Source organism: Narcine bancroftii, chromosome 10 (assembly GCF_036971445.1).
Source record: "Narcine bancroftii isolate sNarBan1 chromosome 10, sNarBan1.hap1, whole genome shotgun sequence".
Taxonomy (NCBI): domain Eukaryota; kingdom Metazoa; phylum Chordata; class Chondrichthyes; order Torpediniformes; family Narcinidae; genus Narcine; species Narcine bancroftii.
The window spans coordinates 18,793,085-18,937,263 of record NC_091478.1 but is presented as its reverse complement, the minus strand read 5'-3'; the positions used below and the strand labels follow the sequence as shown (position 1 = coordinate 18,937,263).

At 42.2% G+C, this 144,179-nt stretch overlaps 1 long non-coding RNA gene across 1 annotated transcript; it reads right to left on the bottom strand.

Moving 5' to 3' along the window:
* Positions 1-88,480: 88,480 nt before the first annotated feature.
* Positions 88,481-142,990, bottom strand: LOC138744240 (uncharacterized). The gene is made up of 3 exons (XR_011345386.1): positions 142,862-142,990; positions 95,060-95,155; positions 88,481-88,799 (listed from the first exon to the last, which is right to left on the bottom strand). It is a non-coding gene; the product is annotated as an uncharacterized lncRNA (long non-coding RNA).
* Positions 142,991-144,179: the final 1,189 nt, after the last annotated feature.

Sequence of the window (144,179 nt, the reverse complement as noted above, 5' to 3'; positions counted from 1 at the left end):
ATTGTAGGTACATTAGAATTAACCTGCTGAATTGGTCACTGAAGAACCCTTGTGACAATGTGACAATAAATTAACTTGTAGGAGAGCCAAGGAATGAAATGTGATCAGGATATGTCATTACTGGAGTAAAATTCAGTGTTGATTCCTGTTACTGTTGGGTTGATGGCTACGCCTGCCTAAGGCACTATTTTCATTCATTTTTCAGGATGGAGCCATGTCAGGCAAGCCCATTATTTAATGCCCATCCCCAATTGCCCTTGGGAAGATGGGGAACCACCTTCACATGGTGTTACTCCTATAATGCTGCTGGGGTAAGAGTTCCAGGATTTAGATTCTGCCACAATGAAGGTTGATAACATCATTTCATGTCAGGGCATCACAGGCTAAACCTTCCCCACTATCGAGAACATCTACAGGGAACACTGCCATCGGAGAGCAGCAGCGATCATCAAGGGTCCACACAGACCCTTTTGCTGCTGATCTGAGCTACTGAATGTGCCTTGTCGATGAAGGAAAACATTTGAGGTATCGTGATACCTCAGTCACTACCCCAGCTTCTGTCCTGTTCTTGTAGCTATTGTATTTAAGAATGGATTGACCTTCCTGGATAGTACACTAAACAAAGCTTTTCTTTCTTCCTTTTTAAGATATTTTATTCAGCTTAACATATAAGTATAAATACAGGATTGACAATTACATGATAATTCATTTGTATACAAGTAAGCGTGCACAATAAAAAAAAGCAGACAAAACTATATTGATAATTGCTTTATAATACCCAAAAACATTTAATTGTAAAGGTCTATGCGACCCATTTGTTGAAATAACTTGTATAAAACAAAGGAGGGAAAAAACTAAAACTAAATCTAATCCATCCCCTTCCTCTAATCAAGGTTACCTTATAAATTAATTTTTAAAAATCAATAATGAGGTGACCCCCCAGAGAAAAGATAATGAACCACCGGGACATAAAGTAATTGTTAATTCTTCCATTTATATAAAACATTCTAAGAATGGGCCCCACAATTTCATAAATTGGAACTTTCTATCTTTAATATTATATTTAATTTTCTCTATACTTAAATAGGACATTACATCATGTAACCACCGTGTATGAGTAGGGGGTAGACTGTCTTTCCATTTCAATAAAATTGCTCATCTGGTTAACAACATGGTAAAATCTAAAACTTTTTCCTGAGACGGCATAGTATGTTTATCTGATCATGATAAAAAAACAAAGGGAGCAATTAAAAGACAAGGTTCTAACTAAATGAATCTTAAGAATCATTGGTAAAATTTGGAAAAAAGTCTTTCCAGAATCTCTCTAATTGTGGACATTACCAAAGCATATGGAACAGAGAAGCTTCAAACACTTAAATGGATCAATGTCTGCATAAAAATGAGATAATTTAAGTTTGGACATAAGAGTTCTTTGTACAACCTTAAATTGTTATAAGCAGTGCCTTGCACATAATGAGGAATAATTGATCAAAGCTTTTCACTACATCTCAGTTCACATGACAATAAACTATTCAATTCAATATAATTCATCTAATTACATTTCTAATCAATGATAATTTGTAGAATACTGATAAAGAATCACAAAAAACAAAAGATGCTTGAATCTTGAGCAAGCAATGACCTGCTGGAGGGCAGAAATGGTCAGTCAACATTTCGGGTCCAGACCCTTTGATGCTGCCTGGCCCATTGAGTTCCTCCAGTGGTTCAATTTTTGCCTGAGAATATTAATGCTGATGTACCCTAGGATACTTATGAACATTAGACGCTCGTTGGAGAAAGTTATCGTCTAACATTAATGTTGCTTGTCATTAATGAAAGTCAATAACTGTTTTCTTTCAGAATTATGCGCATTACTTGCCAGGCTGAATGCTCCTCAGTTTACGCTGCTTGCAGGCAAGCCAACTTCATCTACTAAGGAGATGCTCATGAAATTCAACATTGCACAATCCACCACAAACACTTTTGACTTCTTAACGAAAGGAAGTTCTTGTTAGAGCAGTTGAAAATGATGGGGGCTTCGGCAGAACCCTGAGGAATTCCTGCAGAGATGAGTGGAAGCTGGGATGGCAGACAATCCATCACAACCATTTCTCTCTGCGTTCCCTTGCTTTCCGTTCAGTCAAGTGTTGTCTTGCCATTAAGGGCAGTCACTCCTACCTCATTATTTGGGTCCACGTTTGGGCCAAGGTGGGGAAGATATCTGGATAATAACTGTGTATTAGTGAGCAGGTTACACTGGACAACAATTTTTTTTCCAAAATATTTCTTCCTGAAAAAAAAATGGGGATTATGATAGACAACTTCAAGCTGAATACAAGAATAATTTCTGATTTGCTGAATCACGTTGGATGTTGGAGAAACATTAAATTAACTTTTATTGAATTTAGCATGTTTAATGCTGACTCATTGCATTCGTTCAACTGATCTAAAAATGTTTTGCGAATGTAGAAAATAAATTTTCAATGACGTTGCAGTTCGTGTTTTTGTATGCTTGAAGTAGAATTAAAATATAATAGGAAATCACAAAAATAGATTATAACTAAAAAACCATTCATGATTATCAGCCCAAAATCCATAAAATACACCCAAAAGTGTTGAGGAAGCAGGATCTTCATTGTCCAGTGTAATTGGTGCTGCCCTGATAGAACCATTGTCAGTGCCTCCCATCACTTTGTTGATGATCGATAGCATTCTGACTGGATGTCAATTACACAAATTGGACTTGTCCTGCCTTTTGTGACACTCTCTGCACTGTTAATCTTCAAATAAACTAAGGAGAGTGGATGGTTAAATTCATCAAAACTAAAGCACCACTGGCGCATATTAACGTACCATATGTTCAGCTGAACATCAGCACAGTTGCGTACAACAGTGGCATTAGATTGACGACAACAGGAGGAGTGAGATAATTTGAGGACACTAAAACAGATTCACTGCTCAACTAAATGTTTTTTTTCTGTGAGCAAATGGATATTCTGTGCTGAAGGTGTTACCATGGTACTGAAGCTTGGCATAATCTTTCAAAAGTGCACTTCTAATGCACTGGGCTTTTAATCTCCCTGAGATGTTAACAGTTCTCTTTTAAATTTAATAAATAATGAAAATGGCTTTGAGGATGTTGTGTTTGGAAGAGTATCAGGCTTGGAAGGTTCACAGATGGACGAGTCTGGACACAAGTGCTACAATTAAAGATAATTTTATTGAACACGGGAGACAAACAAGAGAAGACATCAAACGATATTTAATTACCCTGCTACGAAACAACTATATGGACATTCACATCGGGCCTGGGCCCTTTATTAGTTGTAAGCAACAATTATTCATCAATTTCGTGAAACACGAAAGTCTGCAGACGCTGTGATTGTAGTAAAAACATACAGAAAGAAGTCCTGAAACATCAGTCAAGTCAAGTTTATTGTCACCTGATTGTTACAAGTATAAGCTGTTACAAGTAACAGCTTTCCAAGGTCCTCGGTGCAAAACCTGCAGACACAGACACCTACATCTTTACTTCCCATGAACGCTGAGAGATCAGCTGAGTTCCTCCAATATATAAATGAAGAAGGGGCCAGGTCCGAAACATTGGTTACCCTTCACTTCCTATGGGAGCTGCGTTACCTGATGAGTTTCTCCAACACGTTTGTGTTTTGTACCCATCACTTAATTCTGTGCTGCAATTGTAATTATTTTTAATTTTAAAGAATGTTGGATTCGGATTGCAAGCAAGAAGCAAATAGAAATTGAATGACCAACACCTTGTTTTGTTTTTAATATGGACATTTATCTGGAGTGATATTCGTGTCAATGAAAAATGTCCATTTTGGAATTATTTTGAGCTTTTATATCTATTCTGAAATGACACCAACAAAAATTCAAACTGTTGTGATCATGCCTAATGGTAAATCTGATTTTTAAAAAAGTGTAGACAAGTGCAGGGGAAAAACATGACACATCACTTCTGTTGCTCATTTCAATTTCTATCTAATCACGTTGGAATGGAAAGAATTCAGTTTAAGATGGCACCCAGTGTATAAGCCTAAATTTCTTCATTGGCCATTAAGGATTCCAGGGAATTACAGATGTATGGTTTTACAGCACAGAGCTGATTGCTCACTCCTTATGTCTCCATTAGGTGGTTATGCCTGACCTTAGCCTTCGCCTATCCATCCTTTATCCAACCCAATCCGTTAAGTGAGCTATCTCTTCCCCCCCAGCATATTTTCCCCTTCTGTCCTCCCATCCTTAACCACCTGTGACCTCTTAGCTATGGGCTTGAGCTCCTCTCCGCCCCCCACAACCCCACTCTATTTTGTTCAGGTAGCTGTCTGTTTTTTACTCATACATAAGCGAAGGGTTTAGGCCCGAAACATTGGTTACGCATCTTTGCTACATAAAGATTGCAGCGTGATCTGCTGAGTATCTCAAGTACTAGTCATAGTGTCTGCACGCCTTCTTATTTAACTCTATGAAGCCAGAGGATGTCAGTGAAGCCTTAAGTAATACTTTTCATGTGATTTCTCAAAGGAGTTGGAAAATTCAGAGAGGTGTAATCTTCAAACAAATTAATTAAAAATGAGAAGCTGTTAGATGTCTTGGCAGGAATAAATAGGGATAAATCCACAGGGCTTCATGAAATGTAGCCCAGGCTGTAAGGGGATTGCTGAATCTTCTTCCCCCAGGCAGGGACGTAGCCAGGTTTTAACATTAGGGGGAGTGAGAGCACATAAAAAGGACACCACGAACACAGCTATGTGCGCGCGTGCACACACACACACACACACACACACACACACACACACACAAACATTCAGTGCGAAACCAAATGACATGAGATAATACATATTGTTTGTTCTGTTTATAAGCTGACTCCATGATTAGGCATTAAACAAGGAGAAAAGCTATATCCAAATTATCAAAAGGTGCAATAAATAGTATTGCAGTTTCACTGCCTGCCAACTCAAAAACAGATCTACACAAGTGTTCTAGCTTCAGAATTAATTGGTCCATTTTAGAAACACTACCACTTAAAATAAAACTATTTATTATCACTTTCGATGAAAGGTTGTAGATACTGAAGGGAAAAGATCAAGAAGTCCTGTTCCAAGTGTAGAGATTAGCAGACATAATCCGACATTTAAAGAGAAGGTTTTCAGGCGTGAAGTTGGGGAACACTTCCTCAGACAGAGAACAGTGGGCATTTGAGACTCCCCTCCATCCTTTCAGTGATTATTGCCTGTGGTTTGAAATGGCGCTCTGGTGTAGGTCAAAGGGAGGATTCAGAGTCAGCCATTGGGACCTCCTGGGGAATGAGACCAGACGCTCGTGAGAGGTCTCGTTGGTAGCCATGCACAGCAGTGACCGAATGGCATGGAGCGCCTCGGGCAGGGCGTCCTGCCAGAATTCAACGGCCCACCCTTTTGACCTGAGAGCAAGGAGGACTGCCTTCCAGACCACCCCATTCTCGCGTACCACTTGCCCGTTGCCTCTTGGGTTATAGCTTGTCGTGAGACTGATCGTGATACCCCTCGTCATCAGGTACTGGCGCAGCTCGTCGCTCATGAAACTAGACCCCTGGTCACTGTGGATGAAGACAGGGTAGCCAAACATTGTGAAGATCTGCCCCATGGCCCTGAAGACAGTGGCCATGGAGGTGTCCGGACAAGGGATAGCAAAAGGGAAGCGTGAGTACTCGTCCACTACCGTGAGTAAGTAGACATTTTGGTTCATGGAAGGCAGGGGCCCTTTCAAGTCCATGCCAAGAAGCTTGATCTGTGCCCAGGTTCCTAGCTGGGCAGTTTTGGCGTGATCATCGATCTGACCTGCACCAGGACCCACAGTACTTACAGGGGCGCCGGGCGCCTGCTGCAGCGACATTCTCCTCCCCAGCTCACCCTGGGGCTGCAGCTGCAGTGTGAGAGGGCCATGAGGGTGCCTAGGGAAAACCGGAATTGAAGACTTCGACATGCATGACTACTGCTTCCAGTGTTTGGACCACTTCCACAGTCCTGGCTAGGTCATAGATGTTGTCCTTCAGCAGCTTCTGCCAGATGGCCCTTGAGCATAGCCCTCAGACGAAGGCGTGCCAGATCAACCTCTCGACCTCCTCTACACCTACCCCGGGTTCAGCCAGACATGGTCAGGCAACTCTTGCAAGTGTCCCAGGTAAGACTCAGCTGTCTCCCCGGGTTGCTGGGCTCAGGTGTTGAGGAGGTACCTTGCACAGACCACATTCAAGTTCTCAAGAGTTTCCTTTGCGCTCTTGTACATGGTGCAGCCTTTGGTTACCTGGAAGGTGTGGGGACCCAGCTTTGACCAAACTCTTCCGATCGGAGTCCAGGATGTTGCCCTCATGTGCCTCAACGATTGCCTCGACCGCGTGCTGCCAGATCTCGAAGCGTGTCTGGGCTTCGGGTGGCGTGGGTGGACCTCGAGTCTCCCTGCGCACAGGAGTTTTTCCATGGCAGCCGTGGGAAAATTTTGTGGATTAAATTGTGGTGCACTGTTAGACAGAATCAGACACACACAAGGTAAAGACTGAACAACAGGCTTTAATCCACAAAAACCTCCACAGAGTCAGACTGGCTGTGGCTGCAGCAACTCAGTGTGAGGCGTCGGGAGGCCGGCACAGGCTTATATCCCGGAAGGTGATTGACACCTGACTGGTAGGGGCTTGATCCATTCAGGCCAACTGATTGGCAGCCGTCCAGGTGTTGTCCTGTCCCCTTACACTCTTGCAGGTACAGAGGTTTCCCCCTGCATTAGGCCAGTGGTGTATCACCACAGACGGGAGGGATCAAAGTTGGGACTCGGGCACCAGGAACTCTGGTCCCCGACACCCGACTTCAAGTCTGACTCTCCCCTCGGCCTACACTGGAGCTCCTGATGCCGACACTGAACCCTCCACTCAGCCTTCCGACATGCACTCCGGACGGGTGTCAGGAGGTCTGGTGTAGGCCAAGGGATTCAGTGGCACCTATTTTTGATCTGTGTGACTGCAGCATTTGCAGCAGATGGTGTGGTCTCACAGGATAGTTTGAAAATATGCCTTGTGGAAGGGTTGGGAGGCTGCTGGGCTGAAAAGGTACGGGGCCGGTTGCTCCCCCTGCCCCCCATCCCCCGCACAGCTATGCCCCTGCCCACAGGCAGTGAGAATGTTGAACAACAAAAGTAACTGCTCATACTACCCATTCGAGACTGTCATATTTACGAAATAATGTTTACTTAATTATTTATATCTATGAATACTTATCCTACTTATGTATTGTTTGTCTGCATGTGTGTTAGGTCTGGCTGTGTGTCTGTGTGTTTTGCACTGAGGACCCGAGAACATTCAATTCGTTGGGTTGTACTTGTGTAATCAGATGACAATGAACATGACATGAAAATTACCCATTTTTCCTGCTGTTTCTCCATTAAATAACGTTCAATTCACTCCCAATCCCATCTACTCCAATTTTCCCCTTTTTCTTGTTGGGACCCAATCAATTCTCACCTTTCCTCTCTCCTGTCCCCTTATCATCTCCAATTAGCACCTTTTGTCTTCCCCTCCCTTTTTCATTAGCCTTTGTAAAAACACCACTCTCCCTTTTTTACTCATCCTGCCTTGAAGAAGGAAGGGCCAGGCCGAACCGGTGGTAATATATCTTTACCTTCTATGGACGCTGCAAGACCAGCTGAGTTCCTCCAGCATTTCTGTCTTTTTACTACAGTATCTGCAGACTTATGTGTTTCACGACATTTGGTATCTTCCAAGCCAAGGGAAACTGTCAATTTGGAAGATGACATCTCCTTCAAAACTGTGGAATGTCAATCTTCAGGTCCTGTGGATTTATTAGTTTTCACTCCCATTAATGTTCTCTACAATATTTTCCTACTAATGCCAATCTCTTTTTGCTTCTCACTTACTCTAGAACTGTTACATAGGACAATAGCTGAACAGTTTTGCACATCCTTTTTCAGAAAGACTGCGCTCCAAGATGGGAAGAGACAACTCGGGCTGAAAGATCTCTCAGCTGACTTGTTTTTAAATTACCTTCACTTCCAACAATGTTGCGCTGAGTCAGGACTGTACTGAGATGATATCCTTAATGAAAGACTTCAGGGTTGTGGAGGGATTAGAAAATGTGGGGCTGGTCTTAGAGCATAAAATTTAGGCCTAAAGAGGCTGTACAATGGTGCAGCGAGTAGCTCCCCTGTCTCACAACTCCAGACTCAGTGCTGAATTCCAGTGCTGTCTCTATGACATCTGCATGTTCCCCTGTGACTCCACGTGTTTCCTCTATATACTCCAATTTCTGACTTCAATGTGCCTGCCGTCTTTATTTTGGTTTGGTTTGGCTTATTCTACGGTAGATCATAATGGCTAACATTGAAGTGAAATGGAGAACATTTCTCTCTTATATTTAGTGTGTCTTCACAGCTCGATGAGTCGCATGGCTAGTTGTTGATGAAAGGATTTTGTTTCAGATGTACAACAGCTAAGCCTGACTTCCAAAGTGATTTCCTTGCAGAAAGCAAGGAGTGTATGCACATCAGGTGAAGTTCCAGAGAATCCAGATCTTCTCAGACTCGCACCATGGGTTCACTAACTGCCGGGTGTCATCTATTTAAGATCCGGAGTCTGCATGTTCTCCTTAAGATCTGTGGGCTTCCCTGGGTTGTCCTCTCACATCCCAAAGATGTCTATAAAGGTGGAGATCAAGTTACATGGGTACAACAACTTGACGCTACATGGTGTGGGTGGAAGGAGAATTAGGGGAGGTGTTATGAAGCATGGACAAGGGAAGAAATTACAAGGAAATTAATGAGTGAATACAATTGTTCTGAGAGCCTTCATAAATAATGACCTAAATGGCCTTCTTCCATCCTGTGAGTGAATATTAGATTAACCAAAAATATCTCCTTTGAAGCATAACCTTCCACACCCCGTCTCAGGGACTTTCGAGGGACTGTGAAGATTCCTGAGTCTTGTCTTCCTTTTCCCAAAAGAGCTGGATCTGTGGCTCTTCTCACAGCCAACAACACTATTCTCAGCAGGGCATTTGATGAGGGAGCTTTGACTATCTGGTGTGGAAGCAGTCACTCAGTCAGTTTACGCTTGGACAGCCCCAATTCTGGCCACCCAAACTCCATCTCTAAATCCTCATGTCTCTCAAACTCTCACCCTGCAAAGTGGCCCCTTTCTCGATGTCCAAACCTTTGCTCACCTGAGCTGCTCCCACTCTTCTTCACAGTTCGGTTTTCAACTGCTTGCTGCAGCTTTATAATCCTTGGTTGTCAAGCGCAACCACTAATTTATGAGAACTTTGCTGTGCTCTGCATTTCCTGGGATAAATTTCAGCTCAAACAGCCCAAAGATGAGAGAGTTGTTTACACACCCACAAGCAAGACACATTCCCATGAATGTTAATGGACTAGTTTCCGAGGATACTGTGCTGTAATTGCTGCAGGGTTGTGGGATGCTCCCCTGAGACCAAACAATTGTAATTACATTCCACATTAAACACACATGGATCAGCTGAAGTGAAATCTTCTGACTCTCTCCCAGGGCAATCACCAGCCCTGAATCGCTTCACTCTATGAATCTCTTGATTGTCAATGAATAATTCTCCAAGCAACAATCCCTAAACTGCACAGCACAAAGCCTTACAATAAACAATGCAGCACAGATGCAGATGGCGAAAAAAGCCAACAATAACACAAGTGAGCCTGAGGGAGCAGAAGCCAGGAATGAAGCAAATGAAGCAGGTAAAAGTCTAAATCTTACTGGATTTAAGCTGAATTTTGTGACCTGTCATTTTGATGTCACTCTATGCCCAGAAAGGTTCTACACATATGTTACGAATAAAGAAAATGACTATTTAATCCAAATACTTAAATGAGAGTAAAAATATCATGGGAAAACCATTAAATGGAATCATGGCTAAATGAACTTTGACCCAAATGTATTTGGGAAATTGTCTGTTGAATATATTGGCACCTCTCCATATTGGTATGGTTTTCTAACCTTCTTAGAAAATGCCACTCTCTGGGTATGGATAGCAAGCATGGAGGGGTTTAACATATGACAGTGGAGGGTAAGTTTAGCTTACTGAGCATGTTTTGAAGAATAATTCCAATTTCTATTGAACAACAAATTTTTTCGAAAGGTTCGCTTCCTGAAAAAAATGGGAATTATGACAGACAACTTCAAACTGAACACAAAGATGATTTTGGATTTTCTGTATCAAGTAGGAAGTTGGTGTAACATTAAATGAACTTCTATTGAACTCAGCATGTTTAATCGCATCATGACGCTGACACATTGTGTTAATTCAACCAACCTAAAAATGTTTTGTCGCTGATTTTCGTTTGTACTCAGCATCTGGTGCCACTTGTGTCAGTACCTAACAGTAGTCGGCCAGCACTGATGGATCCCGGTTGCCCTTACATCGCTGTTCCATAGTGTTGCCCTGACATCGCTGTTCCATCGTCGCAGTGCCCTGCTGGAACTGTTCACCATGTTCGTCGCTGACTGCACCAAGGTCAGCAGAGAAGAAGTCCAAGTGTGAATGCAGGAAGTGAATTTTCAATGATATGTTGCACTTCAGGGTTTTGTCTGCTTGAAGCATGTTGTCAATGAGCTTGGATGTAGTCCGGTGCTCTGTAGTTGCCAAGAACATTCTCCATCAGATCTTTAAATGCCTTCCAAGCCTGGAATGTCATTTGCAAAGTGCCTGCACTGAGTGCATGTCCAGGTGTCCTTACGTGGACCAAAACAGCTGCTTTGTGGGAAATATACTGGTAGAGTTAAAATATGACAGGAAATCATAAAAATAGGAAACTTTTAAGGTGATTTTCATGATCAACAGCCCAAAATCCATAAAATCCACTCAAAAGTGTTCAGGAAGCAAAATCTTTCTTTGTCCAGTACTGCTCTTAAATCAAATAAATAATTCCTTTTTCTTTATCTGTGCCCTTTCAAGAACCGACTTTTTGTAAAAAGAATTCTGTTGTTAAGCAACAGAACTTCTAATTTATTTAGTTCTTAGCTGTGATAAATAAATAAACCTATACTTCGGACCCACCAACGTCACAGTCAAGAAAGCACACCAACCCCTTCATTTCTTCAGAAGGCTTAGGAAATTAATTTAGCGTGTCCCCAATGTCTCTAACCGGCATTTTCTCACAGAAAGCCTCTTGTCTGGATATGTCACAGTGGAGGAAACTGCAGAGAGTTGCAAAAGTAGTTCAGGCCGTCACACAAGCCAGCCTTAGCCTCCATTGACTCCCTTTATACTTGCTACCGCTTCAGAAAATCAATCAACATTTTAAAGGATATTTCCCCCTCCTGGCCATACTGTCTTGTATCCCTGCGGGTGTGTGAAGACACGTACCCTCAGATTTAAGTGCAGTTTATTTCCCACTACTATCAGACTCTTGAATGGTCCTCTCACAAATGAGAGATGATCACTTGATGTCACAAACCCTATCCCATTGCAGTCTTTCAACTGTTTTTAACTCCTTACCCATATACTCTGCACATTTGTTTTATTTTCCTGGTATGTATACTTAAGGATAAGTTGACTTGCCTGGATAGCACGCAAGACATTTCTCTGCTGAATCTCGGTACATGTGACAACAAACAATTGGAATTGAAATTCCAATTCAATTCAATTGGAAGATGCTGAATAAAAGTCACCATTTTCCTCCTCTGTCTGGCAGTAAGCTGGGCAGTGGGCAGTATTCATGACTGGGGCAGCGTCAGGAAAAAGCCAAAAAGTCCGAAAATGCTGTGGTTCGATGGCAAGAGCTCACATTCTAGTCTCTATTAACTACAGCAAACCCAGGGCAATAACTTTTAGTTCTTGCATTTGTGAACTGTGTGTAGAGCGCGTCGAAAGAATCAAAGGCTTGTAGATCCAAACCAAGGCTTTTATTAACTAGAAGACTGGAGTGTATCACATGTAGGTTGACCAGTCCAGAATGACCTGGTCTGGCTAGGAGCAACCCTTTAAGATCTGCCAGTAGGCGTGGCTACACTCTCAGCCAATCACAGTCATCCTACACTACAATCTGTACTATAGAATCTGTACTATCACTGTGTTACTTACAAAGGCCTCTTTATCAACACCCGCTCCCCACCTTGACAATCAGAGAAGGGGATGAGGCTGTGCCTTGGTTTTCCAATGAGAAATGGTGGAATTTTTCCCAACTCAGAATGTGCAAGCCAGTTATAATTTTTACTGCAGCCTTAAATAATCTCAGATCATGTGCATGGGGGAGAAAACAGAGGGTGGTAATGGATAGTTGCTTCTCAGATTGGAGGCCTATGATTAGTGTAGTGCCTCAGGAATCCAAGTTGGGAACATTGTTGTTTGCTTGTTTATATCAGTTATTTCTATGATAACGTGGTAAATTTGATCAGCAAGTTTGCTGATTACACAAAGATAGGAGGCATTGTGGACAGCGAGGAAGATTTTCAAAGCTTGCAGAGGGATCTTGACCAACTAGGAGAATAGGCCAAAAAATGGCAGATGGAGTTTAATGCAGACAAGTATGAGGTGATGCATTTTGGAAGGAAAAACTGAGGGAGGAGATATACAGTAAATGAAAGGCCACTGAGGGGTGTGGAGGAGCAGAGAGATCTGGGAATACAGATGCATTATTCCCTGAAGGTGGCGTCGCATGTGGACAGGGTTGCAAAGGAAGCATTTGGTATCTTAGCCTTTATAAATCAAAGTATTGAATATAGGAGTTGGGATGTTGTTTAAGACATTAGTGAGGCCAAATTTGGAATATTGTGTGCAGTTATGGGTGCCTGACTACAGAAAGGATATCAATAAGATTGAAAGAGTGAAGAGAAGATTTACTAGGATGTTGCTGGGTCTTCAGGAGTTGAGTTACAGGGGAAGATTAAACAGGTTACGACTTTCTTCCTTGAAGCGAAGAATGAGGGGAGATTTGATAGAGGTTTACAAGATTATGAGAGCTATAGACAGAATGGATGTGAATAGGCTTTTTAAATTTAGATTGGGGGAGATAAATACGAGAGGTCATAATTTTAAGGTTTGGGGAAAACATTGGGAGAAGTGGTGGGAGAGTGGAATGAGCTGCCATCTGATACGGTGAATTCAGGCTCCATTGTGTTTTAAGAATGAATTGGATAGATACATGGATGGGAGAGGCTTGGAGGGTAATGGAATAGAGCAGGTCAGAGGGACTAAGGAGATGATCGTTGGCACAGACTAGAAGGGCTGAATGGCCTATTTTCTGTGCTGTGTTCTATGGTTCTGTGGTTTAATTTAATTTTAATTTTACAGATACAGCGCGGCAATGGACCTTTTGGTCCATGAACCCATGTGACCAGTTAACCTCCTAACCCCTTACGTGTTTGGAACGTGGGACAAAACCGGAGCACCCAGAGGAAATCCACATAGACAGAGGGAGAGCATACAAACTTGTTATAGACAGTGTGAGATTCAAATCTGGGTCGCTAGCATTGTACAAACCATTACACCAACCGTGCCGCCTGACACCGACCAGGCTTCCAGGCAAGGGTTTTTATTAACATATTCAAATTAGCTTCCACTGTGCACTTGGAAGTCCAATTTAAATGTAAAAATATCCCTGCAAGTTTCCTGATTCTTGGAAAGCCAACAGAGAGAGAGAGAGAGAGAGAGAGAGACAGAGAGAGAGAGAGAGAGAGAGAGAGAGAGAGAGAGAGAGACAGTCCCTACACCACCCCCTCCCCCCTCCCCACACACATACTCTATTCATGGCAGAGGAGGTTCAAGGATAGTCCTCCCAGTTCACAATTTCCCTATGCCCCTCCCACCACAACTTTTGCACGCAAGCCCTTGTGATGATCCAGTACCAACATCCCTAATTTCTCATCACCTCCTCTGGTCCAATCTCCCATTCCTCAGCCCAGTAACCCCTCCTCTCCCAGACCTTTCCCAGAGGTTCCATGATTCTCCAGCTTCTGTCTGACCAGATACTGAACAGGAAAAACAAATGTATTCTCTGCCATTTATATGGGAATTTAGATAAGATTGTCTTCAGTCAAAGATGCCCCTCCTCTGCTGCTATATTCATATCCTGGGTTTGTGCTTTCTCTCCACTCGCCTGTGCCCTTTTCATAAGTATGGAGGCAAAATACATTTTCAATACAATCTGTACATTAAAGAGCAAGTGTGTTTCATTAAAATTACAAATGAAAGTACAAGTTCCAACACATTCAGCCACAAATCATCACTTGGCGAACACTGTTTCTGCCTGATGACAAGCATTTATGTTCACTTTTTCGTTATCTTCTTTCCCATCCCTCCAGGGAGTGGGATGTGACTCAGCTCTCAACTGTCTGCAGAATACCATGCGAGTGGACTTGCTTCGTTGTAGCCCTGGCAGTGAATAATGTCCTCATTGTGGCAAAGGGACAATAAACAAACTTGCAAACAAACATACTTGAGTGCACACACATACACACAAACCATGACACACACATACAATGAGCAGACCATTTCATGCACACTCTATGCATATACAGCACGTGTACCCATTCTCTCTCTCTCTCTCTCTTTCTCTCTATATAGTATATATATATATATTGTTTCTTCATGCCCATAGATGGATGTGCACACACACGTGCATGCACGCACACATGCAAACAGACGCACAAATAAATAACGTACAAATTAACACATACCTCTTTTCCCAATTTTAGCATGCAAGCTATGAAGGTTGACCCTTCTCATCATCAGTCCTCTTCATTCCCATCTCAACACCAAAGACACTTCTCAAGTAATTTTTTTTAAATGGGTTAACTCAGTACAGACTGATTTCCACATTTGTAAGTCCAATGCCACGCAAAACTAAACCATTGGCAATATTGACGTTGGGTGAGCTGCTGAATGTTTTTTTTCTCCTTTGAAACTGTTATTAAAATACTATTTCACCTTTTAAATAAACTAGTAGTTCTGACCTATTTAAAAGAATCTCAGGAGTTGTACATTTTTTAGTGGTCTGAAGACTACAGTGCACTATGGTGAGCTTTTTCTAATTATGAACTGATTTAAAAACAAATTTCTTTTCGGTTTATAAGAGATTGGGATAAGATTTCCTTTGTTCAAAGAGGAGCTTCTCCAGTGACTCAATTTGTAATAGTGACTGCAAATTGGAGGGGAAAACAATGCAGTGGTAGGTGCTCATGTTTTGACTTACATTCACTTGCCTTTTGATCCAATGTCCAGCAGCCATTGGGAGAACTGGGTGGGGCCAATAAGAGATAGGATGTAGCGGGGGGGGGGGGGAGGGTGTGTGTGTGTGTGTGTGTGTGGAGGGGGGGGGGGTTGATAACTCACATTGCATAATGTAGGCCTGGAACAGCTCTTCCAGCTGGAAAGAAGGTCTGGAGTCATGGAGCCAATTATTGAGAGTCCCCATCAACCAAACATTCACACAAATCTACCTTAATGGAGTGAAGCACAAAAGTTGGCGAACACTGGGCTTGTAGAGGAAAAAAAAACACACACAAAAGAAATGCTGGAGGAACTCAGCAGGTCTCGCAGCGTCCATAGGAGGTAAAGATACCTAACTGACATTCTGGGCCTGGAAGGCAGCGGAATAAAGAATGAAGAATGGGAGGGGGAAGAGTTCAGACCAGCAATCAAAAGGTGTTAACTGGATGTGATAAGAGGAAAGGTGAGAATTGATTTTGGCTCTCTGAAAGGAGGCAGAGGGAAAAGGGAAGAGAGAGAGAGATACAGGCTCAGGCCTGAAACATCAGTAATATAGCTTTACCTTCCGTGGATGCTGTGAGACCTGCTGAGTTCCTCCAGTATTTCTGTGTATTGAATCCCACTGTTTTCTCCCCACATTCCAAACAACTCTGCCCAGATTCTACCTCTTACTTACTCACTCGAGGCTATTTATAGTGGCCAATTATCCTGCCAACCTTCGGGGCAGTTGTTCTACTTATTTCACTTGTAAGTTCTACTTACTTCACTGCCATAGGTAATTCCAAAGCTGCTTTGTTCATTTGGGCTGCATGAGATGTCATCCAGTCAGTTCCTGAACATTAATTTCTGAGGGTGGGAGAGTGGCTCAGATAGTTGGTTCCTCCCTAATCCAGTGACTTGAGTTCAGTCCTGACCTTAGGTGCTCTCTGAGGTTTGAATGCTGCACATTGCCGTGGGACCATATGGGTTTCCTCCAGGAGATCCAATACTCTTTCGCATCTAGTGATCATTGGGAGATCAGAGGTAGAGAGGATGAGCAAATTTAAGCTTTTGGGAGTCACTATCTCGGAGGATCTTGCCTGGTCCCAAAACACTAATGGCAGCATGAAAAAGCATGTCAGTGCCTCTACTTCCTCATGTTAGGTCTGCTTTGTTCATGAATGAGTGAGACAAACACCAGGCTGAGTCAAAATCAGGGTTCTTTGTTCTTTATTACCGGATTGTAACACTTGCGACCAACCAGGTTAGTCGGAGAATGCATTCTGCCGTTATCAGCAAAATGGTGATTTTTTATACCCTTGGATATGTGCTTAGAACATCATCATATCATTACTTGTCCAATGACTAAAACTGTTGCTATCCTTTCCCTGCTAGCTTCCTGCCTCTCAATCCATCAATGTCTCTCTTATCTTGTAAGTACAAGGATGCATTCACATCTTGTTACTGCCCCGTACATTCCCATCTCATGATGTTTTACCTAACAGGAGTACAAGGACACCTCCCCTTCTTGTTACAGCCCTGCACAGGGTAACTCCCTACACATTCCCATCTCATGATGTTTTACCTTACACTCAGGAGTTTGCAGAGGTTGACACCTGAAACCCTGCAAATTTCGACCGATGCGTGGTGGAAAGTGCGCTGACTGGCTGCATCTTGGTCTGGTAAGGAGACACCAAACCCCTTGAGCAGAAAGCCCTGCCAAAGTATTGAACACAGCCCAGGATATCACAAGCAAAACCCTCCCCACTATATACAGGAAACACTACCATCAGAGAACGATAGAAATATAGAGCATTCTTTCTTTCTTTGGCTTGGCTTCGCGGACGAAGATTTATGGAGGGGGTAAAAAGCATTACAGCATAGAAAACAGTCCATTTGGCTTTTCTAGTCTATGCTGAAATGTCACTCTGCTAGTCCACTGACCTGCGCCCATTCCATAACCCTCTAGACCTTTCCCATCCACGTATCTATCCAATTTATTTTTAAAACAAGAGTGAGCCTGCATTTACCACGTCAGGTCGTTCTACACTCCAGTCACTCACTGAGTGACTCCTAAATCTTTCCCATTTCACCCTAAACCATGCCCTCTCACATTTATCTCTCCTAATCCAAGTGGATAGAGCCTACTCGCACTAAGAGCAGCGGCAATCATCAAGGATCCACACCACCCGGCACACGCTCTGTGATCTCACTGCTACCATCAGGAAAGAGGTACAGCTGCCACAAGACTCTCACCACCAGGTTCAGGAACAGCTACTACCTCCTCCACCATCAGACTCCTCAATGAGAAATTCGATCTGGGACTCATTTAAGGACTTTTATTTTTTTTCCACTTTATTGATTTTTTTCTCTCACTATTACACAGTTAGTTTGTTTACATTTCTTTATTTGTTTACATGTGTATTTTTGAGTACAAGTTTTTTTTGCACTATTGATGTGGTTATTCTGCCTCACCAGCAGGGAAAAAGGATCTCCGTGTTGTATGTGATGTCACGGATGTACTCTGACAATAAATCTGAAATCCGAATCCCAAGGAAGCGTGGGCTGATAGTTTGAGCAATTGCGTGCATTATTAACTGCCTCTGTGTGCAGTTGTACAGTGAAACCTGAGAGGAGAATAAAATATCATCAGTGGAAATGAATAGTTGGGATAGTTTTGGTGGGCTGAAGGGCCTTATTCTGTGAAATGTGGCCTTCCATCAGCCAGATAACTAAGAATGAGCTGTGAACTCTTTCACCTGCCCTCCGCCACTACACGTCCCAGGATCAATTCTCTTTGTTTCATGCAGGGAAGCTACTCCAATTCTCCCCCAATGGTATTGAGAGCTCTTTGGGCACCATTTAAATCTACGGCAAAGAACATATCAGGTGGAAAATTGTCTGTACATCAACAGGGGGAGGTAAGAAGAATTTGATCTCCCAGGTTTGTATTTAATCAAAGTTTTACAGGAAACCTCCACGATTTTGGTACACAAGAAACTAACATCAAAAATGCAAGAGAACAGGCCCTGGAGTCTAACCAGATTGTTGCATCTCAAACCTTTCTTTCTCAAAGATTCCAAGATAAGGGATACGACAACAAGTCCTGACTGAAGAAGTTTGGAAGTCAAGTTGATCAAGGAACACAAAGTTAGGTCTGGCTTCAATCGGATAAAGGGGGTATTACATTACCAGGGACACAGATTTCAAGTTGAGGACAGAACACATAGGGGTGGAGGAAAAGACCTCTTTATACAGAAGGTGGTTCAGTAAAAACTCTGGTATCCGGTACCTCTGGGAATTGGTTGATGGTGGCTAAGTGTATTTTCCAGATGCTTCAGGCTTACTCTTGCAATGCCCAACTAATGCACCTGCATTAAGTATAAACAATATGAAGACAAAAATACTGTACTGTACTTACACTGAACAAACTTCACTTGCATGAATATATAAATCTTAAAGCATTTTACTATATTTTCAGTCATATTCTTCAAAAGGTGTAATGACAGGTTGAAGCTTCATAACTTGGTGAAGGGCTCAAGCCCAAAATGTTCATTATGTATCTTTATCTTTGCTGTATAAAGTGTACTGTTTGAGCTGCTGAGTTTCTCCAACATTGTGTTCTTATGTAACATATAATAATCACATATAAATATAAAAATATCATTTAAAATATGAATATTTTGGAATCATTTACTTGGTTACAGGATACCGTTCATTCATCTCACAGCCTGCGGGTTGAAGTTATTTTCCATGCTTCTGTTCCTCCTTCCTGATGGAGTGAGTCAAAAGTGCTGTGTGCTGGACGAACGCAGTCCTCAATAATTCCTTGAGCCCTATTTAAGCAATGCTCCTGGTTATTCTTCAAACCTTTCTTTGAGAATCACAACCTTGCAATAATCTCCGTACACGTTTTTGTAGTTTCACACTAGGTTCACGGAGAAACACACTACAGATCTTTATCCTGCGGCTATCTCAACTCATTCTCAAGGTAGGCTGTGTTCGACATGACTGGCCCATTTTAATTTATCCTTTTCCTGTTAATCTGTTCCACTGTCAACTCAATATAACATGGCTATTCATTAAAGGATTCTAGTTGTCAGATGAAACACTTAAATCTGAAAGTCCAATACAGGCTGCTTCTCACTATCTTTTAGAGAAAGAAGATCAGCTTTCTAAAAATTTGCCTCCAAACTTGAGTTGAAACCAGTTGAAAGTAATCTCTGTGGACCAGTGTAGAATCTATTCATCTGTGTCACAAAAAACCCCAGAAAAACATTAAAACTGCTTTGCTTAAAACTCCCATCTTAGCTCAGAAGCATTGATTTAACCTAGATGCTACCGGAACTCATGCTGCCACATTAACCTCTCCCTTATGAATTATGAGGTTTACCTTTATTCAGATTACGTTAGAATTTCTGCTTCCTTTTATTCACTGACTGTGCATTGACTCTCTGAGGTATGATTCTCCAGGCACAGAAACAGGCTCTTTAGCCCATCTAGACAATGTTGCCAGCTCTTCAGGAGTTAGAGTGATAATATTTGTCACAAAAGTTTCTTCCTTTATTTGGAAGAACAAAAACTCTAGAATTGGTAAATTTCATGTACAAAAATTGAAAAGAGATAGAGGTATGGCCCTACCTAATTTTAGATTTTATTACTGGGCTGTTAATATTCGTTATCTAACTTTTTGGATTTTTTTATTCTGACAAATTGGATCGTCCATTATGGACAAATTTAGAATTGAAATTCTTTCAGCAATATTCTCTTTATTGGGTACTTCTCTTCCATTTAGTTTTTCCATGGTCAATAGAAATATACTCAAACATGTGAATCTGGATTTTTTTTTACATCCTTTAATCTAGTGCCATCTCTCAAAATTATTTTCTCAACCATCAATAATTGATCAATCTATCTTTATATGGATTGTTTCTTTTGCAAATTTATTTAAGGAAGGTTGTTTAATGTCTTTTGAGCACCTGGCAAGTAAATATGACTTACCAAATATTCATTTTTTTAGGTATTTACAGATTATTTTCTCTGGACTGAATGAGGCTGAGGGGGCAGATAGGCCAGAGTTTTTCTTTACAGAGTGAAAGGGTCAAATACTGAAGGTATTTGGTGAGAGTGGGAAAGTTTAAAGGAGGAATGGTTTTTACACAGAGTGTGGTTGGTTCCTGGATGTACCGTCCCTGAGGAGGGAGTCAAGACAGATATGATAGCAGCATTAAAGAGGCATTTAGACAGGCTCATGAACTTGCAGAAGATGGAAGGATACAGGCAGATGGGATGAGTTTAATTTGCCATCAAAGTCGGTATGGGTATTGTTGGCTGAATGGCTTGTTCCTGCGCTGTATGTTCAATGTTCTATGTTCTCACATTAATTTAAATATTGATGGCAATTCTACTTGATAGTTTCTCGTTCCAATGGCTCATATACTTCCTGCTTAAATTAGCAAAACCATCTGGAAAAAGAGTTCTTTTTTGCAAAGAGACAATTACACTCTGGATATCCTTCCTGATTGCTTGGATATTCAATAAAATTAAAATTGTGCAGAGAAAATTGGCAAGGATGCTAAATTATAGGGAAAGGTTGAATAGGTTAGGACTTTATTCCCTGGAGCGATGAAGAATGAGGGGAAATTTGATAGATATATTCAAAATGATGAGGGTGAATGGGGATTTTTCCACTGAGGTTGGGTGAGACAAAAATTAAAGGACATGGTTTAAGAATGAACAGTGAACTATTTAAGGGGAACATGACGGGGAATTTCTCCACGAAGAGAGTGTAGAATGAGCTGCTGGCAGAAGTGGGGATGTGGGTTTGATTTTGACATCGAAGAGAAATGGGTACATGGGTCAAAGGGGTATGGCAAGCTATGGATGCAGATTGATGGGACCAGGCAGAACAATAGTTCAAACACACCAAAATGCTGGAGGAACTCAGCCAGTCCTTTCAGTGTCTCGAGACAAAGATATATTGCCAATGTTAATAATAGTTCAGTACAAATTAGTTGGGCTGAAGGGCCTGCTTCTTTCCTGCAGTGTTCTCCCCTCCTATTTCTCTCTCTAGTTCCTCCTTCCCAGTTCTCTTCCTCCTACTACCTCTTTGACTCTTCATTCACATACATTCCCCTCTCCCTCCACCACCCCCACCCCCAGCCATTCCATCTTTCTTTCTCTCTCTTTCTCTCTCTCTCTCTCTTCTTCCTTTCTGATAATCTATTTTGACCAACCCTATGCCTATTGGTCTAATATTTCTGAACAATATTATAAGAAGCAGAAGAAGCAGACCCCCTGGTGCCTTTAATCATCCAAATAGCCCTCTAACTAAGGCCCTAAGGACCTATGGCAGACTTGATGGGCTGAATAGCTTATTTCCTCTCCTGTATCTTTTGGTCGTATGTTAATAAGCAGAATACATAAGTGATCATGTTGAAAAAAAACTTCACGATGGGTAAAATCAATGGCCTGAATTCTCAGAGTAGTTTGCAATTTCTAAGGTGGTGGTTGGAAGTACAAGTAGGAGTTCTTTGTTAGTGTTAAGTAATATTCTTGAGGAGCTTAATGAATAAAAAAGAGCATTTAACGGTTAGCACAACACTATTACAGCCCCAGTAATCTGGAATCAAACCGGCGCTGTCTGTAAGGGGTTTGTACGTTCTCCCCGTGTTTGAATGGGTTCCCTCCGGTTTCCCCAGTTTTCTCCCATCCTCCAAAATGTATGGGGGGGCTGTATGTTAAATGAGTCAGAAGAGCTTGTTACCCTGCTGTACGTCTAAATTTAAATTTTTCCTGAGGTAAGTTTTTTACACAGATTGTGGTAGGTACCTGAAATGCATTACTGGGCTGGTGGGGGGTGGGAGAGGGGCAAGTTATGGGGCCTGGTACAATAGGAACATTTAAAATACTCTTAGATGTAACTCTTACATCGATGTAAGAAAAATAGAAGGGACAGATTAGATGGTTGTTGAATGGGTTTACATAGGTCAGCACAGCATCATTGGGTGAAGGGCCTGTACTGTGCTGTAATGTTCTATATTCTTAAATTTTATTCTGGATGTTTTTAGATCTTTGTTTTAAGAGAAACAGCATTTAGTTCCACCTGTTGTAATCCCATCTTCTCTCAACCTCTACAATCATGTGATCACCCAGATTAGCTCCCTTCAGTTTCCCCCATTGGGTATCTGTACTTCCATGTGTTGAATTTGATTTGTCTGTGTACACTTTTGTAGGACCATAAAGGGGAGGCAATCTTGGGTAACCCATTATATTTTCTACCTTCTGCAATCACTGTCAGTAAAGCAGAAGTTCTTTGTTCCATGTGACAGGTATTGCTGGCAGGAAGTCTGCAAACTATAAAAATGATTGTGTTGAGTTTATGTCATCCGCCCACGTTGATGGAGTTTCTGCGGGTTTTATGTTGTCAATATTGTGCCTATTTTTGCTTCTGCGGGATTCTGCAGTGACTCGGAATTGAAGCAGACCTTCAACATGCTTCAGATCCGCAAACGCACATGAGAAGCGAATGTGCCAATGAACGTAAACACAAAAGCAATACTATTCAGTTTGCAAAATAGGTCGGAATGGAAGGGAAAAGGACTGAAAGGGAAGAAGAGCACTTGAAAACTATGAATCCAAACCACCCATTATTCTCCTCCTAAAAAAAATCATTGATACAAAATTTTGGCCGTTTCTGTTTCTAGAATCAGACCAGCCAAATATTCTCAGCCTTTCCTGTATTTTTCTCAGATATCAAGCACCTGATATATATGCTTTGGGACAATCATATAACCAAGCGAGAAGCTAAGCTATCTGAATATCAGCATTAGTAAAACACGAAAGTCTGCAGACAACGTGATTGAAGTAAAAACACAATTGCTGGAGAAACATCAACAGGTCAAACAAGTGTCTTTTCATAGAGCAAAGATAAAGATACAAAACTAACGTTACAAGCTTGAGCCCCTCATTAAGGTATGAGCAAAATGTCAGCAGGCGTTTGAACAAAATGATGGGGTCGGTCAGGGGGAGGAGCACGGACCCACAGGCAGGAGGTGGATAAGGCAGGGAGGTCACACCAGCAAATAGGAAGAGAGGGAAGGGGGTGGAGAAATAGAGGAAAGAAAACAGAGGGATGGGGAAGAGAGGGAGAACAGGGAGTAGGCTAGCAGAAACAGGAGTAATCGGCGTTAGTGCCATCTGGTTGGAGAGTGTCCAGATGGAATATTAGGTGTTGCTCCTCTAATTTATGGATGGCATTGCTTTGATATTACATGAACCCATGGCAGACATATCAGCTCAGGAGTTGGGCGCAGAATTGAAATGGTTGGCCACTGGGAGATCCCTGTCATTGATGCGAAGGTGCGAAGCAAACTCCCAGTCTCCCTCCAGTTTCTCCAATGTAGAGAAGGACACAAAGGCAGCACCAGATTCAATAGATGACCACTGCAGATTCGCAAGTGTTACTTCACTTGGAAGGACTGTTTCAGGCCCCGAATGGTGGTATGGGCTTAAGTGTGGTACTTCCTGCAGCCGGAGGGGAAGGTGCCAAGGTAGTGATTAAGGAAGGGATGAGTGAATGAGGGTGTCTCTATGGAAGACAGAGAGGGGAAGCTGTCTTTGGTGGTGGGATCAGGTTGTAGGGGACAAAAATTATGGAGGATAATGTGTTAGATACGGAGGCTGGTGGGGTGGTAGGTGATCCTGTTTATGTTGAGTCTAGGGGAAGAAGGGGCCAGCGCAGATGAGTGGGAAATGGTGGTTAGAGGAGAATCCACATTTTTGGAAGAAGGAAGATATCTGGGATGACCTGAACTGAAAGACCTAATCTTGGAAGCAGATATAACAGAGATGGAGGAATTAAGAGAAAGGAATAAAATCCTTGCAGGGGACTGGATGTGAAGAAGTGCAGTTGAATATTCACATTGGCTGGTTTCAAACATTGAGATCTAGATGTGGAACGTCAGCTTACATACCAGGATGTTACTCTGCGCTGTTGTGTAAGGCAACAGAAGGACAGGCCACAGGAAAATGCCAGCAGGTGGCACAGACGACCAGGATGGACAATTTTCAGAACATTGGACACTCCGTGAGATTATGCAATGGGAAGTCGAGCTCAATTGGACTGAAGGGTCACCTCTGCAGGAACTTATTCAGTGTTTTCTCTATGGCCAGCAAAAATTCCCATGAAAAAAATAATTTAGGAACTACAAAGAACTGACCAGAGTATAAAAACATCTTAACTTTGTATATTTCCATAACAAAGCAAGGCAAAGTAAGGAAGAAGAATATTCTCACATGAAGCATGCTAAGAAGACCAAGTGGGCCATCTAAAGGTTAAGAAAGGTAGTTTCACATTAAGAGATAAATCTTCATTTTTAAATGAACTTTAATCTATTTAAAACAATTTTCTTCTCTCACTCACCAGATTTCACTCGACTATCGGGGCAGGAGATTAAAAGGCTTTGGACTAAACCTTTGAACACTGGATTTATAGATTCCTATTGGCAACGCTTCTCTGATTAATATTACCAGAACTAATTCTGCCTGAAAATTTGCAAAACGTTTATTAAAATCTAAAGACTCCTATATGGAAAATTTAGAGAGTTTTTGACATGTAATAGTTGTAAGAGAAATATTAGAAATCCTCTGATTAAATATTGAAATAGAAAATTTAAGAAGTTATTATAGATTTAAATTGTATGAATAATTTGAGCATGCATGATGAAACTTCAAAGAATATGGATTCACCAAATTTTCAATGTAAGTCAATGGAAATATATTCCAAGCACAAAGTTCATCTCATATTTATCACAGCTAGGAGATTACCAAGTTTTTCTGACCCTTTCATTGAGTTTAGCAATTTTCTGCTTTGGACTGTGTGATGATCCGCACAGAGCACATGCCTTGGATTATTAATCTTACTTCTGGATTCAAATGCCACAATGCAAAAACTCTGCAGTACTCTTGGGATATAGGTGCCTAATCAAATTGCTCTCAGAAAATATTCACATTGATCGTAATGCAGGGTGAACCAAACCCATAGCTTTGAGCACCAGAGAAGATTTTTTAAAAATCAATAAATAATCAATCTTAAATGAGTCCCTGATTGAGTTTGACGTTGAGGTGTCTGATGGTGGAGGGGTAAGAGCTGTTCCTGAACCTGGTGGTGTGAGTCTAGTGTACTTTTATTCCTGATGCCGAAGAACAAGTCTTGAACAATGACAAGGCAGAATATAGAAGGGTGAGGAAGAGCGATCTCTCCTTCATTATCACGAAGAGAAAAAAAGCCAGCCACAGGCATCTGGAAGAAGTCCTGAAGAGGAACTATTGGATGACTTTGTTATTTGATGTAAATAACTCCACTGACTTGCCTGGAACATCCGATTCCACATGATGGCCAAAAAAAAGGCACGAAAGCAACTATTTACTCAGAAGCCTGATGACATTTAATGTGACCCGTATCCCCCAATGAATCTTACAGATGCAGCACTTGGTGCAGGAACAGCTCCATGCTGGACAACAAAACAATGCAGATAGAGCTAAATGCAGCTCAGACCACCACAGAAACCTCCCTCCCTTCCATCAACTCCATCTACACAAGGCAGCCTCAGAAAAACAGCTATCACGCTCTGTTCTCACTGCTGCCATCCGGAAAGAGTCATCCGCAAGTCATCCACAAGACTTGCACCACCAGGTTCAGGAACAGCAGCTACCCCTCCACCATCAGACTCCTCAACCACAAACTCAATCAGGGACTCGTTTAAAGACTCTTACTTGTTCATTATTAATTTACTGCATATTTATTTGCTGTACTTTCACTCTCAGTTTCTTTACATTTCTTTATTTTGTTTCCATTTCTTCCTTTGCGTGCATTTCTTTCTTTTGAGGAAAGATGACAGTTACCAGTAATTAGAAATTCTGCCTGGCCCACAGGTAAAAGCATCTCAGGGTTGTATGAGGTGTCATGAATGTTCTCTGCCAATAAATGTGAACTTTTAAACTTGATCCCGAAAGGGTTTATCCTACCCTGGCCATAGTCTCTTCTCCCTCCTTCCATTAGGAAAAAGATTCACGAGTGTTAATGATACAAATATGAGGTACCGCACTTTGGTAAGTCAAACCAGGGTTGGACTCACATGGTGAAGGCTGGGCTCTGGAGACTGTTGTAAAGCAGAGAGACCTCGAGGTACAGGTGCACAGTTCCTTAAAAGTGGTGACCCAGGTGGATAAGGTAAGTGGCACGCTGTCCTTCATCGGTCAGGGCACTTTCTCTTCGCCCCTCATGGCTATATAAACCCCTATAAACTCATGCCTCATATTTTCCAGAGTTAAATTTCATTTGCTGCTCCTTGGCCCACCTTTCCTACTAATATAGATTCTGTTCTAATTCAGATATCCTCCTTCACTGTCCACTGCACCACCAATTTTAGTGTAAGATGTAAATTTACTGATCATGTTAACTACATTGCCATCCAAATTGTTACTGTTGATAACAAACAGTAGTGGACCTAACACTGACTCCTGTAGCATACCACTGATCACAGGCCACCAATCGGAAAATCAACCTTCCACTACTTCTCTCTGTTTCCTTTCACTAAGCCAATTTTTAATCCATTGGCCAGCTCGCTATGGATCTCCACCAATCTAACAATCCAGTCTAACCTGTCAAAGGCCTTGCTAACATCCACATGTGTAATGTCCACCACTCTGCACTCATCAAACCTCTTGGTTAGTGTTTCAAAGAAATCTCTATCAGATTCATGAGATTCGATCTCCCGTGTACAAAGCCATGATGACTACATCTAATCATTCCCTGTCTATCTAGCTGGTAAATCCTGTCCCTCAGAATCCCCTCTACCAACTTTCACCTCCTGATTGTTGGGCAACCAGTAGACAATTGGTGTGGCCCAGTCTCGGGTACAAAGATATAGGGAAATACAGACTTCATGGGGCTACAGGCCTAAGGGAAAGAAGAAGTTGCAGGAGATCCCTTGGCTGTAATAATGTAGTTACAAATGGAAACAAGAGAGATAATTCCACCTGAAGCATGAAGGATGTGGAGGAATCAGAATGGGGCAGAGGTAGCTGGTGCTCAGGGAAAACAGGTGAGTGCAACAACAGGCTTTTCAGAGGATGTCAGAAAAGGTACAGAGGAAACGGAAGGCTTGCCCATCAGTTCATTTTCAAGTTAATTGACACATGTACCAAAGATGCAGTAATAAAGGCTGTCATGTGAGCAGGCCAGAGTATAACCAATAAGAACAGGTCGGGAGTACCGAAGCCATGGTAAGGATTTTTTTGGAGGAGAATTGAATGAACATACGAGAGGGAACAGGAAATGAACAAATAACATTAAAGTCAGAGAAATAGATGGTTACATGGAAGTCCTAAGCATTTACCCAGGTGGTACCTAACTCACATCTGTCACTCACATCTGTCACCCACAATTTCAAAGTATTGTAACATAACAATTGAAATTGCAATGCAAAATAATATAGCCTCCTTCACTCAAGAATCCTAAAGGTAATTCTGGAAGCAAATCACCACAGGTTGATGATATAATCAACTTTTGCAAATCAGACCAGAAAACATAAACTGAGTTCCTTGATTAAGCAAAACAATTTTCTTGTCAGATACATATTGATTTTCCTTCTCTCAATGATAACTGTTCTCCGTAATTGGCCCATTGGTTTATAATCTTTCACTCTCTTGCTTTTTGCTGTTCATTTCCTCTTGGCTCACAGTCCTGAAATCACTTCCAAATTATTCCTTGGGTCATACTATTGATCCGGCAGACAATTCATTTCACACATGATTTCACAAACAAATAATCTTTTTACATAAAAATTACATGCCTGGAATGACTTGCCAGGGGTGGAGTCGGAAACATTAGGGGCATTTAAGAGACAGGCACATGGATGAAAGAAAAATAGAGGGTTAGAGGGTAGGGTGGGTTTGGTACCTTTTATTAAGGAATATATGGGTCGGCACAACATCGAGGGCTGAAGGGCTGTTATGTTCTATGTTCCATAATGTAATTATTTTTCAAAGGTTTGACTTTCAGATGTACCATAAATTATTTATCCTACAAGAACTTGCAAAGCTGATTTCTAGTCCTGATACTTTAAAACCTTATGCATTGCTAATACATGGAGAGTTAATGAGTTATTGGCTTGAATGCTTGTCTCCCAATCTGCAGATACTGCCTGATTAGCACATATTTCCAGACATTTCCATCTTTATTAGAGTTTTGCAGCATTCACAATGTTTTACTTTTGTAACAGTGAATCAATCTCTTTTTGGAAATGTCAAGGTTGATCTGAAAATGGGGTTGCAATTGGATTGACATTAATTACAAATGTATGTGCTTGAAATTGCATTGGGCTGCAGACGTGGCTAATTTAGGAGCACGAATCTTGTGCACCTCGCCCAGGCAGTTGGATTGAAAACTAGCCTGATGGTCAGAGACGTGGAGAATTGTTATTCATATTGGAGGTCTGTGCCCAGTGGTGTCCCACTGTGTTGAATCCACTGTTGTTCTCATATCAAACAATTTGGATGACAATTAGTAAATTTGTAGATGATCACAAAATTGGGGCTGTGGTGGACAGTGAGGTAGGATATCTACATTTACAACTGGATCCAGAGCAGTTGGGATGGTGGGTCAAGGAGTAGCAAGTGGAATTTAAATCTGACAACTAAGTCAGTGACCTGAACGCTCTATGCCACACTTCTGCTTTATTTTGCACTGCCTGTTGTATTCAGGGTAGGTTGACATGTCCGGATAGCCCATAAAATGTTTTTCACTGTACCTTGGTACACAAGAAACAATTCAGTTCAATTCAATTATTATTTTATCTTGGAGGACAGAGATAGTTATAATCCTTTCACATAATGGGATCTCGGCTTGGACAATTTTAATTTGTGATTATGATTAGAAAAGTTGTCACAATTTGGCATAAAGCACATTACTCAGACCCTGCAGGATTGTCATGTGCTTCAAGGCATATCGTGTGAGCGAGGTAGAGCAAGTTGCACTTTATATTTGGTAACATCATACATCAACTCATGAATGTGTGATACTGTCATTTCCTGCTCACTGAAATGCATTCCATCTGAAACAATGCTAATGAGCAAAAGGTGCAAATTATAAATGGGCAGGGGGAATTTTTTTGAGCTAATTAGGTCCACTGGCAGCTGAGATGAATTGACCCATTCAACAAAATGTAGGGGTCATTTGATTTCTCTGGTCTCCGGTACTGAAATTTAGATCATGATCTCAACCTTTGGGCTGGTAAGTTACATTTGAACCCAGTCATTCACAGCAGGATGTAAAGTGCACAAAAGCATTGATTTGTAATATGCCAGACTGGGTATCAAAGATTATAAACTCGTCAAATTTGTTCCGTTAAACTCGTATCTCATTTGGTTTTATTCCGGACAGAATGAATGTCAGTCGTTCTTGTGTGCACTTTGATACATGGCTTTGGTTTTTTTTAATGTCAGAGGAAATGATCTATTACAAAGGAGATGTCTTTATGTCAAGGCAGAGACTGCTGAGCATTTCACCCAGCTGTCCAACATCACTTCCATCATCTAATCTTACAGAAGTGAAATCTGTCCATGGAGTCGTTAATTTAGATATTATTAGCAGTATTGATGAAAGTTAAGCACATACTGCACATTTTCACAACTGCAATGAGGTCTTTATGTTGCCAAAAGCAGGATCTTTTAATGTTGCAAATCAACCATCAGCAAGACCCCAATTATGGTGTATCTACCTCTCAACCAGAGAACCATCTTCACATGCCCCAAATATGCGCTTACCTAAGATTCTAAATGCCCAGTGATGTATCTGAGAACTTCATAAATCAATCCTAATCCACATAGAGTTAAATGATGAAGAGGTCTCCCAAGGAAGAGTTGCGGGCAGATTATTATGTTTGAAAGACAAATAGTGAATTCCCCAATATGTATATCATATTTTTTATTAATTTGTGAGGATATTGCAAGGACTGAGGAGCTTTAGCCATGATAAAGTTTGGCTGAGATTGTCCGGGAGATCTAAATATATATGAGGAGACAGCGTAGAAGGAAAGACTTTCTTGCTTTCGCAAAGATAAGGAGCCAGGAGTCATAAATTGGAACTAGGAGGTAGAAATGCGACATTGCACTGCTCTGGTGCTAGTTTTCCAAAAATATCACCTTGTTGTGTACCTCACCATTGATCCGTGCTGAGTGGCAAGATGTTATAAGTGCACAAGTCAAATTGAGGATTCATGTCTTCCAGAAACTCTGAGCTATTATGATAGCCTGACTCTACACCATTGTATTTAACCTTAGGGATACAGCCCACAAGCCCAATTACACCCATGCGACAATTAACCTACTATCTCCATATGTCTTTGGAGTAACTGGTGCACCCTGAGGAAACCCATGTGGTCATAGGGATTGTGTACAAACTCCTTACAGAAAGTGCCAGATTTGAATCCAGGTCGATAGCGCTGTTATAGCATTGTACTAACCTCCACACTAACTGTGCTGCAATAGGTAGGGATCTAAGCTGGCATTCACCTCCACGGCAATGTCCTGTCAGCAGCTGCATGGAGACAGAGACAGATATGTGTGTGTAAATTTCCACTCAACTGCAGCTCATTTTATTCTCATAAACATTAACCATATAACCATGTACGGAGCGGAAACAGGCCATGTTGGCCTTGCGAGTCCGCACCGGTTCACTGATTTTGTGCGCCCTCTTCAGGCATTGGTCCCGGTAGATCTTCATTCAATAACGATGGGCGAATTCAATGTAGGTGGAATCTTATTGAAATTGAAAGCAAGATTGTTGTCCTGGCACCACACAACCAGATTCTTGATCTCCATCCTACTTTCTGACTCATGGTCATCAACTTGGATCTCTGAAAATCTTATCGACTGAAACTTACCTTTATAAACATTAAGCAGTCTCAACAGATTGCAGCTACTTGAGGACGGAAGTCCCAAAGTAAATTAAGACTCAAGAACATTACCTTCAAAGTTAGTGCAAAGAAGTGAGATATAATGTGTAATCTTGAGACCTAGCTCACTAATATCATCACCCACCTGCATCAAGGAGGACACAAATAGACAAATCCTACCTGGATCTAGCGGCAGGGTCCGGAATTGAACACTATATGGACCAGGACCTTTACTTGTTATTCTTCTAATAATTGAATTTAAGGACAAACCACCTGTTCGGTGAATACAATGTAATATTCAGCAACAATTGTCTAGTAGTTGTAATTACAAATGATGTAAAATAGTAATTTAAATCACCTTCTGTACTAATTGTTGCTGATTCACTTCAATGTTAATAAGATTGGATTAAAATATTCCCTCAAAAGTTCATAGGCAGTGTTTAATTCAACATTCATTTCGAAGCTAAAACAGAATATACTGGAAATACCTGACAGCCAGCATCAATGAAGAACGAAATGGAGTTAATGATTCATATTGCATTTGAGGTGAAAGAAGGGGTTTGTGGCCGGAGAGTGTGTGCAGAGAGTGGTGGAGGAAGCAGGCAGAACAGTGCTGATTAAGGGGCTTCCAGATAGGCACGTGAATACGTAGGGAATGGAGGGGTATGGATCATGTGCAGGCAAGAGGAGATTTAGTTTAATTTAGCCTCATGTTCAGAACAGATATTGCATTCTTATATGGTGACCTTTCATCAAACCTTGAAAGCACTAGAAATCCAATATGTTTTGAGAGGAGGAGCAGGGAAGGTGGGGGCAGAATTCTTGGAATATCTATGAAATGGTGGAAGCCAAGAGACATAAAAGGTGATCATGCCAGCTGTTAAAAAAATAAGGACTGTAGATCACATCTGATCTGACCAATGGAGAGGACAAGAGAAGAGCAGGCCTGATCAAAGAAAAATCAAATGCTGGAAATTTGAGATACAAAATAGAATTGGTTGATACCTGAAACAAGATAGAATGCTTGAAACCATCAGCAGGTCAGACAGCACCTGTGGAGAGAGAAGTATAAATTACACATTATAAGTTAGCGATATTTCAGGAGGACTGACATATCGAAGAGGTTGGCTATCCAAAGTTGCTGTATTCAACGTTGAGTCCCAGACACTTGCCATGAAACCACAGGAGGTGCAAGACTTCAGGGACCCAGCACTCCTTCCAGATGAAGCAGTGATTCACTTCTTCCAGTCCAGTCATCCTTTGATGCTCACGAGATGCTCTTCTCCACTTTGGAGAAATGAAACACAGATCCAGTGATGGCTGTGCAGAATTGTACCATTCAGCCTGCAAGGGCAACCCTGGGCTTACAGTTGCTGATCACTTCCAATTTACAGCCCATGCACACTTCCCAGCTCTTGATCTTTGATCTCGTGCACTGCTCCAACGGAGACTAATGTAAGCTTGAGGAGCAGTGCACCATTTTTTAACGTGGCGCATTAAGCCCTCAAGAACCCTCCCTCAAATTACCAACTGACCAGAACTAGCCAGTCTGTTGAAATTTAAATTCAATTTAGACAATCCTGTGCCGCCCAAATACTCCAATTAACCTACAGGCCCTGCATGTTTTGAAGGGTGGGAGGAAACTGGAGGACTCAGAGGAAATCCAGCAGACTGCGGGAGAATGTACAAGCTCCTTACAGTCAGAACTGGACTCCAATCCGGGACACTGGTGCTGTCATTGCATTGTGCTAACCAGTCCACTAACCAAATGTTTTATTAATTCAGTGTTCACCCTTCACAGATTCGACTAGTACTGCTGAGAGTTGCCAACATTCTCGGTTTTAATTCCAGATTTCCAGCACCTTGCAGTTGTGTCAATTCAAGTTCAAATTTATTATTTGTACATCCACGGACAGTTTCTCCAGTCCACAGTGCACACACATAACACATAATACATTTCTCATACTGCACATAATATCCACATATTCATAAAAATATGAGGGCAATCCTTTGATAGGAATAAAAAATCAATACAACTCCAACCTGCTTCATTTCACTGGAATACTTCTGCTTAACTGTCCATTGAGAGTTAACTTATCTGTTCTGAAAATGGATTGTGTGGATGAAACATCTTTCAGCTGTCAATTCTGTTTAACTGATCAATGACTTGCAAAACAACTTGCTTTTTTTTGGCATTTGTTGTTATCATACTGTCTGAAGAAATATATGTATATTTAATTCTCAAGGGTAAAATTTATTTATTCCGAGGTCACCAATAGTGAAATGTGTGCAAGTTCATCGTTCTCTTCAAACAAAATGCAGCATTGATGAGATTTTAATTTTAACACAAGAGCCCCGGTGAAAGGCCCTTCCAACTCACGAAACCCATGCTGCTAATTTCACCCAATTAAACTACTAACCTTGTACGTTATTTTCTGGATGGTGGAAAGAACTGGAGTACCCGGAGAAAACCACACAAGTCACGGGGAGAACGTGCAAATTCCTCACAGACAGCACCAGGTTGGAATCCAGCTGGCTGTCTCTGTAATAGCGTCACGCCAACAGCTCCACTAACCGTGTCTCCATAGTTGAGGTGGAGGGGAAGATAAAAACTTTGAGGTGGATCATTTCTTAGGTCAGAAATCAGAAAGTCATGACAACTGATTCAAGCCTCTGCAGTCTTACAGTTACTGAATTTTAATAAATGGAAGCTCAGAAGAGATCATTAATTCTTATTGCTGTGCCCTACAGGTTCTCCAATCACATTTAGCTGTGGTAGCAGCATTGCTTTAGATTTATCAAATTAAGCCCTTACTTGCTATTGATGTTGCGTGTCCTGCTGAGTTTCTCCAGTGGGCACTATCTAACCAGACGGCAGTAACATCGACTGCTCCAGTTTCCATCAAACCCCTCCCCACATCTCTTTCTTTGCCTATCCCTACCTATTCCTCCAACTCACCCTATCACAGCTTTTTTCCTCTTCTATCTTCCCATCTATGATCTCTTACCTGTGACCCCCCTGCTCCTTCCCCCTTCCTCCCTCCTCTCCCCTCCTCCCCCTCTCTCCCCACCTATTTATTCAGGCACCTGCCTGTTCTTTGCTCAAAACTTGATGAATGGTTTAGGCCTGTAACATTACTTCCAACAGATGCTCCATGACCTGCTGTGTTTCTCCGGCACTTTTATCGATTGCACTACTTTCTCCACAAATTTCTCAAATTTCCTGAAACTATATCTTGTACCTTCCTTTTTAAATTTATAAATAGCTCAATACCTTCATTAAAATCATCAGCTGAAGTACCTGTAAATTGTAGCCCTTAGTCAACAATAACAGGTGGCACGGTTGGCGTAGCGGTTAACTCAATGGTGTTACAGCGCCAGCGATTGGGACTGGGGTTTGAATCCCATGCTGTCTGTAAGGAGTTTGCACATTCTCCCCGTGTCTGCGTGGGCTTTCCTTGGGGGCTCCAGTTTCCTCACACAGATCAAAGCCTACCAGGGGTTGTAGGTTAATTAGGTGTAATTGGGCGGCACGGGCTCATGGGCTGAAATGGTCTGTTTAAAAATAAACAAGGTTGTGTAAACTGGTCAAATTAACAGCAACACAATTGAGAGGCAGTTAAACCAGAAAATTTGCAGATGCTGTGATTGTAGTTTCCATTGAGCAATCTCATGGAGAGGTATTTGTTTCGGAGCCCAACAGTCACAACGAGAGCTAACATTTGCCATTCACTGGTGATGAACAGAGAGTTAATTTTGTGTCAGTTTAACCTTTTAACCTTATGTCAATTTAACCTTCAAACCAGAAAGCTGAGTACAGGGTTAATGGTTGGTTACTTAAGAGTGTGGATGAACAGAGGGGTCTTGGGGTGCAAATCCATACATCCCTCAGGGTCACCACATAGGTTGATAGGATAGTTAAGAGGGCCTAAGGGATGCTGAGATTCATTAATAGGGAGATTGAATTCAGCAGTAGAGAGGTCATGGTGCAACTCTACAAAGCTCTGGTGAGACCACATTTAAGAGTATTGTGTTCAATTCTGCTCACCTCATTACAGGAGAGGGTGCAGAGGAGATTTACCAGGATGTTACCTGGAGTGGAAAGTAAGTTTTATGAGGCAAGGTTAACAGAGCTGGGACTTTTTTTTTGGAGCATAGAAGGATGAGAGGAGACAATAGATGGAGGATACAAGATTATGAGAAGCGTAGCAAGCACCTGATTCCCAGGGCAAGAAAAGCAAACACCAGAGGACATATGTACAAAGTGAAGGGAGGGAAGTTTAAGGGAGGTATCGGGTGTAAGTTTTTCATGCAGAGAGTTGTGCACGAATGTCTTGTCAGAGATGGTGGTGACGGCTGAAACATTATGGGGCATTTAAGAGACACTTAGACAGGCACATGGATGGAAGAAAAATAGAGGGTAGGGAGTGCTTAGTATTTTAAGGAATATATGTGTCAGCACAAGATCAAGGACTAAGTCGCCTGTACTGTGCTGTAGTATTCTCTCTTCTATGTTTAGCGCATTGGTGGTGGGCTTAAATGCTCATGAATGTAGTGTCCTGCTTACCAAAGAAGTGACGTGACTTCCTTGAAGGATTATCGTGAGCATGAGAGCTGTCACCTAGTCCTTCGATCATCCAGAACTCCTTGCCAGTGGTTGTGGTGGAGGCTGAAACATTAGGGGCATTTAAGAGACTCCTCAATGAACACATGGATGAAAGAAAAATAAAGGGTTAAGAGGTAGGACGAGTTTAGTTTTTTTAGTAGGAATATATAGGTTGGCACAACATTGAGGGTCCAAAGGGCCTGCACTGTGCCATATTTTCTATGTTCTTTGTTCCTAACATTGTGTTTCTTGCACTGGATTGTACTGCACAGACTCATGATATTGATTCTTGCTCCTTTTCTGTGTATTTAATGAACTTAAGCTTTAAGCTTTGAGAATGAAGGAACTGGAACTGGAATCCATCAAATGCTGGCCGACTATAGCTAGACATTGACACGAGAGGCATCAGATGCTGAGTACAAACAAAAATCAGCAGCAAAACATTTTTTCGGCCAGTTAAATGAACGCAACGTGCCAGCGTCATAATGCGATTAAACATGTGAAATTCAATAGAAGTTAATATAATGTTTCTCCAGCTTTCGATGTCATACAGCAAATCTGAAATTGGAAGGTGTCTATCATAATCCCCGATTTCTTCTCAGGAAGAAAACATTTTGAAAACGTCTGTTGTTCAGTGTATTCCATCACTCGGCCGCATGCTATACATTGACCAACCCACAATATTGGGAGGAAGCAAGAACACCTCAAACTGTAGGTGTTGTAAAGGGCTGATGCTATTCATGAAGCCATTGAAGAAACACCTCTCACAAACAGCTAAAGCACAAAAGATATTAGAAGATACATGGCAGAGACAATTGCTCATCTTTGGTACCATATTTACCAACTTCAGAAAGATGAGCAAGGTTATTTTCAGCTTATTTGCAATTAAATTGAGTTTTGGGAAGATGAAGGAGTGGATACATTACCCCCCCCCCCCCTTTGTGTTCCTGCAATTAAATTGCTCGGGTGGCTTCCGATGAATGTGCATCATCCAAGACAAGAATATATCTATGATTCATCTACTTCACACAAGTTTCGCCACGGAGAAAGCTTTTTGAATATCATGGCAATTACCCGGTACATTTCCTCCTTCTGCCTAGTGAGTGGGATAGACAAATTCTGCAGGGCTGTTGTTGCTGGATTCTCATTGTGGGTCAACGGCAGCAAGACAGCTTAAAGTTTGCCAACCACTGGTGAAACTGAGCTTTCATCACGGAGACCTAACCAACCAAACAAGATTAAGGCCAAATAGTCCATCCTATCCAGTGAATTTTACTGCTCATTTAATTTTATTACTCAATGAAATAATTACTCATCTCAGTCTCCAAACTATTTAATCAACCTTCAAACTCCTTTTGCAATTATCTTTGCAACTTAAAATTATCATGCTTTTCTACAGCACAGTAAAGGTGTTTCTTGCCTTAATCAAAATAATAAATATTACTCTGCAATATCCTTGCAAAAGGATATTTATCTTGATTCATTATTCACTTCCATTCTATACCAAGTTGAAGTGTTGTATCAAGTGCTCTCTGCTTTTTCAATTTATTTATTAGTTTATTGGATTTTTCATAAACTTAATTTCATATACCATTGGCTCTAATCTGCGCATCTGAAAAGAAGATAACCAAATTGTAGCAGCCGGTCCCAATGTAATTTGGATGATGTCCATGAATCATTTCTCCCCTTGAATTCCCTTGTTGCAATTATGTGGGAAATCATTCTTGGTTTTTTCGATTGCCAAATCAATTACTGCTCAAGGATTTGAGTGGTAGGGCTCAGTTTTACGAGTATCCTTAATGCTACATTGAATGAGGTCTCTGAAATGTATGGTCATCTTGAGGTTCGTGGTTCCTGCAGGCTACAATGTAATCACACCTTTATGAGGGTGCTTATTAACCTGCGGTGAGTTTAATAAGGAGCCAGTTGTACATACACTGGGACTGCTCCTCAGTAGTCGTTGGCTGCTTCTTCCAAACTCCAACATCTGTAGGCGGTTGTGCAAAGAGTGATGTAGTTGGGTGCAGGTTTGATGCCTCGAAGGTATCGGGTGCAATAACATGCTCATTGAGCTATGTGACGAGACTGCTTCACTGAACTGGGCTCCAGTATCTCCAGTAATCAGAAGCAGAATTTATTGTAATGAGCATGTCACAAAATTCATTGTTTTGAGGCAGCATCAATAGTACAAATATTTATATAAATCACCTGACAAAATAAATACAAATAGTGCAAGAAAAAGTCAATGATACATTGTTCATTCAGGAATCTTATGGCAGTGGGGAAGAAGCTATCCTTGTGCCACCGAGTGCTCATCTTTGGGCTCCTGTTCCCTTTTCCCGACGGTAGCAGAGTGAAGAGGGCATGGCCTGGGTGGTGGGGGTCCTTAAGGATAGAGGCTGCTTTCTTAAGACACCGCCTCTTGTAGACGTCCTCGATGGAGTGAAGTCTAGTGCCCGTAGTGTCGCAGGCCCAGTTAACAACCCTCTGGAGTTTTTTCTTGTCCTGAGCATTGGCACCTCCTTATCAGACAGTGATGTAACCAGTCAGAATGCTCTCCACAGTACACATGTGGAAGTTTACGAGGGTCTTCGGTGACCCTCAAGTCTTCTCAAACTCCTCACAAAGTGTAGCCACTGGCGAGCCTGCTTCTTGATTGCATCGACATGGAGGCTCCAGGACAGATCTGCAGAGATGTTGACATCCAAGCTTCTGACCCTCTCTCCACTCCTGACCCCTTGCTGAGGACTGATTCACGTTTTCCTGATTTCCTCCTGAAGTCCACAATCATCTCCTTGGTTTTGCTAATAGTCCGCAATCATCTCCTTGGTTTTGTTGAGTGCAAGGTTGTTGGTGTGACACCACTCAACGAGCTGATCTATCTCCCTCCTGTACACTTCCTCATTGGTTGAGACAGCCTCTATATTAAAAGGCTCTTTCTTGCATCAGATGCATTCTCATGCAAGCAGATTGCCTTGTAGAGGCATCGTCTCACAAACCTTTCACTGCTTTGCACATGCAAGTGATATTAAAAGGAGAGAGAGCAAGCTCAGCACCAGAACAAGTGTTAGAGGGAGGCATTAGCATGACCAGGGTGGGCGCAGTGCCATGCTCGTAAACTCGCTCAGCTGGATAAGGGGTGTATGGATGGATGCTGGTAACTACCTGCCAACGAACATTATAGTCCTCTGTCCCTCCAATGTAGCAGATGAAAGCACTGCTTTTATTTGCTGGGAGAGTCACTAGCGTGCGTCAAGTAAACGCCAATGACGCTTGACGCACACTAGTGGCGTAGGCAGGACTGATGGTGAGCAATGGCCACGAGCATAAGAGGGGGGCGCAGCACCTTGCTTGGGGGGGGCAATGCTTGCGGATGCCCCCCCCCATGTCACCGAATCTGAGAGTGACAGTGACACACAGAGGGGAGGAGAGAGAAAGATGGAGAGAGACAGAGACAGTCAAAGACAGAATCGTTTTCTCCTAGCTAGAGGACATGTATTTAATGTGAGAAGGGGAATAGTTAAAGGAGATGTACAGGATAAGTTTTTTTTTATTCAGAGGGTGAATGGGCTGCTAGGAGTATTGGTGGAAGCAGAACCAACAGTGGCATCTAGATAGACATATAAATAACCAAGGACTGGAGTGGCATGTATCATGTTCAGGGAGAAGAAATTTACTTGAATTTGGCATCATGTTCAGCACAGACATTGTGGGCTGAAGGGCCTGTGCTGTGCTATGTTACCTCAAGGACCTGAAAATGAGGTGCAGCGTATGGGATCTTGTCATGACTATAAATGCATTTGTTATTCACCAGGTAAAGTTCACTAAATTACAGCAGTATGGCTCAAAAAGGTTCTGCATTAGGTTGTATTAAGAAGTAAATGCACCGTAATTGCTCTTGCAGAATAAGTGAAATGGCAGAGCGTCAAAAATCATCCATCAGTAGTTGAAATCTCTCTCTTTGCACCCATTCAACAGAAGCAGTTGGGCAATTGACTTTTAACACTGATTTTGAATATTATAGTGTGGAGAGGGTCACTTGATTTGCAATGGACAATGTTATTTCACATTGTTTTGGATTTTTATCAGTTCAAATTAATTTGAGAACCTAATGCTACATCTGCGATCTTCAATAATATGGTGATTAATTACTTTAGTCTTAACACTATCTTAAATTTGACTGTTTTCTCTGTTCTCTCTTTCTCTCTCTCTCCTTTCTGTCTCTCTTCTCTTATTTTCTCCCTCTCCCTCATTCTTTCTTTTTTTCTCTCTCTTCTCCTTCTCACTTACTCTCTCTTTCCCCTCTCTCCCTCTCCCTCTCCAACCACCCCCCTCCCCCCACTTCCTAACTCAATGTAACTAACAAATGTTAGAAAAACACTGTATTGGTGCTATGAAGATAGGAATAGAAGTTGGCCATTTGGCCCCTCATGCCAGTTCTATCATTCTATTAGATCATGGTTGACAGGTATCGTGCCTTTATTTGTCTTAGTCTTGGATTAATCCCAAGTTTCCATTAATCCCAAGTTAAAATATTCTATCGCATTAACTTTGTGTGAGTAACATTTTCTGAAAGTGAATATTAGATTTCTGCTTTCATTCATGTGAAGAGATCATTCTTAACAACACCTCTTAATGCGCCTGCTTGAATTTAGAAGTCATTTCCCACTTATTTATTTTCCCAGAGAAAGTAGCCTTTTTCTCTTTCACTCCCTTTAATCGTTTCAAGCCCTTGTATTTCTCGATGGGCCAGATGGCCTGCTCATGCTCCTATACGACATTCATTTGAATCTCTGTGGAAGCCATAGCCTGTTCTGCGGTAAATACCTCTGATGAGCTTCCCATCTTGTTCCCTTCTCTCCATTTGGCTGATAGCCACTTGAGGCAAGAGTAGAAAATAATGAAGCCACCGCAATATGAAGGAATTGAAATATTTTCTGTCACACGAGGCTTGTCTTGTTTGTATTAAAAATATAAATGTCTTGTAACTCTGAGTCATACTTTAAATATTATTTCCTGAATAGACTTCTGCAAATCAATTTACAGCAATATTCATAGTGATAAATTGAAGACTGTTAATAGTGAGATGGACTTTAATATATGTGCCATTTCACTTCTTGACGCATTGTGTGCATAATTACAGAGCTGCTGAAGTAGAAGGGAGCTCTGCCATTGATTTTAAAATTCATTTCATTCTGTTATGGTTTTATTTATTTCTTTAATCAAAGTACTAAGTAGCAAAGCCGAACCAATTTCTCTCAAATACACTTGTGTCTTGTGTTACTTTGCCAAGATTTGAAACAATATGACTCCTTTCTCTTAAACTTCACTTAAGTACTGATTAAAAATAAAAAAGTTCACTTTATTTAATATTGTTGAATGTTATTTACAAGTTTCTATGACTATGGAAGAGTTTTAATTTTATTTTTCATGTGGTTACCATATTGCAATCTCAATATTACTCACCCCTGCACACAATTCTGTTAGTTTTCCAGTGGGATAGTTGGAAATTGGCATCTTATATTGTAACACTAGTGAATCACCACTTAAATCACTGCCTCATCCTGACCCCTTCCTGGCCCAAAGGAATGTTTTACCTGAGACAATGCAACTTCCCAATATTTGTCAACACAATCCCTTGATGGTCCTCCCATGATGTTCTTCCAAGAGATTTCGAGTCTCCCACAATTCTGTGTGACATAACTAGGGGAGTGAACCTCCCTCCTGGGGACCCCGCAACTTTTTCAGCTCAGGCTTGAACAATAAGGGGCAGCATGGTTAACATAGCAGTTAGCGCAACGTCTTCCAGCAGCTCCCACCGTTGCTGGTGACGTCCAGACCGGTCGTTCTGTCTGGTGACTTCATCAGCATCATCAATGCGGCTGGACGATCCGACAGAGCCTGATGGAGACAGTAAAGGATGCCTTCAACCGTGCAGGTGGAGCACAGCCACAGCCCACCTGGTCGAGATCAGATGGCTCGCCGGTCCCGGATAAACTTCGTCTTCACGTCGAAGGCCGTTATGGTCTGACCACTGCCTCCTTTGCCTACGGGAGGATCAGAAGGCAGGCAAGGAGACGCGGTGGCTAAACTTGAAGTTGCTGATCCAAGAGAAGTAGAGGAACTAAAGAAGGAGTATGCCAGTTGGAGAACTGTGAAACCCTTTTTTGACTCCTCAGTGAGCTGATGGGAAGTGACCAAAGAGAACATCAAGAGTTTCTTTATCCTCAAAGGTGTTCAGAGGAAAAGGCTGAGAGATTGGGAACTGAGCCAGCTCCAGATTGACCTACATGCTGAGATTCTACCTGTCCTGGGTGTTGCAAAGGATAGGCTTGGCCCCATTGCTGCATGAAGTCCCGGTTAGCTGCACTTTGCTGCTACCTATCCTTCATGGAAAAGTTTTTCCAGGGCTGCACCTTCGACCATAAGGCCATCAGGCAGTGGTCAGCATGGAATGTCCTGCAGAAACTACATGGATTAGGGTGGGATGGTTCCGTGAGCAGACTGTCCATGTCATCTGGCAGAATACCTCAGCGCCAGAGCTCACTAACAAGCACCAGGACCTGGCCTGGCTGGCAGTGAGATGAGCCTTCCCAGTGAGATCCTACTTGTATGACTGGAATATTTCCCTCCAAGCAAGTTGTCCTCGGGATGGCTGCGGTGGAGTGGAGACCGTCGCCCACCTCTTTGCCAAATGTAGATTCGCAAAGAATGTGTGGAGAGGGACTCTATCATGTTTCATCCCCAGGGGCAGCATGACAGAGGACTCCCTGATTTACAGACTGTTCTCGGGAACACACTCCGAGTCCGACATCCAGAACTGCTGGAAGACCACCTTAATTTTTCTCCTATCATATAATATTTTTTGATATAGCCTATTTTTGTGATTTCCTGTCATAGTTTTAACATGATTCAAGCAATATTCAAGTGCCACATATTATTGACAATTCATTTTCTGCATTCGCACTTGGGTTTCTTCCCTGCCGAACTTGGCTATGACGAGCCTGGTGAAAGCTTCCAACAGAGCATTTCAATCATGGAAATTCAGTATCAGGGCAACTAGAATCCTGCAATGCTGGCCAACTATTGCTGAGTACAAATGAAATTCAGCCCCAAAGCATTTTTAGGTCAGTTAAACTAACACAACATGTCAGCGTCATTATACACTTAAGCATGCGAAATTCAATAAAAGTTAATTTAATATTTCTCCAACTTTCTACGTGATAGAGCAAATCTGAAATTACCTTTCTGTTCATCTTCAAGTTGTCTATCATAATCCATAATTTCTTTTCAGGAATCAAATCCTTTGAAAAAAATTGTTGTCCAGTGTAATTGCAGAGAATGAACACCAAGCCTCCCAAGGTTTGATTTACTGACATTTCTTTTTGGTCAGAACTAATCTGTAGTAGACCTAATTCTTTTTAAAACATTTTTAATTCAGACATATAGCACGGTAACAAACCAATCTACCTCCTAACCTTGCATGACTTTGGAGAGAATGTACAAATTCCTGACAGAAGCAGTGGATTCGAACCTTGGTCGTTTGCGCTAACCGCTACACTAATGGTACTGCCCTACACTAACCATGCAGCCTTGTATTTATTTGAAAGAATCTGGTTAAAATCCTAAGAGCCATTGGTTGGATTGCTACTGAACAGGGCAAAGCTAAGCAAAGAGAGAAAAGCTTTGCATTTAGTCAGCTGATGCCAACTCATTGCAAATGCAATACATTTAAAGTTGAATTACCATTAGGATCATAGAGTGTAGAAACAAATCTTTTAGCCCAACTCGTTCATGCTGACGAAATTGCCCATCTCTTTTAAAGATCCTTTGATTTTTTCATGAGATGAAGAAATGTGCAAGTTCATGTTCAAAAGAAACAGAAATTAGTGGAACTACTCAGCAGGTCAGACTGCATCGGAGAGAAAGAAACAAAGGTCAGAATCAGGAAGGAGGCCAAAGAAACTCATCAAACTGCAGGGAGGAAGGGGAAGGGCATATTGAATTCCTGTTATCTCGAATCCAATATGCCCAGCCAAAAAAAAATCACAGAAAATAAACAGGTAAAAAATTAGGAAGTTTAAAATTGTGTGCCTTACCATTATTTTGTCAATCACGCCACACACAATCTCAAGCGACTGGAAAAGACACTATTTTTGAGCTTTACACTGTTTATTCTTAATGCAGGTGTATTAGTTGGGCATTGTAAGAGCAAGTCTCAGGCAGGCCCGGTGCCAGACTATTTTGCACCCTCAGCAAGGCCGAGTACTTGCACACAACCCCCCCCCCCACCCCGCCCCTACCCCCAAAGAAATTCCCAATTTTGATTTTCAATAACAGATGTTTTGTGGAAAAAAATGAAAAGCACAAAACTTGAAGAAAATATTTTGGCACACAAATCATTTTGAATTAAAGGGCACTCAGTAAAAAGCATCCCTCTGCCAAGGGCACCACAATATTAAAACCTTTTACTTCACACCCCTTTAAGACTACATACCTTTTAAGATTACTTGGCGTAACCAATCCTCATCACACCTGCAGTCCATAAGATCATTCTTAGTCACATCCAATTGTCTTGCAACTGAATTTAAATCAGCTTCCTTATTTTGTAGTAGTTTGCTTGCAAGATCGACTTCAAAAAGGATGTTGTACCACACAACTTGAACTTTCAGCAAGGCCTTTTGTTTCAATTTGGGAAGTATTACCTTTTAGGCTTGTGTCTGAAAGATCTCTGTTAAAGCATCATATATATTAACAAGATGATATCTCAGTGATCTCAAAGCGTTGATACGACTCTCCCATCTTGTTTCATTCAATGGCTTAGCAGTTATGCTGGAGAAACTCAGCCAATCTCGCAGGGTCCATAGGAAGTAAAGATATATTAAAGATGTTTCGGGCCTAAACCCTTCTTCCAAGGACTGGGAATCTTTCAAGAAATGGACAATCAAATAGTTTCAGAACTCAGGAGGGAGAGATTGGGAGGGAATGTTTGCTATCCACTTTGGAAAGTCTTATTTTCTTTATACATTGAACCCTAATAATTAAAATGATCTCTTGTTCTCCATCCCTCTAATCCCTTTCAGAATCTATTTGGTCATAATGGCTTTTACAGCCTATTAAAAGAATGCTCCAGGATGAATTCACCAGAGTCGGTGGGGGGGGGTTAATCACACAGAGTTGGTAGCAAGATCTAATCTGCATCACTTCTTCCAACTCTGGCAACTCAGTGGATGAAATGATTGTTTTTATTATTAAAAGCACATTTTAATCCATCCATTTTAATGAATTCTAACCCACTGATGGCCAATTAATCTGGCCATCATGTCTTAGATTTTTTTTAAAAAAACGGACTATGTGACTGTTACAACTGGGAGGAAACTGGCTCACGGTGTAAACCTGTTAGACATTAGTTGTGAAGCAGTAGGTGAGAGGGAGCCCCCAACTCCCTCTAACAATGCAGTCGTTTCTTAGTAACAGACAGGAATTGGACCAACCCTTTACTTGGTCTGTGCTGGAATACAGTTGTGGTGATAATTACACAGTAATTCGCAGCCACCAATGCAGAACATGACCCTGAGAATCCTTCCCCAAGTTTGACCCACTTTGTTTCCATTAATTCCTTTACCATGCATTGGATGGGAATGAGTGGCGTCACTTTGATCTCAAAAGATATCAAGGCAAGGGTGGTGCGTTCATTCGGAGTCATTTATCATGAAGGGTTGATTGTCCACCACTATTAGGAGTGACATTGCAGTGCCAAGAAATACTACATTAAAATCATCAGGTGCCTGAACATCAGGTCTCCCCCAATCAACACTGGCTGCTCGTGTCCATCCCTCTTCCCAGCAAACACCTCCTACGATATATGGGCAGGGTGACGATGCTGGGTCAGCCCCTGCCTTGATCAACATGATGCTCTGACTGTTTGCTACCACCTCCCGCACGGTATTATCTTTATTCAACCACAGGGGGAAAAAAAAAGAATGGTTGCTAATTTTGAAAAAAAACTCAATGCACTGTATGTCAATCAAAATACAAGCAATTGGAAGCATTCTCTAAAGCTGACCGCCCGGCCTAAAACTGGATGTCTGGCCACCTTGGTAGCACCCCTCTGAGGTCTGCACCCAAGGCGGCCACCAAGCTGACCTAATAATAGCTCCAGCCGTGATCTCAGGCAACCAGAAAAATTCACTTAGCTGGCATTTCCCAATCCCCATAGGTGTTGGATATCAGGGGTTTTACCATATCTGATAGCATGGTTTTTCTGTTCTGGGAAGTGTTAGAGAGTGAGAATATAGACCTGGATAAAAGGCTGCAGGAATACAGACATGCCCACCCAGCAAGTCATACCCTCTATTCCCAGTGAGAAAAATGATTAAAGGAGAAACAAAAAAAGACCAATGAGCTGAGCCAATATTACAGATCGATTACTGAAACAGTCCATCATATCAAGTTAGTATTCACTATGGAAAGGAACATTGAATCAGATGAAGAAATGAAAAGTGGTAATGAGATCATGGAAAATATACAGGAGGTTGTATTGGCTATTTTAAAGAGAATGAAGGTGGATAAATCTCCAGATCCTGACAAGATATTCCATAGGATCTTGAGGGCGGTTAATGTACAAATAGTGGGGGCTCTGACAGAAATATTTAAAATATCATTTGTGGATTCTAGTTCTTCGGTGGTCTCTATGAAATGACATTACCAAAACTTTCAACTTGGTCAGACTTTTTATTCTGCAGGATTGTGAGTTATCTACACAGACTCTCACAGAGATGCTCTCTCTATGAAAGTTGGCAGAGAAAAACTGAGCTTGGTTTTTCAAAGCTATGCCTTTGTCTGGTTCAAACATGGGTGGAGTTACATTTGGCCCAATCAAAAGTTTACACAATAACATTCTTACCCAATGCAATTGCTACTAAGTACAAATTCCATCACTGCACAAGATTGTCAGATCTGCTGGTTGATTAGTTCAGAGTAAATTCCTATAGTTGGTTGTCATGCTAGTTGGTCCTTTTGAATTGCCATGCCTGCCTTACTAGAATGCTGCAAAACCTAGCTACACTGTCACTAGCTGTTAACCCTTTCCAAACTCAATTAGCCACAGGAGAGATGCTGGAGGATTGGATGGTAGCCCATGTTGTTCCACTGTTTTAAAAAGGCTCTAAAATTCGATCTTGGAATTATAGGCCTGTGAATCTGACATTAGTGTTAGGTAAATTAATAGAGAGTGTTCTTAGATATGGTATATACAATTATTTGGATAGACAGGAGTTGATTAGGAGTAGTCAACGTGGTTTTGTGCATGGTAGATTATGTTTAATAAATCTTACAGAGTTTTTAGAGGCAATTACTAAGAAGATTGATAAGGGGAAGCCTGTGGATGTTGTCTATATGAATTTTTGTAAGGCATTTGACAAGGTTCCGCATAAGAGGTTAGTTAGAAAGGTTTAATCATTAACGTTGAAGTTGTGAAATGGATTCAACAATGGTTGGATGGGAGATGCCAGAGTGCAATGGTGGAAAATTGTTTGTCAAATTGGAGGCCGGTGACTAGTGGAGTTCCTCAGGGATCAGTACTGAATCCATTGTTGTTTGTCATATATATTAATGATCTGAATGATAGGGTGGTAAATTGGATTAGTAGGTATGCAGATTATACTAAGATTGATAGTGTTGTGGTCATTGAAGAAAGTTTTCAAAGCTTGCAGTGGGATATAGGCCAGTTGGTAGGACTAATCAGCAAAGCTCATACACGTTAAATGGTAGACAACTGAGGAGTGCAGTAGAACAAAGGGATTTGGGAATTCTGGTACATAATTCCCTGAAAGTGGAGTCACATGTAGATAGCATGAAGAAGAAAGCTTTTGGTATGTTGGCCTTCATAAATCAGAGTATTGCATACAGGAGTTGGAATGTCATGTTGAAGTTGTATAAGGCCAAATTTGAAATATTGTGTGCAGTTTTGGTCACCAAATTATAGGAAGGATATCAACAAAATAGAGAGAGAAAAGATTTACAAGAATGTTGCCTGGGTTTCATGATTTGAGTTACAGGGAAAGGTTAAGCAGGCTAGGGCTTTACTCCTTAGAGTGTAGGAGATTGAGGGGTGATTTGATAGAGGTATTTAAAATTATGATAGAGTAAATGTGGACAGGCTTTTTCCATTGATAGTGGGAGAGATTCAAACAAGAGGACATGGATTGAGATTGAAGGGGGAAAAATTTAGGGGAAACATGAAGGGGAATTTCTTCACTCAGAGGGTGTTGGGAGTGTGGAATGAGCTTCCGGCCAAAGTGGTAGATGAGGGCTCGATTTTAATATTTAAGGAAAAATTGGATAGGTATATGGACGAGAGAGGTATGTAAGGCTATGGGCTGGCTACGGGTCAATGGGACCAGGTGGGAGAAAATGTTCAGTATGGACTAGAAGGGCCGAACTAGCCTGTTTCTGCGCTGTAATTGTTACATGGTTATCTGAAGTTGCAGAAATTACTATGCAGACCAGAAAGCTGCAACATGAGGTGTCGTTCTGCAAGCTGTCTTTGGGCCTCATTATAACAGTACAGAAAGCTGCAGACCAATAGGTCAGAGTGGGAGTGGAATGAAGAATTAATTTGGCAGGCACCTCAGTTTATCTTCAACAGATTGTCCTCACCTGCTAAGTATTCCCAGCATTTGTTGTTCTTTTTATTTTTTGGTTTCCAGGATCTGCAGTTTCAGGTTGCTATTCTACTAAGGGTGGAAGGGTTATACATCTCCCTCCACATGACACAAATATTAATTTCAGATGATTACAGGTGGCATCTTGCATGCAGAAGTTCTGCCTTCAGCCTAATAGGGTTTTTGGCTCTGGATGAGCAGTTTATGTGTTGTCATCTACCCTACTGCCAGGAACAGCCACTCTGTGAGTGGAGAAGATCCTTGCAACATACAGCACAGTACAGGCCGTCCGTCACACAGTGTTGTGCCAACCTAATAATCTACTCTAACAATGCCTTCTCCATTTTTCTCAGTTCCGTTTAATTGCTTAAAATATCCTATTGTCCCTGCCTCCTCCACCTTTGTCAGCAGCACATTCCATTCACCTCTCGCTCTCCAAGTGAAGAATGTACCCCTGTACTTACTCCCAAGCGCCTTAAAACTATGCCCCCTCATTTTAGCCATTTCAGCCCTGGGTAAGAGCCTCAGGCCATCCACACAATCAATGATTCTCATCATCTTGGACGCCTCTCTCAGATCACCCCGCAATCTTCGTCGCTCCATGGAGAAAGGATCAAGTTCGCTCAACCTATCCTTATAAGGCATCATCCTTGTAAATCTCCTCTCCACCCTCTCTCCTCCACAAAGTAAGGACTCCTTACTTTCTGAATGAACCTTGTAAGGGGAACCTAATCAAATGCCTTACTGAGATCCATATACACTACATCCACTGCTGTTCTGTTTATGTCCTCAAAAATTCAATCAGGCAGGTGAAGCCATGCTGATTATCCCTAATCAGATTGTGCCTCTCTAAATGCCTGTGAATCCTGTCTCTCAGGATTTTTGCCAACAGCTTGCCTAAATTGCAAGTAAGACTCACTGGTCTATAATTTCCTGGCTTATCTCTCCTCCCTTTTTTGAACAGCAGAACAACATTTGCAACCCAGTGACCATGTGAAGATAATCGCCAGGGGCTCAGTAATCCCTTGTTTTCCATATAGCCCTGGGTAAATCTCGTCTGGTCCTGGCAACATATCTGACTTCACACTTTTCAAAAGCTTCATCTCATCCTCTTTCGTTATGCCAACGTGCCCAAGTGTTTCAGTCTGCTTTAAGTCTCTTCACCATGGCCAGGACCCTGTCCTCTGGGGCATACTGACGCAAAATATTCACGAAGCACCTCTGCTATCTCTGCCCAATCTATGCACATAATTACACTATCACCCTTGAAGGGTTGTATCCTCTTGTCTTTCGCGTAATTGTAGAATGCCTTAGCATTTTCCTTAAATCTGCTTGCCAAGGCCTTCCCATGGTGCCTTCTAGCTTTCCTAAATCCTTTCTTGGCAATTTTGTAATTCTCGGGAACCCAGTCAGCTCCTATCCTCCATGCCGATGCAATCACGAAGAAGGCTCGCCAGCAGCTATACTTTGTAAGGAGTTTGACAACATTTGGTAGGTCACCAAAGACTCTCGCAAATTTCTACAAGTGTACCCTGGAGAGCATTCTTGGCTGGTTGCATCACTGACTGGTATGGAGGTGCCAACGCACAGAAGAAGAAAAAAAATCTCCAGATTGAACTCAGCCAGCAACATCACAGGATTCAGTCTTTTCACTCCATCGAGAATATAGTCAAGAGGCAGCTCTTAAAGAAAGCAGGCACGATCCTCAAGGACTCCCACCTCCCAGGCCACTCTGCTACTGTCAGGAATGAGGGACAGGAGCCAGAAGATGACTACCCAGCGGCACAAGGACAGCTTCTTCCCCTCTACCAATGAACTGTCGTCCTTTCCCCTATTTTTCTTGCATAGTTATTTTTGAAATGTAAATTTTACCAATACTTGCATTATGTGATGCTGTCGCAAAACAAAGCATTTTGTGACGTGTTCATAACAGTAAATTCTGCTTCTTATTCTTAAACCTCTTGTAAGCTTAACTGGATTTTCGACATCCCTTTTTATGATATGGTTCTTTCACCTTATCATCCTTCCTCTACCTCAGTGGAAAATACTTGTGCAGAGAGTTTGCCATGTTTCTGCTGTGCATTTCCCTGCGTACATCTGCTCCCAATTCCGTACAAGTGCAATAAAATTAAGTACGAGGAGGTTATAAAAGAGCCAAAGACCATTTTGCTCCTGTCTATTAATCCACTTTGGAAAATATAGAATTACCTTGTCAGAGCTGTCCATGAGATTCAATTGCTCACCTAGACCAGCACCAATCCCATTGTGTGGGCTCAGGTACTGTGTCAGATTGACGATCTCCACAATACTGGACAGCAGTTCATTGGTAGAATGAAAATTGGGCAGCTCCACAATAGGGAGGTGACCTGTTTGGCAAATTACCCTGTGGATGTGCGAGCACTTGAGCTGTCACTGAGCTCAATCAAACTCGTAACAACTTCAGTCTTAATTGTCAGCCTTAATGACCCCTAACCTGTAGAAAGGGATGAAAAAAAAGTATATATTTTTTTCTCACTGCTGAGGTCTGGCTGTTTAATCTGTGATTCTCAATGTTATCTTTCTCTCTTTATTTTTAAGAAGTGGGATTAGTAGAATTTATCTTACGTTAAATTCTGCTTTTGAATATATTGGACATCAGTGAGCCCACGGAGGGTCTTAAGTCACTTTCAACAGGTGAAATTCTAAGTTAGAAGCGAGGTACCATTACACGGCCACCCTGGGTTATGAGCATCCCATACATTCAGGAAGCCAGTAGGATGGATGGGGAAAGATTTATTGGCTGGTGCAAGGATCTTCCACTGAGGTATCCTCATAGGGTAGGGCTAGATTCTTAGTTTAGCAATCAATATATGGTGTAAATCCTATTTACCTCTTACAATATTGTATGTATTACAATTTATTGGATTTAGAATTAAGCCGTATTGCTACGGCACCATATGTTATTATTTGTACATCTGCAAAGATTTCATTGCAATTGATTTGCTGCTTTTTCATTTGTTTTTCTTATAAAATTCAATAAAAATAATTTTTAAAGCAATATATGATTTTTTTTCTCTTTCTTTCCCTTTTTTCCATTGTAATAACATGGGTCCATATGTACCTTGTTCACTGTGATTTGATATATGTAATTTGATATTAATTTACTTTATTGTTATTATCATACATACCTATGTAATTTGTTTATTTTAATACCAATTAAAAAGATTGAAAAAGGAAGTATAGGTATCATTTCTTGAGTACAATTACTACTGGCTTTACCAATAAATAGAAGCTCTGCTTGGCCCGCAGGGAAAGGAATCTCAGGGCTGCCTGTGATGTCGCGGATGTACACTGACGATAAATCTGAACTTTGGAATCAAAAATCTTCAGCACCCAAAGACATTCTTGGTCATTTTCTCATGTTCCCTGAATATTTCTGATGAAACTGCTCCCACCATCCTTTCCATGCATTCTCAAACCAAACACCTTAAACTTGCTTCTTCTCCTCAAAAAAAAAACCTTATTTACCATCGCCAGGCCTCTCATGTTGGAACACTTCGGTCAAGCCTCTTTTCGGGTTTTCTGAATTAAACATTACCTTCTCCATGTTTTTCCCAAGTCCCTTGTCCCTCATACATTTACGGTAAGTCACCACAGTACAGGAAAATTGTTGTTACCCAGAATTCAAGCAACCTCAAGCAAATGACCAAAAAAAAATGCAGGAAGGAAATGGTTAAAGGATAGGGAAGTTTAAAATTGGCGTGCCTCGCTGTTGGCTCTTCGTTCGCACAACACGCAGTCTCATGCATCTGAGACATTCATTTATCTGGCATCCACCAATTCCACCCCCCCCCCCCCCCCCCCACCCGCCTATGTGCCGGATACTAGGAGTTTTATTTTATTTGCTCTAACATCTTGATGTTCTTCCAAACATCTGAGGCCCAAGTCTGAAGACCAAGGCCCGGTACTGCACAGAGAGACCTGAGGCCCAGGCCACAGCACTGAGATCCATTCGTATTTTCTTGTGTTACCCCTTGTTACTAAGGGTCAGGATCTCCGCAGCTTGCTGAAAAAGTCCTTCGAAGGTTCAAATGCCAACAGCAATTCTCATCCACCTCCTACCCTGAGCTCCAACCCCTATAAAATTATACTCTTCCCTTTCTCCTCGTTCTCTTGATAAATATATTCCTTCTCATACTTCTCTGCAAGAAATTTTCACCAGGACGTTGCTGGGATCGGAGGGCTTGAATTGTAGGGAGAGGTTGTTGACTTCTAGAGAGAGGCTGGGTCGTTATTCCATGTGAGCTCATGGATAAAATGACTGCTCATGGTCTATTTCCAGGGTAGATGATTCTAGACTGAGAGGCAATCGGTTTAAGGTGAGAGGGGAATTATTTAAGACTTTTTCACTCAAAGGAACAAGCTGCCAGAGAAAACAGGAGAAGTGGGTACAAATAGGACCCTCAAAAGGTTCCTGAACAGATACAAAGACAGGAAGGGTTTAGAAGAATATGGACCAAATGCCGAAAAAGGAAATGAGCCCAGAAGCCAACTTAGTTGGCGTGGACGAGTTGGACTGATGGACCTGTTCTCCAGTGACTCTATGACTCTCTTGCCATTCCTCTGCCTGTCTTGTCTTTTCAATAGGAGTGGGAGTAGGCCATACAGCTCCTCCCTGAATGAAATCCCTCTGCTTCTGCATCTCTCCATGTCCTTATAATTCTCCCTTTATTACATTGTTATCTTTTGTGTCTGCAAGGTTCGATGCGGTGCCTTGTTTTGAAGTTTCTGAGAGTAATATATATATAGTTGTTGTAAAGTCAACCATGGGGAACATCACTGTGTGCTTCCCTCTGTTGTGAAACAGTATTGTGTTTCTTTTGATGCTTCTTTACCCAAACCAATTTTATCTCCACTCAACAAGGTAATATTTCTCCTTATAAATAAAAGCAAATGAGCGGCTTCCTTCGCACAAGAACTATTAGATTTGATTACACCACAAATCAGCCCCACTTCTGCAGCTGACCATCACAATGAGGTTTTTCCTAATAAAAACTTATTATCAGTGGAAGAAGATATCTTTCAAAACAATCCTGTGTTTTATATGCAGCTACATTGTTACCTAGCAACACAGGATGGGAGCATTCAAAAAATGTAAGGTTTGAACATAAAACATAGAACATTACAGCACAATACAGGCCCCCTTCTGTCCATGAGGTGCTGACCTACATAAACCAACCCAAAAAACTAAACCCTCCTCACCTTTATTTTTCATTCATATGCCGATCTAAGTTTTTAAAAATGTTCTGATTGTTCCAGCCTCCACCACCACCACCCCTAGTAATTGAATCTACTTCTTTCTTTATAAAAAGATTATCGCAGATGACTCCTCTAAACAGTCCTTCCCTCACTTTGCTCAGCTGTCCTCTGGTGTTTGCTACTCTTGCTCAGGGAAAAAGCTGTCCACCCTATCTCAGCCTCTCATAATCTTGTAAACCTCCATTAAGTCACCTCTCATCACTCCAATGAGAAAATCCTCACCCCCGCTAACCTTGCCTCATAAGACACCTTCTCCAATCCAGGCAACATCCAGATTGATCTCCTCTACACCTTCTCCATAGCTTCCACATCTTTCCTGCAATGAGGCGACTAGAACTGAATGCAATAGTCCAGATTTTCATTTCTGTTATTTCTACACCATTCCAAAATCTGCCTAGTTATCTGCTCCTCAGGGCTATTTGGGACCTGACTTCCCTCAAACTACAGTGATGTCTCAAAAACTGGGCATTACTCTTTCTTAGTCATAATGAGATTTACATTATGTGGAGGAATCATCTCAAATAATTTATACTGGAGGAGAAAAAATGTCATTAAAACTGAAGAAAATGAGAGGGCAAGCGCAGACTGAATTAATTTCATTTCAATCCTTGGATGTAGAATTGTGTGCGTGAAAATCCTCGTTGTACCTCAAGGTTGATCCTGTAAAAATATCCAAATGATACGGATAATATTCCTGTACCAATCACTATTTATCTTTATTGGTGTGGATAAAGTTGCCATCAAGGGATGTGTGGGAAGATTTATTAGACTGGATCAAGAGCTTTGGTATTCCTCCTTTGAGGAGGCATTGAGAAAACAGGTGTCGTCTTTGTAATTTCCCAAATTCTTATGGAGCTTTGCAGGAGGGATATTTCTCCTGACCAAGGAATCTAAAACTAAGAATCTGGACTCAGGACAGGGATAGTTGATTTGGGACTAATAAAGGAGGAAGTTCTTCAGGCAGAAGATGGTGCCTTCTGAATTCTCTAACCCAGAGGCTCAGTCTTTGGGTTCATTCATTGGAGAGATCAATAGAATCAAGGAATGTGGGGATATTGCTAAAATCAGCACTGAGGAAGAAGAGAAGCCGTGTTCCTGATGAATGTTGAAGTGGCACCAGTGGCCGAGTGGAGCAATCCTAATCCGATTTTTTATGTTGTTATTTTCTATGAGAGAAATTGTTAATGACGTCCACTGGATGGGAAGAGAAGTTGTGGTCCACAGTTCAGTGACAATAGGCTGAAACTTGGGGCTGAAAATGCCCCAACTTGACCATGCCAACAAAGTTGTCTACCTGAGATGGTCCCATTTTCTTTTTCACCCTTATCCTAAACCTTTCCAATCCCCCTCTGTGAAGAAGATGTTGCTCCTCAGTTCCCTTTTAAACCTTTTCCATCTTACCTTCAACCTATGCCCCCTGGTTTTGGACTCCCCCTCTCTCGGAGAAAGGCTGTCACTGCCTTATCTATGTCTTACCTCGTGCTTGGAAATGAGGAAGGTCAGGGCAGAAATAGGTGAGTTAGAGGCTGGCAAAGAGGTCATTGGGTCTGTGTGCTAAAACAAATGGATGTTTGCATTCACAAAGCCCACTGCCAGATAATCCTCATTTACTTTTGTTCAATTGCTCACTATTGTTCAAGCTGGTGAACGTTCTTTCACGTCAAATGGTCTATTTTGCGATGAATACCTTAATTGCAAGGTTCCTGAGGCTTCTGGTTTTGTAATACAATTAAATTATTTAAATGTAAAGCTGTTGACAGCTTGAGTTTTTTTATGCAAGGGGTGAAATAATGTGCCATCAATTCAAATGTGACAATGTTGTGTCAGATTCTCTGCTTTATGACTTTAAATAAATACTCCTAAAAGGAGAAGCAAGAATTTTGCAATGAGATGTTGTGAAACAGAAGTGAAGCAGTTACATTGTGAAATATCACAAGTCAAATTAAAACCGGCATGAAATGCCTGCTGGAGGATGCAGCAGGTCAGTTCACTGATCTTACTGTTGCTGCAGTCCGGGTTCGAGTATGACCTCTGCTGTGTGGGTTTTGCATGATCTATTTGTGATCACTTGCGCTTCTCCCAGGAGCTCCAGTTTCCTCCCACATCAAATCGATATATTGATTTTGTTTTGGTTAATTTGCTCCTTTAAATGATCCACAATACAAGTGGCAGGCAGGAGATTCAAGGATCATAAGGATTTCTGCCTGCCCCACTGGGGTGGGGGGCAGGGGGGGGGAATCTCAAGGTTGGATGCATTGCGATGTATGTACCCTGAATGTTGTTGGACCTGTGAGAGAACAGATTGGACAGAGGCATGGTTAGCATAGCGGTGGCGGCGCCAGCGGCCCAGTGTTCAAATCTGCAGGGAGTTTTACATTCTCCCTGTACCTGTGGGTGGGAGGAAACCAGGTACCCCAATTTCAAAATGTACAGGGGCTGGAGGTTAATTGGGTGTAATTGGGCAGCGCGGCCTCGTGGGCTATTATGCTGTATGTCTGGAAAAAATAAGGAAATGGGATTGGCGCTCTGAGAGTCATGGGCTGAATGACTTTCTTAGACCATAAGATGTAGGAGTAGAATTAAAGGCATTGGCCCCATCAAGTCTGATCTGCCAGTCAAGTAATTTTTCCTTTCAATTCCATTCTCCTGCTTTTTCCCTGTAACCTTTGACACCTTTACTAATCAAGAACCTGTCAACCTCCACTCTAAATATACTCAATGACTTTCTCTGAAGGAACAGATTCCACAGATTCATCACGCTCTGGTTGAAGATATTTCTCCACTTTCTTCTATGTCGGAAGGAGATATACCCTTCTGTTTTAAGTTGTTAACATTGAGGCATTAATGAGCAAATGGAGGTCAAAAAAATGAGAATGGATTGGATTGAATCATGCCTCAATGTTTTGTAACAATTTGGGCGGCACAGTTGCATAGCGGTCAGCACAGCACCTTTACAGCACCGGTGATCGGGACCAGGGTTTGAAACCCGCACTCTTTGTAAGGTTTGTACATGTCTCCCCGTGTCTGTGTGAGTTTTCCCCAGGGGCACCGTTCAAAAACGTACCGGGGGTGTAGGTTAATTGGGTGTAAATTGGGCAGGACAGACTGGTGGACCAAAATGCCCTGTTACCATGTTGTATGTCTGAATTTAAATTTAATTTAAAAAATAATAAATTTAATTTAAAATTTAATAAATTTGATATATGGGTGATGTACAGATGGAATTAGAGTAGGTGGGGGAGGATAACAAATATAGGTCATGGAGGAAGGAAGAGAATGTAGAAGGTGAACATGAGAGAGCAAGAGAACCTGGGTGGACAGGTAAAAGTGGGAAACAAGCACAGAGGGGTGTGGGTTCTGTAAAACTGTATAATCCAATGCTTATAGAATTGGACTGAGGGCTCTCCAAGTGGAATAAGAAGTGTTGTTCATCTAATCTAAGGTGATGCATTTAGCTTAGTGGTTGACACAAAGCTATTCTCGCGCCAGTGACCCAGGCTTGAATCTGCCACGTGTCTGCGTGGGTTTCCTCAGGGTGCTCCAGCTTCTTCCCATGTCCCACATGTGGTTTGTAGGTTAGCGTGATCGGACGGCACAGGTTCATGGGTCGAAAAGCCCTGTGCGATATTCTAAATTAAAATTGTGCTTGGTCTCACCGTGGCAGTGGAGAAGTCCAATGACAGGCAGATCTATATGGGAATGGGGAGAGGAGCTTGAAACAATATATGACCAGGAGCTTGAAATGGCCAATGAGAGATGTTCAGCGGAGTGGCCAATTTCTTTGCTCTAAATAGATCTTAATATTTTGCTGTTGCTCCATCTAATGTAATATTGTCGATGCAATACATCTCTAAGGGTTGGAGCTGCACTTGAGTGATTTTATTAGCATCTGCACACTGTAAAATGTAATTGGGCTGTTTAGTTCTCTAGAAATATGTGGTGCTAACAAGATCACATTAAGAGCTCTGTTTGTATACCTGGCTCATGGGTCCCATAAAGGGCATTAGGTAGATACAGCCAATGAGATTAATCATAGCTTAGGGGTAGCAAAAAACTTTTGTCTGTAATAACATTTGTATGACACAAGCAGTATGATTTATTATGCAAATTAACACCCAGCAGGACCAATTTTCATGGAACCGTTCTCATCCCCAAACTGATTCACGAAACAAATTCCAAGCAGTAAAAATATCCTCCACTTGTTCCTGGCCAAGGATGGACTGGGAAATGTCATTGCTTGACTGTAAATGAGGGTGAGTGCGCAAACCAGTGGATTCGTTCGCCTACGCCTGCTGCAAAAACAATTACACGTGAAGGATGAATCATTTCCAAAGTCACATGGAAGTACTGTCAGAAATGATTTACCCTAATGTCAGGATTCTTTGCAAGCAATGCCTGCAGACGTTTTATTGCTGGCTCTCCAGGTCATAACATTTCTTGGACGCGACTCCTGCTCCTCTGGGAGTACCTTTGACAGTCTCTGTTCTGCACTGGACCCTGTTCTGCTCCGGCCATCCTTATTATGACTCATTACAATCTCATTGCAATTCATCTCATTGAGGCATACATCTTTTCAATGATAAGCCAAAATCCAGCTGAGGCCCCAATCAGACGTGATTTGTCTTGTTGACCAGTTCGTATTCCTTTGAACAAGTCCAATTTTTTAAGGATAGGGGGCAGACTTTGAAGATTCATCATTGTCATCTGTGGTTGGAAAGAGGGAAATATTTTATTGCTTTTCTTCCATCTTCAATGTTATAGATAGAGAATTTGGGTTAAAAAGGGTTTAAGTTAAAATGTGATGATTAGTCATAAAAGGGGAAGCAAGAGTAGACAGGGGGCTAACCACAAGAGTTTAGCTGGAAAATGTTACAACAGACTTGCAACAGATTTAACTACAGAGAGACATGCAGGAGCCAAAGATTGATAAAGAGTGAAAAACAGGATTTGGTGTGGGCAGAGGTCATGAATGATCGTGGTGTGCGTGACTAACAGTAATCAGGATGATTCTGCAAAAACTAACCAATTAAAGCAGTGTAGTGGAGATGCCGAAGGACAAGCAAATTGTATAAAAAAACAACGCACTGTATGTATCGGGGCTCGACTTGGCGAGAAGCCGGTTGAGTCCAACTCTGCAGACTTGTGAATAAAGCTTGTCGTGTCACCGATCTTAAAGAGACTCATTTCTGAGAATTTGTGTTTCTGACATTCAACATGTCTCAACAATCAACAGACAATAAATACATGAGTATATCGACAGCAACTGACTGAAAACCTATTGCTCCGTAGGAAGCTCCGATGAGTTGCGTTCTGGGCAAAACATTCTGGATATCCTCTCACAGCCTTCCAACTATTTGATTCGCAAGACCTGACCTCCAAATCTAGGCTGATAGTCCAGTCCAACACTATGGGAGATCAGTACTCCTCAACAATAACATATGAAAAAGAACTCCATCTGGCATTGATCTTAAGACACATGACTCCAAGTTTCTATATGTAATGCACTTTCTCCTCTTTTTGTAACAAGGCTGCTTAATAAAATAGCTTCTGAAAAAGGAGCATAGATCAACTGGTATGACATTCATTTTTGAATCAGTAACAGCAAACATAATGTCCTGATCAAAGCTGTTCTTGATGGTCTATACACCCTGACTAGTGTTATCTGGGTATGATCCTGAAGGTTCGTGTGAATTCAAGGTCTACAATTAATTCAATTCATCCTTCACTTTTATCTTGAACATACATTGGCTACCCTCCATTCTTCTGCTATACTTCAGAAGCCTCAGGAGTCCTGGAAACTGATCAGATCCTTAGGGCAGCACCTGAACTATTTCACAAGGATATAAGAAAAGAGAAGCAGGAGTAAACTGCCTGCCCATTCAATGTGATCTACGAGGGCTTCAAATCTGCTTCTATGCCAGTTCCCCATAACCATCAATTCCACAATCTTTCAAATAGTTACCTCTTTTCACCTTAAATGTATTCAATGATCTACCTTCCACCTCCCTCGGGAGCAGAGGATTCTAGAGATACATTATGTTATTTGAAAGATTGAGACATTTTGAGACATTTCAGTTTTTAACTCTTGTTGACATCTGCCTGCCGATCCCCATTAGAACCTGATATGTTGAAGAAGTTCATCCCTCATTCTTTTAAACTGCAAGGAGCACAGATACAAATGCTCTAGCACCTTTAAGTAGGAACACCCTCTTATCCCAGAAGTTTGCCTGATAAGTCTCCTTTGGGCTGCCTCCAACCTTTCTCTCCAGGTATGGAGACTAAAATTATGCACAGGATTCCAGTTGTGGCCTCGCCAATACCCCGTACAATGGTAACAACACCTCCCTATTCTTAAACCCCAACTCCTTTACAATAAAAGCCAATGTGAAATTTGCCTACTTAAGTTTAAATTTAAATTTAGACATTCAGCACGGTAACAGGCCATTTCGGCCCTGTAACAGATTATGTTGTATTTTATATTGTATATAGATATGTTTTAAAAGAGATAAATGGTGGCAGGTTTTTTTTTAGTGTAGGTCACATACAAACACTTCAAAACAGTTCTCATTTAAAATACTGGAGCTCTGCTCAAGTCAGACAGGCCCAGCTCTGAGTGTTTTTGCAAAAACTTTAAAGAGCACCCAAGGGACTTCACGAATGGATTGTTGTTTTGAAAAGCAATAGATGAAAGAACTCAGAGGATTAGGCCTGGAGCCATAGGCTGTCTCAGTGTAAGTCGCTGTTCTAAGTTGGGGGGGTGGAGTCATGTGGTTTTGTAAGCAGAGAGAGAAAAAAACAGGTTTTTCTCTGAAAGAGAGAGAGAATTCAGTTCTACAGTGCCATAGTTCAGCAGTAGCAGTTGGGACTGGAACAGGACAAGCTGGCAAGGTTGTGGAAAACCCCATTTTGAAGACGGGTTGTGAGTTCTTAGTTCAGCCTGGTCAAAGCCCTTGTGGTTCATGCAAGAGAAGAGTTGCTGCTAGTATTTCACTTGAAATAAGGGAAACAAAAAAGGAATTCTGTGGTGACCTGAAAGAAGGAGGTTATCATCTGGAAAACCCTGATGGGGCAAGTTTCTTCGGCAAGACACTAACGTGGCTGACTAGAAAAAATCAGTTTTGTCCAGCGAACAACAAATCTCTCTATGAAAACCGACAGGCACCTTTCTGAGTGGTAACCATTTACCTTTCAAGCACCAAAGCCTGTTGAACTTCATAAATGTTAAATTCTGTGCACAGTATAAAAATTGCCTGCCAACCAGTGAACCTGGATGAATGAGAAGTGAGATTGGACTGTGAATTAAAGAACTTTTCTAAACTAACTCACACATTACATGCATGTGTGCTTAGAATTAGAAGGGGGTCAAGCTAGGATAGTTAAGTTAATAGTAATAAGATAAAGTTTGATCCTGTTTTCATGTTTAAAGATAATTAAAAGCAACTTTTGTTTAAGTAACCATTTGTCTTGGTGAATTTCTGTTGCTGCTGTGTTTTGGGATCCTCTGGTCTCGTAACAGGCCCATGAGCCCGTGCCATCCAATTACACCCCTGTACGTTTTGAATGGATGGAGGAAACCCAAGCAGACATGAGGAGAACATGCAAACAGCATGGGATACAAACCCAAATCCCGATTGCTGCCACTGTAACAGCATTGCGCTAACCGCTACACTGACCACTGTTGTTTGAACTGGCTGCTTAACGAGATTCATGCATTACAACACCTTGGTCCCCCCAAACTTCTCCATTTACTTAGAAAACAATTTGCCTTTTGATTCCTCTTACCAAGGTATATGATCTCACATTCCCCCACTTTATTTGCCATCTATTTGGTCTCACGCCACTTATTTTGAGTCAGGCGAACTCTTCAAAGCAATTATCTCCACCATTTTTACCCGCCTTCGTTTCTTAATCCACCGTCATTAATGAACATGAACATGAACACAAAATATTTTTAAACCCATCCTTGCCTGCTTGCACAAAGTGAAGAGAAAAGCAGCAGCTGTGCCTTATGGCTTGTATCCAAGATTGTTTGAATGAAAGAACCATGGAACAATGATTGCATTGACATGGATCCTCAGAGATGTCGACACCCAGGAATTTAAAGTTCTTGACCCCCTCCACTGCTGACCCCTAGATGAGGGACCGATCCATGTTCTCCTGATTTCCTCCTGAAGTCCACAATCATCTCCTTGGTTTGGCCAATGTTAAACATTTGTTTTTGTTGAGACACCACTCAACGAGCAAATCTATCCTGTGCACTTCTTCATTGCCGTCTGTGATTCTGCCAACTACCATGGTGTCATTGGCAAATTTGTAGATAGCATTTGAACTGTGCCAAGCCACACAGTCATGGATGTAGAGTGAGTAGAGCAGTGGGCTAAGCACGCTCACTTGAGATGCACCTGTGCTGATATGGTCTACAGTGTGAGTTAAGTGACAATTTTTGGGAAGAGGGGCAAGATGAAATATATAATTGATGAAGCTTGAACTTCCAGTTTATCTGCTTATCCAAACTACTAAGGAAATAAATGGTACAAATGCAGGACCTTCACAAGCCATTCCACTGCAGCGAGTACAATGTCTTTCACTCAGAATATCATGGATTCATGCTCAGCTCAGATATTCAAGCACAGAAACCTGAACAACCCTGAACGATTCTTTTTCCTGTCAGACTATCAGAGGAGTTTCCTTTCAGAACAGCTGGTTGAGTTCCTATCCCTGCTGCAGACAACAGATTCTGAATAAATCTTTTGATTTAAAAAAAATGACATCTCCAGTGACCTTGCCAATGTTTGTCCTTCAGCTCATGTTAACAATCCAGATTAAAGAAAGAGAAACAGAAGGGATTCAGTTGGTCGAACAGTATCCATGGCGAGAAACGCATCAGGGCAAGATGTAAAAACACTAGAAATAGGAGTGGGTCAGCTCCACCATTCAACAAGATCATGGCTGAATGGAACTGTTGACTCAACTCCACCTACCTGTATTTTCCCTATAACCCTTAACTCCACATACAATGCAAAAATCTATCTAGATTAAATATATTTAATGAGACTGCCACTAGAAAACTCCACAGTTTCACTACTTTCTGGGAAAAGCAGTTGGTCCTCATCTCTGTCCTAAATTTCCACCCCCAAACCATGAGCCCATATTCCTGAATTCTAATCTTACCTACCAGTGGAAACAATATTCCTGCCTCTATCTTATCTATTCTCTTCATGATGTTTCTAGCTCTTCTCAATCTTCTAAACTCTACTGAGTATCATCCCATGTGCTTGAATTACTCCAGTCCCAGGCAGCTTAATCTCTCCCTTTTCGAGTCTATCCATTTCTCTCTATGGATACTGCCTGACCCGTCGAGTCCCCCCAGCTGTTCTTTATTTGTTCAAGATTCCAGCATCTGCAGTTCCTGTATTACATCAAGATATTCCTGATCAGTTGAGAGCCGAGATTCAAATGACAACAAAGGCTATATACAGTAAAATCTCTGTGTTTTATATCCAGAATTCAAGTAAATGGCAACCTCAAGCAATCGGCAAAAAAAAAAAGCAGAAAACAAATAAGTAAAAAATACAAAAGTTTAAAATTTGCGCCCCCCCCCCTCCCAGTAGTCATCCAACACACCATCTCAAGCAACCAGAAAATTCACTTATCTGGCATCTAACAATTTCCCCATAGAGGGAAAATGAAGCAGAGATATTTCATTAGTAAGGGATTGCTTAAGGTGGGATGTGAGTGGGAAGGGAAAGTTGAGAACCGCTGCTCTAGACTGAAATATTGTTACTGAAATATTTTGCTTGAGAAAAATTGTCATTGGCCCATTTCCTTTGGAGTTATGAAACCATGCACAGAACGAGTCAATTAGGTACAGTGGTTTTCAAACTTTTTCTTTCCACCCACATCTTACCTTAAGCAATCCCTCACTAATCACAGAGCATCTATGGCACAAGGAATACTTAAAGTAGGATGTGAGTGGAAAGAAAAAGGTTGAGAATCACTGGCCTAGATGGATTTACAGGGAATAGAGGGATGTGCATCATGTGCAAAGTTTTGGTTATATTTGGGAATCATGTTTGGCGTACGCATCATGGGTTCGAGGTCCTTCCTTGTGTACTGTTCTATGTTCCATGCATCTGGGATTTATACCCAGAGACAGTGAAGGACCCATTGACATATTTCCAAGTCAGGATGCTGTGCAGCTTAGAGGGGAACTTACAAGTGTCCAAATGCATCAGCTGCTCTTGTTCTTTTTAGTGGAAAGGGCTATTTGAGTAAGTAACTGTAGTGCATTTTGTGGATGGAACACACTACAGCTCCTATTCTTTGGTGATGGAGAAAATGAATGAGTCATGGGATTGTACAGCATAAAAACTGACCCATTGGCCTACCATGTCAACGCTTATCTGCACTAACCCCACTTACCTGAATGAATTCAGTATCCTTCTATGCTCAGCTCATTTAACTGCCTATCTAGATGTCACTACAGTTTCTGCCTGCACCCCTTCTTTTAGCAAAAACACAGTAAATGCTGAAGGAACTGAGCTGGTCTCACAGCATCCATAAGAGGTAAAGATATATTACTGACATTTCAGGTCTGAGCCCTTCTTCTAGGTATAAGCAAAAACGGGCAGGTGTCTCAATAAAGACTGAGAGGGAAAGGGGGAAGAGTGGGAGGGGGAGGAGTCCAGACCAACAGACAAAAGGTGTAAATTGGCTATGATTAGAGAAAAGGGGAGCACTGATTTTTGTTCTGTGAAAGGAGGGAGGTAAATTGAAGAGAGAGAGAGAGAGAACTAGAACTAGAGGAAAGGAGAGAGAGGGACGAAGATTGGGGAGGGGTGCACAGAATCTGCAGAGTTCTGTGTGTTTCACTCCCCCTCTTTTAGCAGCTCAATCCAGATACTAACTGCTCCTTGTTTCCAGCAGGAAAGAGATACAGAGGGTATCAGACCAGAACTACAAGGATGAGAAACAGCTTCTTCCCACAGGCAATGAGACTGCAGAATGACTGATGAACTGCTTGTGTACTGCTCATAAAATCCCACCGAGAATCTACACTTATTCAACAAAATGTAGTTATTTTTATATCTGTTCTACATATATTTCTTTCTTTGGCTTGGCTTCGCGGACGAAGATTTATGGAGGGGGTAAAAGTCCACGTCAGCTGCAGGCTCATTTGTGGCTGACAGGCAGACACGGTTGCAGCGGCTGCAGGGGAAAATTGGTGGGTTGGGGTTGGGTGTTGGGTTTTTCCTCCTTTGCCTTTTGTCAGTGAGGTGGGCTCTGCGGTCTTCTTCAAAGGAGGTTGCTGCCCGCCAAACTGTGAGGCGCCAAGATGCACGGTTTGAGGCGATATCAGCCCACTGGCGGTGGTCAATGTGGCAGGCACCAAGAGATTTCTTTAGGCAGTCCTTGTACCTTTTCTTTGGTGCACCTCTGTCACGGTGGCCAGTGGAGAGCTCGCCATGTAACACGATCTTGGGAAGGCGATGGTCCTCCATTCTGGAGACGTGACCCACCCAGCGCAGCTGGATCTTCAGCAGCGTGGACTCGATGCTGTCGACCTCTGCCATCTCGAGTACTTCGACGTTAGGGATGAAAGCGCTCCAGTGGATGTTGAGGATGGAGCGGAGACAACGCTGGTGGAAGCGTTCTAGGAGCCGTAGGTGATGCCGGTAGAGGACCCATGATTCGGAGCCGAACAGGACTGTGGGTATGACAACGGCTCTGTATACGCTTATCTTTGTGAGGTTTTTCAGTTGGTTGTTTTTCCAGACTCTTTTGTGTAGTCTTCCAAAGGCGCTATTTGCCTTGGCGAGTCTGTTGTCTATCTCATTGTCGATCCTTGCATCTGATGAAATAGTGCAGCCGAGATAGGTAAACTGGTTGACCGTTTTGAGTTTTGTGTGCCCGATATAAACCGCTTGTAAATATATGTTTGCGTGTTTCTACACCGAGGACCGAGGAACTCCGTTTCATCCAGTTGAACTTACAATTCTATGATAACAATAAACTTGAACTTGAATACCTGTTACGTATTCCACTTGTACTGACAGTAATGCTAGAGTATCCAGGCACATACATCCCTCTGGGTAATTCCACCTTATAAAATAACTACCGTACCTTTTCAAATGGTCTAATTTCCAACCAATCAAACTTCTTGATTTGAGAAAAGTTTTCCTCGTCATCCTCACTTCAGAGTTCTTCAGCCCAGGATGAGCTTAGCAAATCTATCCTCCACTCTCAGTGCCATGACATGCTCAGACATCAACATGCATTTTAATTGTGATTTAATTACTTCCTTTCCCCTCTCACTCTTCAACCAATACCCTGCACTGGCCGGCATCAAGTTGACATGCTGGACAACAACCACCACAACGTTTGTCAATATTCTAAATGAACTACTCTGAAAGAATGAAGGAGTTGCTGCTTTGCATCATTATTGACCGAGGACTCTGACTGATTCGCAGCGGGCAAAAGAACATTTTGTGGGTGTTACTTTTTCTGTATTGAAACACGGCAATAAAGGAATCTTGAATTTTGATTGTGACTCCAGTTCCAGCTTTCTGCTCCGGAAAAGAGCATCAGCGTCGATCTCTCATGGTTGTACTGTAGGTGACGTATCAGTATCATCTGTTCAAAAGAAAGGCAAATTCATCCAGGCGATCTGTAGGGAAGATAAAAGCATTTGTTGATCAGAGAGAGCATTCATTCATTTTTCCCCCACAAGGTTTAGTGAGAGGTCATTTTTTAAATTTGCTATTTATGTTACCTCTTGCTTTGATGTTGTGCCGACCTACATATTACTGGCAACAAAAACCCCCTTACTCATAACCCTCTATTTTTCTTTCATCCATGTACTTGTCTAAGAGTCTCTTTAATGTCCCTAGTGTTCCAGCCTCCACCACCACCCTGGCAAAGCATTCCGGACACTCACAACCCTCTGTGTAAAAGACTTACCCCTGATGTCTCCCCTTCACTTTGTACATTTGTTCAGCAAGCTGTGGATGCACCCATTGGAAATGCCACAAAATGTCGCCAGCATGAGCAATGGAAAGTCTGTCTATCCACTTTCCGTCATGGCAGCTCCCAAATGTTGACTTCATCCACAAGTTCAGTTAAAGGGACATTTTTTTAGTCATTCCCTAGCTCGGGAGATCTGAGAGGACAGAGTTATGGAGCTTTTCCTCATATATGGGCTTGAAGGTGCTTCATTGAAGACATCTATGTGAGAAGCTGCCTCAAGAAGGCAGACAACATCATGAAGGATCCCTTTCGCCCAGGTCACAACCTCCTTCTGCTATCTTCAGGAAGAAGGAGCAGATGCCTGAAGTCCAGCACTTTCAGGTTCCAGAACCATTTTTCCCAACAGTTATCAGACTCTTGAAACTCTGAACTACCCTATCTGTAAACTACTCCAGCATTACAAAAAGACCTGTCGGTACAATTGAAGTGGCCCTTTTCTCTTGCTGTACTCTAATTGTGACTGTTTATTTTCTATCTTTTATATATACTATTTCTTTTTGTATTAGGGTAATTAAATGTGGTCTATTGTGGTTGCTTTATTTTTACGAGAGTACCTGTTTGGATGCAACATTAAGGGTTAAGTGAAGATTCTGTGAGGTTTCGGGCAAAATCCAAAATCTAGCTGTGCAGATTTTTTTCCTTATTTTATTAATATGGAAGAAACCTAACAACATTACTGCAGAGAACTTAAATAGAATTAAATTAAATTTGCATAATATTCAAGGACATATTGCAAACTTTTTCAAGCAAGAACTTCTTTGGCTTTAAAGTGGAAAGTATTTATCTCCTGAATCAGAAGACAGAATCACTGGGCTGAACTTAAGAAGGATTTTTTTTAAATGTAGATATGCTGAACAGTAACAGGCCATTCTGCCCCATGAGCCCATGCCCCCACAAATACATCATTTAACCTACCTTCCCCTGTACTTTTATTTTTGGAGAGTGAGAGGAAACTGAAGCACCCAGAGGAAACTCACACACACACAGGGAGAACATACAAACCCCTTACAGACAGCACCGGATTCGTATCTGGGTCACTGGCGCTGCGATTGCATTGCGCTAACCACCACTCTAACCATGCTGTAATGGACATCAAATCAATATGAAGTGAAAATTCACTCAGTGATCACTGCTCAAGTTTTTCACATGAGCTTTCAGAACTAAACCAACACATTTTAAAAGTAATTAATTGTGCGAAGTGCTGAGATATGCTTAGAGCTAATATTCTCTTTAATTACAAATAAAGCCATTCAGGATAAATTTACAATAAGCAATCACTGCATGTGACAACAGGCCATTTGCGTGTAAATTCGGAAGAAACAGTGAAGTGGGTGTGGAAGGTTATGATGGGTAGTAGAAAGTTTGTGGCAGGAATGATCCTGGATCTCACACAAAGGCTTTACATCATTCCCTCTGGCTTTTTTTTAAAAAGATGATCATCTTGCCTCACCCCTTCAGTAACACTTTGTTTTGAACCACTTTGAAATTATATCAAATAATTTTAATTCAAGAGTATTCTTTCAACACACAGGGGGAATCCTAATGTTGAAAAGCACTGGAAGTCTACCATTAGTATATTCATTATTTTAAATTTCGGGGAGGTATTAATTATGCAGCAGGCTCGTTACCATTTCATCAATAAGTTCAAAGGTCCATCTAACCCAATTCACATCTGTTCGCTCTCTCATCACAATTGATGAACATCATTGGACAGATAGCTCTGGAACAATTTTATTTCTATTCTGAAAAAAAGTTTGATCAACTCTTCTTTTGAACTTTGATTGATGTTATATGAATGTGGTGCTTTTTGAATCGATGCAAATCGACCCTATCATTCCACTCATGCTATCATATTTAGTTTTTCTCAATTTTCCCACAAGACTAACTAACCTGTGTGTGTTTAACCGCTTACCAACTTTTTCGAATAAACTGTACGCATTGTTTCATTTTCCCACGCTGTTGTGGGCGTGTGGCATTTGTTACCATTTCCCACGCTTTGCCTTCTGTAAATAAAATCCTATGTTCAGAGTCCTTGCCTTTGAGACCTACCAAATGTGTTTCCTCACTCAGAGTAGCATTGTATGCATAAGGCTAATTTTCTGAAGGTGTATTGATGGATGGGGGGGGGGGGGAGAGTGCCAAACTCGGAACGGTAACTCATCTTATCCTAATTTTATACCTATTATAGGACTGCATAGAAACTACTAGGGCCCATGATTTTAAATCTGAACAACCAATGGCATCTTCCAGTTGGTAACAGGCATTCAGATAATCAGCACGAGGATGTCACCAATGTAAACATACAGCTCAAGATGGCTGTAGTGGTATTTATCAAAACCTCCTTCTCAGGGCATTACAAATGTCATTGAATACTGCTTTCGAAACTATTGTTGGGATGCTTACTTGGAGCATTTACCGAAGTTGATTGACATCCGTATCGAGTGGATAGGGAAGAATGGCAATTCTATGAGCAAAGAAATGAGTATCCCGCAGAAAATGCAATTTTATAACTGTCTGAGTGTTCATGAAATCTTCTAATAATAACTCACTTTTATTAAAATTAAAAATTCAGTGCCATGTTCCTCTGATCTTTCTTTAAAAACCATGATTGCTGAGCAACTGATTGAAGAATTGAGGGAGAAAACCCTTCTCTTTTTGTCAACTTTGCCACTTCTATCTACCCTGTCACTGCCTATCAGACATGGTGGTTCAGCAGCGACACTGATCTTCATAATTAGCTCTATCTGATACTCCTTAGTCTTCTGAACTTCAAAGCATTTAGTGATAAATTATGCTCACCACGAACCTAACATTTGAATACCAACTGGAAAATAAGGGCAGACGCTGGGCTCTAGTGCAGTACACAGAAGTGCTGGTGAAACAGAAGACCAGACGGTATCTATAAGAGGGTAAAAGGAAGTCGATGTTTTGGGTTTGAGCCCTTCTTCGGGAATGTCAAGAATTAGGCCTGTAAGATAAGATTCCAAATGTTGTGGGGACTATTTTTGAACTATTACCCCAATCTTTTAGATATATTTTACAATCTGAGTTTTGTTGGCTTTTTTCATTCACCTTTAGGAGTTGTCTCTTTCTGCCGTGCAACATTGTTAAGGGAAAGGGGTTTTCACGAACATTTGATTTTTGCTTTTCTTTGTTTTCCCTTTTGTTCTTTTTGTCTCTGTTTATTATATTTACTTTTGCTATGATATTATGCATGCGATGTAATATGTTGATTCGTGTCGTTTCTTACCTTTTGCATTCCACATAAACTATGTACTGGCTTGGGTTTTTTATAGAATCAATAAAAATATTTTAAAAAGAAAAATCTGGCAAACTCCTGAATAGAAATGTTGGGGAGAAGGGAGGGGGGGGGGTGCAGGTAAGGGGAGCACACAGGTAGGAGGGGTAGAAGAGAAGTGAAAGGGAGAAGGGCAGCTCTCTGATCGGAGAAGGAAGTGAGGAGCTGGAGGAAAGGAGACTGAGGGATTCGGGACAGAGGGCGGACAGATGAGGAGGTTAATGGAAAATTGGAGGTCGGTGTTGATGCTGTTTGGTTGGCGACTACGATATGGAACATGCAGAGAACATGACACTTCACTGCTTTGTAATCAAGAGGGATCCAAGCTTTTGTGATGCCTTTTAATGAACAGCGACTTGGAAAAACCTTCACTTATCAATTCCTTTCGGAGTGATGGCTAATTTCAGTATGATGGGTTCGCCTGATTTTTTTTTGTAATGCTTGTGGAGGTTCTAAAAAAAGTACCATATATTTCTTTGGAAGATTCCAGATGGCCAGGGCAATTATATATTTTTATTTTCACCAAAATCATTCAACTGGCTAATGCTTGTGGGACTGTCCTCTTTTCAAACTGGATGATCCCTGCTTCTTGTGGACACCCTTTCCAATGTTCTGATCCACAATTGAATGCAGAAGAGTGTTCACAGTTAACCTTGTTAATTTGTAGTTTATGCCCTTGGAGTTTAGGATTTCTCTATGTTGAATAACACTGGACAACAAAGATTTTGCTTCCTGAATGCTTTTGGTGTATTTTATGGATTTGAGGCAGCTGATCATGAAAATCATCTTTAAATTTTCCTACCCATACTATTTTTTTTAGATATCACCTATTTTTGTGATTTCCTGTCATATTTTAAGTCTACTTCAAGCATGCAAGAACCATGAAGTGAAACGTGTCATTGAGAATTCATTTACTGCATTCACACTTGGACTTCTTCCCTGGTGATCTTAGTGCAGTCAGTGACAAACATGGTGAAAGGTTTCACCAGGACGTTAAGCATGGAAAAACGGAATCAGGGTAATTGGAATCCATCAATGCTGGTTGACTCATCGGTAATAATGATGAGTCACAAGACGGAGAGGAGGTGGAAAATCTCATGAAAGGGTGCAAGACTAACAACATGAATCTCGATGTGGAAAGATGAAGGAGATGATTGTGGATTTCAGGATGACCAGGAATGACCACCCGCCACTACACATCAGCAACTCTGTAGTAGAGAGAGTGGAGAACTTCCTTGGAGTTCACGTAGCTAGTGACCTATTGTGGAAAATTAACATCTCCTCACTTGTCAGGAAGGTGCAACAATGACTGCACTTCCTGAGAAGACAGAAGCAGGTAAGGCTACTGGCCACCATCATGTCAACCTCCTATAGGAGGTGCATGAGAGTGTCCTGGCTGGTGTATCAACATGTGGTACGGTTGCTGCAGAGCAATGGATCGAAGGTCAATCCACAGGACTGTAAGAGGGGCAGAGAGGATCGCTGGAATCTCTCTCCCCGCCATCAGCATGATCTACTGGGATTGTTGTCTGGAGAGGGCATCCAAAATAATTGAGGACTCCTTCCACCATGCGTACAGATCTTTCAGCTGCTCCGGATGGGGAAGAGCTATAGGAGTATCAGACCCAGCACCGCCAGGCTGAGGAACAGCTTCTTCCCACGGGCAGTGAGAATGCTGATGACCAAAGGAACTGCTCACACTAGCCATCTGAGACACTCATTTGTACAAAACAATATTTATGTATATAAAATACTTGTCCTGCTTATGTAGTGTTTGTCTGTATGTGCATTATGTCTGTTTGTGTGTTTGCATGTTTTGCACCGAGGACCAGAGAACACTGATTCATCAGGTTGTACTTGTAAAATCAGATGACAATAAATTTGACTTGACTATTGTTGGACACTTGTACGAGAGGCATCAGATGCTGAGTGCAAATGAAAATCAGCGGCAAAACATTTTTAGTTCAGTTGAATGTGCCAGCATCATTATGTGATTAAACATGCTAAATTCAATAAAAGTTAATTTAATGTCTCCCCACCTTCCTACATGATACAGCAAATCTGAAATTATCTTTGAAGTTGTCTATTTTTTCAGGAAGGAAACCTTTTAAAATTTAGTAATGCTAAGATAAACAATGCCTTCCAAGAACAACTGCACCAAAGTGAACCTTCAAACCTAGTCCATGTGCAACCTAGTCCAATGAATCATTTCCATTGTTCCTCTCTGCCACTCTTATATTCCTGTGGATCGACCTCCGATCCATTTCTCTTCAGCTACCGTACCACACTGTGATACAGCCAGCCAGGACACTCTTGATAGTCCTCCAATAGAAGCCTTGCCAGCTTCAGCTTTTTCCTTCCTGAGAAGTGAGATGTTGAGTGTCAGTGATAGGTCACTAGTTAAGTGAACTCCAAGGAACTTGGTGCTCTCCGCTCTATCTACTACAGAGCTGTGGATGTGCAGTGGAAGGTGGTCATTCCTGGTCCTCCTGAAGTCCACGATCATCTCCTTTGTCTTGTCCACCTTGAGACTCGGGTTGTTATTCTCGTACAATTTCACGATATTTTCCGCCTCTTCTCTATAATGTTGTTGCTGATGAGGCCAACTGCTATTGTGTCATCTCGTCTGATCTAGAACAAGCATATTTTCTCCAGCCTATTTATGTAACCAAAGTCGCTTACTCCAAAATTCATTTTAACAAATCTCCTGCACTGCCTCTGAACCTTTACATTTATCTCCAAGTGTCTTTCTCATTACGAAGCACAATACTTCAACTGTGGCTCAATCTCTGAACTCTTTCAACAGCTGCCTTTACTCTCTAAGCCGTGATTGACAGCCACAGATAGAATGAGCATTATTTTCTGAATGCTAAGATGAATTAACTACTGAGTGGTTTTCCACAGTTTGGAAATTCTTTTTCTTCTTACTAGCACGTCCGTACAAACAGAACATTGATGGACTTTGACCGCTGCCTTGCAGTTTGCGTTACAGTCAATAATGTAGCATTATCAACCAAATCACTGCACTTACACACACCGATCTCAGGCAAAATAGCGAGAAAGCAATCAGTTTCATCAAACAATGGCAATTTTACTTTACTGTGGAAAAAAAAACACCTTTACTTCTTGAAGGCCCTGTGCAGTTCTAACATTTGTTTCCTTGTGCAGTATGTAACAAAGGATGGTGATTAATTTTTAACATAATTTTTTTTCCTTTTTTTTTGCTGAATATGGTCAATTGCATTGAAGTTTTAAGAATAACAATGGACTTCCTTCCTTTCTTGATGATTACGTAGGTTCTTTCTCAATTTTACTCCCCCTTAACGAAGGCAATCATCAATCTGTTGACAACAGTGGCTGGTGCAAAAATTCTGCCTGATACTCATGGTTCTTAAAGGACATATGAACTACAGTTCAAAATGTTTCCTTTCCCTTTAGCAAAGAGAAAACTTGATTAAATAAGAGTTTTGTCTGTTGGATAACACCAGCCAGCGACAATAACAGGCCGAGAGATGGCTTGGAAGGAGTTCAAAACATAGGTCGGTTATCTAAAACCTTGCCTTTGTTCATTGCAAAACATTAAAGGTCAATGAGCCTCAGAGTGGCTGCAGGAGTTCTACTGAAGGCACCCTGGCTGGCTACATCATAGTGTGGCACAGTCGCTGTAGCACAACTTGTTGGAGGTCAATCCACAGGAATATATGGGCAGCAGAGAGGAGTACAGGGGTCTCCCTCCCCTCCCTCTGCATGATCTACCGGGATTATTGTCTCACGAGACCTCAATGAGGACCCCTACCGTCCCGCACACAGCATCTGCAGCAGGAAAGAGATACAGAAGTATCAGTGTCAGAACCAACCAAGGTGAGACACAACTTCTTCCCATGGGCAGCGAGACGGCTGAGTGACTGATGAACTGCTTGTACAAGCCCACTGTGATTCAACAAATTATTTTAATACTTATATATACATGAGTACTGTGCATATATCTTGTTTGTGTGTTTGAAGTGCATTGCACCGCAGACCGGAGAACGCTGTTTCGTCAGGTTGTACTTGTACAATCAGATGATAAATAAACTTGAACTTGAGATGAATGGGACCTGCTACAGCTTAGGATGTGCAGAGCACGTCTTACCAAAGAGGCAAGCTTGGATGAGATTTTGGCAAAGATAGAGCCAGCAGGATTACAGATAGGGTAAGGCACCCTAACCAAAGATTTCAATGCAAATAAGAAATCAAGTCTGGCAAATTTCCAATATTGCCTATTTTTTTGCACAGATTCCTTTTCTTCAAATTGCTTTGAATGAAGCAAAATGATTCTACATTTTGGGAAAGTTTTATAATGAATCCTAAAACTAGTCAGAAGGAATTCCATCCCCAGATTGTGCAGGTTCTCTCGGTGACGGTGCAGAGCTCCAGATACCCCTACACCCAATAACTGTAAAGACACAAAATTCTGGAGAAGCTCACCAGGTCAAACAGTGTCGTTTATGTAGCAAAAGTAAAGATACAGAACCGACGTTACGGGCTTTCATCAAAGTATGAGAAAATGTCAGTAGGCATCTGAACAAAAGAGTTGGGGGTGGAAGGAAGGAGGGTGGTCAAAGCACAGTGTCTACAGTTTCTTGTGATTGACTTCATACCCAATAACTTACTGGTTGATGCATTAATTGACCCTGCTACAGGTGGCATTGATAGGGTTTCTCTTCGAGCTGGCATAGATTGGATGGGCAGAAATACAAAGGTAGATGAGAATATCATGTCAAACTGCTGCGCACCACCCAGCAGTGTCAAGTGGATGGCCAATATCTGGTATTTGTGTGGCTGGTCCCTGCTTTACCTGGAGTCCTTTGTACTTGTGAATTTTTAAAATATATTCTGAGCAATTATCAGCTATAATAGGACTGCCCGACAGATAAGAAAGATAGCGTCAAGATGTTGAATGATGTGAGGATGGGATGGAGAATTTGTGTTCATCATGTAACCTCTCTAATGGTAAGGGATAGGTGAGAATGGTGAGTGCTCTGTGACATTAGTCCTTGCATGGGTGGTTCTTTCACCTTGTGTTATCACATAGAGAGCACATTTAAGCCCCTGGTCAGCAGAGTCAATGTGGATGAAATGGATTGGGAGCTGACAGTGTGAGACCATAAGATAGGGGTATGGAAAAAAAAGACTAATTTAATAAATAGGAAAGTTGTTTAATCAAATGGCATAACCACAAATATATTCAATTTTTTACATGGTCACTAACATTGTATTCCAGATACAGATTCTGAAATGAAGGGTAATAATCTCTCAGTAAAATATTTTGAAGTGAGCAGTGTGTTGGGAAGGTGAAAAAGAGGTGGATGAAGCCTTGTCCCACCGTTCCAATCATTGCAAAAGTTGAGTGAGATTGCCATCAGTCCTGGGTTTAGCCGAGGAAGGGTTAAACCTCAGCTGGTGAACTTCAACAGTGACCTACACATAGGAACATAGGAAGTAGGAACAGGAGTAAGCCAAAAATGGCCCATCGAGCCTGCTCCGCCATTCAATACGATCATGGCTGATCTAATTTATGACCTAACTCCACCTACTTGCCTTCTCCCCATATCCCCTAATTCCTCCATCATATAAAAATTTATCTAACCGAATTTTAAATATGTTTAATGAAGCAGCCTCAACCACTTCCCTGGTTAGAGAATTCCAAACATTCACTACTCTCTGGGAAAAACTATTTTTCCTCATCTCTGTCCTAAATCTACTCCCCCGAATCTTGAGACTGTGTCCTCTCATTTTAGTTTCCCCGGCCAGCTCAAAAAACCTTCCTCCATCTATCCTATCCATACCCTTCATAATCCTATATGTTTCTATAAGATCTCCTCTCATTCTTGTGAACTCGATCAAATACAATCCTAGACGATTTAATCTTTCATCATAAGTCAACCCCTTCATCCCAGGGATCAACCTAGTAAACCTCCTCTGGACCGTCTCCAAAGCCAGTATATCCTTCCTCAAATATGGAGACCAGAACTGGACACAGTACTCCAGGTGCGGTCTCACCAGTACCTTATACAGTTGCAACATTACCTCCCTACTCCTGAATTCAATTCCTCTAGCGATGAAGGCCAACATTCCATTTGCCTTCTTAATAACCTGCTGCACCTGCAACCTAACTTTTTGTGATTCATGCACAAGCACTCCCAAGTCCCTCTGCACAACAGCATGCTGTACTTTTTCACCCTTTAAATAATATTCAGCTCTTTTATTGTTCTTGCCAAAGTGGATAACCTCACAGTTACTAACATTGTACTCCATCTGCCAGTCCTTTGCCCACTCATCCAGCATAACTATATCCCTCTGCAGACTCTCCACATCCTCATTACAATTTGCTCTTTCACTCAATTTGGTGTCATCCGCAAACTTGGCTACACCATATTTTGTCCCCTCCTCCAAGTCATCAATGTAAATGATGAACAGTTGTGGGCCTAGTACCGACCCCTGCGGCACCCCAATCTGGTTCTGCCAACCTGAAAAACTCCCATTTATCCCGACTCTCTGCCTCCTGTCAGACAACCAATTTTCAATCCATGCCAATATACTTCCCACTTTCCTGTAACTTACTGAGAAGTCTCTTGTGCGGCACCTTATCAAACGCTTTCTGGAAATCCAAATATACAACATCAACCTGTTCCCCTCTATCCACCGCACCCATTATATCCTCAAAGAATCCTAACAAGTTTGTCAAACACGTCTCAATCATTGATGTCACGAATTTAATTTTTCACTCTTATCATGTTGGACGTGAGCTGGTGGGTTTCACCCAACAGCATCAGATAAACCAACCCCTGCATTTGGCAAAAGCCATAAACAAATCACTTGGGCTTTATGATGAATGTTGAAAATACTTTAACTGTCCCGAGAGTGATTGACGGGCAGAATGGAGGAAGCTTGGTTCAGTTTTTAATTTGCGAAAAATACAACCTCGGAACAGGTTGCTTCTATTAAATATTCAATTATTGCCTGTGTTGCACACTCCAATTAATGGTCCAATGACCTCCCACTTGATCTCCTTCATTTATTTCTACAAGGTTCCATGGTTTTTCAGGGATTAAAACCATAAGACCATAAGATATCCTGGCAGGCAGGTTTTCTAGAGCTGTTGGGGAGAGTTTAAACTAGTCTGGCAGGAGAGGTGGGAATCTGAATCTTAATGCTGAGATTAGGGTAGAAAGAAACCAGGGTGTAATGGCAGACGAAGTTAAAATTGGAAATGAGCCCAAATTGATGTGCGGCAAAAAAGACAGAGGAAAAGTCAAGATAATTTGGCAAACAGTGAAACTACAGAGAAATCAGATCCCGGCCTAAGGGTGTTGTACTTAAATGCACGGAGTATTAGGAATAAGGGAGATGTGCAAATAGAAATAGAAAGGTATGACATTGCGGCCATCACTGAAACACGACTGAATGAGGGATGTGATTCGGAACTGAATGTTCTGGGTTACACCTTATATAGGAAAGATAGGCAGATAGGTAGAGGGGTGGCCTGGCCCCGATGGTAAACAATGTTATTAAATCACTTGAAAGAAGGGACATGGAGACAGAAATTGAGGAATCTTTATGGGTTGAATGGCAAGTGTAAAAAGACCTTACTAGCTGTAATGCACAGTCCCCAAACACCATGGACTACGAGATGTATGAGGAGAATGTCAAGATAATTATGAGAGATTTTAATATGAAAGGGGATTGGGAATGTCAGGAAGGTACAGGATTTCAGGAGAAAGGGTTTATAGAATGCCTAAAGGATGGGTCTTTGGAACAGCTGGTTGGTCATACCACCAGAGGATCAACGATTTTGGGTTGGGTGATGTGTAATGAACCTGAGGTGATTAGGGATTTAAAGGTGTGGAGCCGTTAGGAAATAGTGATCACAACACAGTAGAGTTCGGCTTCCAATTTGAAAGAGAAAAAATGGTATCAGGTGTATCAATATTTCAGTGGAACAAAGGGAATTACAGTGGTAATGAGAGAGGAACTGGCCCAAGTTGACTGGAAAGGTAAGCTGGATGGAGGGATGGAGAACAAAATTGGTTGATATTTCTACAAGAAATAAAGAAAGCCCAGGACTGAAGTATTCCAAGGAAAAGCAACATTATGAATGGTAAAATGATGCAGATGTGGCTAATAAGAGAAGTTAAAGCTAAAGCAAAAGGAAGGGCAGACAGAGTAGCAAAAATTACTGAAAAAGCAGAGGACTGGGAAATTTTTAAAAACTTACAGACAGAGAGATAAAGGAAGTTATTAGGAAAGAAAAGATGAATTATGAAAGGAAATTGGCTAATAACATACAAAAAGATACTCCGAGTTTCTTCAAATATATATTGGAGTAAAAGAGAGACAAGGGTAGATAAAAGGCCGATTGAAAGTGAATCTGGAGAAATTATAATGGGTAACAGAGATGGCAGAGGAACTAAATGGATATTTTGGGTCAATCTTCACTATGGAGGACATTAGCAATATACCTGATATTCAAAGGTCTCCAGGAATAGAATTAAGTACAGTCAGGATTACAAGAGAGATGGTGCTTAGTAACTGAATGGTCTAAAAGTAGATTAATCTCTGGGACCAGATGAAGTGCACCCATGGGTTCTGAAGGAGATGGCCTTGGAGATTGTAGAGGCATTGGAGTTGATTTTCCAGTAATCAATAGACCCAGGCATGGTTCCCAAGGATGGGAAGGTCATAGATGTAGTTCCGCTGTTTAAGAAAAGAGGGAGTCAGAAAAAAGGAAATTATAGCCCTATTCGTCTGACTTTGGTAGTTGGAAAGATATTGGAATCAATCCTCAAGGATGAGGTTATGGAATACTTTGAGGTGCATGTCATGATCGGTCCAAGCCACCATGGGTTCATGAAAGGAAGATCCTGCCTGACCAACCTATTGGAATTTTTTGAGGAAATCTCAAGTAGGATCGACAAGGGAGAGGCTGTGGATGTTGCGTATTTGGATTTTCAAAAGGCCTTCGATAAAAGGCTACTTAATAAGGTGAGAGCACCTGGAATTACTGGAAAAAATAATAGATTGGGTGATAGGCAGGAAACAAAGGGTGGGAATAAAGGGATCCTGTTCTGGTTGGTTGCCTGTTACTAGTGGTGTTCCTCAAAGGTTGGTGTTGGGGCTGCTTCTTTTTACAATGTATATTGATGATTTAGATTGTGGATTAAATGGTTTTGTGACAAAGTTTGCAGATGACAAGAAGATAGGTGGTAGAGTACAAAGTGCAGAAGAAATCAAAAGCTTGCAGAGAGTCTTGGACAGCTTAGGAGAGTGAGCAAAGAAATGGCAGATGAGATATAATGTTGAGAAATGTACATTTGTACATTTTGGTTGAGGAAATAAATGGTCAGATTATTGGATGGGGAGAAAACTCAAACCTCAGAAAGTGCAAAGGGACTTGATGGGGGGAGGTCATCGTGCAGGAATACCTGAAAGTTGACTCCAGGGTGGATTGGTGGTAAAGAGGCGAATGCAATGTTGGCATTCGTTTCAAAGGGGATTGTGTATAAGAATAAGGAGGTGTTGATGAGACTCTATAGGGCACTGGTGAGACCTCATTTGGAGTAACTGTGCACAGTTTTGGGCCCCATATCTTAGAAAGGATGCAGCAAGGTTGGAGAGGGTACAGAGGAGGTTTACCAGAATGATTCTGGGAATGAGAAGGATAACATATGAGGAACACTTAGTGGCTCTTGGACTCTATTCATTAGAATATAGAAGAATGAGAGGGGATCTCATAGAAACATTTTGAATAATGAATGGATTGGACAGAGTAGATGTAAATAAGATGTTTCCCCTGTTGGGAGATTCCAGGACAAAAGGGTAGAGTCTTAGAATTAAAAAGTACCCATTTACAACAGAGATGAGAAGAAATGTCTTTAGCCAGAGGGTAGTGGATTTGTGGAATTCATTAATACATGCAGCTGTGGAGGCAGGATCATTGGGGGTATTTAAAGGAGAAATTTATAGGTATTTAATTAGTCAGGGTATCATGGGATATGGGGACAAGGCTGGACGAGAACACTTTAGCACAGGGAGGTTTCACTGAGCAGACTCGATGTGCCAAATGGCCTGCTTCCGTTCAGTTCTCTTGTGATCTTGTTACATGGGAGCAGAAATAAGATTAATTTATGTAACATCGGTTATATATTTTTACCTCCAACAGACACTATTTCTGTGTTTTTACTATTTTGCCCATCGAGTCTACCTCAGCTTTCAATCATGAGCTGATCCATTCTCCCATTCAGACCCACTGCCAAACTTTCTCCCATAACCTTTGATGTCCCAGCTAATCAATAACCTATCAATCTCTGCCTTTAATACACCCAATGACCTGGACCCCACAACCACATGTGGCAACAAATTCCACAGATTTACCACCTTTGTGACTAAATTCCTCCACATCTCTGTTCTAAGCAAATGCCCTTCAATCCTGAACTGGGCAGCGCGATTGACATAGCAGTTAGCGCAATGCCTTTACAGCACCAGCAAATGTCCCATGTCCTAGACTCTCCCTCCATGGGAAGCATCCTTTCTATTTCGACTCTGTCCGTGCCTTTCAACATTTGAAATGTTTCAATCAGTTCCCCCCCTCATTTTCCTAAATTCCAACATAATACAGGCCAAGAGTGATCAAACACTCCTCATATGATAACTCTTTCATTCCTGGAATCATCCTTGTGAACCTCCTCAGAATCCCCTATAATGTCAGCACATCCTTTCTTAAATTAGAAGCCCAAAACTGCTCGCAGTACTCCAAGTGAGGTCTCACCAGTGCCTTATAAAGCCTTAACATCACATCCCTGCTCTTTCATTCTATTCCTCGTGAAATGAATGGCAGCATCGCATTTGCCTTCACCTCCAACTCAAGCTGCAAATTTACCTTCAGGCTATCCTGCACAAGGTCTCCCAGGTCCTTTTGCAGTTGGATATTTTCAATTTTCTCTCCTTTGAGAAAATAATCTGCCCATTTGTTTTTTCTACCAAAATGCCTGACTGTATACTTTCTGACACTATATCACCTTCTCCACTTCTCTGCCCATTCTCCTAATCTGCCTAAGTCCTTCTGCAGCCTCCACTTCCTCAACACTACCTTCATATCAGAATCAGAATTGGAATCAAAATTTATTGTCATAAGCTAGTCATGAAATTCATTGTTTTGTGACAACATATCATAGTGCAAACATTCATATTATAACCATCTTCCAACATTAATATAAATTTTAAAAAATAGCAGTAAAGCAGTATCTTTGGCTCATTGATGATTGAAGAATCTGATGGCAGCGGGGAAGAAGCTGTCCTTGTGTTGTTGAGTGCTTGTCTTCAGGCTTCTGTACCTTTTCCCCAATGGAAGCAGAGTGATGAGGGCATGGCCTGGCTGGTGGAGATCTTTGAGGATAGAGTCTGCATTTTTAAGACACCGCCTCATGTAGATGTCCTCAATGGAGTGAAGTCTGATGCCTGTGATGTCGCAGGTTGAGTTAACAACCCTCTGGAGTTTATTCTTGTCCAGAGTTTACACCTCCATACCAGGCAGTAATGCAATCAATCAGTATGCTCTCCACGGTCCACCTGCAGATGTTTGAGAATTTTCGGTAATATACTGAATCTCTGTGGACAGCTCACAAATTTTAGCCACTGGTGAACCTTTTGTGATTGTTGACACCCAGGAACATCCGCAAAGCCATAATCTAAATTGTTAACATGCAACATAAAAAGAAGAGGCCCCATCACTGAACCCTGTGGAACATCATTAGTAACTGCCGGCCAACCAGAATATCCTCCCAATCACCAAATACTCTACCAATGAACCAGAGACGCAGCCTCACTTTCTCTTAATTTTTGCACCACTTCGTTTATTTTAAAAAGTAATATTTTTAGCAACATTTGCACTTTGACGCTGTTGATAAATTACTTGACAATAAATTCTGATACTGAATATCTTGCATTGATCTATTCAAGGCATTTATTTTAGACTGTCTTTAAAGAATGGGGTTGTCCTTTGGATGCTGAGTGTTTCCCGACAGCGTGAATCCAGGACTGAAAAGTCCAAAGTAAAAATCAACGTGTCTTGTCACTGTATTTCAGCGGACAGTGAAATGGTGTGAGGGGAGGAAGCAGCAGCTCTGCCATGGAACTTTGACACAAGCAGGTGGTGCAGTGGATTAAAAATGGAGAGGTTCAGCACTTGGGTTTCTGAGCTGTCTCCAGCTCGAGAGGCGTTTACACAGACATTTCTCTTGGAAGTGTTATTCTTCCACAATTAATCTAGATTGCCTGCAGGTCAATAGTCAATATAAGATTAACATAAACGGGCAGGGTGAAGATAAATAACACTGAAGTATTTATTAATGGGATGATTTGAATTGAATGAAATTTAATTCTGCAGGAAGAAAAGTGAGGAAGGTGCTAATCTGTGTTAATGGGGACATTGAAGCATTAAATGCTGTTCCACGGAATTAATTGAAGGATCAATATTTCCTCTTCTCAGAAGCTTTCTCACGGCTGCCTAATGGTTGTGGCTAAGTTGCTCTCGATGCATTTAATTGAAACATTTCAGCCATCATTATTTTCCAAAACAGATTATAATGAAAAGGGTGAAGGTCAACCTGTAAAGTATTGCTGAAGAATACTAATCTATGCTTGGGAACATGGTCTGAAAGGAACAACCAGCAGGCTTACAAGGAAGTAAATAGAAATAAATGGGGAGTGATGAACGTCAACAGGCGAAGCTGAGGAGTGAAATATCGCAGATTTGGGGAAGGAGCAAAACCGAGTGAAATCCGGTCAAACTGTGCAAAGAGTAAACAGGACGGAAGGAGAAAGATGAAAAGCGTGGACTTAGAAAAATAGTCAAGTGTTCAGAATTTACCATCATGAACATGTCATGAAATTCGCTGTTTTTGCGGAAGCACCGCAGATGCAAAATTGCTATAAATTACATTTAAAAATACATAAATTAGCGCAAAAGAAGGGAAAGTGAGGTGGTGTCTATGATTTAATGTCCATTCAGTAAGTGTTTTATATTTTTTATCTTTTTAAGTGTGTTTAGATGCTTTAGTTTATTTTTTAATATTATTTCAATGTTAATAATTTTTTAAATTATTTCTGAATGTCACACACATCTAAGGCTTGAACAGTCAGCTAAACTTGAGATGGCTGTCAGGGCATTCAATGGAGATTCTTCTGGGCCAAGAATATCACAGCATTGGACTGGTCACAGTCCTTATCAATTTCAAACCTCCAACGCAAGCAACCCTGGCCTTCCAAATTCAACCAATACAAGTTTGGAAAAAAGTTCTTAAAAAGGGAGAGTTATGCAGCAGGGAAATTCTAGGCAATTGATGGAGCAGGTTATTAGGTCAGCACGACACTGAAGGGCCTGTACTGTGCTGTATGTTCGGTAACTACAGGTGGTAAGTAGTGATTGTGGTCTTGAGACAATGAAATCTGATCTTGTTTTAGCATGGGGAAACCATAATCCACTGACAACCTTGGCAGATAGCAAATCTGTATCTGATTGGCGAGACAATCAACCTTTGATGTAGCCACTGAGATACAAGTCCATTTCATGCACCTGCTTTGGCTTTCAGAGCTCGGAGACAGGTTGATACCTGTCTGGAACCTCACTTTGATGTTGGGACCCATCAGGGTGGCTGGATTCCAGACAGCATTGCCCTCGGATTCATTAGTGCAGTGGAAACCTCTCCACCATTACTAATGGATGGAGAACTTGATGAAACTCTGGAGATTTGCTTGCATGGAAACAATGACAGAATCTCATCCCAGGCTCTTATTTGAAAATAAAGACCCAGACTCACAATTCAGAACGATTTTCATGTTGAGCCAGCCTATACTGCTCATTCCAAGGTTAAAATGTCTTCAAATATTATCTGGTAATTTTTAAATTCCACTTTGCTGAATTATACCATGTGTATGTCACCAATTTTATTAGTTAAAGCAATTACTGTCTCTGCCTAATTTTCTAACAGTACATGCAACATTTACTTAATATTATACTTTGATTTAAGTACATTTTCACTAGTCTTTTCAGAAGAATAAAGCAGATAATAAATCCGCAAACCAGCGCTGCCAAAATTTTGAAATACAAATGATAGGTTCCATTATTACTGTACATCGAAATATGAATTACTGGTTTAAATTAATTACATTCTTCCTGACAAGGTTGTGGTAAAACATAGACTTTTTATGATTGATTCTTTGTACATTTCAGGATATCTGACGTACTGCATATTCATTGTTGCCATTCACATTAACCATCCACTGAGTGTCTGTTTTGAAATCTAAGAAACGGAGGGGAAAATTGTTCATTCTCATTCTGGAAAGTGGACGGACAAATACTCAGGAACAAATCGGATTTACATTTACCATTCTGATGTGGGGATTTTGGTTAACAGCTCTGCATTAGCGGTGCATGTGTTAATATGTTGTGCTAACAAATTCAGGACTTGCTATAATGAATTACCTATAAAGATGTTGAGCAGGCTGTGGCTTGTAGTTCCAGAAGGAATTCCTCGACATTCAGCCATTCATTGTCAAGTACATCTTGGCCCTGTGGAAGTACCCTGTGGAAGGAGTGCATCATCTCACAAGTATGGAGGTAAACAAGAAAATCTGCAGATACTGGGCTCAAGTGCAGTACATAAAAGTGCTGGAGAAACTCAACAGGCTCAGGCCTGGAACTTCAACTGCCTTTTCACTTTCTATTGCACTTTTGTGTATCAATGGTGGGGAGGTGGGCCTGGAATATATGGCTGTCATTGGTTGATTTGTCCTTGCAGGGAATTCCGAGAATTTTGCAGAGACTGCATTCTTTTCAAGAGGACTGGAATATAAGAGCAGGGATGTGAGGTTGGGCACTGGTGAGACCTCACTTGGAGTACGGTGAGCAGTTTCACGAGATTTTCCACCTCTTCTCTGTAGTGCGACTCATTGTTGTTGTTGATGAGGCCGATGACTGCTCTGTTGGAGCTGAATCTGGCGACGCAGTCATGCGTCAGTAGCGGGAACATGAGCGGGTTAAGAACGCAGCCCTGAGGTGCGCCAGTGCTCAACGTGACAGTGCTTTTAATTCTGCTAATGACCCAGACAGACTGTAGTCTTCCCTTTAGGAAGTCCAGGATCCAGTTACAGAGAGAGGTGTTGAGTTCCAGTGAGGACAACTTCTCCCCAGGCCTCTGGGGAATGCTCGTATTAAATGCCAAGCTGAAGTCGATGAAAAGCAGCCTGCTATCTGAGGTGTCATTCTCCAGATGCGCCAGGACAGAGTGAAGTGATAAGGCTACGTTTCTGTAATCACCAGAACACAGCAGCCCTGCAGTGCTCTCTGGTTCAGATGCAGCCTCAGGTCATCCATTTTCCTCTCCAGCAATCTTGCATTTGAGAGAAAACTCTTCGAGAGTGCAGGTCTGAAGGGGTCAACTCTCAGTCTAAGTCATTTTCCACGCTTCTACCCTCCCCATCAACGCTTCCGATGGCCTCCCACACATCTCCAGTGATCCACACCACAGTTTGCAGCAGTCTGTGTTCCCTGCATCAGTAGGTTTAAACCGCACAGAAGCTTACTGATCTGATCCACTGATTTGCTTTTAGTATTTTGATGAGAGTTTCCTGATCGTAGATAAAATGTAGCGGGTTGGGGATTTCATCGTTGCGAGGAACCAAAGTAGCCGCAGCAATCTCATGCGCTGCCATCTCAAGAAATCTTCCCTCTCTCCAACAGAGGGGTTCATCCCCCCCCCCCCCCACCCACCTCGCTATTGGTTGAGGGACCTCCTCTCAGTGCCCGGTAATGCGAAGACTCTAGACTGTGATCCTAGCATTGGGTGCACCAGGCCTCGGCGTGTCCCTCAGCACCTACTCCTGCAGCCTGAAATGTGCCAGTCGGCAGCATTCCCAGACAGACATCACAGTGTGCTGAAAGGCCAACAGGTTTCAGGCAGACCAAAGAGAGTCTTTACCAAGTTGATTGTCTGGATGTCAGACTCAATGTCTCCCTGGGAACAGTCCGTAGATAAGAGAGTCCTCTGTCCCGCTGCCGTTGGGGATGAAACTTGACAAAGCACCTTGCATCCTTTTCCACACATTCTTTTGCGAATCTGTATTCAGCAAAGAGGTGGGCGACAGTCTCCACTCCGCCGCAGTCATCCCGAGGACACTGTGCATGGAGGGTGATGTTCCAGTTGTACGTGAAAGATCTCACTGGGGAGGGCTCCTCTCACTGCCAGCCAGGCCAAGTCCTGGTGCTTGTTTGTGAGCCCGGGCAATGAGGCATTCCACCAGATGACCCTGGACAGTCTGCTCAGGGGACCATCCCACTGGATCCATCAAGTCCTTCTCTGTCAGTTTCTGCAGGACATTCTGTACTGACCACTGCCTGATGGCCTTGTGGCCAAAGGTTACCTCATCGAAGCATTTTGAATGTTGAAAGACATGAACAGAAAAGATATAGAAAAGTTGTTTCCCATGTGGTCTAAGACATAAGGGCACAACTTTAGGATTGAAGGGCATCCAAATAGAACAGAGAAGCGAAGGAATTTCTTTAGCCAGAGGGTGGTAAATCTGTGGAATTTGTCGCCATAGGTGGTTGTGGAGGGCAGGTTATTGGGTTAATTTAAGGGAGAGATGGATAGGGTCCTGATTAGCCAGGGTATCAAAGGTTATGTGGAGAAGGTCAGGCAGCAGGGCTGAGTGGTAAAGTGGATCATGATTAAATGGCAGGCAGATTAGAGAGGCTGAATAGCTTATTTCTGCTTCTATGTCTTGTGGTTTTAAGGTATTATTTTTCATGATGCCAAAGAGCTTTGCATAATGAAAACAGACCCTTCAGCCTATCTCATCCATACTGACCAAGAGGCCTAACTGAGCTAGTCCCATTTTCATGCATTTGACCCGAATCCCTCTAAATCTTCTCTATCCATGCCAAATGTTTTTGAATCTCCTAATGTCTTTTAAATGTTGTACAGTAATTCTATTCCCTTCTACAACTTCCTCCAAAATGTCCTATGAATGTCCACAATGTCCCAAACTCTACAGGAGTTTGTGGAGGTCTGGTATGACTCCAGAAACTCTGGCCACTTTTTACAGATATGTAGTGGAAAGTGTGCTGACCCAGCTGCATCATGGTCAGGTATGGAGACACCAATATCCCTGAATGTAAAACTCTCCAAAAGGTAGTGGACACAGCCCAGGACATCACAGACAAAACCCTCCTCTCTATCAAGAACATCTACAGGGAACGATACACACCACCCAGCACACGCTCTGTTCTCCCTACTGTCATCAGGAAAGAGGTCTAGGTGCCACAAGACTCGCACCACCAGGTACAAGAACAGCTACTACCCCTGCACCATCAGACTCCTCAACAACCAAATCAATCAGGGACTCATTTAAGGGCTCTTACTTGTGCACTTTATTGATTTTTTAAAAAATTCTCTCTATATTGCACAATTTGTTTGCATTCAGTGTCTGTTTATAGTTGTTTACATGTGTATGCTGTGTACTGGGTTTTTTAGGCACTACCAATTAGTGGTAATTCTGCCACGCCCACAAGAAAAAGAATCTCAGGGTTGTATGTGATGTAATGTGCATACTCTGACATGAAATCTGAACGTGTATTCTATGTGAAAAGGTTGCATCTGACTTAGATGTGTTGGTGCTATGAAGGAAGTGGTGAATTTCAACACTGATGTCTAGAGGGTCTCCACATGAAACTTTAATATAGCTAATCATGTTGCGCAGGAGATCTTGCTGAGTCTTAAGACTGCTTGGTCAGATCTTCCCCAGCCTTCTTACCTGCTCTTCCATTGCTATTTCTGGCATAGGCCACTTTCCCTTCTCCGTGTGTGGGGATGACGTCGCGGCGATAGGCGGCGCAACTACACAACTTGCCCCCGCCTACCTCAGCTCCGGAAGACGGCCCCTGACGCTGCTCAGTGAGCAAACAATGCTGGATCTGCCTTGAAGACCTTCTCCATAAAAAGGTGAGTTCAACTTTTTTTCTTTTCATTTGAGAGTCACTTTCAAGGCAGCGTTACACACCATAAAAACGCCTGTTGACACATTCCAACCTCAGCTCATCAAGTGGAACAGCTTTGCCTTTCTACTGTTAAGCTCTCCAATCTGTTGAGTAGCAACAGATCTGAGCATTTTCTCCAAAGTTCAAAATATTCTGGAAAACTACCAGTTTGAACTTTTTTTTTCTTTATTTGCAGATGAAAGAACTTTCTTAGGAGAGGAAAGTAAATTGACATTCTAATTTACTGGATGAGAGAATCGTAAGTGCAGATTAAAATCTTAGCCTAACAGCATATAGTTGTAAAGAGTTGACATCTAAAATAGGTGTAAATTATTGTTGCATACAGTATTTGAAATACACTGTTCAGCAATGACGCACTTCAATGTATAAATGACCCATTATTTTTATGCTGCCCTACAGTCTTACTTAAAAGATGCCAATTTTTGAAGCCGCAAGTTTTGCAATCATAATTTTTCACACCATCTGCCACCCACAAAGCACTTAAGATGGAGCATCAGAATTTAAGGAGAAACAAGAGGCATCAGATCCTGGAGTCTGGAGCAAACAAACGAACTGCTGGGTGAACTCTTCGGGTCGAGCAGCAACCGCAGGGAGGAGGGGACGTCAATGTTTCAGGCTGAGGCCTTGCGTCACGACTGAAAGAAGAGAGGAAGGTGGTTGGTATAAAGAGGAAAGGGAGAGGGCGAGACATTAGGTGTTAGATAAAAGCACAACACTGGGGAGAAACACAGCAGGTCAAGCAGGGGGCTTTGTAGAGCAAAGACAGATACAGAACCAACGTTTCGGGCTTGAGCCCTTCATCGGGGTTTTTGCTTTCGATGGGCTGTGGGGTAATAGGTGGCAGGAGGAGGGGTGAGGAACACCAGGCAGGTTGGGGAGAATTGGGAGATAGAGGCATATGAGTGACAGGTGGAAACAGACGTGGAAAATAGAGGCAGAGGGACCCATGTAAGGGGAGTGGAGGGGGAAGGTAAAGACAGCTAGCAGCTGGAGAGTAATATGGGGACACGAAGGCTACTTGCTGGAATCTGAAGTAAAAGCCGGTTGACATTTCAGGTCTAAGCTCTTTGTCAGTAGCGTGGAAAAAATAGGTAGATACTTGAATAAAAAGGTGCAGGGAGGGGGAGAAGGAGAGGTGGGGAAGGGGGAGGAGCACAGACACTGAGACGAGAAAGAACCTGAGGACTGGATCTACTGGGGGAAGTAGAGATGGAAGGTGTACAGCACTGGGCATGGAGAGGGGGATGAAATGTGGGGGATGGGGTGGTTGAAATGGGTATGGAAAAAGGAACAAAAATGGGAGTACTGCGGGAGGAGAGAGAGGGAGAACCAGAAACAGGAGAGGGAGGAGGTAGAGAACCAGTAGAGCAGAGACAAACAAAAAAAATAGAGGGACAGAGAATGGAAAATGATAAGAGAATGGAACGAAGGAGTGGAGAGAGAGAGCAGATTTAATGGATCCACCATATTTTGCTTTTGTAATGTCCCATTCCCACAAAGAAGCCAAAGAATTTAAATTCTGCCAAATAAATCATTTTGAACTGAACATATGGCATCACACATTGATGGGGCGGTGATGGAGAGGATTAGGACTTGCAAGTTCCTGAGAGTACGCCTATCGAGGGCCTGACCTGGAGGCAGCACATTAAGGCAATCAGAAAGAAGGCAAGTCGACACTTCAACTTTCTAAGAAGTCTGATGAGATTTGACCTGTCAATGAATAATCTATCAAGTGCACTGTGGCAAATATCTTGACTGGCTGCATCGATTTAGAAAAAGGAATGCATTGCAACACAGAAGGCAGCATAAAGTTGAAAATCTAGCCAAGTTCACCTCAGGCACTGACTTCCCATCCATTGTTAACTTCAATGTGAGGCGCTGCCTCTAAAAGGCAAGGTCCCCCATCACCCTGGTCACAATCTCTTCACTCCTACCTTCAGGAAGAAGATAAAGAAGCCTGAAGTCTGGCACCTCGAGGTATTTTTCCAACAACTATCAGGGTCTTGTACCTCCCTACACTATCCTAACCATAAACTACTCTGGGACCATCAAAAGAACTGTCTGCATTACTGAAATGTAACCAACTGCAGATGTTAATATTTTTTCTATCCCTTCATTTTTAATTTTTTTTTGCTGTCTTGGCATGCTGTGGTAATTTAATTTATACAATTATAGTTGGTGTTTGGTGGCAGCAAATAAGAATTTTAGAGCTTCTGTAAATTGTACTTGTGTATATGACAATAAACTCTCATCTCATCTTCAGAGCAGAATCGTTATGACTAGAAAAATGATGTGGTAAGCCAAAAGACTTTTTAAATTTGAACATTGTTCTTATGCGACAATAAACTCTCATTCGTTCGTCACGTCAATAATGGGAACTGTGAATCTGTTGAGGTGACATAAAATATCCCTCTGTTCACAAATGTCCTTCAGCATGATGGGAGACATCAGCGGTAGGTATTTTAAACCGAGACTTGTGAGTGGCTGGGAATCCTTTGCCGGGGTGGTGGTGGAAGCTGGAATATTAGGGACAGTCATGTGGATGAAAGAAAAATAGAGGGTTACGCGGTTGGAAGGGTTTAGTTTTTTTTTGGGTAGGAATATATAGGTCGGCACAATCTCAAGGGCTGAAGGCCCTGTACTATGCAGTAGTGTTCTATGTCATTCCTATCGCTTTATGGTTCCATACCCCAGAATGCAGTTTATCTAACTGCACCATGAAACAGCCTACCACATTACTCAGTTCAAGGGAAGATAAGAAAAGTGATTAAATGCTGCTTTTTCCAGCAACAACCATATCCCATGAATGCAATTTTCCGTTTCACCCCGTGAGGGAGAGAATGGTGATTTTGGCATTGAGTCTAAGCTGACTCGCAGAGCATTCTCATTCACTACTCGTTTTTCCTGCACTGTATTCTCCCCTCCAGTCCCATCACCCACCCTCCCTCCCTCCACCTCTCTCCTACACGCAAAAGGCAAGTTGCAGCAGCCAAGCACAATTTTGGGAGGTGGGAGGAAACCAGAGCCAGCTGGAAGATCCCACGGGGTCACAGGGAGTATATGCAAGTCATCAGCGTCAGGAGCCTGGATTGAACCCAGGTCAACGGAGTTAAGAAGTAGCAGTTCTACTTTGTCTGGTGATCTAATACCAGGATTACTGGGACTGAAATGGTGACCCTAGTTCCTTTGAATAATTTAAGAACTTTTTGAATGTTTACCTAAACTCCATTAATTATACGAAAAACACAAACAGATTGCTTCAAGCTTGGTCCTTTGAAGCTGTTAATCTCCATTAAACTGAGTAGAAACACTGTCCTAAAATACTGGAGCCTCAATGAGCAGATTGCTTCTGTGTTCAATGTCTCGGTGAATATGGAGGTGTACATGGGCTGATCTTCATCACCAATATTATGACCTGACATTCTACCTCTGTACGAACAGTTGAGCCATATCTCTCATCTGCCCTCTCAGTCTTCATGAAGGGGTTCTGACCTGAAACATTGATGATTCCTTTTTTTTTGCTCCCACTGATCTGCTCAACACACTGAGTTCCTTCAGCAGGTGGTTGGGATTTTCTGCCCGTTCCAGATTCCAGCATCTCCAGCCTCCAGTATCTCTTGGTCTTTCTTTGAATGTTGAACGACAGAGAGGGGTTAGACTTTTTCCTTGATTGTGATTCTGTGACCAAGGAAAATGAGCTTTCAAGATTCACTTCATGCAGCAAATACTATTGTGAGTTTTTCTTGCACTTGAGCTCATTCCCCAAAGGTTGGTAGGGATGCTGTCCTTGCTGGGACTCAACACCTTTCTCTCTAACTTGATTCTGGACTTCCTAATATAGATATCTTTTTGGGAGATAAATTGGGGCAGGTTTTTTAGAGTAGGTCACATACAAACACTTTAAAACAGATCTTATTTAAAATATTGGAGCTCTGCTCATGCCAGACATGACAGCCCCAGAGCCTTTGCAAAAGCTTTGGAGAGTGCCCAAGAGACTTCACTAATGGATTGTTTACAAAAAGGCAAGAGATGAATGAACTTGTCGGAGCTGCAGTCTGTCTGGAACTTACTGTTCTAAGAGGGCGGTGTGGTTTTGCAAGCAGAGAGAAAAAAACTGGTTTTCTCTCACAGAGAGAGAGACACACACACAGAGATCAGTTCTGCAGTTTACAGTCAGCAGCAGCAGCTGGGACTGGAACAGGACAAGCTGGAAAGCTTGTTGAAAACCCCATTTGGAAGATGGGTTATGAGTTCTTAGTTCAGCCTGGTCAAAGTCCTTGTGGTTCATGCAAGAGGAGAGGACTGGCTGTCTAATATTTCACTTGAAATAAGAGATACAGAAAGGAACTCTGTGGTGACCTGAAAGAAAGAGGTTATCATCTGGAGAACCCTGAGGGGGCAGGTTTCTTCGGCAAGACACTGAAGTGGCTGATTAAAAAGGTATCAGTTGTGGGTGTCCAGTGTACAACAAAATCTCTCTCTGACAAGAACCTTCCTGAGCGGTAACCATTTACCTTTCAAGCACCAAAGCCTGGTGAACTTTATAAATGTCAAATTCTGTGCACAGTATAAAAATTGCCTGCAACCAGTGAACTTGGAGGAATGAGAGGTAAGATTGGACTGTGAATCAAATAACTTTTCTAAACTTACACACAAATTTCATGCGCTTAGAATTATAAGGGGGTTAAGTTAGGTTAGTTAAATCAAAAGAGATAAGTTAAAGTGTGATTCTGCTTGCATGTTTAAAGCAACTTTTGTTTAAGTAACCATTTGTCTCGGTGAATATCTATTGCTGCTGGGTTTTGGGGTCCTCAGGACTCAGGACCATAGAAATTCCAGTGTGTCCATATTGGCAGCAGATCCTCGAAAACCATCACACTGACCACTGGTACATCTTAAAGCTGTCTGCTCATTCCACTCCTCTTCATACTACTGACCTATGACTGCAACACCAGATCCAATTCCTTCATAGTCGTCAAGTTTGCAAAGGACACCACAGTAGTTGGCCTCATAAGCAACAATGATGTGTTGCACTATAGAGAAGAGGTGGAAAACCTCCTGAGAGTAACAACCTGAGATAATTATGGACTTCAGGAGGATCAGGAATGACCACATTTCTCTACACATTAGTAGCTCAGTAGTAGAGAGAGCAGAGAGTACCACGTTCCTCAGAAGTGACCTATCCTGGACACCTAACATCATCAAGAATGCACAACAGTGATTACACTTCCTTAAAAGACTGAGGTGGGCAAGACTACCAGCCATAATTCTGTCAACCTTTTTGCAGGGAGGGTTGCTGTAGAGAAATGGAGGCCAATCCACAGATTCATGAGAGTGGATCTCACCACCCCTCCCATCACCATCAATGTGATCCACTGGGATTGTTGTCTGAAGAAGGTCCACAAAATCTGCAAGGACCCTTGCCAGCCCAGATGTAGCATCTTTCAGCTACTCCTTTTGGGAAAGAGATACAAAAATATCAGAGCCAGAACGACCAGGCTGAGGAAACAGCTTCTTCACACGGGCAGGGAGACCCTCCAAGATTAAACTCTTCATTAAACAATATGTATTTATTTATTTTTATATATGTGCATACATACTCAATATGTATTGTTGGTCTGTTTGTGTGGTATGTCTGTGTGATTTTGCACTGTGGACTTGAGGTCTCTGTTTCGTTGGTTTGTACTGGTAGAAGTGGATGATAAATAAACTTGAATTTTGTGCATTGCATTGGACCCCAACGTCTGCAGATTTTCTTGTTTACCTCCTGAGTCATGGTCTTGTAATTATAATTCAACTTAAATAAATATCTGACAAAGCAGTTCCCAGCTTTTTGAAGCACCCTGTAACCTTTGTGGAATCTGAGTCCATCACGTGGAGTTGGAAAGAGAGTTAAATTTGCGGAAGGGACATCACTATTGCACACAAATATTTCTCAGACAATAGCTTTTAAGCAAAAGGTGAGTCAATGTAATGTGTACGAATGCTCTGTGCAGCCTCGGTTCTTTAGATCGCACAGAGCTAACATAAATCACAGTCTGATAATCATGTGAGGTATTTTTCAATTGGCATTCAACACCGAGGTAATCAAAGACTTAGAAAGATGTCCATAATTACATTAATGGTAGAACCGCATTAACAACGTCATGTTGATCTTATTTAAATTGAATATGTCAGATGCTTCACTGTTCTGTAAGGAAGATGATTGAGTAAATGTCAGTAAATACGTAATTAAACCTGCTTTTAAATGAGAGATAACGGTCTCCTTTTTGGATTTGAACATCCATTATTTTAATTAAGATTCTTGCCGCTTTCAGTACATTACTTTATCTATTTGGAGTAAATCAAATAGAAGTAAATTAAAATAATATTTAATTATTTTATTTGTATTCTTTAGGTGAGTTAATCAAACAAATAGATGCATGGTAGAATACCTCAGACCTGTGGAATATACAATCGACATTCGCATGCGGTTTTGGAATGCGAGCAAGTGCTGACATCAGTGATACAGATCTGTGAGGCATATCTCAGGTTAAAAGAGAGAGAGAGAGAGAGAGAGAGAAAGAGAGAGCGAGTGAGTGAGAGAGCAAGGGAGTGAGAGTGTGTTTATGTGTGTGAGAGAGAGAGAGATAGACACAGACAGGCAGAGAGAGAGAGAGAGAGAGAAAGAGAGAGAGAACCTAGCTTCATTGAATTATAACATACAAGGAACAGCCTTGAAGCCACCTATCTATTCATCCTGTTTTCAGTCCTGAATTATAGGTGAAGACCGTTACACTGGAACTGCGTCAGGGCCAAGATAAAAGCATAGGGTGGGGGGGGGGGGGAGTGACTCAACTGTACAGAGAGCGAAGCAAAAAGTCGAGAGAGATTTGATGATAAGTTATATAATTACCAAAGCAAACTTGTAGGGATGGTTGGTTGGATTCCTTGTGCCATCATTAGTGGTTCCAGAATATTCCGGCGAATACCCACAGATTATGGTATATTGCTGTAAGAGGAGAAAAGGGAATGAGGTCCTTCTGAGAGATCCCAAGGAGTTAAAGCTTGAGATTAAGAAGCAGGGCCTCAAAGGTGGCAATCCCTGGATCACTCCTGATGCCACGTACCACTGAGTATTCAAATAGGACAGAACTAATGAGTGGGTGATTGAAAAGGTGGTGCAAAAGGGAGAGCTTTAGATTCCTAGGGCATTGAGACTGATTCTGTGAAGGTAGGGTCCTGTACAAGGTGACTGGTGCAGGGACCAACTTGAGGAAGAGGATTGACAGGGAGGAGTTTAACTTAACACATGGCAGAGGATAAGAAAATGAGCAGAGTTTAAGAAAGAAGTAGATTTGGGAATGGAAAGCAGGAAGTTGACAAGAGAGATTTGAAGGCAGAGGAAACAAAGCTTAGAAATGAATGGAAAGGGAATCTGGTTACGCTCCATGGTATATATGTAAATGAAGTGAATATAGTAAATAAAGTGAATATACCAAATGAAGCCAAGGCTACTGACACACATATCAAGTCTCAGAAATGACTAAAACAAGGCTCCAAGAGGATCAGAAATGGCAACACAAAGTTTCCATTTACAGGATTTTAACACATTGTCCAGTCTAATTTATCATGTCATGAATATTGTACAGGTCTGAAGTTTAAGTAGAATCACATAACCACAGGAATGAACTGTTTGATCAGGCCATTGCTCTCATTCTCATAACATCCCTGCCTGCTGCTCCTCCGTCTGTCCTCCATGCATGCAGCCTCCCTCAACAATGGTAGTTACAACCACTCCATGATCTCCACATTCTCACCACTGCCCAGGAAGTTCTCTGTGGTGCACTGTTAGCCAGAATCAGACGCACACAAAGATAAAGACTGTACAACAGGCTTTAATCCACAAAGACTTCCACAGAGTCAGGCTGGCTGTGGCTGCAGCAACTCTGAGTGAGACCTCGGGAGGCCGGCGCAGGCTTATATCCCGAAGAGTGATTGACACCCAACCGGGTGGGGCTTGATTCATTCAGGCTGACTGATTGACAGTCAGCCAGGTGTTGTCCTGTCCCCTTACACTCCTGTAGGTACAGAGGTTTCCCCCTGCAGTAGGCCGGTGGTGTACCACCACATTCTCAAAAGCAGAATTTGGATTTATTCATCCTATAAACACCCCCAACCTCCTCCGCCCATTATATCGGTTTCAACACAGGACTGTGTGATTGAACACAGATGTTTGGGCTTGTGTCCATTTTATTGGCTCTGCTTTCCTTCATTTCCGAGAGCAAGGGTTCATTTAAAAAGCTGTTTTCAGCCACAGCAGTTTCAATTCTTATTCCAGTAAATTTCTTTGCATTATCAAATTTGATGGCAAGTGTGAGTGACTGAAGGCTTGATTGAAGATGTAGATTTAACAAGAATCTGAATCAGTGAAGGGACAGACTGATGCTGCTCGACTCATTGATTCCCCCCAATGTTGGAGGACAGGAATGAATCCAGAATCCAGGAAGACATAGTTGCTGCAGAGAAATGGATTGGAAATTAATCCACAGGACAATAAGAGGAACAATGGAGTCCCCCTCTCCACCATCGACGTAATCTACCGGGATGGTTGTCTGAAGAGGGTGCACAGAATCATAGAGGACCCCTTCCACCCTGCACACAGCATCTTTCAATTGCTCCCTTTGGGGAGGAGATACAGGAGGATCAAAGCCAGCACCACCAGGCTGAGGAGTAGCTTCTTCCCACAGGCAGTGAGAACACTGATCGACCAAAGGAACTGCTCGCACTAACCCTCCGAGACTCTCATATTTAGAAAGCAATCTTTATTTATTTATTTGTGTCTACTGTAATAATACTTGTCCTGCATATTTTGTCTGTATATGTGTTATGTTTGGTGGTGTGTCTGCGTATTTGGCACTGAGGACCAGAGATCACACTGATTTATTGAGTTGTACCTGTGCAGTCAGATGACAATAAACTTGACATGATTGCCCGGCACTTAAACTAAAGTTTCTGTGTTTAAAATCGGAAATATATGGGTATTAAGTTGTACATTGAGTGTTTTGATCTGGCAGCTCTTCCCTTGGAAGCTCACGCTTTCAAATTTTGTTCCACAGGACATACACCATTGAAATTCATGTGGTATATAAAACACTGACAGAAGAGCTCCGCTGCTTTCATGATGTCAGTACTTGCTCAGCTCCCTCTCGAATGCACAGCTGAATCTAATTCCATGCTCGTTCCTGACAGTAGACTCTAATCATGTGGTGCTTTAAAACGTTTCTCTTCCAGCACTTTAAGCTTCAAACATCTTCCACCTGCTTTTGTGTGCTGACTTAGAGATGGAACATTAAACATATAATGTCAATGCTTCCACTTTTAGCGTGAGCTCTCCTAATAAATTCCAAATCCTCAGAGTTGCTTTGAAATTCAAACCTGATCCATCTGTACTACAAAACAATTGACTGGCTGAGGGTTCAAAATAAAAACAAGCAATAATTTAAGATTATGCTCAACTTGCATGTTTCATGATTTTCACAGCAGTCCGTAACCACAGAGTAGCTCAGCACAACGAGAAGCCTTTGACCACATTGCCAAAGGCAGCTCTTTCATCATAGCTCTGCCAATTAATTGAGACTGACAGTCTAGCATTGCTGCAAAATGGTTAACCAAAGACCCGTCTGGCAGATTGGGTAGTTGAGAAGGACACTAACAGCTTACCTCACATCCGAGTCAGTCCTGAACCCTAAGCAGATCAAATAGTCAAACAGACCCAATGCCCTAATGGCATTGTGAAGAAAGCACGTTAGTGCCTCTACTTCTGTTGGAGTTTGCAGAGATTTGGCATGACATCCATAACCTTGACAAACTTCTTCAGATGTGTGGTGGAAAGTGTACAGACCAGCTGCATTAAGGTCTGGGTTGAGGACACCAATACCCCTGAGTGTAAAGCCCTGTAAAAGGTATTGGACGTACCCCAGAACCCTGCTGTAGGAGAGCAGCAGCAATCATCAAGGATCCACACCACCCAGCACACACTCTGTTCTTACTGCTACCATCAAGAAAGGGGTATAGGTGCCACACACACCACTAGGTTCAAGAACAGCTGCTATCCCTCCGCCATCACACGCCTCACCAACAAATTCAATTAGGGACTCATTTAAGGTCTCTTACTTTTGCACTTTTTTTTTCTCTCTGTATCGCACAGTCAGTTTGTTTACAATGTTTATTTGTTTTCATTGTGTACATTGAGTACAGTCTTTTTTTTTGCACTTCCAATATGAGGTAATTCTGTCTGGCTCACAGCAAAAAGAATCTCAGGGTTGTATGTGATGTCATGAATGTCCTCTAACAATACATCTGAAATCGGAAATCTGATTTATTCAGTTCATTGTGTCCATAGCCTTCTGCATTGTGCTCAGATAGACTTCCTTTTCTGCATACACTCTGAACTGGGGTGTGAAATGCTCAGAGATATTCCCAAAAGATGTGACAAAGCAGACTTTAGATGTAGGAAGAGTGACTGTTTGATTTGCAGAAATTCACCCTCTCAGAATTCACAAAGGCACCGCCCGAAAATTTGGGATACAGAATAAAAAATATTCTCATGGAATTCACATGGAAAAAAAATAAGTAAATGAACAATCACACTATTTTGCTTCAACTTGTTTCTTGACATGTCTGCATACATTGCAGCATTGCGATATGGCCACTTTCTAACAACGCAGGTTTCCCGTAACATGAGGGTTGCCTGCATTGTTAGTTAGTTATTAGTCACTAACTTCATTATCACTGCCAGCGATATGAAAGGTACCTTAAGGTCCTCATAAGGAACATGATGTAAAAAAAATTGACCTTGCATCATGTCAGGAGATTGTGTGATAGAGGAAAGAGTTCCTTTGCAAGAAAGATTTTAAAGCTGGGTGCTTTATAGTCATGAGTCACGGAGGTCAAAAATATATCTGACATTTCTGAAATTGTTTTCCATCTTGTGCATCAAGCAGCCTTCAGCAAGAATATAAACTCAAGAACCATTGTTGGAGGTTGTGCAGTGAAGTAAATTGCAATGACTTGGACACAACATAAGCAAGTATCTTTATCAACACCATAACGGGGGTCATTGAAAGAGAGGGGGAGGGTACAGAGTTAGACCAAGAGGCTAGGGAGCCCACGCCAGGGACTCAAATGTCTTCAACTGACACAGGCAGAAGCGAAAGGAGAGAGAGGGAAGGTTTATTTTTGCAACTAAGATGCCCCAATAATGTCTCATTTCTGGGAGTGATTGACTGGATTATGGTGGAGAGAAGTGTAGAGGTTAAGAATGCAATGCTATAGTTTTGACTGGATAACCATTGGTAAGGCAATACTTGAAGGACTGTGTGCAGTTCTGGGAAGGATGGTGCAGAATAGATTCATGCTGCAGGGGGAAAAAATGTTCAAGTTCAAGTTTATTGTCATCTTATTGTACAACCAGACGAAACAGCATATCTCTGAAACATCGTGCACCCACAGATATACAGCACACTCTACCCACAAACAACACATATACATACCAATCCAAAATAAATATATAAATGATTAACGGGTTTCTAGGATTGTCCCACAGCCTCACTGCCTGCGCGAAGAAGCTGGTTCCCAGCCTGAGAGTCCTGGTTTTTAAGCTCCTCTACGTCTTCCTTGAAGGTAGTGTCTCAAAAATACTGCAGGCTGGATGGTAAGGGTCATTGATGATTCTCTAAGCATCACTACCTCTAGATATCATTGATAGAGGGGAGAGAAACCCAGTGATCTCAGCAGTATTAATCACCCACTATATTGACCTGAGATCTTATAGAGAGGTATAAGAAGGTCATGAGGAGCATCGGTAAGGTGAACAGTCACAGGCTTTTCCCCAAAGTAAAAAGAGTCTCAATCAGAGAACGTAGATTTAAGGTGAGAGAGGAAAGATTTAAAAGGGATCTGAGGGGCATCATTTCAACATGGTGGAGAGGCCTGCATATATTGCAGTGGTAGAGATGAGTACAGTTGGCTAACTGGGAACTGGGTAACTGTTAATTTTAAGTTTAATTTTTGCATTATACCTAGTGCAGTGAGCACTATTCTTGGATGTTTTCTGGGTGATGCATTAATAGATGGAGGAGGGCCTCATGTAAGTCCCAAAAGGCAGTACTATCCCCCAACAAAGGGGAGATGTCTTGAACTGTTCAATTAAGCCAAGGTCTGGGCCAAACTGGGATCGGGAATTTGTCAGGGCACACTATGCCAATGAATAGCAGGTCAACAGGTTTAACAGGCAGATTAGGTTTGGTCTTTGTTCCCTGAGGTATTTCTGAAACAAAGTACTTTTTTTTTCCTTTGATCCTTGCACATTATTTGCTTGAAAACAGTTCAGTGATTGATTCCATGTTATGTACTAAAAATTCAGCTATTTAGCCGGTAGAAACATCCAGAATCCATAGGGGACAGGAGATAACAGCAGATAAAAATCAAATGAAATTTTAAATTCTCCACATGACAACCCAAAGTAACAAATCTGTCCATCCCAATGTAGGGTTAAAATTCACCTCAATTTTTTTTTGACAGATCCTGGGAAATATGCTGATTTGTACCCATACTGCATCATGATGAGTTTATACACATAGCATGAAAACAATCTATCCATTTTCCTGTCTATCATTTCTCCTTGGCACTACTCAACATTTCTCAATACAGTAAAACCCCTGTTATCCAGGATTCAAGCAACCAGCAGCCTCAAGCAACTGGCAAAAAAAAATCGAGGGAAATAAATTAATAAAAAATAAATAGAAACATCGAAAACTTCACCACAATACAAAGTTGTGCCGAACATCTCCCTAACTAGGCTTTCCCATAGCTCTCTATTTTTCTAACTTCCATGTACCTATCCAAAAGTCCCTTAAAGTCATTTCTCACCTCTCATCCTCCGCCACTCCAAGGAGAAAAGATCAAGCTCACTCAACTTGTTTTCATAAGACATGCTCCCTAATCCTTGTAAATCTCCTCTTCTCTCTTTCTACGGCTTCCACAACCTTCTGGTAGTGAGGTGACCAGAACTGCACACAGTATTCCAAGTGGGGTCTGACCAGGGTCTTATAGAGCTGCAATATTACCTCTCGGCTCCTAAATTCAATTCCATGATTAATGAAGGGCAATACACCGTATGCCTTCTTAACCACAGAGTCAACCTGCGCAGCTTCTTTGAGCATCCTATCGACTCGGACCCCAAGATCCCTCTGATCCTCCACACTGCCAATAGTCTTACCATTAACACTAAATTCTGCCATCATATTTGACCTACCAAAATGAACCACTTCATGCTTAACTGGGTTGAATTCCATCTTCCACTTCTTTGCCCAATTTGCATTCTATCAATGTCCCACTGTAACCTCTGCCAGCCCGCTGCACTATTCTCAACACCCTCAACCTTTGTGTCATCAACCAGCTTACTAACTGTTAGGTCTGCTTTGTTCATGAATGAGTGAGACAAACACCAGGCTGAGTCGAAATCAGGGTTCTTTGTTCTTTATTACCGGATTGTAACACTTGCGACTAACCATGTTAGTCGGAGAATGCATTCTGCCATTATCAGCAAAATGGTGATTTTTTATACCCTTGGATATGTGCTTAGAACATCATCATATCATTACTTGTCCAATGACTAAAACTGTTGCTATCCTTTCCCTGCTAGCTTCCTGCCTCTCAATCCATCAATGTCTCTCTTATCTTGTAAGTACAAGGATGCATTCACATCTTGTTACAGCCCTGCACATTCCCATCTCATGATGTTTTACCTAACAGGAGTACAAGGACACCTCCCCTTCTTGTTACAGCCCTGTACAGGGTAACTCCTTACACATTCCCATCTCATGATGTTTTACCTTACATAACCCATCCCTCCACATCCTCATCTAGACCCTGAACAGATCTCTGAGGAACACCACTGGTCCATGCAGAGTATAACCCATCTATTAACACTCTTTGCCCTCTGTGGGCAAGCCAGTTCTGGATCCATAGAGCAATCTCTCCTTGGATCCCATGCCTCTTTAATAAGCATTGAATGGAGTACCTTATCAAATTCCTTGCTAAAATCCATATACTCTACATCTACTACTCTTTCTTCATCAATGTGTTTAGTCCCCTCAAAAAATTCTATCAGGTCTCTAAGGCACAACCTGCCCCTGATGAAGCCATGTTGACTATTCCTAATCATATTACACTTCTCCAAACATTCTTAAATCCTGCCTCTCAGGATCTTCTCCATGAACTTAGACTCTATGAAGTAAGACTCTATAATTTCCTAGGCTATCTCTGCTCTCTTTCTTGAATAGAGGAGCAACACCCACAACCCTCCAGTCCTCCGGTACCTCTCCCATCACAATTGATGATTGAAAGATCATTGCCAGAGGTTCAGCAATCTTTTCCCTCGCCTCCCACAGTAGCCTGGGGAACATCTCATCTGGTTCTGGTGATTTATCCAACTTGATGCTTTCCAAAAGCTCCAGCACATCCTTTCCCTTAATATCTACAGGCTCAAGATTTTCAGTCTGTTACCTCATCACTGCAATTTCCGATCATTTTCCTTAGTAAAGTATGAAGTACCTCTGCTATTTCCTCCCGTTCTATACACACTTTCCCACTGTCACACTTAATACATCCTATTCTTTCATGTCTTATCTTCTTGCTCTTCACAAAATTGTAGAATACCTTGGGGTTTTCCTTAATCAAATATTCAGCTAGTGGATTGCCTTTTTCGCACTTTGCTTGTAGCAGCTGTTTTAAAAAAGTTGTGTTTGAGTAAAATGGCATCACCCAGGTTGATGCCGCTCACTATTGGGGAGGTCTCTCTTAAAGTGTCTCCTTATCCCTGCTTAGTAAGAGTCTTTATCTTTGTTAGTATATTATTATGTATATAAATAAGGCTTTACCTGTAAACTTGGGGGAGGGAGAGGAAGGCGTTAATAATCTATGAAGTAACCATTTGTCTTTCAGCAGCTCTGTTGAGGGGGATGAACCTGCAGATGCAGCAACTGTTAAATGTATTCAAAGAATGTGACTGAAAATAAAGTGCTTTAAGGTTTATATACTCATGTAAGTGAGTATACAGTCTAGTATCTTTGTCTTTTAAACTATTTATTCTTAATGCAGGTGTATTAGTTAGGCATTGTAAGAATGAGTCTCAATCAACCGGAAAACTCACTTATCTGGCATCTGCCAATCCCCGCAGGTGTCAGATACCAGGGGTTTTACTGTACTTCAGGGAAATGTGGAACTTATGAGTATCAATTAAGTATTAACCAAAGGAAGAACAAAGCCTGGATTATTTTGAAAATAGACAAGAGAGTGACCTCCCAAGAGTTATGAATGGTTGGGCCCCTGCATTATCATCTTCAGCCAAGGAACACATTAGAAATACATCATGTTGTTAACAACGAACACACTGTTTAATTGCAGCTGCACCTTGAACTCTGCACATTGAGATCTATGGACAATCATTTGGCGGCAGAGTACACTATTTAGCCAACGCGATAGTCTGCCAAATGTTGGATGAATATCATCTCTGTTCGAATGTGATGCCTCTAAATTAATGTGTCTGATGTTCCATGAGCTTTTGCATAATGCAATTCAAAGACCTGGGGTCATCCAAATCCACTTTCCAGCCAATCAAGTGCCTTTAGAAGTGTAATCACTGTTCTAATTCAGCAATCAATTCATCCCCAGCAAACTTTCACAAACAGCAAGGTACTATTTACCAGATAACCTGTTATTTCACATGCTGTTTGGGCTCCAGGATATAAGGGAGAGCATTTCAGCTCTTCATCAAAATAATACGATGGGAGCTGTTGCGTCTGCCTGCAGATTCTCACAAGGTCCCTGTTTAATGTATAATAGAATTTTTAAAGAATCTCTGATAGCACAGAATCCCCTTATCACTGCCATGGAGGGTCAACCCAGATTATATACTTCAGCCTCTGATATGAATCCACAACCTTCTGGCTCAAGTGTGACAGATCATGTTATATTTTACATTGTATATAAATATGTTTTAAAGGAGATAAATTGTGGGAGGTTTTTTTTAGTGTAGGTCACAAACAAACACTTCACAACACAGATCTCATTTAAAATGCCAGAGCTCTGCTCAAGCCAGACAGTTCAGGCTCTGAGTGCCTTTGCAAAAACTTTGAAGGATGCCTATAGAGACTTCACAAGTAGATGTTAATTGGACATGCTGTGGAGTGATGGATTATTGTTTTGGAAAGCAACAGATGAATGGACTCAGAAGATTAGGTCCCGTTCTGCAGTCTGTCAAGGTGCAGTTTGCTGTTCTAAGAGGGTCATGTTGTTTTCTCTGAGAGAGAGAGGGAGCGAGAGAGAGCGAGAGAGAGAGAATTCATTTCTACAGTTCAGCAGCAGCAGCTGGGACTGGAACAGGACAAGCTGGCAAGCTTGTGGAAAAACCCCATTTTGGAAGACAGGTTGTGAGTTCTGAATTCGGCCTATTCAAAGCCCTTTGGTTCATACAAGAGGAGATGGCTGGCTGTGTTGTGTTTCACCTGAGATAAGAAAAACAGAAAAGGAACTCTGTGGTGACCTGAAAGAAAGAGGTTATCATCTGGAAAATCCTGATGGGGCAAGTTTCTTTGGCAAGACACTGAAGTGGCTGATTGGAAGGAATCAGTTTGTGTCCAACAAGCAACAAATCTCTCTCTGAAACCAACAAGAAGCTTCTTGAGCAGTAACCAATTACCGTTAAGTAACCATTTGTCTTGGTGAATTTCTATTGCTGCTTGGTTTTGGGATCCTCCGGGCCCGTAACACAAGAAATACTGCTGCTATTGGAGAGGATCTAGAAGTATAATGAAATGATTTATATAAATAAATAATATGCTTCCACATATTAACAAGAATGAATATCTAAATTAGCAGAATGGTACAAACAAGGGGGCTCACAGCTACCAAACTTTAAGAATTATTATAAAGCAGCACAATTAAGATACCTATCAGATTTTTATCAAACAAGGGAAAAACCAGATTGGACCAGATTAGAGCTAGATAAAATAGGGGAGAAGGTACCTGAACATATACTATATAAGTGGGATGAAAAGCTGGTGCAACATAGGAATTCACCAGTACTGCACCATCTGCTCAACATTTGGAAGAAGATTCACGTAGAAAGGAAAAAAACAAATGATCAACTACCAAAATTAATACTGATGCAAAATCAACTAATCCCTTTCACAATAGATAACCTTTCCTTTAGAGAATGGGAGAGAAAAGGGATTAAAAGAATAGAAAATTGTTTTTCAGGAAATAAATTATTATCTTTTGAACAAATGAAGTACAAATATGGTATAACTCATGGTACAATGTTTGCATACCACCAACTGAAAATCTACTTGAAAGACAAATTGGGAAGCAGGCAGAGGTTATCAGAAGGAAGCAGTTTTGAATATGTGATTACAGACACAATGATAATTAAAAGATTTATAACAAACATGTACATCAAACTGCAAGAGAAAGAGAACAATGAAATAAGCTGTAAACCCAAACAAAAGTGGGAACAAGATCTAAACATAAAGATAAAGAATGAAACATGGGAAAAGCTATGCTCCGGAACTATGAGAAATACAATAAACACGAGGTTACACATGATACAATATAATTGGTTACACAGACTATACACCACGCCCCAAAATTTAAATAAATGGGATCCAACATTATCAGATAGATGTTTTCGCTGTAAGAAGGAAACGGGAACTACAGTAGATGCAATTTGGGCATGTGAGAAAGTGGAAAAGTTTTGGGAAGATCTAAATCAGGTATTAAATAAAATCACAAAAAATAACATACCAAAAAATCCAGAGATCTTTCTTCTAAGTAATATAAGAAGTAAAGAACTTGGCCTTGATTTGGATGAAGCACAAAAAAGATTTATTATGATAGCCTTAGCTGTAGCAAAAAAATGTATAATGTCAACCTGGAAATCAGAAGAGAGCCTGAGAATACAGCAATGATACATAGAAATGAATAAATGTATTCCATTGGAAAAAATAACATATAATTTAAGAAATAACATCACAGTATTCGAAGAAATTTGGGAACCATACATGGAACACATCAGAGAGGGCCTACCGCGGACCTCCAACCCCTAAAATGACAGAAGGAGAAGAAGACGAAATGAACTGACCCAGTGTGTAAAAGTAGATGGCACAATTTTCTTGTTTATTTTCATTGTGTGATGATATTGTTTAATGGGTTTAATGTATCGGATATGTTGAACGTTGAGTGGGTGGGGAGGGGGGGTGGGAAGGAGGGAGGGAAGGGAGGGGGGAAAAAGGGGAGAAAATGACACCGTGTATATTCAAGAGGGAAATGTTTATGTGTATTTTGGTCAATGTGGTTCATAGTGTGAAAAATTTTTTAAAAATTAAAAAACCAAGAATGAATATCACACTGTAAATCTTTCATGAATTGTAAACACAAACCTTGTTATTTGTCATATTTAACTGAGAGGTTCTACTTGTTAAACATGGTTGCAAGAAATACAAATTTAAGCTCACCAATTAAAGCTGTTTATGAATCAGTTGGGTATTAACTCATTTCTCTCCAGGTGGTAGCTCCCTCTCAACAACTTTTCAAGTCTTTCATCCATTTTAATTTTCCACATTGGGATGATGATGAAAAACAGTTTGGGAGAATATTTAAATTTTTAATCATTAAATTAGATGTACAGCACAGTAACAGGCCCCTCTCGCTCAAGAGCCTGTACCACCCAAATACATCCAATTAACCTACAATCCTTGTGATTTGAAGTGTGGGAGGAAAGCAGAGCCCCCGGCAGAAACCCAATGTAGACACAGGGAGAATGTACAAACTCCTTACAGACAGTGCCAGATTTAAACTCCGATCCTGATGCTGTAATAGCATTGCACTAACCTGATAATTTTCAAATTGCCCTCCTAAACTCGCATTCTACTTTAAGTAATCCCTATGCTGTCGGTGCTCTGTGATTGGTAAGGGATTGCTTAAGGTGGTATGCGAGTGGGAAGGGAAGGTTGAGAACCACTGCTCTAGGCCCAATTGTTACTGAAATATTTTGCTTGAGAAAAATTGTCATTGGCCCATTCCCTTTGGAGGTCTGAAACCGTGCGCATCACGAGTCCATTAGGCACGACTGAAAGAGTGGTGTTCAAATGCTTTCTTTCTACCCACATACCACCTTAAGCAATCCCTTACTCATCACAGAGCAACTATGGCATAGGGATTACTTAAGGTGGAATGTGATGTTAGGGAAGAGTTTGAAAACCACTGCGCTAACCGTGTCTGTTCCATTGGGTCAAAACTCTAACTGACATTTTGGGGGTAACTGTAAAGAGAAGAGGAAAAATAAGGATAAATTATGATGTTCAACAGGGAAGTCAGCAAATGCTTGATTGTAATGCAATATACAAAAGTGCTGGAGAAACTCAGCAGATGCTGCAGCATCTATAGGAAACAAACGAACATCACCCAACATTTCAGGCCTAAGCATTTGAATGAGGTATGAGCAAAATGCAGGCAGGCATCTGAATAAAAAAGAAGAGGAGGAGAGGAGAGGAGGGAAGAAGGGGCAAGGGGGAGGGGGCAGGTGCACGGGTCACTGGGCAAGAGGTAGGAGGGCAGAGGAGAGAAAAGCTGAGGTGTTGGGTGTCATCCTCCAAATGGAGAGGAAAGGAGGCAGGAAGCTGGAGAAAACGAGACAGAAGGATAGGGAAAGAGAGAATAGCGAGAGGGGAAAGTGGAGGTCGATGTTAATGCTACCTGGCTGGAGAGTGCTCAGATGGAAGATTGGGTGTCGTTCCTCTGATTTGTGGGTAGATGATGATCCCAAGGTCGCACAGATTGTATCTGTGGTCCATTGCATTGGTAGACCAACTGGTTGATAAATGGAGTTGATTGGATGGAGACTTGCAATGGAGTCCAGAATGTAAGTGGATAATCTCAAACAGCAGTGAAAAACAAAGCTTTTGAGGTTATTTGAAAAAAAATTCAAAACCAAGACTGATACACTTTTTGTCAAACAATGGTTATTGCAGCAAAGAGAATCAAAAGAATTAAAATGGAGAACAGTCACAAGCTAATGGACTGAAGGGCTAAATGGCCAACTCTATACATATGTTATATTTTCCTCATCAGATCATCTCTTTTATTTCGAACCATAGAACCATGGACTATTACAATACAGAAACAGGTCCTTCGCCCTTCTCGTCTCTGTGCCAAACTATTTTTCTGCCTAGTTCCACTGACCTGCACCCTGCTCATGGCCCTCCAAACTTCTCCCATCCATGCATCTGTCCAAATTCTTCTTAAATGTTAAAATTGAGCCTGCATTCATCACTTCAGCTGGCAGTTCATTCCACACTCCCACCACTCTCTGTGTGAAGAAGTTCCCCATAATATTCTCCTTAAGCATTTCCTCTTTCACCTTTAACCCATGTCCTCTACTTTGTATCTCACCTACCCTCAGTGGAAAAAAACCTAGCACATTAACTCCATCTAGACCCCTCATAATTTTAAATACCTCTATCAAATCTCCCCTCATTCTTGTACACTCCAAAGAATGAAGTCCTAACTTGTTTAATCTTTCCCTGTAACTCAGTTCCTGAAGTATGGGTAACTTCTAATAAATCTACTCTGCATTCTTTCAATATTATTGATGTCTTTCCTGTAGTTATGTGACCAAAACTGCATGCAATGCTCCAAATTTGGCCTCACCAATATCTTATTCAACTTTACCATAACTCTCAACTCCTATTTTTGATTTATGAAGGCCTGAGGGGTGATATGCTGTTGTGTGGTGGAGTTGGGTTCCCAGAGGGTTAGCCAGTGCTATCCAGAGCCTGAGGTGAATTGCGCACCCCTATCTGAAATCATGTGCTCTGGAACTCCAAATCTTGCCACCCAGGTTTTGATCAAGGCTCTGGTGCAGGCCTCGGCCATTATTTTTGCCAGTGGGACCGCTTCTGGCCATCTCGTGAAGCGATCGACCATTTTCAAAAGTATCTTGCCTGTCGGGAGACCAGAATCAGTTCTACAATGTCTATGTGGTCATGACTGAATCTTTGTCATGCTGGCTCAAACATTTGGGTGGGGGTTGTGCCTTGATGTGCATTTGTATCTTTGATATCTGGCAGAGTGTGCAGGTTTTGGCCCATTGACTGTTGACTGATCTGCTTTCAGAAGCTGTGCCAGATGAACCTGGTGGCTACCATCTTGACGGTGTTCCTGATGGTTGGGTGCGCCTGGTTGTACACCATGTAGAAAACCTGCCATCTCCAGGCTGCTGGCACGATGAGGCGGGATTTGCCAGTGGCACAGCACACAGGAGAATCTAGGTACCCGGGCCAACGATGAGGTCCTCTAGCTTGTGCCCTGAAACCACCGTCTTGTACACGGGAATCTCGGGTTCTGTCTGCCGTGCCTTGGCCAGAGCCATATAATCAATTCCCGGGACAGGGTCTGGATGGATGGGATCGCTGGTCGTGACAGTGCGCCAGCCACTATATTGGCCTTCCCAGTGTGGTGAGCTCAGACACAGCACAGGTACCAGCGGAAGAGATGTCAATGGGGTCCTGGCCGCTGATTGGTCGGCATTCCCGTCGCACAGGCTGCCGGCCGGGAAGAAAGGCCATTAGCCTCCACAGGCTTTGCGAGATCGCCGTGTTCATCCGGCATTTCGTGTGACGGGTAGCAGGCCACTACAACATTACCGTTCTCTGTCTTAGAGTTTGATCTTCATTTCCCTATGTCTGGCACTGCAGCATTGCTTACAAATTCAACTAAAATACAAGGAATTGAACCAGTTCTCCTCATGTTCTATCAGCTGAACACAGGCAAAATAATAGCTTTGTTGGACTACATAGAACACAATCTAATCATTTCTGTTGATAGCAGAAGTAATGGTGTAAAACCAATATCACTGATACCACTTGATTATTCTCAGATAGACCAGCTAAAATACAGTGACACAACAGGAGGCAGTTTCAATGCAGATAAGCAATTTCATTTTAGTCCTGGTTTCACACTTTTCATCATTCCTTTTCATTGAAATTAATGGATTTCTTTTCCTTTTTTGCCAATATTTAAGCAGTTCCTTTTGAAAAACTACTATTGGATCTGCTACAAAAGATCAGATAGCGTATTGCAGATCGTAACAATCCCTGAAATTTGCATCATATTATATACCCTCCCAAGAGGCACATTGGCATGAAGCATAACCACTAAATAGTGAAACATGTGTCAGCCATTCAGTCTTTTTGCATATTCCTCCATTCAATAAGCTCTGACTTTTTTCCTGCACAAATCCCATATTCCTGACTATCTCAAAATCTATTGAATTTTTTCTGAAATATGCTCTGTGGCTGAGTCCACTTGGCTGGTGAATTCCAAAGATTTACAACTATCCGAATGAAAATATGCTATCTTGATTGCTTCATCCCTTATTCTGAGAGCATGGCCCCTGGCTTCCACACACTCCAGCCAAAAGAAACATTACTCAGCATCCATCTTGTTAAGTGCTTCCAAAGAAATTGCATGTTTCAGGGAGACCACTATTCTATTGTTTAAGAACATAAGAAATAGGAGCAAGAGTAGGCCATCCGGCCTGTCGAGTCTGATCCATCGTTCAATTAGGTCATCTCCACTGGCCTGCCTTTTCCCTATATCCCTTAATTCCCCTACTTTGTAAAAATCTATCCAACCTTAAATATATTTTCCCTATATCCCTTAATTCCCCTACTTTGTAAAAATCTATCCAACCTTAAATATATTTACTAAGGTCACCTCTGTTTCTTCAATGGGCAGCGAATTCCATAGATTCACCTCCCCTGCAGGAAAAACAGTTCCTACTTCTATCCATCCTAAATCTTCTACCCTGAATCTTCCGGCTATGTCCCCAAGTTCTAGTCGATCCCCACCAATGGAAACACCTCTATCTTATCTATGCCTTTCATAATTTTATACGTTTCTATAAGATCCCCTTTCATTCTAAATTCTAATGAGTGCAGTCCCAGACAACTCAATCTGTCCTCATAGGCTAACCCCTCATCTCTTGAATCAACCTGGTTAACCTTCTCCGCACCACCTCAAAAGCCAGTACATCCTTCCTCAAGTCAGGAGACTTGAACTGTATGTAGTGCTCCAGATGTGACCACACCAGTACCCTTTACATTTGTTGCTGAAAAGAAGATAAATCTGATTTGCTTAGTCCCTTCTCATTCAATAAGCCTACCACTCTGGGAATCAATCAGCCTGGTCTGCTTCATCTCTCAAACTAAGGCATGTTTCCCTGAGGAACATCTCGGCATTGTAGCACAAATAAAAGCTCTCACGACTGGATGGAGAACATTCACTTTTATTAGCTTATAACTGAGGGTAGAGTCTTACAGTGGTCTTCAGAAGGGCTCAGGGTTTAGACGGGAAACCAGGATTATATATGGGTAGATGGGGGCGGAACCAGGAGGAAGAGCCTGCCATCTCAGTACAACACACCACCAGTGAATCTCAGCTCACTGCATGCAGCCACAGTGAAAATACTCAAAAGTCCACCCCGACAGCTCCAGGGTTAGGATCGAACCTGTCTGTGAAATAATTGCTCCACCAGCAATACCATCGTGCTGCTTACTGGTCACCTGCCTTCGAGACAGCTGTCCCTGGGGCCAGTCTAATACTAGGAGCCTGGCTCCTTGCACATAGGAAGGTGAAATGCAGCAGAGGACTGAACTAAGAAAATAGCCGACTGCCCTCACAGATAGCCATTGAGGGCCCGTGGCCAGTTATCCTACATCCCACACATGCCACTGTTACTGATCATTTGTATCATTTGAAATTATTCTAAGCCTCCTGAAATTTAAAGTTTAAACTTAATTGATTATAATTTACATAAAAGAATTATAAATGCGCGCACGTGCACACACACGCGCGCGCGCACGCATACATGTGCACATGCACGCACGCACGCACGCACGCACGCACGCACGCACGCACGCACGCACGCACACACACACACACACACAACAAAAGCCACTCCTCCTTTCTCTATGGGCCAAGTCCCTTTATTGATTTGAATAGGGGCCTTTACACTTTGGCAATGTTTCACCCACTTCACCTCAGCAGGTAGAATTCCCAGCACGTGTGCAGGAGGGTTGTCACCGTGGGCTTAAACCCATGCCACCACTGCTCTGGGATCTCCATGTAGAAATATGAATGACTCATGCTACAATTATTTCCTGTCCACTGTAGCTTGCAATTTGAACTCGCGGCATGAGTTATTGGCACATCAAGTTCTCCCTTTGAAAAAAAGATGTAACTGTGGGCCCCGAAGGCAGGCCAGAACTCATTCAGTGTTTAACACGGTAGACATATCCTTATTTAGAAAACAACAAGTAATAGTTTAAAAGTTTTCATTTAATTTAAAGAAGCAAACTAATGCACAGGATGGTGAATAATTGTATTACTAAACCTGGAAAAAATTATGTGGAATGAACCAGCCGTTTTTCTGCAGTCAAGTGTTTTATAAAAATAATGCATAGCATAGCGGTTAGTGCAACGCTGTTACAGCGTCAGCGACCTGAATTCGAATCCCATGCTGTCAGTAAGGAGATTGTGCATTTTCCCCATGCCTGCGTGGGTTTCCTCTGGGTGCTCCGATTTCCTCACACCCTTTAAAATGTACAGGTTGCTTTAGAGTAATTGGATATAATTGGGGGACATGGGCTTGTGGACCAGAAAGGCCTGTTACTGTGCTATATATCCAAATGTTTTTAAATTAAAAAAACAAGACGTGAATGAAGGGATGTCATTGGGTTTGTCTAGTTCTCTCTGCCATCCTGATTCTAAAGACAATTCTTTATTGTCCTTTTCCAAAGTGATGTTGATCCAATTGCTGCTAAGGTGACAATCAATCCAGATCTTGTTCTCTATTTCAACTGGCTCGGTATTTCTTACACAAAGTGATAACTGGTTTTGTACGTAAATGATAAACATGGAAGGGGGGGGGGGGGGTTGTAAATCTGTATGGCAAGGCAATCTGCTGAAATGATTGTCAAGGCTGAAGGATGAGAAAGAACTTAAAACAGATATGGGAAATGTTCACATGCTTTTTACTTGCAGTAATAAAATATCAGAGTATATTTATTCAATTTTCATCTATCAGAGAAGCTTTTAAATAAAGTGAGAGTCATTTTACCTTAAATTTTAAAAAACTTTGGGAAGGGTTGAGACAAAAACTCAAGACAAAATGGAAGGGTATATCTCATGTCCTTTCAAGATAACTTTTTTGAATTAAAAACTTGTTTAAGAACCAACAAAAGGGCAGGTATGTAAAGATTGATAACAATGAAGTTCAAGGTCATTTATGGACCTCTACATGCTCTACAGCATCCATACGACCCTATGATGCAGCTGGTCAGGTCGATCTCAATAGAGCTCCTGTAGAAAGTTGACAGGGTGGTCGCCGGTAGCCTTGCCTGCTTCATTCTCCTTAGGAAGTGCAGACGCTGTTGCACCTTCCTTTCAAGTTGAGCATCCACGATAGGTCACTTATTAAGTGGACTCCGAGGAACATGGCACACTCTACTCTCTCCATTACTGATCTATTAATTTGTAGTGGAGGGCAGTCATCTCTGGTCCTCCTGAAGTCCACAATCATCTCCTTTGTCTTGTCCACGATGAGACTCAGTTTGTTATTCTCACACTATTTCACGAAGTTTTCCACCTCTTCTCTGTTGTGTCACTCATCGTTGTCGCTGATGAGGCCAACGACTGTTATGGCAACTGCAGACTTGATGACACTGTTGGGTCGGGCGATGGTCAGTGGTGTGAACAGGAGCGGGCTGAGCAGACAGCCCTGAGGTGCGCCAGTGCTCACCGTGACAGTGCTCAACATTCTGCTGCCGGCCCAGTGCTGCCGCTTGGCAAAATGACAGCATTAATTGATAAATTGGTAGCTATTCACTCTCTCTTTGGGATTATAAGGATTCCACATTAAATGAATCTGGAATGAGGTTTCAATGAAAAGAAATACAGCAAATATGAGTTTTAAAACCCAAAGTATGGGCTATCAACAAAACAAATAAGAATGAATTTCATGTTAATACTATTCTCATTACATTGAAGCAGGTCTGATCATGTTGCAATACATAAGAGGAGAGGTTAAACAGACCAAGTTTATGGAGCCTGCTGTTTAACATGACTTGTTATGTTTGTTGTGTTGCAAAATACATAACCAACCTTTTGAGCTTGAGCCCTTCATCAAAGTTTGGGAAAATGCCGGAAGGCATCCTATAAAGGACCCGGCTTAACTTGTTGAGCTTCTCCAGCTTTGTGTTTTTACAGTGTCTGAAGATTTTCGTGTTTTGCTTCTGTCTATGTTTGTTATTCCACCCTTCCCATTTTTTCTATTCCTGCAGGGCCTAAACTAATTTCAAGGACAACTTTCAAGTAAACTGAAGTTAATGACACCAGGCGCGGCGCGAGTTATTGGCACATCAAGTTCTCCCTTTGAAAAAAAGATGTAACTGTGGACCCCGAAGGCAGGCCAGAACTCATTCAGTGTTTAACACGGTAGACATATCCTTATTTAGAAAACAACAAGTAATAGTTTAAAAGTTTTCATTTAATTTAAAGAAGCAAACTAATGCACAGGATGGTGAATAATTGTATTACTAAACCTGGAGAAAATTATGTGGAATGAACCAGCCGTTTTTCTGCAGAATTGGCCTTTGCAATCAATTCATCACTAGACAGCCCCACGCAGGATATGTAAATTACAAGCCTCACCTGCATTTAACTAAGCAGAAGAGAGAACAATGATCTAAAGTAGTTAAATAATGGGGCTGATTTTCGAATCATTACCACCCACTTTCTCTGAGGGAAGAGGACCACAGCAGAAACAATTTCCTTCCTTGCGATGCCTCTCCAAATGTTCTTCCTCTACAAACATGAACAATGAAGAGTGTGCGTGGGATCTGGTGCTAATTTGCTCGGAGGAGGTGATATTCTAACATGCAGAATATGCGCAGGGAGAGGACAAAGAGATGGAATCAACTGCGAGGGTATCTTCAAGGAGGTTAACTCTTGAGTGACAGGAGTGTGAGCACAGGCATTGGGCAACCATCAGATATATGGAACCAGGGCCAGGATGTTGGGGATCAGTGGAGATCCACCAGCAGTCTAATCAATAGCCCTTTTTTTTCACTGGCATCCCAGTTAATTGGCCATTGAGTATCCCAGTTAAAGAAGCCGTTTTTGCTGTTCCCAATGGGTCACTTTTAACCGGGACACGACCTGCTTTCACATCGACCAAGAGTCATCCCCAGGGGATAGGAGAGTCTACCTTCAACCGAGATGTCCCGGGATGCAACTTGTCCCTTTTTTTTCATTCGGCACGCTGGCATCAGCTGATGCCAGGGGCATGAGTAGGGGTCGAGGCTGTCGATCCCCGGCGCGAATTTGCGGGATTTGACGCTGGTGTGCCGATTAATTTGCTTTCCCACTGGACCCTTAACCAGTAAATTGGCCTTCAATGCTGGGACAAGATGCCAGTGAAAAGGGGGCAAAAGAGAAGGACAGTAAGAAGAATAGCCTTGGGGGAATGTATAGCGGCAACATGGAAATCCGATTCCCTCTTTCATAATGATCGTTGGAATGTGGAAATGCAAAGTTGTCTACCCTGGAGAAAATTGTTTATAATCTTAAAAATGAATATAACATGTTCATAAATATTTGGCATCCTCACTTGAATTATTTAAATGCTTGGATAGTTTCATCCATTTATTAAATATTCTATATTTAATTTTCATCCCTGATTAGTAATTTATTTCTTTTTTGATTGTATTAAATGTTGATGCCAGGTCTTTCCCCCTTTTCCCTTTTCTTCTTCTCTCCCTCTTTTCCTCTCTCTTAAGGTGCAGAGGAGTTATTTTTAGACTTAATGTGCATTTTAGGGATACAACTCTTTTGTGTATTTGTACCCATTTGTATATACATTCACTGAGTTCCTCATTTTGTAAACATTGTTTTCTTAAAACTTAAATAAAATATAATTTTTTAAAAAAGAATAGCCTTGGGGTAAAACACAAAAGTCTGCAAACACCATGGTTGAAGTAAAAACACAAAACTGGAGAAACTCAGCAGGTCCAACAGTGCGCTTTATATGCTTCGGATGCTACTGTTGAGTTTCTCCAGCACTTTGGTGCATTGCAGAACAATCTTGACAAACTTTGCAAGGAAACGTAACTTTGTGAACGAAGTAACTTTGGAAAGAAAAAAAGAGAGCAATCTGCGAGATTTGCAGCTAAAAGATTATCGTTAAAATGCTGTGGAATCAAATTGTTTGTTTTAATGATCTCAATCAATCAAAAGACAATAACTGTGTCCCTTTATTTGCTAGCTATTCATAGTTGGTATTAACGGTTTGTGTGCTTATCAGAAAGCAGATCAAAAATCAACTTGCATGGGGCTGTCAGGGTTGATAAAGGTAGGTTCCTTCAGGGAATGTGGAGGAGAAAATAAAATCCCTCTGCGGTTTGCTAATTTGAAGCAGAACACTGGCTGAACACTTGGAAAAAAGTTCAAGTTAGCAAAAAAAATCTTTTACAATAAGTTCCTTCTTTTATTCATGGCTTCATTGATGTGAGAAAGGTTGAAGCAATGGTTTATTTTATTAGATATTTCAACTTTCTCCTTGAAGTAGGAATGAAAATGAACAAGGAGTTCAAAGACTGAAAGGTTCCTTTTATCACGTAACAATACACTACAAATGTAGTATAAATGACATACTTCAACTTTTGCCTGCTGTAAGACGAACAAAGAGTTGCCCTGAGCATTGCTTGGTGCAAGAGAAGCAAAAGAGAGTCCCTTCAGAGACACCATGTCCATGCATTCACCTCTGGTGCTCCCGCAGTCTCTGCAGCCACACAAACTACAGTTCAAACCCGAGCTCCAGGTCCAATCCTCTGATATGATCATGAAACCTTCAGTGCACAAGGCCCTTCGAGAGCCCTTCTTGCCCTCGGCACCCTCTCCAATCCCGCTTCCGATACCTGGCACCCATGAGCAAGACCCCAGCAGCCTGCAGCCCATGTGGGTCCTTTAACTGAAAGTCGCAACAGCCCGCAGCCCTTCAGCCGCTGAGCCCCTCACTGGTCCTCTGCCATGGTCACTAGCCTCTAGGGGCATGTCCTATGCTTCACCTTCTCAACAGGGGGTGTTCTCCCCATTTCTAGAGCCCTAAGCTCAGAGTCTGCAACCCTTTGTGGTGCAGTGGCCAGCCCACACCCCATCATCTTGGACACAGATTTTGTGTTTCCAAGATGAAAAGAAAAACACCATTGGTTCCTTTAACAGGCCACTTAAACCCTGCATGGGGATTTCTGTGTCAGGACCAGGTCATAGGACCCTGCAGAGCAGCGCTGTGTCTCTGCTCCCAGCTCTCCTGGGTCCACATCAGCGGCAGTGCTACTGTTAGAGCTGCTCTGCCAGTTCCACAAATGAGGAAACAACAAATTTTTACATTTTAATTTTTTAAATTTAGACAAACAGGACATTTCGATCCACAAGCCTATGCCACCCAATTTACACCCAATTAACTTACACCCCCCACTATGTTTCAAACAGTGGGTGGAAACCAGAGCCCCTAAGAAAACTCATGCAGACACGGAGGAGAACATACAAACTCCTGACAGACAGCGCGGGGTTCAAACCGTGGTCCCAATTGCTGATGGTGTAAAGGAGTTACACTAACCGCTAGGTCAACCGTGTTTCTTAGTGTTTGTTGGGGAAGGTTTAGTTAAAGCAGCAGTTAGAAAAACAGAGTTAATACTTCAGGTTATTGATTCATAATTTTACATATTCAGTTTTCAAGTCAAGTTTATTGTCATCTGATTGCACAAGTACAATCCGACAAAACAACGTTCTCTCGTCCTCGGTGCAAAACATGCAGACACACAACCAGACAGACATAACACACATACAGACAAACAATACATAGTAAGGACAAGTATATCATTTATATCAATAAATATTTTTTTGTGCAAATGAGGGCATCATGTATTGCCCATTCCTAATTACTCTCAAGAAGTGGTAGTGAACTAAATTCTTGACATGCCATAGTCCTTGCAGTGAATAAACTTGTAGGGCAGGGAATCCCAAGATTTAGGTCCAGCAAGAATGAAGGACTGTAATGCAATTCGAATTCAGGATGGTACCTTACCTTGTAAGGAACCTGGAAGAACTGTTGTTTCTATGTGCCCACTGCCCTATTCCTTCTTAGTGCTAGAAGTCTTACATCTGGGAGATGCTTTTGGAGAGGCCTAGAGAGTAATTGTAGTGTGTTCAGTGGATCCTGCACTGTGCGCTGGCGGGGAAGGGAATGACTGTGCCATCAAACAGCATGCTTTGTCCTTCATGGCTTTCAGATTCTTGAGAGTTTTTGGCACTGACCTCAATCAGGCAAGTGGGGAGTTTTCCATCAGATTCCCAACTTGTGGCTTGTACCCATAATCCCCCACGCAGCTGGAGCCGCTCTACCAGGGAAATGGGAATGGCTGTCGTGGTGCCCTCCCCCCCCCGCCCCCACCTTTCCTGAGCACCGCCTCTCCTCCTGGCTGTTCCCAACTCCAAGCTCACCCAGCCGCGGTCATTCGGAGGGCCCTTGCGGGCGGCTGGAGGTGGCCAGGACCGGGAGAGTGTCTGAGTGGCGCACCCCCCCTCGCCAGGGCACATGCTATAGCTGCCATACCTGATACGCCTTTGAATGGAAGCTATTCCTGACCCCTCTGATGGAAATAAAGGACCTCTATTATCATTTTGAACAAAGGAATGCAACCTGTAACTGGGTCAATACTTAGCACATAGCAGGCATCTGATTATTTACTGTTCTTTAATATGTCCTGGGATCATAAAAGATGGTACACAAGCCATTTGGTTCACAGTGATTCCACGTATTGGCAGATCCTCCTGCGGTATTGCTCATGGCTGATTGGATAATGGTGAGATTGTAAATTACATCCTACGGTGTAGCCCTAATGCAGGACCGGTGCATTAAAGATTTCTCAATCTCACAGCCACAAATCACTCAAGGCCAAGAACCAAAAGATAATTGCCATTGTCGAGGAGATGTAACACATAACTAGTACCTTGGAAATTTTCAGCCTCAGGTCTGCTTACAATGTCTGTCACTGACAACAAATTATCCGACAGCTTTCAGGCGCTTAAAACGGTAACAATCTCAAATTTTCATCAGCCATAATTGAGCCTCTGGGGCTGTGTATTCAGACAGAGCTTCCCACCACCTACCCTCTGTCCATTCCCCTCCCCAATTTACCCATATCAGAAGAGCAATGAGTGTCCTTTTTAATGACATTGACGTGATTACTGGGCTGGAATTCCTCAGTGTTTACTTTCCGCCGTGCATTGGAAAATTAGGCCCAACATGTTTTTCCAGTTTATCGACCAATAATCTTGCTCCGATTCAACAGTTGAACAGATAACACAAGGATCGCATTGGGATTGATCCATTTGTCATTAATGAATTTTACAACACAGTGCAACAATATCAAGGTGTGAAATGTTTGGTAGAGTAAGGCCAAGAAAATAATGCTTCTGAGCAGTTTCTTTCTCAACTTTGGAAAAGGAGTAGCTTATCCACATGAGAAAATCTCATTCATATTTGTTGGTTAAAATAGCAGAGGGTCAGGTGAAAGGAACAGATGGAGGTATATTTTTGCAGCTGCTAGTGTCAAAGCAATCCCTTTCAGGCCTGGATATTCATGAAAGGTCAATTACATTAAAGAATTTATCAATCTTCTTTGCTATTTAAAAAAAAATGAGAGGATATCATAGAGAAACATATAAAATTGTGAAAGGCATAATTAAGATAGAGTTAAGTAAGTTGTTTGCCTTGGTAAGGGAGACAAGAACTAGACGGCATTGCCTCAAGATTTAAGGTAGTACATCTAGGATGGAGATGAGGGGAAACTACTTTTCCCAGAGGGTGGTGAATCTATAGAATTTGATGCCTCTTGAAGCAGTGGAGGTGATCCCAGTCAATAAATTTAAGACAAGGTTTGATCGATTTCTACATAGTAAGGGAATTAAGGGATATGGGGAGAAGGCAAGTAGGTGGAGATGAGCCTACCATTAGATCAGCCATGATTACATTGAATGGCAGAGCAGTCTTGATGGGCCAAATGGTCTACTCCTGCTCCTACTTCTTATGTTCTTATAATTTAGGATCACAATTTGCATCCATTACAAGGAACAGATTTTTATAAATATCAGTGAAAGGTCACATCTGTCTGCTCTATTTAATTCAAGCATTGTCAAAGGTTCATTTTATCAGATGCATAAATCACTTGTGGGTTCACCAGCATTCACTGTGATCATGGCTGATCATTTACAATCAGTACCCTGTTCCTGGATTCTCCCTGTATCCCTTGACTCCATTATCTTTAAGAGCTCTATCTAACTCTTTCTTGAAAGCATCCAGAGAATTGACCTCCACTGCCTTCTGAAGCAGAGCATTCTGCAGATCCACAACTTTCTGTGTGAAGAAGTTTTTCCTCAACTCTGTTCTAAATGGCCTACACTTATTCTTAAACTATGGCCTTTGGTTCTGGACTTACCCAACATTTAAAACATGTTTCCTGCCTCTAGCATGTATAATCCCTTAATAATCTTATATGTTTCACTCAGATTCCCTCTTGTTCTTCTAAATTCCAGTATATACAAGCCCATTTGCTCCAATCTTTCAACATATGACAGTCCTGCCATCCTGGGAATTAACTTTGTGAACCTACATGGCACTGCACTCCCTCAATAGCAAGAATGTCCTTCATCAATCTTGGAGACCAAAACTGCACACAATACTCCAGGTATGAGACCACTGTACAACTACAACACAGCCTTCAGTCCCAACACCATTTTCTGCCTTAAATGAATTTCCTTCAGTTCCTCCACTACCCTCAGTCCCCTGTCGACTATTACATCTGGGAGATTGTTTGTGTCTTCCCTGGTGAAGACAGATGCAAAGTACCTGTTAAACTTGTCTGCCATTTCCTTGCTCCCCATAATAATTCCACATGTTTCTGTCTTCAAGGGCCCAGCTTTGATCTTAACTTAATTCCTCTTCACATTTCTAAAGAAGCTGTTACTATCCACTTTTATATTTTTGGCGAGCTAACCTTCGAACCTCATCTTTTCTCCCCGTATTGCCTTTTTAGTTATCTACTTTTGCTCTTTAGAAGTTTCCCAAGCCTCTGACTTTCCAATCATCTTTGCTGTGTTATACTTCTTCTCCTTTATTTTCTACTGTCCTTGACCTCCCTTGTCAGCCACGGTCGCCCCCGACTCCCCTTAAAATTTTTCTTCCTCTTTGGAATGAGATGATCCGTGATCCTGCACCTTCTGTGTTATTCCCAGCAATACCTGCCAACGTTGTTCCACTGTCATCCCTGCTAGGGTATCGTTCCAGTCAACCCTTGGCCAGCTCCCCCGATAGTTCCCTTGGTTCAACTGTAATATTGACACTTCCGATTTTCCCTTCTCCCTCTCAAATTCATCAGTGAGGGAGTTGAACTTTCTAACAAAGTGTCAGGCCATCCATCTTCTTTTAGACATTTGAAAATACTATTTGATCAAGTGTACATTTATTTTATAAAGCTTTGTCACACACATGCTTTATTGTAACTGTCAAAACCATATATTATTTCTTTAATTGCTATTTTTAATTTAATTTTAATTTAGATATACAGCCCGGTAACAGCCCTTTCCAGCCCATGAGCCCATCCCACCCAAATACCCTAATTAACTTAAAATGCTGTACGTTTTTGAAGGGTGGGAGGAAGCCCTCACACAAACCCAGGCTGCTGGCAATGCAATAGTGTTGTGTTAATCACTACATTAACCTGTGCCGACCAATGTTGCAGAATAGAGAGATACAAGACAGAAGCAGGCCCTTTGGCTCACCATCAGTGCCCATCATCAACTGCTCATTTCTACTAATCCTGCATTCTTCTCTTTTTTCTCTCTCTCTTTGCATTCTCGTGAACACTCCTGGATTCTCCCACAAGGGGAAATTTACTGTGGCAAATGAACCAATGAAACCACATTTCTATGGGATGTTGGTGGAAATGGGAGCATCCAGAGGAAATTCACTGAGTCTGTACCAACTCTACATAGGCAGCACCTGAGGTAAGGATTGAGCCCAGATCTCTGCGACTGTGGGACAAAGGCCCCCACTAGCTTTGCAGCTGTGCCTCCTTGTTAGAAAGAACATAACAAAAAAATGCCTGCCCCTACCATATTGGCCTGATCATTTTAACTTTGTGTCAGCTGGGGTCACGAATTGAGAACATTGTGAAGTATTCTTCACCCACATTAATCTTTCGTCTTCAGCTTCAAATTTGCTTTCAAATTTGACCCAAATTAATTTTGCAATTTTCTATTTCTCCTACATTCAAAAAAAAGTCCTAATTAGTAGGTTTGTTAGTTAATTTGTCCCCCTTTAGTGGAAGGAAATGGTGAAAGAAGCAAATATAAGCTGATGACATGCAAGGAAAATAAGCCTCAGAGTTATAGAGAAATAAATAGAGTGGAATTAAGTGTGAAGGGATCACTCTACTGGAAGACAGCATGTGGAGCCAATGGCCCAAATGGCCTCATGCAGCATACAAAGTAAGCACGTATTTCATTCTTTCATATGCTCTTCACTGAGAAGCTGGAATGGCAAATGGGTGAGATTATCTCACCTTACAATCTCCATTTGGGTGCCTATTTAGAACAGCTAAGTATGAAAGGCTGCACTCCATTCCCATCAAGTTAGCTGTAAATCAATAACAATGGGGAATCTAATCGCAATCACAATTATATGATTTTTGTCAGTGAAACATTCAATAAAATTTAACTGAAGAAAATCAATGCTGCTTGCACACAAAGTTGTCTCCACAGAAAACGGTGCAATGCAGTTAAAAAGGACTCAAGGTAGAACAACTTTGCACACATTTTTTGAGTGCTTCACAGCAAACACACAAATATTAACAATACCAATGAGTGCAAAATCTGGCTGCAGGGAGATTTCCATCTTTGTTCATCTGTTCTTTATAAGCTGCTTAAATGGGGTGTTCCAACCTTTAAGTTTCTCTTCATCGAGAGCTGTGACCTCCTGAAGCCTGAAATTCGGATGAAATGAACAGGGACCCCTGCATAACCGTGGTCATGGAGAGGAGACCCCATCCAAGGTGAACCCACACAAGATGGCGCGACCAGACAACATATCTGGGCAGATAGCAAATGACCAATTGATGGAGGTCTTCATGGACATCTTCAACACTGCACTGCAGCAGTCCATCATTCCCACACGATTCAAGACAGCCACCCAGTACCCAAGAGGGTGACAACAGCAGGCCTCAGTGACTACAGCCCTGTGGCACTGACCTCCACCAAAATGAAATGCTTTGAGTGTCGGGTGATGAAACACATCAAAGCACACTTCCCAGAGACACTGAACCCTTTTCAATTCACCTATAGAAGAAACCGTTCCAAAGACGATGCTATAGCCTTGTCCCTTCACTCCGTCCTGTCCCACCTGAAGAATGACGCCAGCTCGGCCTTCAATATGATCCTTCCCCAGAGGCTTGTGGAGAAGCTGTCCTTGCTGGGACTCCACACTCCTCTCTGAAACTGGATTTTGAACTATGTAATGGAAAGACTGGAGTGTGTCTGGATTTGCAACGGGCCATTGAGCCGGGTGTCACTAAGCACTGGCATGCCTTAGGGGTGTGTTCCCAGCCCACTGACCCATGACTACCTCACCAGATCCAGTTCCAACAATGTCACCAAGTTTGCAGATGACACAACAATAGCTGCCCTCCTCAGCAGTAATGATGAGTCGTACAACAAGGAAGAGGTGGAAAATCTCATGGTATGGTATGAGGGTAACTGAATCTCAACATGGATAAGACAGAAGAGATTATCGTGGCAGGACCAGGAATGGCCACCATCCACCGTGGTGAAAGTGGAGAGCGCCAAGGTCCTTGGAGTTCGCTCAACTGGTGACCTATCACCGACACACAACAGTAGACAATGCAATGCATCTTTCTTGGGTGGAAGGAAGCAATAGGAGCTTTTGGATGAAACTTCCAACCTTGACCCACAAGGAGCTCATTGTACTGGTTTTGAGAATGAGGCAGATGCAACATCAGCCAGCAGCTCATTTCAATGGTTAGCCGGGCAGTATAAGATTAATTGGCTGTGAGGTGGATGAACAGGATCCTCTGACTGAGTAAATCGCCCCAAAATATTTATATACATTTATTTTAAATTACATCTTTATGTCCTCAAGGAGTCAGCACTGGAGAGTGTTAAGAACTTCAAGTTTCTAGGTGTCAACAGAGCTAAAGATCTGTCCTGGGGCCTCCACGCCAATGCAACCACGAAGAAGGTTCGCCAGCAGCGATACTTCGTGAGGAGCTTGAGGATATTTGGTATGTCACCGAAGACTTGTACAAATTGCTACAGGTGGACCACGGAGAGCATTCTGACTGTTGGCACCACTGTCTGGTATGGAGATCCTAATGCACAAGACAAGGAAAGACTACAAAGAGTTGTGAACTAGGGCATCATGGGCGTCAGTCCCCACTCCACCGAGAACAGCTACAAGAGGTGGTGGCTTAAGGGAGAAGTTTCTACCTCACCGCCCAGGTCATCCCCTCTTCACACTGCAACTCTCGGGAAGGATGTACAGGAGCCTGAAGACGAACACCTAGTGGCACAAGCACAACTTCTTCCCCCCACCATCAGATTTTTGAATGTACAATGAACCACAGACACTACCCACTCTCTCTTATTTTTTCCACTAATTTATTTATTTTAAAATGTAATTTCATAGGAATATTTTCACTGCAAAACAACAAATTTCATGATATATTCATGACAATTAATTTGGATTCAGATTATTTTCTATTGCATGCTGTGTGGGATATGTGCGCACACCATGGTCCAAAGAAATACTGTTTCACCTGATATAGAGTCAGATGATAAACTTGAACTTGGAGGTCCCTTCATCTTTTAAAATTCATTCACGACTTGCAAGTGGCCACTGGGCCCTTGAGCAGTCCACAGTTCCCGTGGGACTCGAAAGGTCGAGGTCATCAGTTGGGGTGGGCCTGTCAGCCTCCGCCAGGGGATCAGAGCCTCTTTCCCTCCCTTCCATGGCAGTTTTTTTTTCCACCACTTTGACGGCCATAGCAAGGCCTCTTTAAGCATTGATTCCTTTCCCAGCAGTCAATGCAACAATCAAACTAGAGATGCAAGCCTTGCGGGGAAGTTGCCATAGCAACCGCAGAGGTCCTGTTTAAGTACAGGAATTTTCAGACAAAGCATCGTAATAAAATTTTTCATCCATTTTGCCCAATTTCATGAATTAATCAGGTGTCTGAAGATAGCACAGCTCCTTCAGTATTTGGTGAATTCCAATCTCTTGACTTCATTTATCAGAACAGAATTATGTTGAAGTGCCACACTGGCTAAGTGTCATGAAAAGGTAGTCATTTCTGGTGTTGGACATAAGACATAGGAACAGAATTAGGCTATTTGGCCCATTGATTCTCCCCACCATTCCATCATGACTGATTTACTATCCTTTTCAACTCCATTCTCCTGCCTTCTCCCCGTAACCCTTCATTCCCTTCCTGATCAAGAACGTATCTACTTCCGCCTTTATGTATCCCCAATGACTTGGCCTCTACAGCCATATTCAACAACGAATTCCACAAATTCACCACCCTCTGAGCAAAGAAGTTACTCCCCATCTCGGCTCGAAAGGGACGATTTTATATTCTGAGTCTGTGTCCTCTGGCACCGGACTCCCCCACCATAGGATACATCCTCTCCATGTCCAGGCACTATCCTGGCCTTTCAGTATTCAATGTTGCAATAAGATTGCCTCGCATTCTTCTAAACTCCACCGAGTACAATCCCGAAGCCTCCTCATATGATCCGGGCATCATCCCTGTAAACCTCCTCGGGTCCCACCCCAGTGCCAACAGTTCTAACATTTTCCACAGAAGCAACTGTTGCGATTGATATTCTGTGCCTGGTGTCAGGAGATAGATGGAACATCATCTTGCAGAAGATGTATCCAACACGAGTAAGTGCCTAGTCACTACTTTTCATTAACAGTCTATCAATTTTGCATCATTGTGGCTGGATTTTTGCTTTGCTGCATTTAACATCAGCAACACTGTCCTGTCTGTAATTACACCACTAGGACACCTGGCAGAGGGTGTGCTGGGGGAAGGTGAGAGAAGATGAGTAAGTCAAACAATGTAGCAAAGTTCATTCTTAACTTGAGCCCTTCAAGGAGTGAGCAAAGTTTAGGGAGGCGGCCGAACAAAATGGTGGGCTGGAGAGGGGGTGGGGAAGGAGCACAATCCCACAGGCAGGAGGAAAGAGGTGGATTAGGGAGTGACGGCAGGCCAGCAAGCAAGGTGAGGGTCGAATGGCTCTGAATGGAAAGGGAAGGGGATGGAGAGCTGGAGGAAAGAAAGCAGAGGGATGGGGAAGAGAGAGCTGGAGGAAAGAAAGCAGAGGGATGGGGAAGAGAGGGAGAGCAGGGAGGGGGCTAGCAGAAACCCAAGAAGTCAATGTTAATGCCAACTGCAAGAGGTATCATTCTATCGTGTACAAAACCCTGCAGTAAAAAGCACAAGGAATAAATTTCACTCCTGTGGCTCTTCTAAATATCAACAGAGGTTACCTAAACACTCTGACACCATCTCTTCTCAGGAGATCAGGGCTGTGAATGTGAATACAAGATACTTAAAGAGTATGTCAGTACCGCTCCATCCTCAACATTCATTGGAGCGACTTCATCACCAACAGCGAAGTACTCGAGATGGCAGAGGCCGACAGCATCGAATCCACACTGCTGAAGATCAAACTGCGCTGGGTAGGTCACGTCTCCAGAATGGGGGACCATTGCCTTCCCAAGATCGTGTTATATGGTGAGCTCTCCACTGGCCACCGAGACAGAGGTGCACCAAAGAAGAGGTACAAGGACTGCCTAAAGAAATCTCTTGGTGCCTGCCACATTGACCACTGCCAGTGGGCTGATATCGCCTCAAACCGTGCATCTTGGCGCCTCACAGTTCGGCGGGCAGCAACCTCCTTTGAAGAAGACCGCAGAGCCCACCTCACTGACAAAAGACAAAGGAGGAAAAACCCAACACCCAACCCCAACCAACCAATTTTCCCTTGCAACCACTGCAACCGTGTCTGCCTGTCCCGCATCGGACTTGTCAGCCACAAACGAGCCTGCAGCTGACGTGGACATTACCCCTCCATAAATCTTCGTCCGCGAAGCCAAGCCAAAGAAGAAGATTTCAGGACCAAGCAGGAACATGGCAGCTGTGCATTTACACCGTGACTACAGATTGTTCTTATAGATGTCAGCAGAAGTGCAATGTTTGCAGTAACAATGTGGGATTATGCAATTCCAGTTTGTACAGTGGAGCAGCTGGCCTCACTGCCCTAGACCCTGGTTCAAACCAGGCCTCGGCTTCAGTCTGTGCGGTGTTTGCTCCTTCTCCCCACAACTGGATGCATTTCCTTCCCGTATTCTGGTTTCTTCTCACATCCAAAAACATGAACAGGTCAGTCAGATAATTGCCCACTAAATTGTCACTAAGAAGTAGGTGAGCAGTAGAATCTTTGGGGTCGGAAATATGGAGAAAGTTTTTAAAGTGTGGTGAATGTAAGATTAGTGACACTGGATGGATGACGATCAGTGCGGACTTGGTGGGTTGGAGTGCCATACTGGCGTCCACATCGCCTCTCTCACTGCCATTTGGGACTCTAACACAGACTTTCCAAGTGAAGCAATGCATTTTCATATTCCACGGGAGTTATCTGCTGCATCTGGTGCTGCTGTGGTGGGCTTCTATTCTCTACATTGGGAGAGACTGGACACAGACTGTGAGATCAATTCGCTGAGCACCTTCACTTTGTCTGCGTCAATGACGGAGATCCACCCCCCCCCCCCCCCCCCATGGCCAACCATTTCCATTTTTCCCCCCACTCCCATGCTGACTTGACTGTCTATGGCCTCATGTACTGTCAAACCAAGACCACCCGCAAATTAGAAGAGAAGCACCTCAATTTCCATCTCAGCCGTCTCCAGCTGGATAGCAATAGCGTTGACTTCTCCGGTTTCTGCTAGCCTCTTCCCCATTCTTTCTCTCTCTGTTCTCCATCCTCCAGCTCTGACCCCCTTCCCTCCCCATTCACAGAGCCACCCCCCTTCCCCCTTGTTTGCTGATGTGCCCTCTTTCCTTTATCCTGCCTGTGGCCCTGTACTCCTCCCCTGCCCCTGCCCCCACCCATTTTGTTCAGGCGCCTGCCTCGGAGTAGGTCATATCACCACACAAGATATGGACAAAAATGATGACCACCATAGCTGCACTTCTACCGGCCTAGCATTGTACCTGCAGGTAGGTAACCTGGGAGACTGGCCCCACCCTGTAACTGTCAATCACCGGCCTGTATAAAGACTCGAGCCGGCCCTTTCATAAACCATTCGGGGCTCCACACATATCTAGTGCTTTCTACTTTAAGCTGATGAAAGCCTGTAGAACAGTCTTCCCAATGCACCACAGCTTACCACACCTTGATGAAGGGCTCAAGCTCGAAAAGTTGGTTATGGATTATGTATCTTTTTCTTTGCTATATAAAGTTTGACCTGCTGAGTTTCTCCAGCATTGTGTTTTTACTTCAATCACAGTGTCTGCAGGTCTTTGTGTTTAACTCAGTAGGTGTAACTGAGTTAGCATGAATGATGTTAGTTCAGCAACTTATCTTTACACTTCTGTTTCAGCACCCTACAATGGGCCGAAGTGTTGATTTTCTATTTCCCTCCACGCATGCTGACAGAGTTCCTTCAGCACTTTGTGTGTTGCTTTAGTTTGCCAACACCTGCAAATTGATTCACCTTCGGCCCGTCCTTCCTCCCACTTCAGTGTGTAGGAAGCTGTGTACTTGGACACATCTCCTACTCAAGTCAGGCAGGTCGCTATAACGTACACAGTGCTCGAGGGGCAAAGAAATAGCCTTGTTAGTTTGGTCTGCCAGTACCACAGGGCTACCGGAACCATGGAAGAGACATAATAGTAAGCTTTTAAAGGCATGCTTCATTTATGTTCAATTAATATCTGTTATTACAAAACATAAAATAGCCAAGTAGCATTTGGCAACATGATCTGCGAATATCTATAATTACTTAAATTGCACGTAACCAGGACACAGGCCTCCTTTTTAAATGGACAATGCCCCATAATGGATCTGCACCCATGATTTCACTTCTGCCGCATTGGAACTAGTTATCCCTACAGGTTGAACTAATTATCTCCATTTTCTTTAATTGCTGTATTTAAAGGGCTTGAAAAAAAATGAGCTTTTTGCAAGACTTCAAGTCGTGAAAACGCCACTCAGAAGGGAACATCCGTCATCCTTTTTATCTCGTCAGTGACCTAAGAATCAACCTGAGATAACATCCATCAAATTAGAATTCTATGTCTGCTAATTTCCAGGAGAAAAAAAACCATAAACCACACAAAGGATCATTCACATTTCATTTCCAATTGATTGTGAGATATTCACACAAACTAAGGCGGAGCTGCATGTGGTGGGACAAGGGATTTAGATTGATGATAACAAATTTATTTGGGTAATAGATTGTACAAGGAAATACAGACGTGAGAAACAACTGCAAACATTTGATTCTCTTTTGCTGGAACAACTCAGAAGTAACTAATCTTCAAAAATATGAGAAGATGCAATTGGAAAGGTAGATATTGATAAATGGCCATTACCAGCAGTTAATGTGTCTAGACTGGGAAACATGAAAGTGAAATGTGAGAAACCTAAATTAGATAAGAGAGGTGAATTGGGGAAGAGAGTAAGCCAGCTTTGGAGCAGAATAGAAAATGGAAATCAAAACTATTTGCCTGAACTATTAGTGACCAAATGGCCTGAAAAGGTAATATATCCAGGAAAGCACAGCTCAAGATGTGAGGAGAGAAACGTGGAAGTATGCAGATGCTGTGGTTGCAGTACCAACACAAATTAAATGCGGAAGGAACTCAGCAGTCTAACCATATATTACCGATGTTTCGGGCCTGAGCCCTTCTTCAAGGGATAAGCAAAAAAACAGGAGGCGTCTGAAAAATAAAGTCTTGGAGGGGGAGGAGTCCAGACCAACGGTCAATAGGTGTTCATTGGATAAGATAAGAAAGGTGAGAATTGATTTTGGCTCTGTGAAAGAAGACAGAGGGAAAAGGGGGAAGAGAAAGACAGAGACAGAACGAGAGGAAAGGAGAGAGGGGTATGAAATGAGATAGAGGGAGAAAACTAGAGGAAAGAAAACAGGAGCAAAATCTTCCAGATGTGAGTATTTTGCCACCATTTTACGGTAAAATTATGGAAAGCATAACAGGGAAATTCATTCCACCCATCGAGTCTTTGGTTACAATATTAAGAATATTTGCAGCTGGTCCATTCTTTTCTCAGTTCTGAACAATTTTTTTTTCCACTCAAATTACCATTTGAATGCTCTGATTAATCCTGTTTCTACCAATCCTACAGCAAGAGGACAAGGAAGAAACGTCATGCTTTTTTCAAAAACTTTATTTATAATATATAAAGTACAGAAATCTATATAAAAACTCTATATTACAATTCGTCATTTATAAAATAATTCCTAAACAGAGAACAGAATTGGAGTCTTGGAAGAATTCAACCACTGTTTAAAAAAGTGAATAGAAATGGCTCAGGCAGTTTCCCTTTGACAGACATTCAACTTCTGGGTGCAACAACAAATGTTCAAAATCCTCATCATTCTCAGTGCAAAGCTGTTGAAAGAGTTTGGAACTGAGAGCAAGTGCCTTGATTTTATTTAATTCTGTGATACCAGTGCTTAGTGCTTTGTGAGGTCCACCACTTAAGTTTTTTGCAACCATATGTTACCTGGTACAGCTTAATTTCAAGAAATTGATGAAGCCACGATGACAGGGTCAGCGCCAAGGTGGGCATACGCAGGCATTGTTCCCCCCAAACAAGGTCCTGTGCCGCCCCCCCAAATGAGGTGCTGTGCTTTCCCCCCCCCCCACCAATTTGGTCAGACCCACCCCATGCTTCAGCTCTCCACCTGCCCCCGACTGTGTCACTAGCATGCACCAAGCATCGGTAGCATCTATTAACACTTGACACAATAAAAAGAGCGCCCTCATGTCGCACGTCAGAGGTAGGTCCCTGCCAGCAACCCCACTCCCATCGACAGGTAGGTCCCTGCCCCCCAACTCACTAATGCCCCCCCTAACATACGATCCAGCGCCGACCCTGCACGATAACAACCTGTCATCGATGGTGCCCCATCTGTTGCACAAGCAAAAATGTTGGTCAGCAGAATGTCCTTCTCTTTGAAAAAATTCACAACAGCACAAAGCACTGACTCCCTTTTTATGTCTTGCAACCAAACTTTCCACTCTGAAGAATGAAGCAAAGATTCATTGCCTGGCAGGAGTGGACTCATCTAACTGTAAGCCAACTGCTGTTGTCCTAAGCATGTTGCACAATGTGTCTTCAATGCATTCAGCCATTTCATCCTTGAACAGAGTTATCACTGAGAGGAATAGCTTTAATAATTTGGACAGGTGACTTGTGTAAAACTGTGCGCAGAGCCTCACTCACAGCTGGCAAGCTCTTCTCCAATTGTATGAGGCCTACCAGATCTAGCAGTCCGTGATGAGATGTTGTGTGATGCACACAAACCATCACTGGATGGTTGTGAAGTGCTGGCAGACATATTTCCAATGGTTTTACGCTTCTGTAAGTTTTCTCAAAGAGACAGAAAACACGCTAAGTTTCTTGTCTGCTTTATCAGAGTGCACTTCATTCAAATGTACAAGAAGTCTGGAATGTTTTTCCTGGCTTCATTTGAAAAGACTCTTTCACTCGGTAGGTGCATGGGGGTTGCTGTTGGTTTATTTGGAGCTGATGCAAATCCTTAGTTCAGATATTCCGCACTCTATCACCCTATCCAGCAGACCCCCCCCCCACTCCTCCCCCCAACCCACCTACAACTGACAACCTTCAACAATGCCACCCCCAGCTCACTGCCACATTCTAGGGCTGAACTTGGCCTCCTACGGTACTCAGGATGGCCATCGTTATTAATCTCCCTACTTTGGGAGATGGTAACTCCCGTGATTGGCTGCTACTGACTGGACGCATCTCCCAAGACCTATCCTGCCCATAGCCCCTTGCATGCCACCCATTTTACTCTTTAATCAGTCAAAGAGGTGGATGGTTGTTTGATGATGTTCCAGTCTGTAGCTCCTAAAAGCCTGAGTGCTTCATTACCCAGCCTTTTGTGAATTATTGATGGCACATGAAGCAGCACACGATATATTCATTTATTTATATTGATGTAACATTAGGCAGCGTTAACTTATATTTCATATTATACATATATAGGCCATGTCGTGTTACCGGCTACATGTCATCATTTTTATTATGTATTTACATCTAACTGTAACTTCTAATGTTAAATAGTTCTTCAGTATTTGATTTTTTAGTTTCACATTCCATTATTGTCATGTATTTTTCCAAGTAATTGCATGGCTATTATATTCCCTTATGATTTTTTTTCCACTGCATTTTGTTGTGATTGGGCATGATTTTTACAAAGAACTTATATTTTTTTTGTTGCGGAATAAAATATGGCCACAGCACAGCAAACAAAAATGAAGTGTGGGCAATATAGTGCGGAATACCTGAACTAAGGATAATTCCTTTAATCTTGAAGCAGCAAGGGTTAGTGTGCAAGGATGGCTCATAACCTTCCCACTATCAGGCCTGCCCCAATCGCTGGGTCGTTCCAATTAGCCAATCTTGCTGCACTCCAGTACCCAGTAAGCTCATAGTTGTACCTAATAAAACTCAGTATTGTACTTCGTCAAATCAAGGTGATGCCACTAGCTTTATTTAGCCTGTGCACTAAGCTCACGTTGTACTCAGATGTGGGGGAGATCCAATTCGGTTCTATATTATTAGAAGAGGGACAACTTGAAGTCTTCAGTTAACTCGGGATCCAAAGCTTCATAAATACAGTTAACAAAGAGCATGAGAAATTGGAGTAGGAGACGACCATCCGGCCCGTTGAGTCCACTCTGCCATTCAATGTGATCATGGCTAATCTGATGCTAGGCTCATTTCCACCTACCTTAATTCCCTTACTATGTAGAAATCTATCCAACCTTGACTTAAATATATTTACTGAGGTCACCTCCACTGCTTCAATGGGCAGAGAATTCCACAGATATACCATGCCCTAGGAAAAGCATTTCCTCTCATCATGTCCTAAATGAAGCTTGAGGCTATGTCCCCTAGTTCTGGTCTCCCTTACAAATTTAAACAATTTACCTACCTCTCCCTTATCCATGCTTTGCATTTTTTTAATATAGATGTTACTATAAGATGTAAATTCAACTTTGGTCATCAGTGCTGATAAATTTCATACCCTGCGTCTTACCTTGATGAAGGGCTCAAGCCCAAGACTATGGTTTTGTATCTTTATCTCTGCTATATAAAGTACACTTCTTTAGACAGTCCTTGTACCTTTTCTTTGGTGCACCTCTGTCACGGTGGCCAGTGGAGAGCTCGCCATATAACATGATCTTGGGAAGGCGATGGTCCTCCATTCTGGAGACGTGACCCACCCAGCGCAGCTGGATCTTCAGCAGCGTGGACTCGATGCTGTTGACCTCTGCCATCTCGAGTACTTCGACGTTAGGGATGAAAGCGCTCCAATGAATGTTGAGGATGGAGCGGAGACAACGCTGGTGGAAGCGTTCTAGGAGCCGTAGGTGATGCCGGTAGAGGACCCATGATTCGGAGCCGAACAGGAGTGTGGGTATGACAACGGCTCTGTATACGCTTATCTTTGTGAGGTTTTTCAGTTGGTTGTTTTTCCAGACTCTTTTGTGTAGTCTTCCAAAGGCACTATTTGCCTTGGCGAGTCTGTTGTCTATCTCGTTGTCGATCCTTGCATCTGATGAAATGGTGCAGCCGAGATAGGTAAACTGGTTGACCGTTTTGAGTTTTGTGTGCCCGATGGAGATGTGGGGGGGGCTGGTAGTCAGGGTGGGGAGCTGGCTGATGGAGGACCTCAGTTTTCTTCAGGCTGACTTCCAGGCCAAACATTTTGGCAGTTTCCGCAAAACAGGACGTCAAGCGCTGAAGAGCTGGCTGTGAATGGGCAACTAAAGCGGCATCGGCTGCAAAGAGTAGTTCACGGACAAGTTTCTCTTGTGTCTTGGTGTGAGCTTGCAGGCGCCTCAGATTGAAGAGACTGCCATCCATGCGGTACCAGATGTAAACAGTGTCTTCATTGTTGAGGTCTTTCATGGCTTGGTTCAGCATCATGCTGAAGAAGATTGAAAAGAGGGTTGGTGCGAGAACACAGCCTTGCTTCACGCCATTGTTAATGGAGAAGGGTTCAGAGAGATCATTGCTGTATCTGAGCCGACCTTGTTGGTTTTCGTGCAGATGGATAATCATGTTGAGGAACTTTGGGGGGCATCCGATGCGCTCTAAAGAAATCTCTTGGTGCCTGCCACATTGACCACCGCCAGTGGGCTGATATCGCCTCAAACCGTGCATCTTGGCGCCTCACAGTTTGGCGGGCAGCAACCTCCTTTGAAGAAGACCGCAGAGCCCACCTCACTGACAAAAGGCAAAGGAGGAAAAACCCAACACCCAACCCCAACCAACCAATTTTCCCCTGCAACCGCTGCAACCGTGTCTGCTTGTCCCGCATCGGACTTGTCAGCCACAAACGAGCCTGCAGCTGACGTGGACATTTACCCCCCTCCATAAATCTTCGTCCGCGAAGCCAAGCCAAAGAAGAAGAAGAAGATAAAGTACACTGTTTACCTGCTGAGGTTTGCTTTTACCCTGTGTCTTAATTGACTGCAGTGAAGGGAATCCGATACAGGAAGGAAGTGCATATAGCAGCCAACCGTGGTTAATTTTTGAGGCCAAAGATGAATTTCTACATCGCTGAGAAGTTTAAGAAAGTTTTTTTTGTTGTTGCCATTCAGCTACTTCTAATTCACATACTTCTTTTAGAATTGTCACTTATTCCCTTCTAGATTCAGAGAATTAACTCCATTAATGGTTTGAAATCACAGAATAAAATAATTTTCCCTCAGGTGAGGGTGGCTGTCTCTCTCTCTCTCTCTCTCTGTGAGTCATAAAGACTGTAAACGATGTAACCTTTTAACAGCATTTTAAGAAGTCAGTAGTCAGACCACATACATCACTGAGATTGTTCATCTATATTCAAGATACTCTCACAGAACATAATTAAAAAATAACAAGCAAATGGAAATGCAAGCAATTCTACTGACAACTTTACTGAAATGTTAGCTTCTTCTGGCTGCACAGAGAGTTCTTTCTGTTATCCAAAGGATTATAGAGGACAGTCCATATTGAAATTGCCACCTTTTGTCCAATAGACCATTCCAAAATTTTACTGATATTGATAAAATTTTTAAAAATTCACCTGATATGCTCGAACAACACTTACAATAATGTCATTGTATACCGTACATTGTCATGCCAGTGAAATACAATATTTTCAACACATCACATCCAGACCTTGCCAGGTCCTTTGTAGTATTCATCCTACATTTAGGGACTACTGCAGATTATCTGGCATCCTCGAGAACAAACATTCCTTAGCTCAAAGCTTACTCTCGAAGCAGTGTTTCTACTTCTATGTAAGCGTCATAAAGTCAAGTTTATTGTCAAGTTAATGGCAGCATGGTTAACGCAACAGTTATCCTAACGCTGTTACAGCACCAGCGATCGGGACTGGTGCTCGAATCCGTAAGGAGCCTTTACGTCCTCCCCGTGTCTTCATGCGCTTCCTCCAGGGGCACCAGTTTCCTCCCACTGTTCAGGGGTTGTAAGTTAATTGGGTGCAATTGGGCGGCGCAGGCACGTGGGACAAAAGGGCCTGTTACCGAGCTATAGGTCTGTATTTTTTTTAATTAAATTTTAAAATTTTTAAATGTGATTGCACAAATACAACCGATGAAACAGCATTCTACAGTCATTGGGGTAAAACACACTGACACACAACCACACATAACACACATGCAGACAAAAAATACATATGCAGGAGAAGTATTCATAGATACAAACAAATAAATAAATAAATATCGATTCCTGAATGTGAGAGTCTCAGATGATTAGCGTCAGCAGTTCCTTTGGTGGTGGACCAAAGGTCAAAGCTTTGAATGGAAAAATCAAATGAAATATTTCGTTTAAAATGCTCTCTATGACTGTCTATTTATGTTTGCTGTTGATTCTCAGCTCTTTGCACAATAATTAACTATTTTTTTACCCCAATGCTTGACACTAAAGTTTTCAAAGCAGTTGCTTGGATGATAGAAGAGTCGAATGTATGCCAGCAGGTTACTAAAGTAGAAATCTATCGATTGTCAATAGGACTGAAGTTATAGTTGGACTTTTACGATGATAAATAAAGAATTAAAGAGATTTATAGTTAATTATGGATCCTTATTATGTCGGACCATGAATTGAGGTTAAATTACTGTGGGAGATTTCCAGTGTTGTAATAACTTCATGACTAAGGAAGTTCAGCACATCTCTCAACAATATCTACAGGAGCACCATCAAAAGCATACTTGCTGGATGCATCACAGCGTGGTGTGGGTGTGGGAGCTGCTCTGCTCAAGGCTGCAAGAAGCTACAGGATGAGGTAAATGCAGCTTGGAACACCAGGCAAATTTCCTTCCTCTCCGTGGACGCCCCTAAAAATAAGAGAATAAGAAGCAAGCGAGAGTCCCCCTCAGAGGCTCTGAGTGTCCGTGAATTTGCCTCTAGCGCTCCCACAGCTTCTGAAGTCGCGTGGACCCCTGTTCAAACCATTGGCAGCCCAAGCTCCAGGCCTAAACTGATCAGAAAGCCTTCAGCGCCCAAGGCTCTTTGCCTTTACCTCACAAACCTCAGTTCCGATATCTAGTTCCCATGAGTCAGTGTCCTGCAGACTGTGTGAGTCCTTCGACCACTGAGCCTCTGTCTGGTTCGCTGCCTTTATCACCTTCCCTTGTTGGGTCGTCTCCCATTCTTCTTCTCAACGTGGGGGCACGCTTCCCATTCCTGGCACCGTGTGCCAGTCCGCTGTTTCCCCCAGTGCCTGCAACCCCTTGTGGTTTGCTGCCTGGCACACGGGCATGGCCATCTTGGGCACACGCCTTCATAGTTGCAGGATGTTAAAATGAACACTATTGGCTCCTTTAACAGACTGTTAAAGCTTATACGAAGCCATCGGCATCAGGACCAGGGGTTGTGCTGTGTCTCCACTCCCTGATCCTCCACGTCCTCAGGTAATTCTTTATTGTCCGTTAAATCTGAGTCCACTCAGATTTAAAGGATGCAAATTGAAAAAGTAACAATCCAATGGCATTAATCCTGTCTCTACTCAATCAGAGTTCACAAGCCTTTTTGAGTTATAATTAATGGGACTAAGTATTTGTGGACATAATACATCAAACATTTTTAATTGGATTTTCAAATCAGTGGCTCAATTGCACAGCACAAGAAGTCTCAGCTTTTCAAGTTTACTCAATAGCTGAGAAACCGTTTCAAAGATCCTTAATGGATTTTATTATGCTTGGTTTGATGTCATTTTCTCTTCCTGTTATCAGCAAGCTAATATCGCAAAACACAGGCAAATTCACAATTTTTCATGCCAGATTTTTTTTTACACTGAAATCAGCGGCCAAATATCTACCAAGTTTACCGTCCATTCAGAGTGAAGCAGTCTTTTGACCCTCAGATTCTCATCTGGCTCAGTCATTACACGAGTAGCACAGGTAGATTTTTCTTTTGAGCTCTTTGATTTATCACTCCACCCTTGAAAAGGAGGTCACTTCTTAACCCCCATACCCACTTTCACAGGCTGAACACAATTTTGCAAATTAACCCTTTGGACTCCATCCATTTTTTAACCTTTCATCCTATATACTCCAGATTGGGTCCATGGGTAAATCTTTATAGTAGTAAAGTGCAGTACGTGGTTGGGTACAAAATTAACCCTGGAAAACCGGGACGCGGAATATACGCACTTGTTGGTAGCCCCGGAAAACCAGGACCTGGGGTATATGAGCTTGTTGCAGTCCCAGAAAACCGGGACATGGAATCCAAATGCTTAAAAAGTGTGCAGTTCACCTCAATTTTCAAATTCATTTGGAGAAAAGTGGAAACAAAATCTTGCTGGAAAATACTGCAGCTATTCATTTCGGGAGATATTTGGAGATGAGCAGGGGGTGTCTTCTAAGTTGGAAGTAATAGAGGGGGGATTTCTTGAAAGCAGGGGATCTGGTAAAATTCTGGGCCTAGTAAATGCACGAGGTACAGCAGTGTGGATTGCAATCTCATTGCTAAAGTACCTGGGTTACTTCTCACTGATCTTTCTCTTCTCCATTCTTCAGCTGCATAGTTTTTAGATTGTCATTGGTTTCCAGACCTGATAGATTAATTCTTGGGATGAGGAGTTGTTCTGAGAAGAGGGATTCAGTAGGATCCTCTGGAGTTTGGACGAATGGTGGGGGGGGTTTCTTTATATTAAACAAACAAGATTCTGAAAGTGATTGACAGGGCAGGATGAGGAACTAAGGCCATTGTCTCAATATGGCACTGGCGATTTACAACCATCTTCCCCTTACTAACCTAAGCATAACCTACTCCTCCTGTATTGATAAGTTTCCTCCATTATATATAGTTATCATTGTCGGTTGTATTTATGGAGCTGGCCCGTCCACGGATGACTCATACCCTACGACTCCTCCCCCGTGGTCCTGGGCCATAAAGGTTGAGCCACCTTTCCCTTGCCGCCATTCCTATCCAGGGACCTGGGACAGCAAGCTTCTTCTGTGTATTAAAGCCTATCGTTCCCTCAGCTTGTCTCTGTGGTTACTGGCAGTGCCCAACACCCCCACCACAAAAAAGACCTGTTTTCACTATTGAAACACTGACTTTTTAACTTATATTTTTGGAAATGTGAATATTTACAATCTATGTATCTTTTATATTTATTAGCTATTTTTAATAGTCATTTAATTGGAGTTTTTTTTTCCCACAAATACCTGTTTGTCTGATCCATTTTCACACTCATCCCCAGTCCCTGGCCTTCTCCCTGTATCCTTTGAGGTCCTGACTAATCAAGAACCTATCAATCTCTGCCTAAAATACACCCAATGACCTGGCCTCCACAACCTTATGTGTATCAATAAACTCATTATTATCATTCCATAATATGGTTACGCCACCAGCGACCAGGGTTCAAATCCACCGCTGTCTGCAAGGAGTTGGTACATTCCTCCCCTGTCCGCTTGGTTTTCTCTAGGTGCCCCGGTTCCCTCCCACTCCCCCCACACCCCAACTCCTATAACATACAGGGCCTGTTGGTTAATTGGTATATTTGGATGGCACGGGCTTGTAGACCGAAAGGGCCTGCTACAGTACTGTAACTCTAATTTAAAATTAAAAATAAGAAATAAAAGCATTAGTCGGCAGCATAGATCATTGAGCTGCCAACAGTTCAATGAGATCACTACTGATATGGTGTTGGCCTCAGTTTCACTGCCATTTCTATCCCATGATTATCATTTGTCCAAAAATTTATCTCGGCCTGTTTCAGTCTCTCTAGCTGTCCCAGACAAAGAATTTCAAAAGATTTATAAATCTTGCAGAAGAAATTTTCCTTATTTTAAACCCATTCTCCTGAGTTCTACAAGGAGAAATCTTTTGATATCTGAGATGTGTTCTGAACTATTCTCTCCTACAACTGGGCTATGGATATCTACTGTATTTGACGGCATATAAGACCCTCCCCCCATTTCAGCTGGGAATATTAAGAATTTTTTTAGTGTATTGACAGGTAAGCAGAATGTTTTTAACTCAGTCCTCACTCACTTTGTGGCTTCTCCTCAGCAGGCCCCCCAGCCCCAGGGCCCGGGCTCCCCACTGACAACCCGTGGGCGTTGGTGCTGTGGGCGAACAAGTTCCTCCTGCACTTCTTGTGGTGCTGGCGGGGGCCACCGTAGTCAGCCTTCTCACCGGGGGGGATGTGAGCAGAGGCAGCAACTCCGAAAAGCATGGAGGGAAGGTGGGCCGCAAAGTTTCGGGTATGCTTCCTAGACAGCTGCAGCAGCTCTGCAGGCTTCTTGAAGCTGGGCGCGTACCCAGCAACAATACCAGGAGGACAGCGGGGGATCCCTCCCTCCCGAATGCCAGAGCCATGCAGCAACGTTACTCACCATTATCACCCTAATTTCAACTTGGCATATCAGACCCGGGGGATATTTTTGAGATAATTTTTGGTGAAAAAGTGGGTCAGATACAAGTTGTTGAATATATCCAATAGATTCGTGGAAGAATGGAAAAGGCATTGAATCTTTCTGGATAGAGAAGCAGGGTGGAGGGAGAATGTACCCTCCAACTAGTACCTATTGTATTTCTATAGCACGGAGGACCTTACTGGATTAGCATTAGAGACCAGGACCATTAATTTTTAATAATTTAATTTTTAATTTTAATTTCATTTAAAAAATTTAGACATACAGCACAGTAACAGTCTATTTCAGTCCACGAGTTCGTCCTGCTCAATGTACACCCCTAGTATATTTTGAACAGTGGGAGGAAACCGGATCCCCCAGGGAAAACCCATGCAGACACAGGGAGAATGTACAAACTTCTGACAGACAGCACAGAATTCTAACCCTAGTCCCGATCGCTGGCGCAACTGTAAAGGCATTGCGCTAATCGCCACAACAACCGTCCTGTCTAAAGACAGGAATTTGAATTTGACCTGGATCAATATGGAGTGAAAAGCAGGTATTAATAATGGGAAATAGCTGTAAATTAGTGTCACAGTGGCGCAGCAGTTAGTGAGGCTTCTTCAAGGTTCCCGACACTCAGGTTCGATCCCAGTGATCCCGAGGCTGTGTGGGCTCCCACAGTCATCTGCTTTTCTTCTGCATTCCAGGAACATGCTGGTGGTATATTTGCAACTGTAAATGACCTCTACTTCAGGTGGGCGGTAAAAGAATCAGAGAGGTGCTGATAGGCATTTAAGATATGAGTTAACGCAAAGCTGCTACACCACCTGTGACTGGGGTTCGAATCTGGTGATGTCTGTAAGGAGTCTGCATGCTCTCCCCATGCCTTGCATGGTTTTTCTCTGGGTGCTCCAGTTTCCTCCCACCATTCAAAATATACGGAGGGTTATAGGTCAATTGGGTGTAATTGAGTGGCACGGCTCGTGGGCCGAAAGGGCCCGTTCCTGTACCGCATCCAATTTTTTTTTTAAATAGGACAGATGAGATTGGTCTGCTGGGAGCTAGTATGAACACGGTGATTGGAATAGCCTCAGTCAAATCTCATCAAGTTACAAATGTACTTCAAATGTTCTAGTCGTGATCTCCTAACTGCTTTGGTCCCCTCTCTCTCTGCCGTCAGGCTGTCCCTGTTTGTACCAGTCTCTGCCACCATTTCTGCTCTTCTCGCTCTCTCCCACCACTGCTCCCTCCCCTGCTGCACCCCACTGGTGTGATTGGCTGAAAGATGAGAATGCATTGTCACCCTTAAGCACTGAATGGAACTATATGAGCCACCAAACTGTCTAAACCCCAACCACCGAAACTCCTTTCATTGCTGTCTGTGGAAATTTCCCCTGTTCACTACCCTTCAAAAATATTTAATTCGCTGTGAACTTCTTGAGGTTGTAATAAGTGCCAAAATGACGCAAATGTCTCAACCGATTCTAATCAAATAGCTGCAAACAAATTCCATGCAGACATTTTAAGCGAGTGCTCCGTTTCAAGGCCCAAGTGATTCATATCCTGATGCGCTTGACATGACGAGAGACGTGTTAAAGATCCTGAGAATTCTTGCAGCGTCACTCAACAAAACACTTACTTTACGCTCCAGAAAAACAAATTGCAGACACAATCAAGCTTTGCTCTAGTTAGCCAATAATGTCTTCTCACATGGAAACTCAAAACTCCCCACTTGTGCTTTGTGATGCAGTTGTTTCTTCCCAAATAATCCCCACTTCTGATCCCTCAATCCCTATCCTGCTGTTGTATTTAACACATCACTCTGCATATTATTCTCAATCATTCTTTACAGTATTCTGGTGGAAGCAGATGGGGGGAACTAATGCATTTAATGTCACCCGCTCCTTGCATTTCCAGAAGTGAGATCTCAGTGTGCGGAAACTGTCAGTGGGGATTTGTAGCAGTAAATTTAAATTAAAAAGAACACAGGGTGATGCAGAGCTTCAGGGGTATTTGCAACCAGTTCTGATCACATAGACAGTAGCTGTGTCAATACTTAGTTTGGCAGAGGAGGTAGCAATGAGAAGCCGGAGGGAGGTCAGGCGGCATCCGCAGAGAGAAGTGGACGGTCGATGTTTCGGGCTGGATCCACGTACAGAGCAGGCGCAAGGGTCTGAAAATTAAAACATGGTAACGGCCAGTCGGGATAAATGGATGAGACAGCTCCTGCTACTCACATTATCAGAACGGATCGGGCCGATCAACCTCCAACCTCGGCAGCAGACATTTCAAAGTGAATCAATTCCATTTTTCAGATTAGGAAGGACACGGAGAAAATTTGAATGAAGATGTATGAATGTAGAAGAATTTATGGTCAGACACATAAGCATGATGTACCGATACATCAAAACTCCTACTTGCTGAGCCACACAGATATATAAAATGCACCAATAACATTGGGAAAAATGAAAATTACCTCAGTATGTCACGGGACAAAAAAAGTGATCATCATTATAAAGAATATTCACAGTTTTAGCAAGTGCAAAACAAGTGATGTTTCAATAGTACAGGCAGATCTGCTGGTGGAGTTGGAGTAGTGTTGTGGTTAGAGTGGAACAGGAAGTTCAGGAGCTTGAAGGCTGTTGCAAAAATCTGCTCCAAAACTTGGCTACACTTGCAGTTATGGTCACCACATGATGTGAAGGACATGATTAAGTTCAAAGTAAAAATGTTATTGTCCAGATATATACATGACAATCCTGATATTCTTTTTGACTGTGGGCCAGGCTTAGCAAATCTATACCAGTATCTGTAAACTGTAAACAAACTTCAAATGCAGATGTAAATAGAAATGTACAGTCATAAATAATGAGTCCTTACATGAGTCTCTATATGAGATTAGTAATACCCCATTGTTCAAGAGTCTGATAGTTGAGCGGCAGTTAATATTCTTGAACTTTTGGTAACCTATCTCTTTCTGATAGCAGCAGTGAGAACAGAGTATGGTGTGAGTGCTGCAGAGCCTTGATATTGATGCTGGTCTCCAACAGCAACCTTCCACATAGATATGATCAATGATGGGGAGTGTTTTGCCTGTGATGCACTGGGCTGTGACCACTGAGCTTTGAAGGGCTTTCCATTCAGAGGTATTGATGCCCCCATACCAGGCCATGATGCAGCCAGTCAGCATACTTTCCACTACACATCTGGAGAAGTTTGCCAGGGTTTTCAATTAAGATGAAGAGGGTGGAGAAATGATTTCACAAAGATGTACCCAGATAGGTGTGCTTGAGCTATCAGGAAATATTGGCAGCTCGGTCTAGTAAGAGTCTTTCTCACTGAATCAGGAGCAATATTTCAAATAAACTTACATTTAAACAAGATAGGGGAATATAACATTATGAGAAAGATAGACCAAGTAGATAGAGTGGCAGCATGGTTGGCGTAGCAGCGCAACACCTTTACAGCACCTGTGATCGGGACCGGGACTCGAATCCCTCCCTGTCTTTAAGGAGTTTGTATGTTTTCCCTTTGTCTCATGGGTTTTCTCTGGGG